Consider the following 106,200-nt stretch of genomic DNA (forward strand, 5'->3'; position numbering starts at 1 on the left):
CAGCCTCCCTCTCCCACCTCCTCTCCAAATCCCTGGTAATGACTTTGTCTACCTCTCTCCCTCTGCTATTCTGCCTGTTCTCCAGACCACAACCTTGCCTGCTACCCAGCCCTCGCTGTCTCACATCATGCCTTCAGCTCTACACCAGCCTCCTCTCAGTGGCGTGGCTACACCTGGGGCCTGCTGTGAGCCAGCTTCAGGCGATGAGGATCCTGCGGCTCTGCTCCTGCCACCCTCGTCTACAGCAGTGACCATCGAGCATTCGGCTCCACTGGACTCCCTCTGTCCTGCGACTCCGCCTGGGTCAGTCATCGCCATCACTTGACCATGGACTTACGGGTCGTTGGAGTTTCTCCGACCCTCCACCCCTACGGCTCCGTTGGGCTCCGCCTTCCCTCAGACTCCGCCTCGGCCCTCAGTAGTTCCAGCTCCACCTCAGCCCTCCGGTACCCTCCTGCTGCCTCAGGGGGCCATCGCGAGGACTTCGTTGCGTACGCAGAGGTCATCGGCATCATTCCGCTCCTTCGGCTCTGTCTTCGCCCAAGGATCCCTCTTCATCAGCGACGCTGCTTCCACGCCTCGCCAAGGTGGTTTGGAGCGCTTCACCACCTCAGCTCCTCCCTCCAGCAACGCCTCCGTGGGTCGCCGTCCTGGCTGTGGCCTGGAGCATCATCTGGACTCCTCTGCTCAAGGAGAGCTGGCCATTCACTGGATTTCACCAATTTCTGCACCTCCCTGGACTCCGGCACTTCGCCTCCTCCCCGATAGCCGTCCGCCTCCTACAACATCTGCACCATCTCTTCGTTAATCTTCCCCTCTCCATGGCGCGAGGACGTGCCTTTCCGGGAGGGGGTGGGGTTTTGGACTTGTGGTGTTCCATTTCCCGCCACTAGTTTATCACCATGGTTACAGAGCACTCCAATCATCACATTCAGCTGTGTCTAATCACTACCTTGTTATCCCCTGTATATAAGCCCTGTGTTTCCTGTTATATGTGGTCCGGTATCGCTCGTGTAGTTTGGTATGTTCCTGCCTGTTCCTGTATTCTCCTGAATTCTCCTGTGGATATTCTAGTAAAAGACTTGTTTAGATGTATTTCTCCTCATCGTGTGCTTTATACACCAGCTAACGTAACACCCACATGAAAATGAAATGCCACTGCAAAAACAAATGTGCAATTAGCTGTTCATCTGCTTCCTTTTTGCTATTAGTGCACACCTATACTTCTAATCGGCATGTCATTGTCAACCTGTCAGATCCACCCCATTAGTTTCACTGTATCTGGGAGAACCATCCCAAATATCATATTTACAGCACTTATTGAACATTCCAAAATGTAGAATGACTCAAATATTCCTGACACAGACATTAGGTTTTGTGGCAGCATGTATCACTTAAAGACATCTCCTCCAAGCAAACAGATACTAAAAGATGCGTGTGCAGCTGTCCAGCAGATTTTACATTGGATAAAAGCCTTCCTTTTACCCTGCTCTGACAGAGGGCACCATATCAATAATAACAAACCAATCACAACTTAAAGAAACCTACAGTTACACAACTTTAAACTCTGGACCTGATTCTAGCTTGTGGTGTTTTGGCTGAGCATCCAGCTGATCTAAAGCTTCAGGGACACTAACCCTAACGCTGATACAGCTCTCTGTGCCCTAGTGTGGTGGGGAGTAGGAATGCATTAGTGGAAACAAAAGCACTAACAGTGGTAATGATGACTTGGCTTACAGAAAAACCGATCCCTGTGCATTGGGACAATATTAGTCTCACAGCAACATACAGGCAGAGGAGTATGGGGGGTATTTAGACAGTCGGCGCTCTCATCTGTTGCATTCCTCTCATCTCTGCCTCTACATCAATGCATCCATCCATTTATCTCTCTTCATCCCTCCCTTCAACCCAGCAAACATGGCCACTTTCAGCCATTGATTCATCAGCACATCTGAGCAGTTCTGTTAGTCCACCTGTCAGCTAGTATGAATCAATGTGTTTATCTTTCTTTCAATCTGTCCTCTGGAATACATATGACTTTGTCAAATTGTTAATAAGCTATACCTTCAGCTAAACTCTCCATATATCAATAACTCTACAAATACAATTAATTAATCTGCAGCTGACATTCTCCCCTTATAATAAACCAAGCTGTCTGTATTGCAGAGTAAATCTCTTATTCACAATGTTTATGGCTTGTTTTACATTAGTATTTTAGTTCTGTCACGTCTTGTAATGTATATTGAGTGTTACACCATCATTGCATTCAATATCTAGTGTATCCAGAACAATTCCAAATCGATTATGGTGACTTTCAGCAGTTATTTTCAGGGACCATTGCATTTAAAATTGAGTTTAAAATCACAAGTTAGAAAAGTTCTTATGCAAGTTCAGGTCCTGTAATAGATCATTTAGGGAAACTGTAATTGAGAAGAACAGACCCACAAAAAAATAAAAACAAGAAACTGGTGTGAAGTCACACACTCATGTCAGTGTGATCGCTGTGTGTCTCAGTGTTTTCAGTCTCTGTAGCTCCTTATTCACCATCAGCTTATCCTGAGGAAACTGAACTGACTGAGAGTCCTACAATAAAACACACAGAGAGTCACATATGAGTATGAGACATTACTGATGTCACATCACATCAGGAGATCATTTCAGAATAAACACAGCCAGAGATATGAATGAAAAGCTGCTAATAGATTAAGAGAATGTTGTTTATCATTTACTTTATTAATCACTTACACTCAGAGACACTGTAAGAGATAAACATATCCATATATTTATAGATCAGTTACATCACAGAATTAAACTCTTTAGTCTCAAACTGTTTTAATAAGTGGAGCTGAATATATTATTTTTTATTCTCCAGTTACACACATGAGGCCTGTTACTGAACAATCAATTTAAAAGCATTAAATAAAATATATACTCTCAATATTTTAGTTCTTTTAGTTTATGATGTGGATCATCTTTAAGATCAGAGAGCAACTTCACTCCTGATTTTCCTAGTTTATTCCTAGACAGATCTAGTTCTCTCAGGTGTGAGGGGTTTGATCTCAGAGCTGAAGTCAGAGCAGCACAACCTTCATCTGTGACTCCACAATCATACAACCTGTAGAGAACAATGACACACTCTTCACTCTCTCAGTTTAGATCAGATCAGTTTAGCAGTGAAATTATTAAACAGAAAGTAAAACCTAAAGCACGAATTAATGTTTGATGGATCATTAGACTGAGATCTAAAATGTCACAAAACATGATCATAAAACATCTGTGTCATTCAATCAGGAAAAATAATATCTTATATTTGCATATAATAAATGTCTGTCAAAATCTGTTTTAATAAATAACACTATTCACATGGGTTAGTTTTACTATGTTACTCATATCTCTACTATGTAGTATGTCTGAACTATCAATTAGTGTGTGTGTATATACTTTACATTGTGATTTATGTGTAACAGTCAAATATGATCTTACCACAGTTTCTCCAGCTTACAGTGAGGATCCTGTAGTACATCAGACAACAGATTGACAGATTGTCCTAGTTTATTTCTAGACAGATTCAGCTTTCTCAGATGTGGGGGGTTTGATCTCAGAGCTGAAGCCAGTGCAGCACAACCTTCATCTGTGACTCCACAATTATACAACCTGTAGAGAACAATGAAACATTCTTCACTCTCTCAGTTCAGTTCAGGTCATTTTAGCAGTGAATCTTAAAGCACAAATTAATATGTGTGATCAATTTGTGGAGGGGGGGGGGGTATTCAACGTACACAGAAAGTGTAAACCTCTTGCAGTTCACAAAGCTTATGATACGTCATGCACCTTCCCTATTAAACTTGTGGAAAAAGTGTAATTGAAGCGATGCCCGTTTACACTTTCTTTGTAACTTGTATACAGAAGGTGGTCTGGCGGAAGCTCGATATTCGACTTCATAACTTGTATCCATAATATGGATTTTTTTTACACAAACGTATCACTTAGCTTCAGAAGGCCTTTATTAACACTGTGTGGAGTACACGTTTATGATGGATAGATGTGGATAGAAACACTTTGTTCATACTCATTGAACCCTATCACTGCCATTATAAAGCTTGGATGTGTTACAGGCCCCACCTCCAGAGACCCGTCAGACAGATTACTGTAAAAACAGGATAAAATGAAAAGAAAAGGAGAGTCACTGCTCTTTCACTGCTCCTCTGTTGATATGAGGAAGCATGCGCAGTTCACTAGTCCGGTGTTATGAGATTTTCGGTTTCTGAGATTTTCAGTTTCCGAAGGTGGAGCATACATGAATATTAATGAGTTCCCTTTCAACATCGGTCTCTTGACGTTGCATCAGATGCTGACGCATTGGGGAAACATCTTTCTCATAGAAATACTAAAGCCGGATTGAATTGCGCTATTGCACTGCACAGTGCCAATGGCGTTCAAGCGCGCGAATGTGAGGGGACACCGCCCCTCACTGCCGCTTGGCGTCATTTCGTCAGAGTCTTTCTTCTTCATACTGCATGTTAGAAGCCTTTTTCGCCGTAGATTCATCGCTGAACAAGTGGATTTTATTCTGAAAAGAAATATCCTCTTCGAGCATTCCGGGGAAAACAATAATAAAAAATGTCAATTAACCCTTTCGCACGTAAGTTTAAAATATTCTGTCTGACCCCCCAGCGTGAGTTTTTTGAAGCGACCGTTATTTAGAACGTATCACTTTATGGTTTCCATGGTGACGCGTCATTGTTTGTTATGTGGCACACCGCAGCACTGTATGAATGATGATCTGCTTTCATTTAATTTTTCCCTTTTTATTCACAAATTTGTTAACTATAGCATGAAATATCTAATATTCCGATTGCCAAATATGTGCAAGTGGATGTGTTTTGCTGTTTAAACACCTTTATAACGATCGCGTTAGTTGAGCTATATGAGCGATGGGCGCAGCATGTTAGTTTGCACCGCGCAGAGAATCGGATCTGTTGGATTTACAACCCGTGAATTTATCCACTTCTCCCGAAATACATGAAAGTAAGTGTTCCGGTGAACTGGGGAAGAATAGAGTAAGCTTTTAAGTTACTTTCACAATGTGTATCTGATATGAATTAAACGTGTTGTCAAGTTATAATGGAAAGGGTTGTTATTTCCGCTTCTATAGACATCATTGTGTATTTTACAAACTCTAAATATATTGTTTTGTTAGTACTCATGTGTATTTAAATGTCTGAAACCTGAAATGAACATTATTTGGTTGAAAACACTGCATATATGTGATATATGAAAAGCGCTGCGTGTGTCCGTCTCTGGTTTAGCGCCAGTTAAAGCGCGCACGCACATTTGAATTTGGCAGTTGATCACGTAATGCACTGAACGTTCTAATCACACCGGTGTGATCGTACGCTCCTGGGGCCAGCCAAAACTGATCACACCGGTGTGATCGTACGCATCAAAGGGTTAAGCCTTGCATCATCTGCGTGGGACCCATTGAGCTCCCAGACGGACATGATTCATGCGTCCTTTGCCTGGGCCGTGCCCACGCGGAGGCCACCATCATTGAGCCCAGTTGTCCTCACTGCGAGGAGATGAATATTAAGGTTCTCCGTACTCGGATCACCATTCTGCTGAATGAACAGCCAGTCACTGTGGGTACTTAGCCGCAGAGGAGGGCACAGCGTTACCCTGAGATGGAAACTGGCAGGCCCAGTGGTGAACCCACGCTGGTGCTTCTCATTCTCCTGATTGGATGAGTGGTTTCTTCAACCCGGCCATTGCCACAAAGTGGGCTTCCAAAGACCAGCCCCCTTTTTTTCCGAAGTGCACGCAGAGGTATCTAAGATGTGGGCGCTGACACACTGGGATATTCATATCCCCCCCTGTGTGGAGGAAGCAGTTGCTGCTCATCTTTGCCCGGAGTCTTTGAAAATAAAGTCTACAGTGGTGCACCCCAACTAAGGGGGCCGCACCACTGCAAGCATAGCAGGAAAAGCCTACACTGCAGCAGCCTCGGCCCTCCATACGATGGCCAAGTTTTTCAAGCTAAAATGCTGAAACGGCTGAATGAGCACGGCCAGGACCCAGAAATATTCCGAGAACTCTGCAGCGCCACCGTCCTTGCCTTGCGGGCTACGAAATCAACGGCCCAATCCATCGGCCGCACAATGGGGAGTCTCATTGTGCTGAATCGTCACCTTTGGTTGACTTTAACGCATATGAAGGGCGCGGAGAAGTCGGCCCTTCCCCTGTCAACCCCTCCAGCCACTTCGGCAGCTCTGTGGAGTCCTTCTCAGAGCGCTTCACCAAAGCAATCCAGGGCTATAAGTGCTCATCCTCAGCCCAGCGCTCTTCATCTGGACCGCGGCCAGCACCAGCCTTTAAGCCACAGAAGGAGCCGGAGCTTCCAGGCAGACACAAGGAGCCCCGAGCTGTTCGTTACCCCTTCCCTAAATGGCAAGGTCCTCGCCCTTCAGGAATCCCAGCCCCAGGAGCCCAGCCACGTTCCTGACGGCCCGGTCAGGAAGAGGATCCTGCAGCTCAGCGTTGGAGATGAGCCGGCATCGAAATACGCCCGTTTAAATCCTCTAACAGTTTCCCTCATCCCCCCGCCTGTTGCAGGCAACGAGAATGTTGTGAAATGTTCTGCTGTTGTTTGTTGTGCAATAAAAAACTTCACATAAAGAGCTGTTTTCCTCTTCCAGTTGCCACGTGACTTCACAATGACACCGGTCACACTCTACGCAGAGAAATGGGGGGCGCTGCCATGTGCGTCAAGGTGGGTTTTGAATATCATAGAAAAAGGATACACTCTGTGAACTGCAGACATTATCACACCATTAAAGAGGGGGGGTCTGCGAGCAAATTGCAATCTAAACGCCTTGTTTCTGAGGATGGAAATTCAGAATCTGCTGACAAATGAGCAGTAGAGGTAGTGCACGAGAGTGGGTTTTACAGTCGTTATTTTCTGGTTCCCAAAAAAGACGACGGGCTGCGCCCTGTTTTGGACCTGCGCCAACTGAATCGAGCCCTGGCAAAGCGCTCATTCAGAATGATTGCGTTAAAACAAATCCTCTCGCTCATCTGATCCAGGATTGGTTTGCTTCTGTGGATCTAAAAGATGCATATTTCCATATCCAGATAGTCCCTCGACAAAGACTCCAACCCACACAGTGTATTTCGTTCCTAGGAGTGAGTCTCGATTCTCTCTCTATGCAAGTCCGCCTGACTCCGGAGCGCGTGCAAATGGTCACGAACTTGCTCTCAGTGTTCAGGGAAGGGAAATTGTTACCATTAAAACGCTTTCAGAGAGCACTTGGGCTGATTGCAGCAGCCTCAGCAGTGTGTCGCCTGGGTATGCTACACATATGCGCCCGCTCCAGATTTGACTGAAAGCCTGCGTTCCGGCACACGCTTGGCATTCGGGATCAATGCACGTACTGGTGACTCGCAATTTTCTAGAGGCAATAGCCCCTTGGATGAGCTACATGCTAAAAATGGGGCGTGATGATGGGGGAGGTAAGAAGATGCAAAACTGTCACAACAGATGCATCATGCACGGGCTGGGGTGCCATTTCCGATGGCAGTCCAGCTTTCGGTGTTTGGACAGACACGGAGAAAGCGTAGCACATAAATTGCCTAGAACTGTAGGCAGTTCACCTGGCCCTGGAGCAGTTTTATGCTCAAGTCCACAACCATCATGTTCTCATTCGTTCGGACAACATGGCAGTGGTAGCGTAAATAATTCACCAAGGTGGCATCAGCTCGTGCCCCCTCTTGAAGCTCACAACGGCTCTTCTGTTATGGGCAGACCATCACCTTTTATCTATTCGAGCTGTCCATGTCCTCGGCTGTTTGAACTGCGGAGCGGACATGCTGTCGAGATAGGGTGTTCTCCAAGGAGAATGGAGATTACACCATCAAACAGTGAGTATGATTTGGAACATATTTGGACCAGCAGAGGTGGACCTCTTCACGTCCGCAGAGAACACCCACTGCCCACTATTTTACTCCGTAATGGAACAGTCCACGCTGGGAGTGGATGCGCTCACTCAGCGCTGGCCAAAAGCGCGCAAGTATGCATTTCCGCCAGTAAAAATCCTGCATCAAGTGCTGTGCAAAATCAGGGAGGAGAGGGAAACCGTGCCGAAATGGCCCACTCAGCCCTGGTTCTCGGACTTTCTAGAACTGTTAACGGGACCCCCCTGGACAGTCCCGTTAAGGAAGGACCTATTGTCTCAAGCGAGGGGCTCGATTTGGCACCCAAATCCAGAACCTGCACGTCTGGCCTCTCAGCGGAGCCAGCCAGTAGCTGCACTCCCTCAGCGCATGCTGAATACTATTGCTGAAGTGAAAGCCCTTCTATGAGGCATCTCTATGCTTATAAATGGAAGGTTTTTGAGAGCTGGTGTACCTCAAACACGGAAGACCCTGTAAGCTGCCCAATTTCAGTTATACTATCTTTCTTGCAAGAGCGCTTAAATGCTGGCCGCGCGCTTTCTACGCTCAAAGTGTATGTTGCTGCTATTTCAGCTTTCCATGAGGAAATCCACAATCGACCCATTGGCAGAAATGATCTAGTGGCAAAATTTTTACATGGAATGAGACGAATGAACCCTTCTCGACCACCCACTATCCCTACTTGGGATTTAACTTTAGTACTGAAAGCTTTGATGAGCCCACCATTCGAACAACAGCAGTCAATTTCATTAAAAATGCTCTCCTATAAGACTGTGCTTTTGCTAGCGCTTGCTTCAGTTAAAACGAGTGGGCGATATCCACGCACTTTCAGTCAACGAGTCCTGCATGGATTTTGGCCCGGGTGACTGCAAGGTCGTTCTCAAACCGAGAGAGGGTTATGTTCCTAAAGTACTCTCAACGCCGTTCAGAGCACAGGTTATAACTCTCTCAGCTTTTGTCTCTAATGAGCCTGCGGCGGGGGAACCCCCCTCTTCACAACCACTCTGTCCTGTTCGCGCTCTATGTTGAGCGCACTAGACAGCTAAGACTTTCAGAGCAGCTCTTTCTCTCGTCTGTTTTGGTGGCCGCACTAAAGGCCGCACTCTTCCTTTGCGATGTTTTAAAACTTGGTATTTTATTAGTTGTTATCATTAAGTACATCACTGCCTGTAACAACTGAAATAAACCTGTATAAATGTTTTTAAGGACCTATATCTATTCTGATATTGTTCTTTTGTTCATTTTGATAAGCAACCGATCTCCTGGATTTTCCGTTCCATCTGCCCGTTCAATTGTGGATGGTATCCCGACGATAGGCTGACGGTCACACCTAGGAGCGAAAAGAAGGCTTTCCAGACATGGGAGATAAACTGTGGACCTCTGTCAGATATGACGTCTTCGGGGATACCGTAGTAGGGGATACCGTAGTAGGACCTTAGTAGGATACCGTAGTAGGATATTGTTCTTTTGTTCATTTTGATAAGCAACCGATCTCCTGGATTTTCCGTTCCGTCTGCCCATTCAATTGTGGATGGTATCCCGACGATAGGCTGACGGTCACACCTAGGAGCGAAAAGAAGGCTTTCCAGACATGGGAGATAAACTGTGGACCTCTGTCATATATGATGTCTTCGGGGATACCGTTGTATCGAAACACATTGTTGAACATTATTTCAGCTGTTTCCATAGCTGTCAATAGGAGATTGTGAAGTTAAAGCGAGTAAAAAAGAGGGCCCAATGGGCCTGTCTAGGGTTTAGTCTCTTGGCTGCTCGGAGGTACTCAAGGTTCTTATGGTGAGTGAGGACCAAAAATGGCTAGAGGGAGACAGACATCCAATGCCTCCACTCCTCTAGGGCCAGTTTGATAGCGAGGAGTTTGCGGTTGCCAGTGTCGTAATTCACCTCCGCCGGGTTGAGCTTGCGGGAGAAGGCGGCACATGGATGGAGTTGGCTGGGCTTCCCTTGCTGCTGTGACAGTACCGCTCCTACTCCGGTGGTAGAAGCGTCCACTTCCACAATGAAGGGCGTCTCGGGGTCAGGATGCACCAGGAGCGGAGCGGGGGTGAAGGCAGTCTTGAGGGAGTTGAAAGCTTCTGTGGCTGCTTAAGTCCAGGATAGTAATTTGGGTTTATTGAGGAGGAGGCATGTTAGAGGACAGGTAATGACACTGTAATTCTGGATAAAACATTGATAGAAATTGGTGAAGCCGAGGAATCTTTGAAGTTCCTTCACAGTTGACGTGTTGGCCAGTCTCTGATGGCTGTCACCTTCCCCTCGTCCATCCGGATGCCACTGTGATCGATGTGATATCCAAGGAACTGCACTGAGGTTTGATGGAAGGAACATTTCTCGGCTTTGAGGTAGAGCTGGAAGTCTCTCAGGCATTGCAGGACCTCCGCAACGTGTTGGCGATGGACGGCCATGCTCCGGGAGTAAATCAAGATGTCGTCGATATATACCAGTACAAACTTGTGGAGAAACTCCCAGAGAACCTCGTGGATAAAATCCTGGAATACGGAGGGGGCGTTGACCAGGCCCCACGGAGATGTTCCAGGGCCGCTGGGACGAGAAGAAGGGGGGACCTGAACTTGACAGTCACTGCATTGAGAGATCGGTAGTCAATACATGGACGCAGGCCTCTATCCTTCTTAGCCACGAAAAAGAAGCTGGAAGCAGCAGGGGAAGTGGAAAGTATGATGTATCCTTGAGCCAGGGCCTCCTCGATGTATTCCACCATGGCCTTCTCCTCCGGGATGGAAAGACGGTAGATCTCACCCTTTGGCACTGACACACCCAGAAGCGGATCGATGGCACAATCCCATGGCCGTTGTGGTGGCAGCTTGGAGGCTCTCTTGGGGCAGAAGACGTCGCTGAAGGGGGCGTAACATTGGGGAATATCCACGGAATGTTTCTCTAATGGACTTTCAATGGAAGTGGCGCAGACAGGAAGAGACTTGGAAATTGAGAATCTTGGAACAGGTAACGTAGAGAAACACTGAGGAAAACAGGTGTCGCCCCACTTCAGGACTACCCCATTCTTCCACGAGAGGATGGGGTTATGCTGCTCTAACCACGGGCGCCCTAGTATCACGTCAGTGGTGTAACCCTCCAGAACCAGCAATTGAATGTCTTCGACATGCAGTAATCCAACTTGCAGATGCAGGAGTTCAGTTTGACGACATGTCTTCTACTCACAGGTTTCCTGATTATTGAGTGGATTTGGAAGGAAGACGGCGTGGTTTTGGTTTTGAGTCCAAGCTGATGGCAGAGGGCACCGGAGATAAAGTTTCCTGCGGAACCAGAGTCAATGGGGGCAGTCGCTGGAATGGAAACATCAGCAGCAGTAAGTGTTACATTTGTGGTGAGTGTCTTACTGGTAGGGTTACTGGAAACAAAGACAATCACCAGAGAACGTGGAGGATGGGTTGGGCATGAGGAGAGTACATGCCCAGGAGATCCACAATATAAACATAAATGGTTGCTCATCCTCCTCTGCCGTTCAGCGGGTGAGAGCCGTGAGAAATCCACTTGCATGGGTTCGTGGGCTGGTTCTGGGGTGCTGACGGATTCTGGCCGGCAGAGGACGTCGGTGAGCTGCAACTGACCCTAGTACTCATTGAGACACGACTGTATACGAGTGGCGAAATGGATTGACAGCTGAATGAATCGTTCTAGGCCGATGTTATCCTCGTATGCAGCGAGATGCGAGGATCCAATCCCTGACGATATGTAGTGAGTAGCGCTTGTTCATTCCAGCCACTTCTGGCAGCAAGGGGTTCTGAATTGAAGAGCATATTCGTTAACAGACATTTTTCCTTGTTTTAAATAATAAAGTCTCTCACCAATGGAAGAATCCCAGGAAGGTTTTCCAAATACTTCTCTGAAGTGTTCAACGAAATCAACATACTTCTGTGTGACTGGAGATTTTTGTAACCAAATGGAATCAGCCCACTGCAGAGCTTTCCCAGAAAGTTGTGAGATCAAAAACGCTACCTTAGCCCGTTCCGTTGGGAACAAGTGCGGTTGCATCTCCAGGGTCAGCGAGCATTGGAGGAGGAATCCGTTGCAATCCTCTGCTTAACCAGAGAAGGGTGCCGGTTTGGCCATGGGACTGGCGAAAACTGGCGGTGAAGAAGAGGTGGCGGTGGATGCGGAAATGGTGGTTGGTGCTGGAGCAGGTGACCGGACTGGTGAAGGCGTTGGTGGTGGAGAGGGTAGATGAAAAGTGCGAAGAAAGGCGTCCACTAAATCCTGGAATGGATCGGTTGAACTCATGTTTGTGTTCCGCTGTTATTGTCCGGTCTTCTGTTACAATATAGCCAGATGGAGACAGCAGGTAAAAGTTAAGGTGGTTTATTAAACACAAACAGAGTGGATTCAGCAGACAGGTGAGTAAATGGCAATGGAAGTTCAGATGAATGAATGAACGGATGGTAATACTGTCCTTTGTATTTGCAGGTAGATCACTGGAGAACACAGTAGATGATGCTGGCGGAAGACACTCACACACAGACTTGGAGCACAGGAGGGAACACGGAGCCACTGAAGACAGGTAGGTATCGACTGGAGTCCTTAAGGTAAGCCTAGAGGTAAGTATCCTGTAATGCGAATGAGACAGGACAATGTGACTGTGTGTGTGAGTGTTTTAAGTAGTGCTGATGATGAGCGTGATGATGAGATGCAGGTGACGGTGATTAGTACTCAGGGGAAGGTGCTCGCTATGATTGGTGGGTGCTGGAGCCTGGCGTGTCTGTTACAGATGGTAACTTTAAGCAAGAATATTGCTAAATAATATAATATAATATAATATAATATAATATAATATAATATAATATAATATAATATAATATAATATAATATATCATTTCCCAAATATTGATTTTATACAATTCAACAAACAAAAGGGTAATATGTGCATTTTAAACATTATTGTCAGTATTTTTGCTCTATTTTGCAACGAAAGCCACAGCAGAACTGCAGCGCACAAGATGTGTTTCTAATGAATCTGCGGGTTTAAACGAATCGTCAATGATTCAATGATCCATTCATAAATACAGCAGCTTGCTTTGATACTGAAAGAATAAATGACTCAATGATTCACTTATAAAAAAAAAGACTTACCGCCACCTACTGACAGTTTTAATGTAATATTTAAAAAGCATCACTTCGTTTTTTATCATCATTCAGGGGGTACGACACTCGAGAAAGTTTGAGAACCTCTGAAAGAGGATATGTACATTTGCACCAGCTGCTGCTGTTATGAGTGCAATGTCAATACAGTCTCTTACCTTGATTCAGATTTTTCATAACCTTAAATTAATTGGTCTAAAGAGAAATATTATGACTATTTTGTCTAAAGACTAGATATAAAATAGCTATCAAAATTAATGTTGGTAACTAGTTTGACTAAAAGTAATGACTAAGACTTGACAAAAATGTGATGACTTTTCGTTGACTAAAACTAGACTAAAATATGAAAGACTAAAATGACTAAAATGTGACTAAGACTAAGGAGCAATTTCGTCTTAAGATAAAGACTAAGACTAAATCAAAAATGGCTGCCAAAATTAACACTGGTTGACTGGGACACTTTTTGCCATTGAGATGACTGGGAAAATTTTTCCAGATCAACCTGAATATATGCCAAATAATTAATGTTTGTGTATCAAAATAAATTGTCCATTTATATCACTGATCATTATTGTATATCCGGGTACACAAGTCACACATGGTCAAAACAACGCATGGCAGAGAATAACAAAAGGTTGCAAAAATCTTTATTAGGCCACTGTTTTTGGACATTATTTCTTTCATTTCCAGAGGGATGACCCCGTTTTAATTCTTCATAAGGTGAGGTAACAGAAGAACATAGCAAAATCATTGAAATGGCAGCTGCATATTTTTTAACAATGTTATTTATTTATTTTTTCCCATTTATTTCTTATATGAAATCAGTATAATCTACTTCAACTCATTCAGGTGTTCTGGGATGCTTTGTTTTATTGTGCAATTGAAAAATTAAACCTTGTGGTGTCAGTGTATCTTAAACGGAAACCATGAAAAGACAATATAGTTTCAGCAATATTTTCAGAATTTGTCACCAACCGGAAAACCCAAGAATGTTAGTCTGAAGTAAGCTAACACATAATCACACCAGTAGTCTGTAGGTTACAAAAATATTAAGTCCACACAGACACATTTATATAGGTTTATCAGCTGTGACGCTGAGAATATAGTTACCTTTATGGAATAATCAACTTGATGTCTTGAGATACAATGTGAACTAAAATTCTCAGTTGCACGTGCAATCGCGCATTTCGGGGAACTCATTAATATTCATGTATATTCATGCTCCACCTTCGGAAACCGAAAATCTCAGAAACTGAAAATCTTGTAACACCGTTCGCAACTCCCGAGCCAGAATTTCAAAATAAGAGTCAATTTTTCTCTCCATATTAATTTAATATACATTTGTTAATTTGCACACTGCATAAGAAAGTAATGTAATCATTTAACTTATATCAATATACATATTTAGAGAAAAAGGAAAATTAAAAAACTGAATTGTATACATACTTTGTGTGTATCACAGATGCATCAGGATATTTATTAATATTTCTCTGATTGTCTTTGTCAGAAGCAAGAAAGTCATATACACCTAGAATGGCTTGAGGGTAAGTAAAGGTTGGGCTAATTTTCATTTAAAAATGAACTAATCCTTTACATGTTTCACTATTTACATTTTACCTCACTCTCTTTTAACGTTAAACTGACGGACTGGGTCGGTTTGCACTGGAATTCATGTTCTGTTTCTGTGAACAGTAAACCCCGCCTACATTGATTTGATTGAACATCTCAATTATTTTGACATTAACGAGCACTTTTAGACCGCTGAGGCAGACCAGACTAAAAATGTAACTTTTAAACCTTCTTGTCATCCTAACAACATACTAAGCGCTGCATAGTGGAGTACAGCAGAGCAGTGCAAAAACGTCAAATAATTTAATAAAGCTAATAGGATCGGTAGCTTTTGCAGCACGTACGCAAGCATGTAGTCTGCTATTGTTGTTGTTGTTGCTGTTACGTGACATAACGGTGTCTGATGGACAGGCTCTCAGTTCTGACTGTTGAACTCGAGTCTGTTTAAAGTCAAGAAACTGAAATGTTGATTGTGTATGAAAGTGTGTATTTCAGTGTGACTCTCAGTCCTGCAGTATCATGTTACTGAGGAGCAGCTCATGTTTTCAATCATTTACAGCTCAATCATATACTTTATGATTCATGTGAGAGTCAAATATGATCTTACCACAGTTTCTCCAGTTTACAGTGAGGATCCTGTAGTACATCAAACAGCAGATTCACTGATTTTCCTATTTTATTCCCAGACAGACTCAGTTCTCTCAGGTATGAGGGGTTTGATCTCAGAGCTGAAGCCAGAGCAGCACAACCTTCATCTGTGACTCCACAATCACTCAACCTGTAGAGAACAATGACACACTCTTCACTCTCTCAGTTCAGATCAGATCAGTTTAGCAGTGAATCCATTATTAAAGAGAAAGTACAAACTTAAAAATCACAAATCATCTCATCAACTCATCTGTGAAACCAAAATCATTCAACCTGTAGAGACATGAAAATCAGATGGCATAATAAATAGTTAAACGCCATCTAAAACTATCAAATATCTATCAAAAAAATTCAATTTCAACATAATTTAACAATGCCAAATTCTTATTCAAGTTTCATGGTTAAATTCACACTAATAAATGATGTTATGATTGAACTAAATTAATATTAATTAACTTAGAAACCACCCTTTTTTTCTAATTGAATATTAATTAAGTTCATTCACCCTTCAATCACACAGTCTTCAACCAGGAGTCTGCAGTGGTACTGCAGGGGGTCCGACAATTAATGTTTGATCACAAGTAATTTAAAACATGGGAGAAAAACATAAAGTCAAATATAAATAAGCTCCCTCAGTTGATACTGTAATAATATCATATTGGTGAAACAGGTTTGACAATCGATCATGTGCGCATTTCTGTTTGTGCTCAGAAGAATATCAAAAGTTTGAGCGGTGAGAAATGTAGCCAATCACAGACATTACATGCTACAAATGGTATGTCAAAATAGATGCATGCAATGATACAGACTAATAGATTAACAGAAAAATACACTGTACATTGATATTCTTGTTATGGAGGAGCCGTTGCTACACATTACATCTGCACTTTACTGGAGAACCTGCACTAATTTCAGATACTCAGTGATTTGACTCTCAATCATCCATCTCACAGTGAAATTAAATGTGAATTTTTAGTCAACATTAAGCTAAATATAAAGTAAATGTTTAATTGTCCATTTGACTAGTAATATTAAAAATGTATGACATGATATGTTAAGCATACATTAAATGTTTTTGGGAGATTTGAGCTACTTGATAAATAATTTAATTTCTTTTATGAACTTTTATTTTCCTAACGTTTTAACAGTGAAGTGATTATTTTCATTAATACTTACAGAACTGATCTGGATTCTTTAATCACGGGCAGCAGCTTTTGAAAAACTTCCAGTTTTTCAGCTTTATTGTTTCCTCCTACAAATTTCTTAATATCAAACTCATCCAGCTTCTCCTCTGAAGTCAACAACACAAAAGCTACTGCTGACCACTGAGATGAAGAGAGTTTGATTTCCTTTATTCTTCCAGATTTCAGATACTGTTGTATTTCCTCCACTAGTGAATGATCACCCAGTTCATTCAGACAGTGGAACAGATTGATGGATTTCTCTGGAGAGTCAATGGACCTGATCTTCTTCTTGATGTACTCAACTGTTTTCTCATTACTGTCAGATCTACTTCTTGTCTGTTTCATTAGTCCTTGTAGGAGAATCTGATGAGACTCCACTGACAGACCCAGAAGAAACCGCAGGAAAAGGTCCAGATGTCCATTTTTACTCTGTAGAGCCTCATTCACAGCTCTCTGATGCAGCTCAGATAATGAAACATGTTCTGATGAATTGAGTTGAAACCTTTCCTTAATTTTAGACCTCAAACTCTGTTTGTTGATTTGGTCAAACACATTTCTGTTGTTGTTTGTACAGGAGAGGTGCACATATAGAGCCGCTAGATGTTCCTGAACGCTCAGATGAACAAAGCTGAAGACTTTCCCCTGATACCAGCCAAACTCCTCTCTGAAGATCTGAGTGCACAATCCTGAGTACACTGACGCTTCTGTCACATCAATGCCACACTCTCTCAGGTCTTCCTCATAGAAGATCACATTGCGTTTCACAAACTGCTGAAAAGCCACTTTCCCCAGTTTGAGGATCATGTCTTCATCTGTCACGTTCTTCTCATAGTCCTTCTCATGTTTGATGTTGGTCTGAAGGATCAGGAAGTGTGTGTACATTTGAGTGAGTCTTGGGAATCTTTCCTTTCCGTGATTTCCTCAACATCTTCTCTAAAACAACGGCTGAGATCCAGCAGAACACTGGGATGTGGCACATGATGTAGAGACTCCTTGATGACTTCAGGTGTGTGATGATTGTATTGGCCAGACTCTGATCACTGATTCTCTTCCTGAAGTATTCCTCCTTCTGTGGCTCATTGAAGCCTCATACCTCTGTCACTCGATGGACACACTCAGAGGGGACGAGATCAGCTGCTGCTGGTCTGGAGGTGATCCAGATGAGAGCAGAGGGAAGCAGATTCCCCACAATGAGGTTCATCAGCAGCACGTCCACTGAGGCTGATTCACTTACGTCACACAACCTCACATCGCTCTGGAAATCCAGAGACAGACGACACTCGTCCAAACCATCAAATATGAACAACACTTTATATTTGTCACTGGATATTTCCATTTCTTTTGTTTTAGGGAAAAAGACATGAAGAAGATCTGAAAGACTGAGTGTTTTGTCCTTCATCAAATTGATCTCTCTGAAAGGAAGTGGAAATATGAGCTGGACGTCCTGATTCTCTTTCCCTTCAGCCCAGTCCAGGATGAACTTCTGCACAGAGACTGTTTTTCCAATGCCAGCGACTCCCTTTGTCAGCACAGTTCTGATGGGTTTGTCTTGTCCAGGTAAAGGTCTAAAGATGTCATTGCATTGGATCGGTGTGTCCTCTGTTGCTGCTCTCCTGGATTGTGTCTCAATCTGTCTCACCTCATGCTCATTACTGATCTCTCCACTCTCACTCTCTGTGATGTAGAGCTCTGTGTAGATCTCATTCAGGAGTGTTGGGTTTCCCTGCTGTGCTGTTCCCTCATACAGACACTCAAACTTCTTCATCAGATTTGATCTAAATGTGTTGAAGACTTCATGACTGTTAAATTTAAATATCACATTATTACATGAGATAGCACAATGTCTATGATACTCTTTATGAGAAATCTTAAAATTAAATCTTTTTACAGGAATGTTATACCTCAGATCAGTCCATGTATCTCAAAATCTATTATATTATGTATAGACTCGTCACTCCTTATAGGCACACAGCTGGGCTCTGGTTCTGATCTCTTCTGATTAAATGAACTATAACAAAGAGAGATTAAAGAGAAATTGCTGTATTCAAAACAAAAACAAGCACTTAAATTATTTTAATCATAGAAACACTTTAATGTTTTTTATATACACTATGTTGATACAAAAATGTAACCTAGCACTCATAGATGTGTCTCTGTGATCAACACATTATGTGTTAAAATATCAGATAAAAATAAAATAACTATAAACAATGTACAAGAATAATTTTTCATTATCAGAATACTGTTCTGATAACACAAAATGCCATAATATGATCATATTTTAATAGAAATGTTATACCTGAGATCAGTCTGTGTATCTCCACTCTTAAAATATATTGGTGGATCCAGAGACCTGTCACTCCTTATAGACACACAGCTGGGCTCTGGTTCTGATCTCTTCTGATGAACTGAACTATAACAGAACACATTTGATCCTTTATGATGATAATCACTATTATCATTTATCAAAGATAAGCATTTATCATAAAAACAAACATTTTTTTTTTTTTTTTTCATTCAAACAAAATATTCTTGCCATCTTCAGACCTTTAACCATCTTTTAATTTAATCTATTGTTTATTCACAGTACCTGCATCCTGGAGAAAAATCTTCATCCCTGGATGTTTGTGTGTCATCCATGATGAAGCTGAATTGTTAAAACAGAATCTGATCCTCACCTCTGACTCTGAATGGAAATGAGGAAACAGAGGCTTTTTCTCGGACTCTCAGGCTCATAAGACACTCAAATACACAATATTAATGTATGTTAAAACAAATGCTCAAATAAGGCAGGCAGGGGCCACTTGTGATTTTAGGGAGCACATTAACATTTATCTTAAAGGTGTTGTTCACCTAAAAATTAAAGTTCTGTCATAATTTACTCACCCTTATGTTGTTCCAAATATGACTTACTTCTGTTGGACATAAATGAGGATAATTTAAGAAATGTCTCATTGTTTTGTTTGTTTGTTTGTTTATTTGTTTTTGTTTTTGTCAATGGGCACCGAAACAGTTTAGATACTAACATTCTTCAAAACATCTACTTTTTGTTCAGACAAAAGAAACTTTTACCGGTTTGGAACAACATGAGGGTAAATAAATGATGACATAATTTTAACCCCTTCGAAAATTAACCATAGTTTTGGTACAAAATTAAGTCATTTTGTTATTTGTTATCTGAACTGCACTACTGAAAACCTCATTAATCCTGAATGTAGTTACCCACTTCTGTATAAAAAACTTAAAAACAATACATTTAATCACCCCTTTAAACACTTTTCTAAAATCATTGGTAATTGAAATATTACACAGAATTGTCACAGCTAAATTAAGAATTCATTAATTAGATGGACTTCATGCCTGCTTAAAGCAGTACATAGAAAATTATGTTAACATGAAATATTAGAAACCTTAAAAAACGACACATTAATGCAAATGACTGAAACCTGTTGTCATGCACGTGTTTGCCATGTTTTTATTAGAACACTAAACACTGCAAAGTTTAACTTTAAATGACATCAATTAATACATCAAAACCAGTTGATCTCAGTTCATTCTCTCTTTCCCTTCCATGAACTTAACACACCAATGTGTTTCCTGCCGCAAAAAAAAAGTCCTGGGAGCAAAATCCTGTGCACACATCTGAGTAAAAGTCCAGAAGTTCACCACATCGGCCTCTTCCCCTATAGTCTGGTGGGTATGACTTGAAAAGGGCTCTGCACTGCAAGCATTCCCTGATGCTGTACATCCGTCTCAACTCCTTCCGGTAGACGGGAGAGAAATTCTTCCAGTTGGCCACACTTAAAGTGTAAAGACAAAATACAGTAAAGATAAATAAAACATTTAACTGCCTCATACTAAAAAAAAAAAAAATCAGTTGGAGAATGTGCATTGAACAGGAAAAAAAAAAAAAAAATCTTACTGTCTAGCCAGGCCAAGTGTGCTGCTTTCCGAAAAACTTCTTAAGTGACCACATCCCTAAACCATCTGCATACCAGAGTCACCTGTTGACAAGATAACATCCCTGAGGATTTCGGAGAGGATTTCCAGGGGAAGCTGTTGAAACAAAAACACATATGTTTATTTATACTTTTATATAAAAGTAATTAAAAATGATATAAACACTGACTACAGACAACCTTGCCTTAGACAAACCTGATAGATTGTTGTCAGAACTGCATACTCTGAATAAGAAAAAAATAAAGATTCATATTATTTTATAATACTACTAATAAAATATTAATATATACAGTACTGTACAGAAGTCTTAGGCATGTTAGTATTTTTTCACACTAAAAAAAATAGTTTTAAGCCAGTTATTTATATCTTTTTCTGTAGTGTGTGAGTAGGAAATTTTGGTTTACATTTAATTGTAATAATCCAGTGAGATTTTTGAATGTATAAGGAGTCTGACAACAGCCAGTATGATCCACATGGAGATCTTTTGCATTGAATATAAATATGTCTGTCTTGTATGTTGAACAGAATCCACATTGAATCGCAAACAGAAAATTAGCTAAGCTGAAATGTTTTTAAATGTCTTTGATGCTGATGTTAACTAATAGATATGAAATGATCCGTGGTGCTGACCAATATAGTACTTGTACATGATCCTTTCAATTTCATATCTGAACAACTATGTAGCTGCTGTAACAACTAGGAAAAGAAAAAAAAAAACTCTTCATGTACACACATATGTAATTATTTGTTCTTAATGAACGTATGTGCATAAATAACCTGCTTCGCTGGACTCTGCCTTAAGACATTGCCTTTTGAATGGTGAAGCTCCCCCCCTCAGTGGTTGTAATTAATAGTATTGTACAACTAAACTAAATTCAACAGCACATTGTTTAATATTGGATATTGCTAAAATTACAGCTTACTGTACAAGTTCTCATATGAATTATATTACACACAGTAGCCAGTGGCCAGGTACCCAAGCTGGCAGAACCACAAGGTCTGTCTGGTTGACATTAGGCTAAAATATATAGATACATATCAGAGCCTAGAAAATATAAATGTTGTTTATATTCAGTGATAGTACAATCATTCACAAGATACAACATTTCAGAACTCACCGGAAAGGACAACTCAGGGAAACAAGTGGTGGAAGCCAGGTCACTAACATGTAGGAATTAGCAACATACACAATGACATCCTGTAACAAAGAAACAATTATTAGATACAAACAAATGTATCCTGTTTTCAATCAAATCTTTTAGACTGCTACTTTACCATGCAGAAACCGTTGTGCTCTATGATTCTTAGGCAACAGTTCAAAATCCATAATTTACCTTTTTTTATCTAAAGGGTTAATGGTGCCACCTGGTGATCAACTGTAAAAATTAGACATTTTACCTCTTTCCAACAGGGAAATCCTCCATCAATAAAGAATGCATGACTATATGGTATCATGGCTTTGCAATCAAAAATGTCGTTATAATGGAAGAAAAAATAAAATCTGATGCTGCACAAAAACTAACAATGCATCAAAACCAATGTTGTTACTAATCTTTCACATGTCCAAGAATAAAAAATAAAATTCAGTCCACAATCACTTTTTATATTGAAAATAAGTTTTTTTTGTTTTGTTTTTTTCCCAAATCAGTGACATCATTTACAAACTTGGCAATAAAAGAGTAAAAATCCTGGATTTTTTTTAAAACATTTAGTAGTTTTGATCAGGACTGAGGTTGATTAACAGATTTATGCAAAAACATTTTTACAGCAGTTTTCATTTAGTGGATGTTTTCATCCACGAACATAACGAAAGGGTAGTAAATTTGCCCACAGTTTATTTTTGAGTTTTTTAAAATTTGCAAAGCATTTTCCCAAAATATGTATCAAAATAAGATTTGTCACCAAAAATCATTCCATTTGCTGAAACATAGAGAAAGTTGTGGCCAAATTAAGACTCAAAATACCTGAGTAACACCCCATAGTGGATGAAAACATCCCCAACAACACATAAGGGTTAAATGTGTGTAGTGAATTCTTTGGTCATTATATGCAGGAGGGGAGATATTATTATTCTAAAACCACACAATCTGTGGTGATCTCATGGGTTTATATATCTGTCAAAATATTGTGCGAATATATGTACCGCATCCAGTCGAACCATTAGAAACAGTCAGGCAAAAGTGAGGCTTCGAACGTCATCAATGACGTCACTGATATAAAATGATACAAGCCTCACTATGCGTTTCAGCCTCAAACACACGCTCCGAAGCCTCGGAACAGAACGTAACATCACTAGCCGTTACGCTTTTTTGGCTAAAGGTTGCAGGCTTGCCTTCCAGTGGCTTTGGTAAGGCATTAAGGCACGTCCGAATCCAATGTTAGCTTCACTTCCTGTCTCATGAGATGCCTCCCTCAGATCGATTTTTGAAGGAAGCATAGATGTATCGTTAGCTGCCTTTGATATCCCAGAATCCATTCTGTGACAGTTGAGCTAGAAAAATAAAAATGGCGTCCGAAAGTTGCGTTTGCTGCTCAGTTTGTGTATAAATGTAAGATTTTGACCAACATATTTCAATTTTGATATAATTTCTAGCGAGAAATTACTACTGTAATAATTAAATATTTGGTTCATTCCACGAAATCGGTGCCTTTTGCGTCCCTAAGAAATAACCAGACATAGAAGTACTATAACAACAAATAAATTTGTGATTTAAAAACATATCAATACTGTGCATTGTTTTATCAATATTACACCAAATATTATGTCAGTTAAATATTATTTTAAATAATTGTATTTATTCTCATAAGTGTAAGGTTTTTGGCCTGTCCCTTGCTATGATTGTTCTTTTTCAGCAGGACTTTTAATTTGCAAATTGAATGCAAAACGATACAAAAATCACTTTTGCATATTGTTCTAAGTATAGTCTTATTGTCAAGCAATGTTTTAGCATAAGTATATATTATTTTTCATAAAATATATATAATTTTATCGGTGTCCCCTATTTCATGTCAGCCCTGTTACCCTCACCAAAGAACCCTGTATAAATAATGGTACATTTCAGTGACATCATTTCCAGGAAGTTACATCATCTCTAAACCAGGATGCCAACAGTTCAAATAAAAATAAGTTTCTCTCTCTTCTATAATTTTCTATTTTTGATGATTTATGAGGTTTGACTGAAGGGGGGATGTCATGCAGTGTCAAACCTGTTACCATTTTTGAAGTATACATTTATACCCTTATTTATTTAATGTAACATAATTATTATCTACAAGTAATATCCCTTTAAACTGTACAAAATGTGCTTTTGTGATCTGGTCTGTTAGCTAGCAAATAGCAAATTAGCTTGAAATTGTCAAACCTGTTACTTTTTAGGGTAACATGTCATGACGTGGGTAACAGTGATGACAATCACCTTATCCTTTCTGTATTTAACATTTATCTGTGTCAAATGGAAAGATTTTAAAAGGTCATCCCAGGTGTATTATTGTTGTCTATATCATTTAGTGTGGGTGGCATATGACCATCAGTTACATTTTTAATTAGTATTTGTAGTATTGGTAGTATTATTATTGTTCAGGAATCTCGTAAGTATGAACTATTTAAATGTATTACGGAGGGCAGTGAATATTTTAAGCTCTGTGAGGGGACAGACTGACACAGACAAAACGTATGGACGCATGGGTCTAATTACAGTAGCTTTAAAACATTTAAAGCGTGCATATGCACAGATTTGATCTTAGAGATCCACACCAACGCTCATATTTATAAAAACGTGGAAAAGTGCTTAGCGCCACATCAGAGTTTGAACAGAAGTACAGTACACACTTTTCCTTGTCAGATTACTGCAGGTTTTTTGGAAATCAAAGCTATTCTTACAGCTCGCCTGTCACAGACACGTCAGGTTCCACCTCACTGCAGTACCCACGCACTCAATCACCAGCCTTCTAATCACCGCCACCTGCACGTCATTACCCTGCAATCACCAGCACCATAAAGCCACCACACTCAAACACACTCACTGTCCAGTCTCGTTCGCACTACATGATATGTATGCTTACCTTAAGGACTCCCAAACTACTTACCTACCTGCTCCAGCGATCTCCTTCATCTCCTTCGTCTCCTGGTCTCCCCGTGTGCAAACCTACCTGTGTGTGTGAGTGTCTCCATCGTCTCCCTCAACTGCATCTCTCATCCATCATCTGCAAGTTGAAAAGGACAGTATTATACCCTATTCATCTCTCATCACGCCATATCTGCCTGTTATCATTCTGTGCTCTACTGTTTGTAAATAAATACTTAACTGGATTGCTTCTACTTCAGTCTCCGTGTCTCTGTTGTAACAGAGCCATTCTAAATTAAACGATTTGGATGATGACTGGTGATCTTTTATATGTAAATGACATTAATTGGGTGTTGTTTACAACACAGAGAATCAAAACCATTCAGCTGCGCACCAGTTCAAGATTTATTTGCGATTTAGGCTATATATTTCACATCTGAAAGAGTCATACGCTTGTTTTCTGTGTGTACGTTCATTCTAAGAATCTCACATACGCACATCTGAGAAATGATCGTAATATTATTTAGGACGGTTTCTGTGCAACATTTTATAAATAAGGCTCTTGATCTCTTAGAAATTGAATGGTTCACTAATACAGCCATGCAAAGTGAATGCAAAACAATATAATGTAAATTAAAACGTAAAAAAACTTGACAGTATTATCTAAAAAAGTATGTAGATTGTATGCTGAAGAATGTGTCCCGTCATCCCTGTTACTCTGGTCAGTCCTGTTACCATTATGTCAATCCTGTTACTGTCATTAATTTCATAAATAATGTAAAAATAATATTTGAAAAGGCCTTCTAAGTTTTTCGGTTGTAACAATCACATTATTTTGTTTTGGACAAAGCCCTTCTTTTAATATCTATCTTGTAAATATATATATTTTTCTTAATTGACAGGTGATCAGCCTTCAAAATTCTGATGTTTTTGGTCCTCTGAATGACAAATATAAGATTTGTTTAAAAAAAAAACAAATTTGAAACAACGAAAAATGTGACAAAAATACTGCTCATATATGTAAAAACTATTACATAGTTCTAATTAAAACTGTAGTATATAGTGATGATTATGTCTGTAACAGGGTTGACAAAAATATCAAAACATGAGGAAGAAAAGTAGTAATAAAATAAAATATTATATAGCCTGAGATGGCACAATACAATTTCTTGTCATTTTAAGTTGTCTTCATTTCATACATATAATTTTTTTTTTTTAATTAAACTTATTTTATTTTTTAATTTTTGAAAAGGCACCGATTTCGTGGAATGACCCATTTTTTTTAGTTCTCACCAAAGCTCATGCTATATTGCTGTAGATCATTAAACTGTTACGCTGCCTCAAAAGTCTGTCCGAAATCAATTTCGTGAGGTACTTTCATGCACAAACGCTGCCGTACAAGTCATTCTCTTATACGACAGCGAGGCAACAAGACAGCTACCTAGGTTCTCGGACGCACCCCTAGACTGAACCCTCCGCACGCTTTAGGGGTTCTGCATTATTTCTATGAGCTGAAGGGAGGCACAGCGACCTGAAGCTGTAACTTCACCTGCTGGTGTCGCTGTTTGACAATGTTTCTTTAGAAACTTTTACATTTTATAATGCCAAATTTTGTAACATTTGTGTTGTTTAAATTATTGTAATATTGATTATTTTCTCATCCAGTTTTTTTACTGCCTCCCTTGCCTCTTCGGAGGAAAAGTCCCTGACAGAGACGGTGTTTTACATCTGCAGCAAGATACCCGAGAAAAGATAAGCCTACAGGTAAATGAAAATATTTAATTCCTTTCATGTTCATGTATAGTGAGAAATAATACAAATCTATACAATTGTCCAGTTTTGCTTATACAGTAGGCTTAGATGGTTTTTTTTAAGCAACATAACTATCAAGACTATGCAAACTTTGCAAAGTGTCTATCAGAGAACAGACGAAAACAACATGTAAAATAAATGGCTTAGTTTTGCTTTTATAAAATGAACATAAATTATAATATTACAGATAAATTAAGTTTTTTTTTGTTATCAATTTGTTTTGTGTTACAGTATGTGTAAAATTTACAGATGCAGAAAAGTGCCTAGATATTAAACGTGTTATGTCATCACTGCTCATTAATACACTGAAATACAAGATTACTTGTCAAATAAATAGATCAACTTGAAATCATTTTAGTTCACATGTATTGCAGAGTGATACATGACCCAGTAAATTACTTCAATAATTCTGCAAATATTAAAGGGTTGAGGTTAAGCAAACAGAGATACTAAAAGATGTTTGTGCAGCTGTCCAGCTGATTTTACACTGGATTTTACCCTGCTCTGACAGAGGGTACCCAACACCATATCAATAATATCTAACAGATCATGAAAGATCACAACTCTGTCCTCTATTGCCAAATCATACACAAATATCAAATACTGTTAGATCTATGAATATCATTATAGCCCAAGTGGCTGTCGGCACACACAGTCTGGGGTGTGAAGTTCCTGGGATCATATTTCCATATTAACACAACAGAAAATGTTTTAGAATGATTTCATTTCTGAATTTATATGACACCGACAAAATGTTTTGTGGGCGCACATAGCTAGGCCACACTGTAAAAAAAAAAAAAATCCTAATGTTGTGGAAAATAGCTGTGATTTTTTTTTTTTTTTTTTTTTATGGTCATTTTCTTTTCTTTTAAATTATACTCTTTAAAATTACAATGTATGTAAATTAACAACTTGTAAGTACTATTTTAAGTATTATGATATTAATGTTAATATATTAATAATATTAATGAAATTAAAGTCAAATATCCTAGTTTAAATAAAGTGCAAAAAACTTTAACATAAATTTTCTTTAAAAGTAAAAGTTTTTTTTAAACAAGTATTTCCTGATTTGATCACATGAACATTAAACACTAACAGATCTCTCAAGATCTCAGCACTTATTAGACTTTATGGTTCTTCTTGAGAATTAAAGATTTAGATGTTGATGTCTTATTGAAAAGAGTTTGGTGTCACCATTATGGAGGTCAGTGTTGGTTTTAGTTGGGCTCTTGACCCTTGACTTTTTCATGTTAGTTTTTCTCTGACTGCTTTAACTGTGTGTTTCTAATGCATGTTTGTTATAGGAATTGATGATATGGTTATCATGAAGTGGCCTGATTCACTGATATCACATAGTGTCAAATTTCTGAGTAAATTAACTGTTAATTTCCTATGATTTAGGCTACTGTAACTTTGTGATATTGTGGAATCATAACCTACTATTCTAAATTTTAAGTCATTATGCAGAAAAATGTTTCAGCCTTTTTTTTTTTTTTTGGATCACAGAGACATCAAGAATCAATATGTGAATCTCAAAAATGGTGACAATCAATGAAGCTTTTTTGTGAATTTAGTAGCTTGTTTTATGACGTTCAGAGTTCAGAAGTTAAATATGCTCTGTCCGTACGTACAGTTTGTCTGTGGTGTAAAGTTCCTGGTATCATATTTTCATATGAAAATATGATACCATAATATATTCATATTATCATATTTTCATATGAACACATCACGAAATTTGATAATGCTGGATTTAGCTGGAAAACGATTTTATCTAGCCTTCTACATAGGATACTCATTTTTTGAGAACTCGTAAAATAATAAAGTAATGATACCTCGCATATGCCCTGACGGCACAAACAGTAGCTTGTTATGCCACTTTATTACTTTATTAGAATTTGCAACAGATTAAATATATATTGGCTACATCGCTTAAATTATTGACTAAAATGTTATCTAAAGTGAGCAGGTAGACTAGATAAATTAATTCTCCATTGAAATCCAGCAATACAGCAGTTTCTGATGTGTTGTTAGGGAAATATGATCCCAGCTCCTCAAGCAACTGTTTAACAAAATATTATAAAAAGCGAGCACGTACCCACAGAAGGCGACGTTCAAGCAACGTTCCCTAAAAGTTCTCGAAACTGTGACGAAGATTCCGAACCTTTATAGAACATTCGGGACGTCAATAAAGTGTCCTCTTTTGGTAATGAAAGTGCTGCAGTTCAAGGTTCCTTATATGACTTTAGGGGGACTTTCTCTTTTGGTTATTTTATGGTCACATAAGAACATTACAAAGAGGACATTTGGGACGTTAACAGAACGTTCCCGCACGGTCCTCTGTTAGTCATTTAATAACGTTCTTGATATGACTTTAGGGGGGCGTTTTATTTTGGTTATTTTATGGTCGCGCAAGAACGTTATGAGGACATTTGGGAAGTTAACCGAACGTAGTAATAATCCTCTAAACATTCCCAGAACGTCCTGAATGTTCCCTGAAGGTCCACTAAATAACGTCCCCAGCAGGGCTTGACATTAACACCCGCCAACCCGCCAAATGCGGGTAGATTTCAGCTGTGGCGGGTAAGACAGCCACTCCCACTAGCCACTTTGGCGGGTTGAATATAATTTCAGTTTACAGCCAAATGAAAAGTAGCCAAGCTCGTCGTATCACAAAATTACAATTCAGTCACAATTCTTTATCGATTAACTTGCGGTTATGAAGGTGGGATAGGCGGAATCACGCTAAATGACACAACAGAAGCGTTCGCGTGCACGATCAGTTCTCCTTGCGTCTGAATACACGCACACACAGATGTCAAAGTGCATCGTGTGGAGTATCTCGCGTGAATACAGTCGGCTATGGCTTACGGCTAAGTGGAAGTAAACAGGTGGGTAAAAACTGGATATGTGTCAGTATATGACGTCCCTGCATTCAGCAGCCCCCAAATAAATACCCCTCTGTCATTAATGTTAATCAAACATCAAAAAATGTTAAATACATGTTTGCTAAATAAACATATGTATCAGATTTTTTTTTTAAATTACTATTTGTAATTTGCTTCTTTGTTCTTTTTATATAGCCTAACAAAAATAACTGTATACCTCATGTATAGTCTTGATTTGGGTGGTCAATCTGCATTTGTAAGTTTGAAAGGGTTTTAAATCTTGCAAATCAAGTAAAATGACACAAAATCAAGTAATTTAAGAATGCCAGAGTCAAATATAATCATATAAAATGTAATTTCCCAACAGCAAAATTGTGGCCAGTGAAAATGCTGAGTGGCTAGTAACTTTGGAAAACCACTAGCCACATTGGCTGGTGAGCAAAAAAGTTAATGTCAAGCCTTGGTCCCCAGACCCCAAAACCCCACATCGTGACCGTCTCGGAATGTTCTGGGAACGTTACCAGGTGACGCCCTTGACACAAATATCCTGAAGGATTCCAGAAGGAAAATTGTTCAGGATTCCAATTAGTATTTCTATCAGAATTATAATTTCTGGGATTTTGTTCTTATTCTGTAAAATAATGTAGCCTACACTGAAAACAGGGTGAAATGCATGGCATTAAAAAGATTATTAATAAATTAATAATAATAATAATAAAAGATCAATGACTGGCAAAAGCAGCTACCGAACAAAAACTGTAAAATTACCTAATTTATATTCCTTTATTATTGTTAATTTAGATTTTGTGGTGACTATAGTAAAGACCAGTGGTGTAATGTAACAAAGTAATAATACTTCGTTACTTAAGTATTTTTTGGGAGAATCTGTACTTTACTTGAGTTTTTATATTTCTGTCAACTTTTACTTTTACTCCACTACATTTCCTAAATAAATTGTATAGCTACTTTTACTCCGATACATTTTCCCAAAGCATTTTCGTTACTTACTACAAAATAATGTCGGAAGAACACAGACTGCAAGCAAGCATGTGCAAACAAGTGCTCGCACAACCATGGTTGATTTCATTTTCCGGGTTGCGTCTGTTGCTGGAGAGGCTGAGAAGAGTGCGCTGTCATTACGAGTATAGATTACGAGACATTATGAGAGCGGCCTCTAGAGGCGAAAGAAAAACACTGATGCCTCGTATAGTTTGTTTTGACACGTAAGGCTTCAAAATGATTTAAAACGGACAACAAAACGGTATGTTATTCAGTGTACACTACAGTACATGTTTTCATATCACTATAAAGTAATTAGTTTGTTGACTAGATGCTGCATTAGCGGAGAACAGTATGTTTGCCGTCGAAGCTGAGAGTGGTTAAAACAATGTTACAAAAACACCAACTGTATGCCACGATTGTTACCATTCATTTGCATTAGTTTATACCTATTTGTTCGCTGTTATTTGAATTTCATTTTCATTTTTCATTTTGATCAAAATATTGTGATACGTATCGTATTGTGAACCCAGTATCGCGATACGCATCAAAACGTGAACTGAGTGTATCGTTCCACCCTTAGTAAAAGGCCATCAGCCACATGAAAATGAAATGCCACTGCAGAAAAACTTTTGTGTAATTAGCTGTTCATTTGCTACCTTTTTGCTATTAGTGAACACCTAAACTTCTAATGGGCATGTCACTGTCAAGCTGTCAGATCCACCCAATTAGTTGTACTGCATAGGGAAAACCGTCCCAACATTTACAGCACTCATTGAACATGCCAAAATGTATCCTAGCAAAACTGCTAATAGTTAAAATATTTGCAACATAAAGTAGATTAGAAAGACTCAAATATCCCTGACACAGTTATCAGGTTTTGTGGCAGCACGTGTCACTTAAAGACATTTCCTCTAAGCAAACAGAGATACTAAAAGATGCAAACACACACACACACACACACAGTCTGGGGTGTGAAGTTCCTGGGATCATATTTCCATATTAACACAACAGATAATGTTGTAATTCTGGATTTCGTTTTAGAATGATTTCATTTCTGAATTTATATGACACCGCCAAAATGTTTTGTGGGCGCACATAGCTAGGCTACACTGTAAAAACAAATCCTAATTTTGTGGAAAATAGCTGTGATTTTTTTTTTATGGTCATTTTCTTTTATTTTAAATTATACTCAAAACTGTAAAATTACAATGTATGCAAATTAACAACTTAGAAGTACTATTTTAAGTATTATGATATTAATGAAAAATTACAGTAATTCACATTTTTTTCACAAAATTTATCGTATTTCTTATTTTTATACATTATTTTTTCTGTATTCTTAAATTACAAACAAATGCATGTAAAATTACAAAAATAATCAGTAATTAAACAGGAACAAAACAGTAAATGATGAAATGGTCAAATTAATGGCAGCCAAAAAACCCTGTAAAATTAAAGTAAAATATCCTAATTTTAATAAAGCGAAAAACACTGTTATTTTACAGGTAATTCCTGAATTATTACGATCAAACATCTTCACTTTAACAAATAGGCCTATCATGAAAAAACGGTCAATGACTGGCAGCAGCAGCTGCCAAACAAAGATCTTGAAATTAAAGTAAAATATCCTAGTTTAAATAAAGTGCAAAAAACTTTAACATAAATTTTCTTTAAAGGTTAAAAGTTTTACAAGTATTTCAGAGTTCAGAAGTTAAATATGCTCTGTCCATCCGTACAGTTTGTCTGTGGTGTAAAGTTCCTGGTATCATATTTTCATATGAACACATCACGAAATTTGATAATGCTGGATTTAGCTGGAAAACGATTTTATCTAGCCTTCTACATAGGATACTCATTTTTTGAGAACTCGTAAAATAATAAAGTAATGATACCTCGCATATGCCCTGACGGCACAAACAGTAGCTTGTTATGCCACTTTATTACTTTATTAGAATTTGCAACAGATTAAATATATATTGGCTACATCGCTTAAATTATTGACTAAAATGTTATCTAAAGTGAGCAGGTAGACTAGATAAATTAATTCTCCATTGAAATCCAGCAATACAGCAGTTTCTGATGTGTTGTTAGGGAAATATGATCCCAGCTCCTCAAGCAACTGTTTAACAAAATATTATAAAAAGCGAGCACGTACCCACAGAAGGCGACGTTCTCGCAACGTTCCCTAAAAGTACTCGAAACTGTGACAAAGATTCCGAACCTTTACAGAACATTCGGGACGTTACTAAAGCGTCCTCTTTTGGTAATGAAAGTGCTGCAGTTCAAGGTTCCTTATATGACTTTAGGGGGACTTTCTCTTTTGGTTATTTTATGGTCACATAAGAACATTACAAAGAGGACATTTGGGACGTTAACAGAACGTTCCCACACGGTCCTCTGTTGGTCATTTAATAACGTTCCTGAAATGACTTTAGGGGGACGTTTTATTTTGGTTATTTTATGGTCGCGCAAGAACGTTATGAGGACATTTGGGAAGTTAACCGAATGTAGTAATAATCCTCTAAACATTCCCAGAACGTCCTGAATGTTCCCCTGAAGGTCCACTAAATAACGTCCCCAGACCCCAAAACCCCACATCGTGACCGTCTCTGAATGTTCTGGGAACGTTACCAGGTGACGCCCTTGACACAAATATCCTGAAGGATTCCAGAAAGAAAATTGTTCAGGATTCCAATTAGAATTTCTATCAGAATTATAATTTCTGGGATTTTGTTCTTATTCTGTAAAATAATGTAGCCTACACTGAAAACAGGGTGAAATGCATGGCATTAAAAAGATTATTAATAAATTAATAATAATAATAATAATAAAAGATCAATGACTGGCAAAAGCAGCTACCGAACAAAAACTGTAAAATTAAAGTAAAATATCCTAATTTATATTCCTTTATTATTGTTAATTTTGATTTTGTGGTGACTATAGTAAAGACCAGTGGTGTAATGTAACAAAGTAATAATACTTCGTTACTTAAGTATTTTTTGGGAGAATCTGTACTTTACTTGAGTTTTTATATTTCTGTCATTTTTTTACTTTTACTCCACTACATTTCCTAAATAAATTGTATAGCTACTTTTACTCCGATACATTTTCCCAAAGCATTTTCGTTACTTACTACAAAATAAAGTCAGAAGAACACAGACTGCAAGCAAGCATGTGCAAACAAGTGCTCGCACAACCATGGTTGATTTCATTTTCCGGGTTGCGTCTGTTGCTGGAGAGGCTGAGAAGAGTGCGCTGTCATTACGAGTATAGATTACGAGACATTATGAGAGCGGCCTCTAGAGGCGAAAGAAAAACACTGATGCCTCGTATAGTTTGTTTTGACACGTGAGGCTTCAAAATGATTTAAAACGGACAACAAAACGGTATGTTATTCAGTGTACACTACAGTACATGTTTTCATATCACTATAAAGTAATTAGTTTGTTGACTAGATGCTGCATTAGTGGAGAACAGTATGTTTGCCGTCGAAGCTGAGAGTGGTTAAAACAATGTTACAAAAACACCAACTGTATGCCACGTCTGGCAAGTCATTTACAGTAAGCACCGGTGTCACACATTTTCAAGGAGATTAGTCATTTTTGGCGAACAGGTGAAATATCTGAGAGAGCAAGACAAAAGGGACTGCAGTATGCATATATCCACGACATAATATGCAACCGATTAGAAAATAATTTGATCAAAATTGAAGCTAAAGCTTGCAGCGCAAGCAGCAGCCGCCTCATATGCTGACCATTCAAATGGGAAACACACAATTTATTGAGGAAAAGCTTTGTTCATCCACAGCAGGTAAAGTGAAATTTGTGAAAATAATCTAATAATTATAAATCAAACAGCTAATCCATAAGTCTTGTGGAATAAACACAAGACGTTAGCTTGACCACTTTGCAATGATAACATTCTCCCGCTTATATTTTTAGCATGCAAGGCTAACGTAACTCCGTCATCCCTTTAATTATTTTATTTCACGTTCAAATATATGCATTATGAACCAAGAACCGTCATTATTTCCAAGCAATGATGTGCTGAGTTAGCTAGCTAGCTAACCTACTCGTCAGATTGACCTACCCGGGCTTACTACAAATACATACATCAATATTACATCATTGTTGTCTTGATAAATAACACAAAATGACTGTATATGCATTATTATAAAGGGGGTCGCACACCGGACGCGAAGCTCAGCGCCGCGCAGCATCGCGTCTCTGACAACTCACAGGTATCGCACACCAGCCGCGCACATTATATACGCGCGAGCTCAATTTTAACTCGACTCCTGATAGAAGAGCTGCACAATGGGGGTGTTTTACGTCAACAGGGAAACGTTACATGTCTATGCTTTAATATTTCACACTGAGGTTAGTGTACATGGAACAAAGCAAAAGGAAAGAAAATGCTACGTTTATTATACATTTTTAGACTTTATTCAAGCTGTTAAACTTAGAATGTGAAACTAATGTATCTTGCAGCACAGGGTGAAGTCAGTATGTACATTAACGACGATTTGAGAGAAATATAATATACATTTAATGTAAAACAATGTACATGGCGCTCTGTGGCGTTGCTGGGTGCCGCGGACAGGCGCCGAATGTCACCGCCGGTGTGCGTACTCTCATAGAAAACAATGTGTTCACATTTTAAAGACGTGGCGCGACGCTGCGCGGCGCCAAGCTACGCGTCCGGTGTGCGACCCCCTTAAGGGTAGGTTTACTGTTGGGGTAGGTGTAGATGTTAATAAAGCCATAGACCACGTTAATATCACGCTGGAAGCACAATCTGATAGGTAACGTTAGCATTTTTCAGATTTTGCTAACGTTACCTACAGTTTCAATGGGAGGTAGCAAAATCTGACAGGGTAGCACAAATTGTCATAACACCGGCATTTCTCCACCTGGGTTTTAGGTGTCGGGAAGGGGAAAAAAATTCCACCACCCCGTCCAAACTTTTAAACGTCATTACCAGTCTGTCACTGCAGGAGAAGTCTTTCTTCTTTTTTCCCGGAGCCCAGTTAGCAGGACGTCCTGCTGCATCTGCAAAATGAGGGGAAACCATAACTGAGCATCTGTTATTGGGTCATTTTGCACTGTGTTGAAAAAAAAGAAGAAGATAAAATTGTTGTTAAAACAACGTTTTCTGGTTGCACTTTATTTCAAGTATCTGCAGGTCGGAGTAATGGGTTAAAGGGAGGGGGCGTTTGAACGGTCTGTTAGAGTGTGGGGTAGGGTTGGGGGTGTACTTACAGTAAGTACACAGTAGTATAAAGTAACTACATGGGTTAGGTTTAGGTTTATGTGGAAGAATAATAAAAAGGCTGCCAAATAAAAATACCATTAAACTACTCTTTAGTTCCATTAAATTGGCCTCAAATCAAAGTACTGAGACTTGAATTGAGCTCACCTCCTACAAAGAGCTATCAAGGGGTGTGATCCTTTTGGGTAGGGGCATGTTTGTTTTGGTTATTTTATATATCAACAGCGTTTCTCAAAGATCACTTACTGCACCTTTAATATACACAGGCTACTGTAACCAAACGTGCTGCTTGTTGTATGTAAGTAAAGCAAAAGATACAACTTTATAATGCAATCCTTCTAATAAACAACTACAAATAACCACAATAGTGATTCACCTTCTCACACAGATGTTCCCACATTCCAATAACAGGCTTTCTGTAAATACCAGGGGCTGTGGAAACAAACACCTGAAAAACACAATGTATTCCCATTCCTAAATAAATAAGATATGGGAAATACATCTACTACACTCAGTTTTCAAACTTCAAAACTTTCATTCAAAATGTTTGGGGTCTGTAAGGTAATAAATTAATGCTTTTATTCCACAAGGATGCATTAAATTGATCAAATTGAAGGTAAAGACATAATTTTACAAAAAAAAAAAAAAGAAAATCTATTCCAAATAAATGCTGTTTTTTTTTTACTTTGCTTTTGAACCCTGAAAAAAATCTATCAGTTTTTTAATGAAAATATTAAGCAGCACAACTTTTTCAGCATTGATAATAATTAGTAAGAAAAGTTTCTTGAGTAGCAAATCTGCATATTAGAATGATTTCTGAAGGATCATGTGATCATCATTAGATGAACAAACAAAATGAAAAAAGGAGTATTTATGGGCGTGCTCCTAGGATGTGCTCCTTATAGGTGAGCCATAGACATAGCCACAAACACATTCACACAGTAGTTACTCAGAGCTAATAACGAAAGTCATTTGAGCTTGTTTGCATCTACAGATAAAGGTGAGTGTGTGCATAGGGACGGGATGTAAGGTTTAAATTGTTTATATCAGACTTTTGTATAGTATATTAAGCAATATTATTATTATTTTTTTAACAAAATTTTCTAAATATATGCAACCCTTCTTATTTTCTGTCTATGTGTAGGACTGAAAACCAATCCGTATCATTTTTCTGCATGCACAATCTCTGGTTGAACAAACCCAGTGTTCAGACCCTGTTCATCTGATTGTTAGTTAAGAGTGATTGATTTGAATTCACTTACTAAACAGAAGTACTCCACAATGGCATGTAAACAGGATTACAACACTCTCATGTCTGGGCTGCAGGAGCTTGATTTCCAAGGGAAAGCAGTGCCCAGCAATCTTGTACTAATAGGTGAACATGCCTTTCCACTTGCAATGAATCCAATAGGTCTGGTGCTGATAGCTGCATCTCATTACGGTCAGGGACGTATAGTGGTGTTGGGACACGAGGAATACCTAACACGCTTTCCTGGCCTCATAGAGAATGCCCTAATGTGGCTCATGCCAGGTACCGGTGATGGCGGCATTGTAGGGATCAAGGGGAGTTTACGTTCAGTAGCTGACAACTTGAACAGCTGCTCTATCAAGACAGAGCTAGGAGACTTTCGGGATGGATTAGCTATATATATCACAGATGCTTACAGTGTTGAGACCTGTGCAAAGGATCTGATTGCTTTCCTCAAAGCTGGAGGTGGTTTGATCATTGCTGGTCAAGCCTGGAATTGGTCTTATCACCATCCACAAGAAAACTCTATAAGGAACTTCCCAGGAAACAAGGTGTGCAGTGTTGCAGGAATTTATTTCTCTAAAGACCCACAAGAAGTTGGCAAATTTCCTGTTCCGAGTAATATCCCTTCTAATTGGCTTGCTGTTTCGTAAGTTCAGCATACATTTTTGTTTTTTACCCATTCTTTAACAAACCATGCGTTTCACCATCTGTCTTGTCTTTTTTCAGAATAGCCAAAGACTTTAAAGATGATCTAGAGTTCCTGCTACAAGGCGTGTCCGAGTTTGACACCCAAGGAGAGGCTTTAGCATCTGAGGTGATGGTGCATGGACCATTAGCATTTCCCATTGTATTCACGCCGGCTGGAAAAGCATTCATTGCTGGTGCATATTATGGACAAGGTCGAGTAATTCTGGTATCCCATGAAGGCTACCTGGGCCGGGACTCTCTGTCCACATTCATGATCAATGCTATCAAGTGGCTTGATGAGGGTCGGACGGGTGTTATTGGGATCTTACCCAGCCTCGAAGCAGCCCACACGGTACTGAGCAAATCAGGTTTAGATTGCCAGTTGACTGGCTTCAGAGAAGATCTGAGCGTCTACGTCTGCACTTCCTACAGTGATGCCCAGTGTGCAGAGATCCAAGAATTTGTTGCTGAAGGTGGAGGTCTTCTGATTGGGGGTCATGCCTGGTATTGGGCCCAGACCCACCCTGGCTGTAATGTGATGACCGAATACCCAGGAAATCACATTCTTAACAAGATGGGATTGAGCCTCTTAGGCAACACCTTGGGTGGAGGGTTATATAAGGCCCCAGAAATAGAGCACTGGTGTAGAGAGGGGTACCACTTTCGTAGCATGCTGCAGCGATTTTCTGAACATGTAAGCCAGGGAAAAGAACTGACTGATCATGAACAGGGCTACTTGAAGCAGCTGGGCTGCGACTGTGCCAATTATCTTCGTATGCGTTCACATGACAGTGCCGCCTACACTTCAGTGCTCGCAATTCTTACTGACATAGTGAAGAAGGAAGGTGTTCCACAGGTGTGCAGTAATTGTCCTGTTGAAAGTGCCAAAGGCCACCTGATGCTCCAAATTGGGACTGAGGTATACAAAGTGTCGCCTAATCCTGATGACCTTTTTCCATACATCATCAAGAACAGACCCGCAAGAGTTCGGATCAGTGCAAACACTGCAGGTATGAAAGGTTTCTTGCCAAATGCAGAAGTACAATGTTATTCCTTGTTTAAGTTTTACAATTTCTGATCACTATAAAATTACTTGTTTCAGCTGATGAAGAATGGATAAGCACAGGCTTATATCTTTCTCCTGGTATGAAGACGTTCATAGAAATACCTCCAGAGATCGTTGGGAAAAATTGGCAGGTAATCAATAGTCTATATACATTACATGTTTCCAATTAAGGAATAGCGCTGCATGTAATATACTGTCATTCTAGAAACAAATTTATTGCTCTTAGGGCTTGGATCGCATGTTATTAACATGAGGAGATACTCTATATAGGTGCAGCTTGGTTGCCAGACAGATAACATTGGTGGAGCAAATGTCCTGAAACGGGCTCCTGTGGTCCATGAGCGATTCCCCTTAAACAAAGAAATGGTCCAGGTCTGGAATTTGTGGGGAGGGCTCATCTACCTCATAGCACCTCCCCAGAGCAAAGTGGATGGGGTGGAAATTGTCGTGCAGGTCTCAGTACAGGCTCCATACTTCAAATCTGGTAGGAATTCTGAATTAATATTCAGTCAGCAACACAGTAAGGTTTCTATTCAGAACATTTAAAGGTCTATGGTAAAACTTGTTTTGTCCCTCAGGAGAGACAAGTGTAGCTGACTGGGTGAGCGGGATCCGTTCGGCACCTGCCCCCTGGGCAGAACTTGAGTTTGAGAATATCATCATTACATTAGAATCAGAGTTTATAAGGAATCTGGACCGCCCTGATGAGGTGGCTACACTTTGGGATACCATAATGAGAAGCATAGCTGACCTTGCAGCAAGACCTGCCAAGTTTCCCCGCAAAGAGCGGTTTGTTGCGGATGTTCAGATCTCTTGCGGTCAGTGGTACTATTGCTGAGATAAAAAACCATCACAATTACCACAGAATCATGCCATTATTATTAATTATATTCACACAATCCTAACAATAGCACTGATCCTCCTATTCCCCCCTCAGGTTTCATGCATTCTGGATATCCCATCATGATGCACTCCATCTCTGCCCCAGAACTAATAAATGTGGAGAAAGCCTATAAAAGTGGTCTTTGGGGAGCCATCCATGAGTTGGGTCATAACCAGCAGCGCAGAGTTTGGGAGTTCCCTCCGCACACCACTGAGTGCACCTGCAACCTGTGGTCAGTGTACGTACATGAGAAAGTGCTGCGAATGAATAGAGCTAATGCTCATCCCGACATGACTCTAAAAAACCGCCAGGCTCGTATCAAGATGTATTGCAGTGGCGGTAAGGATTTAAAAAGCTGGAGTGTGTGGACAGCACTCGAGACTTACATGCAGGTACAAACTGACTGCGAATAAAGTTTTAACAGTTTGTTTATACAGTAAAATGCATGGGTTTATAAAAATTGTTTGATAATGTACATTTTTGTTTACATCATCAGTGCCATTATTGTAATTGTTTTAGGAGAGTTTAAAGCAAGAATGGGTTATTTGTGAGCATTGGAAGTGATAATTTACTCTTTTTTTCAGTTAAGTCTTAAAAGGAAATGTGTAATTTAAAATCTTTAATGCGAAATAAACAAATATAAAAATGTAATTTTATGCAATTATTATAAAAATATAATTATATAAATATATATACCCATATTTGTGTAGCCTTACACTCTTACCTTTTTTCTTTTTCTTTTTTTTTTCAAGCTTCAGGAAAAATTTGGCTGGGATGCTTTTAAGAAAGTTTTTGCTGCGTACCATAAAATGAGTGGAGTGCCAGATGACAATGCAGGCAAGATGAATCTATATGCTGAGACCTTCTCCAAGGTGGTCAACCTGAATCTGTGCCCCTTCTTCAAAGCGTGGGGTTGGCCCATCCAGCCCAGCACAGAAGAGAAGATCTCTCATCTTCCTAAATGGAGTGACCATCCTATGAGCCAGTACGCATAAGAACTTCTCAGATAGATTTTAAAATTTGCAGTGCCAGTTTTAATGTAATTAAAGGGTAAGATTAAGTATAAAAGATTATATATGCTTATCTGGAGTTTCATGGACATTTATTGTATTCATGAGCAACTGATTCATGTCAGTGTGAGGCAAAAATGTGGCTATAGGGTAAGTGGGTTAAGGTAAAGTACAGTATAACCTGAACATGCATGTTAAAAACACAACATATACATAAAAACTAAAACTTGGCCTGGTCCAGTTTAGTGCTGAAGGGGAAAATATATTTAGTAATTTTTGTTTACATTTCACTTATATGCCCCAGTGGTCTTTTGACTATACTGTCTGTGATAGAGGCCTTTCATGGTGTATGGGTAACAAAATCAGTTCTTTTTGCTTTCACATTGTTCCTAGATTTTTCAATTCGAAAAACAAGAAGAAAAATGTTTTGCACAAGTTTAAATGTGTGGCAGCAAAGAATGATGACTACTGATGACAATGTAGCAGTCGCCTCAATGCTGTATTGTTTTGTATAATAACATGTTCTGCCACATATATTTGGAATCATGCAACTGTCAAATTAAAGTGATGCTGGGACAATCCTGTGTGAAGTGTGAAAAATATCACATACATTTAACAATATAACCAATGCCTCTCTGCATAAATATAATAAACTCACATAAAGTGATATATATACTATAGAAAATCTCAACTGCTTGATTGTTTATTGATATTAAACGTAAACTATGATATTGCTCAGCTCTAAACTAAATCTGCACAATTAGGCATCAAAGTACTATAAACATTAACATCAGGAATTTCCATAATGCTGCAATGCGTAATGTAAATAAAACACTACACACATACAATTGACTTGACTTTTGATGCAAAAATATGTAAAAAAATTTCTGCAAGCTCTGAGACCTCTAAAATGAAAAAGTATTAAAATCATAATGATTTCTTTCCAAGATACAAACATTTTTGATATATTATATAAGTGATTCATTTCTGCCAAGCAATATCAATATGAGATGTGTCACAAAAATTAAAATTTATAGAGTTTCAGTAATAGTACTAGCTACATTAAACTGCTATATTTAATGAATATAATGTATAATAAAGCAATTGGGCAATATTTGTGGGTCCTTGTAAACCCAAATGTCTGATTTTTATCAGTAAAAAGGGCTTACATTATTTATATGTAGCAATAATTCTGTATTTTCAGGTTCAGAATCATGAATATTTTTATTCTGGTGTCACCATTTTACTGCTTTAATAAGTTCTCTCTTAAGTTTCAGCTATCCTAATTCTAATTTCATGTTAAGATTCAGTTTTATTTTTCAGTGACACACCCAATCAAATCTTCTAATTTGTTAATGTTTTGGAAGTAAATCTGTTATTTGAATTTCATTTTCATTTTGATCAAAATATTGTGATATGTATCGTATTGTGAACCCAGTATCGCGATCAAAACGTGAACTGAGTGTATCGTTCCACCCTTAGTAAAAGGCCATCAGCCACATGAAAATGAAATGCCACTGCAGAAAAACTTTTGTGTAATTAGCTGTTCATTTGCTATCTTTTTGCTATTAGTGAACACCTAAACTTCTAATGGGCATGTCACTGTCAAGCTGTCAGATCCACCCAATTAGTTGTACTGCATAGGGAAAACCGTCCCAACATTTACAGAACTCATTGAACATGCCAAAATGTATCCTAGCAAAACTGCTAATAGTTAAAATATTTGCAACATAAAGTAGATTAGAAAGACTCAAATATCCCTGACACAGTTATCAGGTTTTGTGGCAGCACGTGTCACTTAAAGACATTTCCTCTAAGCAAACAGAGATACTAAAAGATGCAAACACACACACACACACACACACAGTCTGGGGTGTGAAGTTCCTGGGATCATATTTCCATATTAACACAACAGATAATGTTGTAATTCTGGATTTAGTTTTAGAATGATTTCATTTCTGAATTTATATGACACCGCCAAAATGTTTTGTGGGCGCACATAGCTAGGCCACACTGTAAAAACAAATCCTAATTTTGCGAAAAATAGCTGTGTTTTTTTTTTTATGGTCATTTTCTTTTATTTTAAATTATACTCAAAACTGTAAAATTACAATGTATGCAAATTAACAACTTAAAAGTACTATTTTAAGTATTATGATATTAATGAAAAATGACAGTAATTCACATTTTTTTTCACAAAATGTATCGTATTTCTTATTTTTATACATTATTTTTTCTGTATTCTTAAATTACAAACAAATGCATGTAAAATTGCAAAAATAATCAGTAATTAAACAGGAACAAAACAGTAAATGATAAAATGGTCAAATTAATGGCAGCCAAAAAACCCTGTAAAATTAAAGTAAAATATCCTAATTTTAATCAAGCGAAAAACACTTTTATTTTACAGGTAATTCCTGAATTATTACGATCAAACATCTTCACTTTAACAAATAGGCCTATCATGAAAAAACGGTCAATGACTGGCAGCAGCAGCTGCAAAACAAAGATCTTGAAATTAAGGTCAAATATCCTAGTTTAAATAAAGTGCAAAAAACTTTAACATAAATTTTCTTTAAAGGTTAAAAGTTTTACAAGTATTTCAGAGTTCAGAAGTTAAATATGCTCTGTCCATCCGTACAGTTTGTCTGTGGTGCAAAGTTCCTGGTATCATATTTTCATATGAAAATATGATAATATTTTCATATGAACACATCACAAAATTTTATAATGCTGGATTTAGCTGGAAAACGATTTTATCTAGCCTTCTACATAGGCTACTCATTTTTTGAGAACTCGTAAAATAATAAAGTAATGATACCTCGCATATGCCCTGACGGCAAAAAAAAAAAAAAGCCTGTAAAGCTGTGTTTTACCAAAAGCCCTTACCATTGTAAAGTTTCCCTTTTTTGTTATACTAAAACGGAGCAAGAAAAACACAACAATGTCCCCTTGTGGTCAGAGTAAGCTATTACACATGATTTGCATCAACTTATAAAATACAGTAACTCTTAATAACAGTAACACATTCAATCTGCTTATGTGTTATGAAGACTACAGTTAGCGTCATTACCAGTCTGTCACTGCAGGAGAAGTCTTTCTTCTTTTTTCCCGGAGCCCAGTTAGCAGGACGTCCTGCTGCATCTGCAAAATGAGGGGAAACCATAACTGAGCATATGTTATTGGGTCATTTTGGGCTGTGTTGAAAAAAAAAAGATAAAATTGTTGTTAAAACAACGTTTTCTGGTTGCACTTTATTTCAAGTATCTGCAGGTCGGAGTAATGGGTTAAAGGGAGGGGGCGTTTGAACGGTCTGTTAGAGTGTGGGGTAGGGTTGGGGGTGTACTTACAGTAAGTACACAGTAGTATAAAGTAACTACATGGGTTAAGTTAAGGTTAATGTGGAAGAATAAAAAAAAGGCTGCCAAATAAAAAATACCATTAAACTACTCTTTAGTTCCATTAAATTGGCCTCAAATCAAAGTACTGAGACTTGAATTGAGCTCACCTCCTACAAAGAGCTATCAAGGGGTGTGATCCTTTTGGGTAGGGGCATGTTTGTTTTGGTTATTTTATATATCAACAGCGTTTCTCAAAGATCACTTACTGCACCTTTAATATACACAGGCTACTGTAACCAAACGTGCTGCTTGTTGTATGTAAGTAAAGCAAAAGATACAACTTTATAATGCAATCCTTCTAATAAACAACTACAAATAACCACAATAGTGATTCACCTTCTCACACAGATGTTCCCACATTCCAATAACAGGCTTTCTGTAAATACCAGGGGCTGTGGAAACAAACACCTGAAAAACACAATGTATTCCCATTCCTAAATAAATAAGATATGGGAAATACATCTACTACACTCAGTTTTCAAACTTCAAAACTTTCATTCAAAATGTTTGGGGTCTGTAAGGTAATAAATTAATGCTTTTATTCCACAAGGATGCATTAAATTGATCAAATTGAAGGTAAAGACATAATTTTACAAAAAAAAAAAAAAAATCTATTCCAAATAAATGCTGTTTTTTTTTACTTTGCTTTTGAACCCTGAAAAAAATCGATCACAGTTTTTTTATGAAAATATTAAGCAGCACAACTTTTTCAGCATTGATAATAACTAGTAAGAAAAGTTTCTTGAGTAGCAAATCCGCAGTATTTGTGGGCGTGCTCCTAGGATGTGCTCCTTATAGGTGAGCCATAGTCATAGCCACAAACACATTCACACAGTAGTTACTCAGAGCTAATAAGGAAAGTCATTTGAGCTTGTTTGTATCTACAGATAAAGGTGAGTGTGTGCATAGGGACGGGATGTAAAGTTTAAATTGTTTATATCAGACTTTTGTATAGTATATTAAGCAATATTATTATTATTTTTTTAACAAAATTTTTGTAGTTTTCTAAATATATGCAACCCTTCTTATTTTCTGTCTATGTGTAGGACTGAAAACCAATCCGTATCATTTTTCTGCATGCACAATCTCTGGTTGAACAAACCCTGTGTTCAGACCCTGTACAACTGATTGTTAGTTAAGAGTGATTGATTTGAATTCACTTACTAAACAGAAGTAGTCCACAATGGCATGTAAACAGGACTACAACACTCTCATGTCTGGGCTGCAGGAGCTTGATTTCCAAGGGAAAGCAGTGCCCAGCAATCTTGTACTAATAGGTGAACATGCCTTTCCACTTGCAATGAATCCAATTGGTCAGGGACGTATAGTGGTGTTGGGACACGAGGAATACCTAACACGCTTTCCTGGCCTCATAGAGAATGCCCTAATGTGGCTCATGCGAGGTACCGGTGATGCCGGCATTGTAGGGATCAAGGGGAGTTTACGTTCAGTAGCTGACAACTTGAACAGCTGCTCTATCAAGACAGAGCTAGGAGACTTTCGGGATGGATTAGCTATATATATCACAGATGCTAACAGTGTTGAGACCTGTGCAAAGGATCTGATTGCTTTCCTCAAAGCTGGAGGGGGTTTGATCATTGCTGGTCAAGCCTGGAATTGGTCTTATCACCATCCACAAGAAAACACTATAAGGAACTTCCCAGGAAACAAGGTGTGCAGTGTTGCAGGAATTTATTTCTCTAAACACCCACAAGAAGTTGGCAAATTTCCTGTTCCGAGTAATATCCCTTCTAATTGGCTTGCTGTTTCGTAAGTTCAGCATACATTTTTGTTTTTTACCCATTCTTTAATAAACCATGCATTTCACCATCTGTCTTGTCTTTTTTCAGAATAGTCAAAGACTTTAAAGATGATCTAGAGTTCCTGCTGCATGGTGTGTCCGAGTTTGACACCCAAGGAGGGGCTATAGCATCTGAGGTGATGGTGCATGGACCATTAGCATTTCCCATTGTATTCACGCCGGCTGGAAAAGCATTCATTGCTGGTGCATATTATGGAAAAGGTCGAGTAATTGTGGTATCCCATGAACTTTACCTGGGCCGGGACTCTCTGTCCACATTCATGATCAATGCTATCAAGTGGCTTGATGAGGGTCGGACGGGTGTTATTGGGATCCTACCCAGCCTCAAAGCAGCCCACACGGTACTGAGCAAATCCGGTTTAGATTGCCAGTTGACTGGCTTCAGAGAAGATCTGAGCGTCTACGTCTGCACTTCCTACAGTGATGCCCAGTGTATAAACATCCAAGAATTTGTTGTTGAAGGTGGAGGTCTTCTGATTGGGGGTCATGCCTGGCATTGGGCCCAGACCCACCATGGCTGTAATGTGATGACAAAATACCCAGGAAATCACATTCTTAACAAGATGGGATTGTGCTTCTTAGGCAACACCTTGGGTGGAGGGTTATATAAGGCCCAAGAAATAGAGCATTGGTGTAGAGAGGGGTACCACTTTTGTAGGATGCTGCAGCGATTTGCTGAACATGTAAGCCAGGGAAAAGAACTAATACCCCTTTTCCACCAAGGCAGTTTTAGTTCTGGTTCGGAGCCAGAGCCTAGTTTCAAATCAGTTATTTGTCTTTCGAAACACAAAGCACCAGCTCCGAACCAGAAAAAGTGGTTCGTAAGTAGCACCAAAACATTGCTGGGCTAGAAGTAAGAACCGCTTGCGTCAGGGGCTGGGGGCGGGGTTATCATGACCAACAAGAAACTTGCAGCTGAAATAGCAGCTAATCGAGCTAATAGTAGCTCGATCGTAATCTTTGTCTATATACAAATTACCACGAGCCGTGTTTGGATGCCGATGTAGGTTCGCAAAGCCATGAGCATCAACAGTAGTGAAACATCCGCGATTGTTGATAGAAAGCTTGTTCGAGATACATCGGAGCAGTGCGGACCAATTCGACGGGTACCGCATTTGTAGAGCATACGACTCCTTGTACTTTTGGATCGTTCTCACGGAGCTTTGATGTCATGCGCCAATCGCTTTGCGAGAAGCCAATGCGTCTCTAACAAGCTTGGTGTGTTTGTGTTTGGTGCTAGCTGGTTCGTGCTGGTGGAAATGGGGTATGACTGATCATGAACAGGGCTGCTTGAAGCTGGACTGCGACAAATTACCTTCGTATGTGTTCTCACGACAGTGCCGCCTACACTTCAGTGCTCGCACTTCTTACTGACATAGTGAAGGAGGTAGGTGTTCCACAGGTGTGCAGTAATTGTCCTGTTGAAAGTGCCAAAGACCACCTAATGCTCCACGTTGGGACTGAGGTATACAAAGTGTCGCCTAATCCTGATGCCCTTCTTCCATACATCATCATGGACAGACCCGACTTGCCCACTGTGTCTAATGCAAGAGTCCGGATCAGTGCAAACACTGCGGGTAGGAAAGGTTTCTTGCCAAATGCAGAAGGAAAATGGTATTTTTTTAAGTTTTACAATTTCTGATCACTATAAAATTACTTGTTTCAGATTGTGAAGAATGGATAAGCACAGGCTTATATCTTTCTCCTGGTATGAAGACGTTCATAGAAATACCTCCAGAGATCGTTGGGAAAAATTGGCAGGTAATCAATAGTCTATATACATTTCATGTTTCCAATAAAGGAATAGCGCTGCATGTAATATACTGTCATTCTAGAAACAAATTTATTGCTCATAGGGCTTGGAGAGCATGTTATTAACATGAGGAGATACTCTATATAGGTGCAGCTTGGTTGCCAGACAGATAACATTGGTGGAGCAAATGTCCTGAAACGGGTTCCTGTGGTCCATGAGCGTTTCCCCTTAAAACAAATAAATGGTCCAGGTCAGGAATCTGTGGGGAGGGCTCATCTACCTCATAGCATCTCCCCATAGCAAAGTGGATGGGGTGGAAATTGTTTTGCCTGTCTCAGTACAAATCTGGTAGGAATTCTGAATTAATATTCAGTGAGCATCACAGTAAGGTTTCTATTCAGAACATTTAAAGGTCTATGGTAAAACTTGTTTTGTCCCTCAGGAGAGACAAGTGTAGCTGACTGGGTGAGCGGGATCCGTTTGACACCTGCCCCCTGGGCAGAACTTGAGTTTGAGAATATCATCATTACATTAGAATCAGAGTTTATAAGGAATCTGGACCGCCCTGATGAGGTGGCTACACTTTGGGATACCATAATGAGAAGCATAGCTGACCTGGCAGCAAGACCTGCCAAGCTTTTGATGCAAAAATATGTAAGCCAAAAACTTCTGCAAGCTCTGAGACCTCTAAAATGGAAAAGTATTCAAATCACAATGCTTTCTTTTCAAGATACTAACATTTTTTGTTTGTTTCATTTCTGCCAAGCAATATCAATATGAGATGTGTAACAAAAATGAAAATTTACAGTTTCAGTAACAGTACTAGCTACATTAAGAACATGTTCTCCAACCAATACGCGTATATAGGTCGTTTGTCAATTCCCTGAAATACAACCCATAGGAGCGTTTACTAAAGTTGCACCCCTATCGACAACAGGACACTTTCATTTTAATGCATTGTTCCCTTTTATCTGTGTCATATTTCACGTTTCGCATAGCTCAATTGTTAGAGCATTGTAATATATAACTATATGCAATCATGTGATCAAACGATCGTGGGTTTGATTCCAAGGAACGCATGTGCTCATAAAGTGTATATGCACTATAAATCACTAAGGGTAGGTTTAGGGGTGGGGTAGTTGTAGTCGTTAATAAAAAAAAAGATTTTTGCTAAATGGAAAATTACAAATGGTGTACAAAGTCCACGCATTGCATTTAAATGAACACACATTTTGATTGGTAACGACAGTCATACGGCATTTCATGACAACAGACGTAACACAACACTGTAAAGTCTTTATTAAGTTGTATGTTCAACAAAGTTTTGAAAATTCTTAATATTTTGGAAATAAATCTGTTATTTGAATTTCAGTATCATTTTTAATTTCGTTCAAAATATTGTGATATGTATCGTATCGTGAACCCAGTATTGTGATACTTATCAAATCGTGAGCTGAGTGTATTGTTACACCCCAAGTAAAAGGCCATCAGCCAAATTAAAATAAAATGTCACTGCAAAAACAAATGTTGCAATTAGCTGTTCACTTGCTATGTTTTTGATATTAGTGAACACCTAAACTTAAGGCATGTCATTGTCAGCATATCAAATCTGATCAGTTAGTTGCACTGCATAGGGAGAACCATCCCAAACATCATATTTAAAGCACTAATTGAACATGCCAAAATGTATCTAAGAGAGCAAAACCGCTAAGAGAGTTAAATAGTAAATTAGAATGGCTCAAATATCCCTGACACATACATCAGGTTTTGTGGCAGCATGTACACTGTAAAAAAAAATTGCAAACTGCAGTAACATGTTGTTTTCCCATAAAACATTCTGGGTAATATGTGACGTTTCAGAGAAAGTAGCCTACAGCAATATACCGTAAATTAACAATGCTCAAATTCGACACTCTGAGGCTGTTACAAATCACACCATATTGCCTCATTTACTATTCCCTACATTAGTTCACTAATATAGTCTACTTGACAGAGTGAATGAAAACACATGTGTGAATTCAGACACTGATGAACACCTGCTGTGTCAGCAGAATCACTGAAGGAAAGAAAAACAACAAGAACCGGAAAAGATTAAACCAACTGAAGATAAAAGAAGACATTAAATCTCTAAGATCTGATTAAAAACATCCATAAACATCATTACCAGCTTCCCTTATTACTATCCAGACTGACTTTATTTCTGTCAGACGTCTACATAAGTTCTTATTGATAATTAACAGAGGTCTAGATGTTGTTTTATTGAGGTCAGCATTTGCTTTAGTTGTGCTCTTGATTATTTAAAGGTGCCTTAGAATTAAAAATTGAATTTACCTTGGCATAGTTAAATAACAAGAGTTCAGGAAATGTACATGAGTGTACAAGAGTACATGGAAATGACATACAGTGAGTCTCAAACTCCATTGTTTCCTCCTTCTTATATAAATCTCATTTGTTTAAAAGACCTCCGAAGAACAGGCGAATCTCAACATAACTCCGACTGTTACGTAACAGTTGGGATCATTAATATGTACGCCCCCAATATCTGCATATGCCAGCTCATGTTCAAGGCATTACACAAGGGCAGGACGTCTGGATGTGCACAGCTGAATCATCAGACTAGGTAAGCAAGCAAGGACAATAGTGAAAAATGTCAGATGGAGCGATAATAACTGACATGATCCATGATAACATGATATTTTTAGTGATATTTGTAAATGTTTCATTAGCATGTTGCTAATGTACTGTTAAATGTGGTTAAAGTTACCATTGTTTCTTACTGTATTCACGGAGACAAGACTTTGATTATGCTGTTTAAGGCAAGCGCAAGCTCCGGGGGTGGAGAGCACGAGAATTTAAAGGGGCCGCAGCCTGAATCGGCACATATTTAATGATGCTCCAAAATAGGCAGTTAAAAAAATTTATTTAAAAAAATCTATGGGGCTGAAACTTCACAGACACATTCAGGGGACACCTTAGACTTATATTACATCTTTTAAAAAGATGTATGGCACCTTTAACAATAGTTTTTAGTAGTAACTTTGTTTTTGAAAGACATTTGTTATGGCAAAAAAGAAAATATGATCAGATGTTATTTGCCAATTTATGGTGACAAACAGAAGCTTCATGCCATAATTCATGCTGGGTACCAGCATAGTATAAAATCATCAGAATGCTCTCAGAATGCATTGAATAAATTATGCAGCTGAATTGCCTGGTTATTTTCTTCATCAAAACACTGTTATTTTACAGTTATTTCCTGAATTATTATGATCCATTACTTTCACTTTAAAAAAAAATCGTAAAGAAAAAAAAAAAAGGTCAATGACTGGCAGCAGTGGCTGCCAAACAAAAACCATTAAATTAAAGTAAAATATCCTGAATTATTAACGTCTGGAGCAGCACAGCCGAATCATCAGATGTTCTGCAGGTATTGTGGAACATGCAAGCAGTGACAATAGCAAAAATGGCAGATGGATCAATAATAACGGTTAATGATCCATGATATCATGATATATTTACTGTAGTGATAAATTGTCTTTCTAAATGTTTCATTAGCATGTTGCTAATCTACTGCTTATGTGGTTTAAGTTACTATTGTTTCTTACTGTATTCACGGAGACCAGGGCCATGTTGTTATTTTCATTTTTAAATGCTTGCAGTCTGTATAAAGGCATCTTCATTCTTTATAAATCTCTACAACAGTGTAGCCCCATTTGCCACAGAGCATAGCCTACTATCAAACTCATTCAGAATCAAATGTAAACATCCATAAAAATAATTACCATACTTACACGATCTGATATGCAGCAACACTTTGTAAAGATCCATTTTGAGAGAGCTATGTGAACTTATTCTATTGTTTATACAATGTATTATAGAGTTGCGACTCTTGCCAGCTTGGGGCTGGGAGCGCGAGAATTTAAAGGGGACACTGAATCAGTGCATATTTAATTACACCCCAAAATAGGCAGTTAAAATATTGTATAATAAAAAATCTATGGGGTATTTTGAGCTGAAACTTCACAGATACATTCTAGGGACACCTTAGACTCATATTACTTCTTGTGAAAAAGGGTTCTAGGGCACCTTTAAACACTAACATATCTCTCAAGATCTCAGCGCTTATTACAGTCCAGACTTTATTTCTTTTATACAAAAGTTCTTACTGAGAATTAACAAAGATTTAGATGTTGATGTATTATTGAAAAAAAAAAGTTTGATGTCACAATTATTGAGGTCAGTGCTTGCTTTAGTTGGACCCTTGACTTTTTCATGTTAGTTTTTCTTTAACTGTGTGTTTCTAATGCATGATCAGATGATTTTGGCTGCTTGTTGGTGTAGTTATCATGAAGTGGCCTGATTCAGTATATTGGCAGTTGATTTCATATGATTTACTGTAACCTTGTGATAGTATGCAATCATATTATGAGTCATATTTTAAGTCATTATGCGGAAAACGTTTTCAGCTGTTTTTTTCTTTTTTTTTTCTTTTTTCTTTGGAGCACAGAGACTTCATTAATCTACATGAATTTCAACAATGGTGACAATCAACAAAGCTTTTTTGTGACTTAAGTAGCTTGTTTTGTGACCATTGTTGAGATTCATACACTGATTCTTGATGTCTGTGTGAGTCTGAATTGACTTTGGCAAAACTTTTTCTGCATAATGATGAAATAAAATTGTTTATAGTATCATAGCACTGCAGTATTGGTATGTGAATATAAGAAAAAGGAGAAATGAAACTTAACGACAGCTAGTCAACTATCTAAATATAATAACTGTATGATACTGAGTAACCAATGAACTAATAAACACATGATTTGGACAGATATTGCTTTACCTAGTAACAGAAGGCTTTGGCATATGAAGAACCAATCATGTTGTAGAATGCTTTGCCATGCTCCTATCCTATATATATATAAACGGTTCTATTTTTGCTGGTGGGATTCTCTGTGATTGATTTGAGGTCCTCTGACAGTGATTAAAGTAAATTCTAAGCCATTGACCCCAGGTAAACTTAAGTCAGGTCAGGTGTATTGGGGAAAATCTACCACAATATCAAGCTGCCAAAGTCATTTCAGTAATGAGGATTCCTTACGTCATAACTGTTTCAAAATTCATCGCTGGGAGCGATGATCTCTGTGAACCCATGAATCATGCAGATTCACTAAGATCACCCCCCAGCGGCGAAATACTGAACAATTGTCTATGGTTTGTATCTGGTCTCTGATCAGTTTTTTACATTTGTAGACATTTTAATGAGACATTTGTATTATTATAAGGAATAATAATTAATATTGTGGCCTTATTGGCCTGTTTAGCTAATACATCCATAGAATAAACAAAACAAGCCCTGAAAATTGATAAAAGAACAAATGTTATACAGACACTTGACAATAAGTGGTATTAGACAATTAGTTCATTGCATTAGACTTGCCTGTATCTGTTCTTAAACATTTAAGTTACTGAGCAAATTACGTCCAGAAGACGTCTTTTTGAGGTCTTGTCTCAGGTTGAAAAGACGTCCACTGAGGGGCCAGAATGAAAGTTATTACGTCTTTTTTTGACGTCTTCTGGACATCCGATATAGACGAACACGCAGAATCACCAAAGGAGAAAAATCACAATTTTTAAGCCACCATCGTGGAGATGAGTGTTTGCTTTAGTTGGGCTCTTGACCCTTGCCTTATTAATATTAGAGTTTGTTTGGGCAGTTAACTGAGTCATAACAGCCAGACAAGTAAAGAGACATGATCAGGTGTTGGTTATGGTCTCACATAATCATTATTTGACCTGAATCACTGAACTCATGAAGAGCCCAATCTCTGAGTTAGATTTACATTATTGATTACAGCATCACTGTGATTCTACAGCAGAAGATCAGCTTTTACAATATGATTCAAATGATTTCAGAAAAGGTGTGTTGAACAAAAAAAAAAAAAGTATCAATTTTAGGCACATACAGACATCAAGAATCAGCCCGTGAATCTCAACAGTGGTGACCATCAAAAAGCATGTTGCAGTGCATTCTGGGAGCCACCATCAAAATTCACCCATGGCTCCCATCATGCATTGCTGCATGAATAAATTATGAGCTTAATTGTCTTAGTAATTTCCTTTATTCTCATATTTTATTTTGTTCTGTTTATGCAACTTTTTAGTAGCTTGTTTTGATCTGTTGATCAGAATATGTTGCTTGTCACCGTCATTGAGATTCACAGGCTGATTCTTGATGTCTGTGTGTGCCTCATGTGAAATCCTTTATATTATATTGATAAAGCAGATCTTGTGCTGTAGAATCACAGTTCTGCTGTAATCAATAATGTGAATCTAACTCAGAGATTGGGTTCTTCATGAGTTCAGTGATTCAGGTCAAATAATGGTTATGTGAGACCATAACCAACACCTGATCATGTCTCTTTACTTGTCTGGCTGTTATGACTCAGTTGACGTCAAAAAAAGACGTCATAAAAACTTTCATTCTGGCCCCTCAGTGGACGTCTTTTCAACCTGAGACAAGACCTCAAAAAGACGTCTTCTGGACGTAATTTGCTCAGTGGGTTAATTCAATGAAAAGACATCATTAGGTCAACTCAATTAAACTGAGTTGTCAATTTCCACATTACTCAACTGAACTGAGAGAATCACTTTCCTCAAATCATTTGAGTAGTCTTAACTTATTAGGGTTAAGTGTACTTAAACAATTAAGTTGGAACACTCCACTTTTTTTTGAAAATAGGCTAATTTTCCAACTCCCTGATTATTAAATCATTAATCAGCTTCACAGCTCATTTCGAGGAAAGCCTCCCAAAACTCATGCACGAGTATTGGAACACGAGTGTTTGTTTACCACCGGCATTCGCTGTGTTGTGTTAGTGGATTCATTATGTCGGACTCACCACAGGTAACTCATAATCTGCAGTTGTTACTCCTGATAAAAAAAACATTGCATGCAGTGCCTGTGGAGTGTGGAAAGTTACTGGAGCGCGCACATCTCTCACAAGGAATGTAACGGCAGTGACTGACAAGCCAGAGGGCCAATCATTTATGCCATGATCACGTAAACGATTGTCTGATGTTTTTAAGGCCCTACCTTGTGCACAGATGATGTATATTAATATTATTCCTTTAGGTGCACCTAATAAATAGTCTTTTATCAGTTAGTAAAGACAGTTTCAAGTAATATTGCAAAAATATATAAAACAAAACATCCTCTATAACACCTTTAATAGCTTAATTATCTCATTAACTTGAACTCTGCTTCAGTGTTATTTTAACACTATTAAGAGAAGGACCAAAGTTGATTTAACTCTGGGGATTATACTGTGTGGAAAGTACCTAGAATAATTAAATGCTTGATTAATTTTTGAGTGGAAAGTGCCTAAAAAACATGGGGGTGGTTTCCCAGACAGGGTTTAAATTAAGCCAGGATAGGCCTTAATCCAAAATAGTTAATCGTGGTTTAAAAAATGGCTTTCTGAAACACAGATTAAGTACAGATTACTAAAACCTGGACTATGGAGTCCTGAATTAAAATAAACTAGATTAATTTAAATCCAACTGTGCTAATCTGAATTAGCATGAGAGAGGTTGCCTGTAAAACATGGAATGAACCAAAAAAAGCTTAAAATTGCATGGAACAGAGAAGCAAATCCAAGGAAAACAATGGCAGCAAAAACGACTCAAATATAAAAACTTAACTAAACAAGAGACATTTATTTTAAAGCGGAACTCAGTAAGATTTGTGAAGCTCCCCCTACAGGTTCCTTCAGTGAATCACACTGTCGTAAATACTCCAAGCGCAGCTCTGGACTACAACGACTAAAACGCTCACCAGTGCAGTAGTTTTGCAAATACAGTACAAGAAATCTTGATGGAGGTGGGTAATTTTCGAAATTGTCTTATAAAGTCATAAATTACCGAAAATTATGAATTACTGTAAAGCATTTTGTCACTCTCGCGTGAACGTGAACATGAGGCGAGATTGTGTCGGGTCGGCGAAGCTCAACTTGCAAGTGCTGTTTTCTGCCGTAGACGTGCCAGAGGGGGTTAGTGCACGCCTCAAACACACCACTACAAGTCAACTAACCATCGTAAGGACTTAGAAAACTATTTATGAAGGTAAAAAAGTTACTTAGTTCTGCTTTAAAACAAGCAAAATACATCAGCTGTGAAAAAAAAGAAGAAATTCCTGGAAATCTGTTTGTAATGAATTCCTTTTAAATAGATGAAAGCATGATGGGAAGTGAAAGTCCTATTTGACTGGTTACTTGACTGAAACGTTATTTCAAAATAAAATCATCAAGTGAGTTCTAGTAACCATTTCATGTCAATTTAACATGAAGCAATCACATTTGAACCAGAAACAATGGTGTTAAATCAAAATAAATTACATAAAGTGAACAGCACCAAAAAAAAAAATTCATATATTATATTATATATATATATTATATTATATATATATATATATATATATATTATATATATATATATATACACAGTGTATATCAATATCGATATATATCCAAGTAATACGTCTTCTTCTTCTTCTGCCTCCTGGTATGTTTAATTTAAAGGGTCATGAAACCCCCCTGTTTTACTCTGGTCGTTCACACCTCAAAGCTCAAAAAGGTCTGTTAAAATGGCCGTGTAAAGCTCTGGAAAAGTGGGAGTGTAGAGGGGGAGAAGAGGGGAGCGAACAACCAATGAAGCACAGACATAGAGCACACTCATTATACAGAATAATGAATATTAATATATGAGCATGGAGAAAATGACAAACTCCCAAGCACAAGGGAGAAATGCGAAAGAATATTTAATAGGGCTAATAATAGGCTACTTTGATTACATTTACGAGCACTGCAGTCTCAAAATCAGTCTTTTGTTCATCAGAATAACCGTGTTGTCGCGTTCAGATAGGCTACACCACTGTATCAGTGTCCAGTTTGCACATATAATTCATTTGAAGAAGACTTGATGAAATATGTGTGCATAACTACACCGTGCTGGTTCATGTTTGGTGCAGGGGAATGTGTGAAATAAAAACTTTAAAACACGGATACTTTATTCTGTATGAGCTATGAGCCACGTGGCTAGTGTTGTTAAACAACACGAAGCTCTGCGCTAAAACCGATTATATGGCACTCCGCGTGTATATCATAACAATCGTATTTTTCATGTGTTCGTATTCAAACTCCAGCTCTGATCGCATCGCGAGCAAAATACAAACAACACATGTTTACCAAAACACATAATTTGTTGCAAAGAAAACCAAAAACAAAATGATCCAGTGATATAGTTTTCTGCCTCATAAAGCAAAGTAGTTTTCTAATCTTGTTCGTGACCAAAAGTGGTTATCTGTTATGTTATATTATGTTCACCAATAATACTTTTTGCCACAGATCATCGTCTGATTTTTTTTAAAATACATTGGAGGGAAAAAGTTTGACACAAACAGGCAACAAGAATCAACATATGAATCTCAACAATGGTTACATCCTTCATGCCGCAATGCATGCTGGGAGCCACCATAGTATACAACTCATGACTCCTAGCATGCATTGCGGCATGAAGCATGTCACCATTGTTGAGATTCATATGCTGATTCTTGATGGCTGTGTGTCTATAAATAATTTGCACTTTAAATGTAACAATTCAGAATGTCTGATCTGTAGCAATAAAGTATTATTGGTGAATGTAACCTATTAAAACAAATACTCACTTTTGGTCAGGAGTACAAATAGAATGTTATTCTGCTTTTTGATGAAACTATATCATATTTATATATTTGTTGAACCAACATCAATGCCATTACCATTGATTTTTAGTTGAAATTTTAACATTTTTTTCAACATTAATCGTGGGTGCAAAAATGATATTGATTCAATGCGGTTAACATTGACACATTAACATTGATTTAACATTGTTACGATCATTTTTTGCTATCTGTGAGCCTATGGCTCACGTGTTTGAATGCAGCTAGAGCAGGCAGAGGTGAATGAGCCGCACTTTTGTGACATTTGAATTCTCCACTGTAATGTGATCTCATATGAACATATTTTCCATTTGTGCTGGTAGATCAAAGCAAAACAATCCACATGCACATAAACCTCTGCTCTGGTAGCGTCGCAGGAAAACACATTGTGTTGTAGCACTGAGGAAACGAGCACCAATGATATGTCTCTGAATGACAAGAGACCGAGGTGAGAGAAGTGATACTTCCTCATGCATAATACCACAGTTATAATCTTATGCATACTACAGCGCAGTGATTGGATTAAATAAACTTTAAGTCATGCATAAATGCAGAAAATGTTGACGTCAGCATGTTTGACCAGCCCATACTTGGAGCCAACCAGCGCTCCAGATCTTTGCCGGTGGTACATGATGACGTCAGATTGTGCCGTTGCTCCGACTTTGCTTTTCAAACCGGAAGTTAGAAATCGCTCTGAAAAATGCAAAAATAACTCATTTTAACTTTTAAATAAAATTAATGAGTACCTTTAGTGTTTTCAATGATGTGCAGCCTATACATATTTGTTCACAGCTTGAAAAATGTGTTCTGGGGTTTCATGACACTTTTAGCCTCAGTTTAGTCCTGGAGTAGCTCTAGTCTTCCTCCAGGAAATCAGATTATTAAACTCTGGACTAGACTAAGGCTGCGTCCGAAAACCCATGTAGCTGTCTTGCTGCCTCGCTGCCTTATAAGAGAATGACTTGTACGGCAGCGTTTGTGCATGAAGGCACCTCAAGAAACTGATTTCAGACGGACTTCTGAGGCAGCGTAACAGTTTAATGATCTACAGCAATATAGCGCGAGCTTTGGTGAGAACTAAACAAATATTTCATTATTACAGTAGTAATTTCTCGATAGAAATGATATCAAAATTGAAATATGTTTGTCAAAATCGTACATTTATACACAAACTGAGCAGCAAACACAACTTTCGGACGCCATCTTTATTTTTCTAGCTCATCTGTCACAGAATGGAAAGCACAGGATTGTGGGATATCAAAGGCAGTTAAGGATATATCTATGCTGCCTTCAAAAATCGATCTGAGGAAGGTATCTCATGAGACAGGAAGTGAAGCTAACATTGGATTCGGACGTGCCTACCTTGAAATGTGTCCTCAGAAGGTAGCATTTTCCAGTTTTCGGACGCAGCCTAGTTTGGGACTATTTTAAATCAAGACAGAGCAAGTTTCTGTTATTCTGGTTCAAAGGGCCATTTTATTCTAAGACTAGGCTTAATCTCTGTCCGGGAAACCATCCCTTAGTTGCATAAATGTATGGTATAAACAATTGTATTTGACTTGCTTTGTTTATGAAGTTGTGAAAAACAGAATCAAGTGTAAAATATGTGTGTGAGAAAATTCAGTTCAATGAACTCAATGTTTGTAACCAACAACAAAGGTCAGCGACAGGGCACATGGCGGTGAAGAGAAAGGGTTAGAACCACAAGCGGAGGTTGAAGTAAGGAAGGGAAAAGGTGCTAGAAGAAGAAAGGCGAAAGCAGAAGGACACCAAGATGATTCAACAGGATCTATGAAGGCTGATACTCCTACAACAGGAAGATTGGATCATACAGGACATAGAGGAGTTGGTGGGGGAAATCAACTTGTAAATCCCCAAAAAAGAAGTATAAAAAGACTGAGGAGTGAAGCACACCTCAGATGCTGCCTGCATTATGTGTGAAGGACATCTGATACGCTATCGACGGACACTTAGCAGCATCTCCAATATTGCTGGTTAGAGTTTGACTTTAGAGCTTTTAGTTTAGCTGATTTTAAGTTTTATTTTATTTTGCATTACCTGCTTTGTATTGTAACTAATAAAATAAGTGATTTTATTGTTACTACTGCCTTCCGTGAGACTTTACTTATAACTACAAACTGAGCCTTGAAGAAGAACAACCACAAGGGAGTCTTTTACGTCATTCCTAAAGAACTTCAACCTGCGGCGGGTGAGTTTTATGGTTTAGGCTAGATTTGACTAACCTTACCCTACCTGATTAATCATAGGGTTGAAGGTGTAAGACAAAAAGGTCACACCAAAGAACATCAGGCATCAAGCGTGTACGGTTGAGCTTCTGGTTATGTTCGCTGATCAATAAGTATGGCTTATCACACTCTTAGAAATTATGTTAAAACTGACTCAAACTGTGTTAAATTCTTACACATCAACGGGTGAGTTTGGGGACAACGCTTGTTGTGTTAATTCTGACACATTCATTGAGTCAATGATTTTAACACAGTGAAAGTGTCTGGAAGGTTATCCAGAGGTGTAGTCAAGACTAGACCCTCCAAGACTGAGAACAAGACCATTCAAGAGGGAAGTTAATGAGATAATTAAGTCATTAATCAAGCACTAGTGATGAACACCTGCTGTTAACAGGCAGAATCATTGAAGAAAAGAGGAAAACAACAACAAAATAAAACACCTGTGCTACCTCTGAACATGAAGGCCAAATTTGCAATGATCTCTTTGTCAAGTTCAGTCAAAAAAAGTCTTACACATCAGTGCTTGTGTTTTGGGACAACACTTGTGTTAATTTTGACACATTCACTGTGTCAAACACAGACATTCAGAATGTGTCAAAAAGCATTTGTTAAAAAAGCATTTGTTAATTTGGGCTCTTGACCTTTGACATTTTAATATTAAATTTTGTTTGACTGTTGTAACTGAGTCATAACAACCAGACAAGCAAAGAGAAAAGATGATTGTCAGGTTCTCATCATTAATGTTCAATAGTCACATAATTAATTAATTATGTTGATTGAATGGTCTTGTTTTGGTCTTGGAAGGTCTGGTCTCGACCACACCTCTGGTTTTGAATGGTCTTGGTTTTGGAGGTCTGGTCTTCACCTCTGAAATGAACACAAAGTTGTGTAAATGTGTAATATTAACACATTACAGGTGTTCTTGGCTGCACAGATTGTGTTGATGCTGTGAACAAATACACAGGTTGTGTTCATTTTAAAACTACACATAATATGTGTAAAATAACTGAATTCTTCCAACACATTTTTATGCAATATTTACACAAAATGTGTAAACTAGAGTTTTACACATAATGTGTAATTTTTCTACACATTTCTTCTTAGTTTACATAATGAGAAACAACTTGTTTCTAAGCCGTTGTAAACGCTCTTATCGTACTCTAAACACCAAAGTAACATGGAAAGTGTGTGACTAATCTTTAGAGATAAATTGTAAATATGGAAAACAATATGTAAACGATGTTTGTGTGGATTTTGCATTTTATTAATATGAGCAATTCTGGTCATGTAATTTTAAGATTGTGTAATAATAAACTAAAAAAAATAAACAAAAAATAAAAAGTATATCAAAAACAATTAAAAACATTAAACACTCACAAAATTAATCACAAGATCCAGGCAGCTATTGTTTATAAATCCAACACACCTTTAACATTTTACAGAAATTACAAAAATTATTTAAAATATAAAAAAATTCGCCATCTCAGTAACGGTCATGAAAGATTAAACTAATATCACAAGTGTCATTATTTCTACCATGTACTATTCAGCAACTATTCTTAAACTATACACATATTATGATAAATATAAATAAACATAAATATCAGTCATGTAGCCTAATATACACTGTTAGACCTTGCTGTAGAAAAACGGCCAAATTCTGACAGTAACAAACCATTTTCCATTAAAACAGTAATATACTGTAGAAAACAATGCATTCTGGGTAATATTTGTCGAGAAAATAGCCTATAGGAATACAGAGGTGGGAAGTCCAGGGGTCAGAAAGGAATATACTGTGAGTTAACATTGCTCAAAGTCGACATTCAGAGGCTGTGTTCCAAATCCAACCCTATACCCTCATTCACTATTCCCTAAATTAGTTTACTAATATAGTACACTTGACAGAGTTAATTAAACCCCGGATATACTCACGTCACGCGCGCAGTCGCGTCCGCGCATCTTTCAAAGTATACTAAACCAAGGATGCGCGCGGATGCGGACACATGCGCAGTGCAATTTTTTCTATACTATTACCAGACAACCGGACATTCGCTGGGCAGGATTGGAGAAGAAAAATAGTGCAGCCACCATTGCAACATAGTTCAGAAGATACACCAAGAGAACAGGAATCAAAAACGATGGAGAAGGCATGCTTTTGAGTTTACGCGTCTTATTTTTTAATCGTTCTTTACACACTCTTCTTCGACAACTGCACATTGTGCTCAGTACTGTGCGTACTGCCACCTAGTGGACACTTCTTTTCTGCTTGCGCATGCGCTGTTGCACGCACACCGTCCGCGCGCTCTAGAAATTTGGGCTGCGCACAGACAGGGTGTGCGGCCGGCCGCGAGCCCTCCGCATGAGGAAAATTACGTCATGCGGACGGTCCACGAACGCGAACAGCTGAAGTATACCCAGGGCTTTACGCGTTGCTGCGTGGGTGTCTCTCTGCATCTCGAGGAGTTTCTGGAAACAGAGGACTTTTGGCGAGTCCTTGTCTGCGAAGTTCAACGAAGGTTCTTGCAGGGGTTTGAGTGAGTTCTGGAAGTGGTTTTAGCTTGTAGGCAGGACGATGTTCGGTCTGCCGACTCAGTGGAAATTTACGCCTTGTATCTTGGGGTTTGTTCCTTAAATTCAACACAGCGAAACATCTTTGATCTTTTGCTCTGTTACTACAATCAAATGCATTTGTAATTAAGCAGACATTGAGGGGCCGTCTTCGATCTGCCATTTTAGTTCCCAGGTCCAACTTTATGGCTCACAAATGGTTCAATGGGGGAATGAGTTGACTCTTTGCTCTTTGGAATGGGGAGTTTGTGGTAATTTGGTGGGTTTCGTTCAGGAATAATCCTACAATATTCCTGTAGGCTACTTTCTCAAAAATGACAAATATTACCCAGAAAGCATTGTTTTCTACAGTATATTACTGTTTTAATGGAAAATGGTTTGTTACTGTCAGAATTTAGCCATTTTTCTACAGCAAGGTCTAACAGTGCAGCAAATCCACATATTAGAATGATTTCTGAAGGATCATGTGATCATCATTAGATGAACAAACAAAATGAAAAAAGGAGTATTTATGGGCGTGCTCCGTATGGGTGAGCCATATTCATAGCCACAAACCAGTAGTCACCCAGAGCTAATAAGAAAAGTCATTTGAGCTTGTTTGTATCTACAGATAAAGGTGAAGTGTGTGCATATTACATATGTAGCCACAATTGGGATGGGATGTAAAGTTTAAATTGTTTGTATCAGATTTTTGTATATTATACAATATAATTTTTTTTGTATTTTTCTAAATATATACAACTTGTTTTTTTTCTCTCTTTCTCTTCTCATTTTCTGTCTTTGTGTAGGACTGAAAATCAATCCGTATCATTTTTCTGCATGCACAATCTCTGGTTGAACAAGCCCAGTGTTCAGACCCTGTTCATCTGATTGTTAGTTAAGAGTGATTGATTTGAATTCACTTACTAAACAGAAGTAGTCCACCATGGCATGTAAACAGGATTACAACACTCTCATGTGTGGGCTGCAGGAGCTTGATTTCCGAGGCAAAGCAGTGCCCAGCGATCTTGTACTAATAGGTGAACATGCCTTTCCACTTGCCATGAATCCAAGAGGTCAGGTGCTGATAGCTGCATCTCATTACGGTCAGGGACGTATTGTAGTGTTGGGGCATGAGGAATACCTAACACGCTTTCCTGGCCTCATAGCGAATGCCATAATGTGGCTCATGCCATGTACTGGCATTGTAGGGATCAAGGGGAGTTTACGTTCAGTAGCTGACAACTTGAAATACTGCCCTATCAAGACAGAGCTAGGAGACTTTCGGGATGGATTAGCTATATATATCACAGATGCTAACAGTGTCGAGAACTGTGCAAAGGATCTGATTGCTTTCCTCAAAGCTGGAGGTGGTTTAATCATTGCTGGTCAAGCCTGGAGTTGGTCTAATGACCATCCACAAGAAAACACTATAAGGAACTTCCCAGGAAACAAAGTGTGCAGTGTTGCAGGAATTTATTTCTCTAAACACCCAGGACAAGTTGGAAAATTTCCTGTTCCAAGAAATATCCCTTCTAGTTGGCTTGCTTTATCGTAAGTTCAGCATACAATTTTTACTTTTTACCCATTCTTTATCAAACCATGCATTTCACCATCTGTCTTTTCTTTTTTCAGAAAAGGCAAAGACTTCAAATATGATCTAGAGTTCCTGCTGCATGGTGTGTCCGAGTTTGACACCCAAGGAAAGGCTTTAGCATCTGAGGTGATGGTGCACGGACCATTAGCATTTTCCATTGCGGTCACTCCAGCTGGAAAAGCATTCATTGCTGGTGCATATTATGGACAAGGTCGAGTAATTGTGGTATCCCATGAAGGCTACCTGGGCCGGGACTCTCTGTCCACATTCATGATCAATGCTATCAAGTGGCTTGATGAGGGTCGGACGGGTGTTATTGGGATCCTGCCCAGCCTCAAAGCAGCCCACACGGTACTGAGCAAATCCGGTTTAGATTGCCAGTTGACTGACTTCAGAGAAGATCTGAGCGTCTACGTCTGCACTTCCTACAGTGATGCCCAGTGTGCAGAGATCCAAGAATTTGTTGCTGAAGGTGGAGGTCTTCTGATTGGGGGTCATGCCTGGTATTGGGCCCAGACCCACCCTGGCTGTAATGTGATGACCAAATACCCAGGAAATCACATTCTTAACAAGATGGGATTGAGCCTCATAGGCAACACCTTGGGTGGAGGGTTATATAAGGCCCAAGAAATGGAGCATTGGTGTAGAGAGGGGTACCACTTTAGTAGGATGCTGCAGCGATTTTCTGAACATGTAAGCCAGGGAAAAGAACTGACTGATCATGAACAGGGCTACTTGAAGCAGCTGGGCTGCGACTGTGCCAATTACCTTCGTATGTGTTCACATGACAGTGCCGCCTACACTTCAGTGCTCTCACTTCTTACTGACATAGTGAAGAAGGAAGGTGTTCCACAGGTGTCCAGTAATTGTCCTGTTGAAAGTGCCAAAGGCCACCTGATGCTCCAAATTGGGACTGAGGTATACAAAGTGTCGCCTAATCCTGATGCCCTTCTTCCATACATCATCAAGGACAGATTCGACTTGCCCACTGTGTCTAATGCAAGAGTCCGGATCAGTGCAAACACTGCGGGTAGGAAAGGTTTCTTGCCAAATGCAGAAGTACAATGTTATTCCTTGTTTATTTATTAATTTCTGATCACTGTAAAATGACTTGTTTCAGCTTGTGAAGAATGGATAAGCACAGGCTTATATCTTTCCCCTGGTATGAAAACGTTCATAGAAATACCTCCAGAGATCGTTGGGAAAAATTGGCAGGTAATCAATAGTCTATATACATTTCATGTTTCCAATAAAGGAATAGCGCTGCATGTAATATACTGTCATTCTAGAAACAAATTTATTGCTCATAGGGCTTGGAGAGCATGTTATTAACATGAGGAGATACTCTATATAGGTGCAGCTTGGTTGCCAGACAGATAACATTGGTGGAGCAAATGTCCTGAAACGGGCTCCTGTGGTCCATGAGCGATTCCCCTTAAACAAAGAAATGGTCCAGGTCAGGAATGTGTGGGGAGGGCTCATCTACCTAATAGCACCTCCCCAGAGCAAAGTGGATGGGGTGGAAATTGTCGTGCAGGTCTCAGTACAGGCTCCATACTTCAAATCTGGTAAGAATTCTGAATTAATATTCAGTGAGCATCACAGTAAGGTTTCTATTCAGAACATTTATAGGTATATGGTAAAACTTGTTTTGTCCCACAGGAGAGACAAGTGTAGCTGACTGGGTGAGCAGGATCCGTTCGGCACCTGCCCCCTGGGCCGAACTTGAGTTTGAGAATATCATCATTACATTAGAATCAGAGTTTATAAGGAATCTGGACCGCCCTGATGAGGTGGCTACACTTTGGGATACCATAATGAGAAGCATAGCTGACCTTGCAGCAAGACCTGCCAAGCTTCCCCGCAAGGAGCGGTTTGTTGCGGATGTTCAGATCTCTCACGGTCAGTGGTACTATTGCTGAGATAAAGAACCATCACAATTACCACAGAATCATGCCATTATTATTAATTATATTCACACAATCCTAACAATAGCACTGATCCTCCTATTCCCCCCTCAGGTTTCATGCATTCTGGATATCCCATCATGATGCAGTCCATCTCTGCCCCAGGACTAATAAATGTGGAGAAAGCCTATAAAAGTGGTCTTTGGGGAGCCATCCATGAGTTGGGTCATAACCAGCAGCGCAGAGTTTGGGAGTTCCCTCCACACACCACTGAGTGCACCTGCAACCTGTGGTCAGTGTACATACATGAGGAAGTGCTGCGATTGAATAGAGCTAATGCTCATCCCGCCATGACTCTAAAAAACCGCCAGGCTCGTATCAAGATGTATTGCAGTGGCGGTAAGGATTTAAAAAGCTGGAGTCTGTGGACAGCACTCGAGACTTACATGCAGGTACAAACTGACTGTGAATTTTGTTTTAGCAGATTGTTTAAAGGTGAAGTAGGTGATCTGGGAAATGCTAACATTAGTGTCTTGCAAGTAATAATTTACCCTTTTTCAGTAAATTTTTTAAAAAAGAAATTTGTTATTTAAAAAACAAAATAAAATAATGCAAAACAAATTTTAAAAATTATTTTATGTAATTATAATAAAAATATAATTATATAAATATAAAAAATATATTTATACCCATTATTGTGTAATCTTACATCATCTCTCTAACCTTTTTTATTGTACTTTTTTTTTTCAAGCTTCAGGAAAAATTTGGCTGGGATGCCTTTAAGAAAGTTTTTGCTGCCTACCATAATATGAGTGGAGTGCCAAATGACAATGCAGGCAAGATTAATCTATATGCTGAGACCTTCTCCAAGGTGGTCAACCTGAATCTGTGCCCCTTCTTCAAAGCGTGGGGTTGGCCCATCCAGCCCAGCACAGAAGAGAAGATCTCTCATCTCCCTAAATGGAGTGACCATCCTATGAGCCAGTACGCATAAGAACGTCTCAGATAGATTTTAAAATTTGCAGTGCCAGTTTTAATGTAATTAAAGGGTAAGATTAAGTATAAAAGATTATATATGCTTATCTGAAGTTTCATGGACATTACTGTATTCATGAGAAATTGATTCATATAAATGTGAGGGAAAAAAAATTATTCAGAATTTTTTAAATTATATTTATATTCTTGTTTTAATCAAATGTGGCTATAGGGTAAGTTGGCTACAGTATAACCTGAACATGCATGTTAAAAACACATATAAATACTAAAAACTAAACCTTGGCCTGGTCCAGTTTAGTGCTGAAGGGGAAAGTATATTTAGTAATTTTTGTTTACATTTCACTTATATGCCCCAGTGGTCTTTTGACTTTATACTGTCTGTGATAGAGGCCTTTCATGGTGTATGGGTAACAAAATCAGTTCTTTTTGCTTTCACATCGTTCCTAGATTTTCAATTTGAAAAACAAGAAAAAAATTTTGCACAAGTTTAAATGTGTGGCAGCAAAGAATGATGATTACTGATGACAATGTAGCAGTCGCCTCAATGCTGTATTGTTTTGTATAAATAACATGTTCTGCCACATATATTTGGAATCATGCAACTGTCAAATTAAAGTGATCGTGGGACAATCCTGTGTGAAGTGTGAGAAATATCACATGCATTTAACAACCAATGTCTCTCTGCATACATATAATACACTCACATAAAGTGATATATATTATATTAAATCTCAGCTGCTTGATTTTATATCATTAAATGCAAACTATAATATTGCTCAGCTCTAAACTAAATCTGCACAATTAGGCAAAGTACTATAAACATTAACATCAGAAATGTTCATAATGATGCTTACAATGCATATTGTAAATAAAACACTATACGCATACAAATGACTTGACTTTTGATGCAAGCTCTGGGACCTCTAAAATGGAAAAGTATTCAAATCACAATGCTTTCTTTTCAAGATACTAATATTTTTTGTTTGTTTCATTTCTGCAAAGCAATATCAATATGAGATGTGTAACTAAAATGAAAATTTAAAGTGTTTCAGTAACAGTACTAGCTACATTAAGCAACATGTTCTCCGACCAATACGCCTATATAGGTCGTTTGTCACTTCCCTGAAATACAACCCATAGGAGCGTTTACTAAAGTTGCGCCCCTATCGACAACAAGACACTTCCATTTTAATGCATTGTTCCCTTTTATCTGTGTCAAATTTTGCATTTTGCATTTGCAGCTCAATTGGTAGAAGATTGCAATATATAACTATATATAATCCTGTGATCAACTGATCATGGGTTTGATTCCAACGAACATGTGCTCATAGAGGGTAGGCCTATATGCACTATAAATCACTACGGGTAGGTTTAGGGTGGGGTAGGTGTAGTCGTTAATAAAAAATTAATTTTGCTAAATGGAAATAGGACAAACGGTGTACAAAGCGCATGTTGAGCGCATGAAAGCAGTGATCTCGTCATTGCAACTCAATTTCTGCACACTAACAAATGCTTTCATCTTCACTAACAGTGCAAACGCGATATAACTAAGAGATTCGTTGAATAAAACGGGAGTTTTGCGCATCAGTCACTGATAAACTCGCGCTGTTCGATTGACAGCTTCAGCACGTGCTGCTCCAACGACTGCAAAGGGAGTTTTCTTTGATGACTTTCTTTATATAATTTAATCACGATAAATGAAAGATTATTTTTATGCTACTAAGAGAAACAACGCAAGTTGATGTTTAGTCACGTGTTTGATTTACTGACACACAGACAAAGATCATCTGAACATGAATCATTAATATCAGATTAGGCATTAGATTTAACAAAGTTACTCAAATGTTGTTGCGTTACTGTGAAGTCCAGGTCCTGCACAATATAATCCTCAACGGCATGTTAGCTTGGTAGCTCGACCTGGTTTAGCATCACATAGGCCTTTGTTACTTAGGCCAAAGAATATAGTCCTACACTAACAAGAAGCGACACTCAATAGAAAGTTCTATTGCAACACCAGTGCCAGCAGCAGCCCTCCGTTTCCGCCATTTTGAGGTGAAAGCAAGTCGGCAGTCCACTAGTTTCTGGCAATATCAGCTGGTTTGTTTAAAAAAAAAAAAAAAAAAAAAAAGTACATTAAAGCTGAAATCCATCCTGAATGATGACAACACAGAACAAAATACTATCAGTGATCATCAGATCCTTTTTACAGCTTATTTTACACACTTTGTGTTTACATCTTTCACTTTTTTCACAAAACCTTTGCTCTCTAGAAACCCAGCCAGTTTGCGTTAAAATTTTTTGAAGTTCAAGTATTAGCATTATAAACACTGAATTAATAATAACATAATGAAATTAAACTAAAAACATACATCAGAAAAATTGGGAATATTGGACAATAAACAACTTGATTTCACAGTGTTGTCTAATGTCCATTAAATCTCTTGCATTTAACCAGAAGAACACACATAAATTAATGACTATAACTATATGTTACCAACTCTGAAATAAAGCAATATGCAGTATAACATTGAAGTTTTCTGGCTCATCCTGGACTGAGGCACAGGCTCTACTCTTCAGCACAATGGTGACCCACAAAACACACGATAGAAAACCTCTAAATCCCAATAGAAAATGAAACACTAACCGATCTCTCAAGATCTCAGTATCTTCACTTATTACAATCCAGACTTAATTTCATATTTAAGTTCTTACTGAGAGATAACAGAGGTTTAGATGTTGATGTTTTATGGAATAAAATAATAAAGTTTGAAGTTACCATTCTGGTGGTCAGTGCTTGCTTTAGTTGAGCTCTTGACACTTTAACGTTAGAATTTGTCAGATTGCTTTAACTGTGTGTTTCCGATACATGTTTGTTATGACGAAAAAGGAAAAAAAAACTAAATCTCAGATCAGATGATGTTGGTCATTTTTTAAGTGATGATAGTCATCATAAAGTGGTCTGACTTACTGATAGCAGAGTCTGGTCTCTAAATTAGTTGTTTAATATCAATTGTAATTTAAAATGCCAAAACGTCTGCAGTGCTGTAATACTAAAAAAAATTCATACATAAAATAACAGCCGAGTTGTTAATTTACATACATTGTAATTTTACAGAGTTTTGAGTATAATTTTAAAAAAAAAATTACTGTAAAAAAATTACCATTATTTACCTATTTTCCATAAAATTAGGATTTTTTTTTTTTACAGTGTAGGAACCATACAATTTACTGATTACTTAATTTAAAAAACTGTTCTATTGCGCTTCTGATTTGGCAGTGAAATTGTGAAGATGTGAAGGATTCTATGGGCTAGTTAGTATTTTCACCCCATAATGGCGGCCGTGCTACCGGAGCGCCATCTAGTGGCTGTTACCCAAAAAGTATCAAAGTGTCACTGGTTCTAAGCTCTTTGCTTAGGCTACCTATTCAATAGAGTGCCCCAGGGATGACGCGTTTTTGTAGGCCAACCCAGAAGTTAGCGGCGCACGGGTTCCCTCGGTTGAAAGCCTATGCATTTTTCCCATAGACTTTTGGAAAATCACAGAAAATAAGCTCTGTGTTTAACAAAGGGTTATGACACTTACACGTTTTGTCTATCAAGATAATCTTTACAAGTGAACGCCACATTTATAGATTTTGAAGCCTAAATAAAGTGGTCAGATATAAAAGGCTAACAGGCTATAAACGGACTACAGCACACCATGGTCGCGGATCAACGTCACCACCGCCAAGCTTCCTCAAACTTTTTTTAGAAAACAACTCTATTTAAAAACATGCTCACTGATTATGATCTGCCCTGTGTATTAATACTTATCCACTTTTTCATGAGAAATGCTGTCCAAATGTCCCGTTTTTAATGATGATGTCTAAAGTCCCCGCCAAAGGAAGTAGTCCCTTTTAGCAATTTGTTAGCAACCGCCGATTTTAAGACACAGTAAAAGTTTAAAAAATCACAAGTGGGTTATAACTGGTGTGTTTTATGTCATAGATCAAAACGTGAAAGTATTTAGAGGCTTTGTTAACCACAGACCTTATTTCAGGCGATTTAGCAAAAACCCATTCACAAAACCCATAGACTTTACGGCATTGGAACCGGAAGTCCTAAAATGCTAACTCGCTTCCGGGTTTTGCCTACAAAAATGTGTCATCCCTGGGGCACTCTATTGCATGTCATGCGTGAATCGGTGGGCGGGGCTAAACAAGCAGGAATGAAGTAGGCGTTGATCTTCTTCTGCAGAGGCGGTGCTTGCTGCCCTTTGACATCATAGATCCCCACTTTGTAAATCCTGTCGTTTTCTGGGTCTGGTGTCAATTAAAGCTTTTATTGGACTAACAAGGAAGTTTTCAACTCTGAAACTTACAGGATATTCTTATAGCATGATGACCTCTTATATATCAAAAGCTCAACAAAATTCGATTTCTCAGTTCATCACCCCTTTAAAATGCAAATCTACAGCACATGAGCTAATGTAACTGCTGTATCACTGCATCAGCAACTACACAGTTACTACAGCCTTTAAATAAAGCAACATGCAGCAAAACCTCAGTGTTTCTGGAACATCACTGACTGAAGCACAGGATCAACTCTCCAGCACAATGGTAACCTCACAAAACTCAGATAACAAAAACAACATTAAACACTAACAGATCTCTCTAGATCTCAGCATCTTCACTTATTACAAACCACAATGACTTTATTTCTTTCATACTAAACTTACTGAGGCGTTGATGTTTTATCAAAATTTATAGATGTCACCGTTACGGAGGTAAGCGCTTGCTTTAGTTGGGTTCCTGACCCTTGATATTTTGACTGTTTTTTTTTTCTCCAACTGTTGTAGCTGTGTGTTTCTAAAGAGTTTGTTATAAAAATAAATCTGATCAAGTGGATTTTGTTTGTTAGTTGTCAATGATTTTATCATCATACAGTGGTCATGTTCACTAATATCTGATTATTGTATTATGTTTCATGTTCTATGATAATGCATAAAATCCTGTTCAGCTTTGATATTTTGAAAGTTTTTATCAAAGTTTTTTTTTAGCATCATCTAGACTCACACAGACATCAAGATTCTGCGTATGATCCTTAAAGGGATAGTTCACCCAAAAATGAAAATTTTATGTTTATCTGCTTACCCCCAGGGCATCCAAGATGTAGATGACTTTTTTTCTTCAGTCGAACGCAAATTATGATTTTTAACTGCAACCGCTGCCGTCTGTCAGTCAAATAATAGCAGTGATTGGGAACTTGAACAATAAGAGTCGAAAAAACTTCCATAGACAAATCCAAATTAAAACCTGCAGCTCGTGACGACACATTAATGTCCTAAGACACGAAACGATCGGTTTGTGCTTGAAACCGAACAGTATTTATATAATTTTTTACCTCTAATACACCACTATGTCCAACTTCGTTCAGCTTCCGGCTAGTAAGGTCTGATCGCGCTCTGACAATGGAAGTGATGTCTCGCGCTCATTGAAGCATATGGGCGAAACATCACTTCCGTCATCACAACGCGTTTTTTGACCTCACTAACAGGAAGCTGAACGAAGTTGGACATAGTGGTGTATTAGAGGTAAAAATTATATAAATAATGTTCGGTTTCTCGCACAAACCTATCGTTTCGTGTCTTAGGACATTAATGTGTCATCACGAGCCGCAGGTTTTAATTTTGATTTGTCTAAGCAAGTTTTATTTACTGTTATAGTTGAAGTTCCCATCCACTGCTATTATTTGAATGACAGAGGGCAGCGGTTGCAGTTAAAAATCATAATTTGCGTTCGACTGAAGAAAAAAAGTCACCTACATCTTGGATGCACTGGGGGTAAGCAGATAAACATCAAATTTTCATTTTTGGGTGAACTATCCCTTTAACAATGGTGACAAAATTTTCAGATAAACAGATGAGCATCACAAAACAAGCTACTAAAGTCACAAAAAAGATTTTTGTTTATTGTCACCATTGTTGAAGATTATACGCTGATTCACGATGTCTGTGTGAATCTAGAAGACACGGCTCAAAACTCTGACTGTATAATACATTTTTTTTAAAAACTAGTGAATTTACTTAGTGAACCACCAGCACTGAACAAACCAAGATTTGCATTTTTTTGCTTTAACAAACATGTTAAACACAACTAAAGCAGCCACAGAAAATCTAATGTTAAAATGTCAAGAATGAAGAGAATATCAAAAGCAAACGCTCACCTCCATAACGGTGACATCAAACATTAATATTTTCTATAAAACACCCACGAAGAAGGCGGCATTCTCATGCCCTTGCGCAACTTTGCCTAAAAGTTCTCTACAAGTGACGAAAATTCTGAAATTTTACAGAACATATGGGACATTCCTAAAACGTCCTCTTTTGGTAATGAAAGTGCTGTAGTTCAAGGTTCCTTATATGACTTTAGGGGGACGTTCCATTTTGATTATTTTATGGTCACATAAGAACGTTAAAAAAGGACATTTGGGACATTAACAGAATGTTGCCACATGGTCCTCTATTGGTTATTTAATAACGTTCCAAGTTTAGGGGGACATTCTATTTTGGTTATTTTATGGTTGCATAAGAACGTTACAGGAAATTTGGGAAGTTATAAGAATGTCCTATAGTAATAGTCCCCAAAACATTCCCAGAAAGTCCTGAATGTTCTCTGAAGGTCCACCAAATAATGTTCCCCAACCCTTAAAAGAACTCCACATTGTGACCGTCTCTGAACAATTTGGGAACGTACGTAGACAACGTCATTAATACCAGTGGATGTTCTGAGAATGTTCTGAGAACGTAAAATTTCTAGCGGAGTAACCTGTCACCTGTAATGTTCCCTGAACCAATTAATTCAGGAAACATTAGTTTGTTGATTTGTAGTTTGGACGTAACACGAGTGTGCAACGGTTAACGGCTGCCATGTGTTTACATGCTGAAGGGATGTAAGGGAAATAAATCTGAAGGTAAATATATCTACTATACTCAGTTTTCAAACTTGCATTCAAAACTTCCATTAAAAAAGTTTGGGGTCAGTAAGGTAATAAATTAATAATTTTATTCAGCAAGGATGCATTAAATTTATCAAATTGACTGTAAAGGCATTTATAATTTTACAAACAAATTCTATTCCAAATAAATGCTGTTTAAAAAAAAATTTAAATCTATCACAGTGTCTATAAAAATATTAAGCAGCACAACTGTTTTCAACATTGATATTACTAAGAAAAGTTTCTTGAGCAGCAAATCCGTATATTACAACGATTCTGAAGGATCATGTGATCATCATTAGATGAACAAACAAAATGAAAAAGGGAGTATATATATATATATATGTTTTTTTATAAAATGTAACTTGTTTTTTTTCTCTCTCTCTTCTCATTTTCTGTCTTTGTGTAGGACTGAAAACCAATCCGTATCATTTTTCTGCATGCACAATCTCTGGTTGAACAAACCCTGTGTTCAGACCCTGTACAACTGATTGTTAGTTAAGAGTGATTGATTTGAATTCACTTACTAAACAGAAGTAGTCCACCATGGCATGTGAACAGGACTACAAAACTCTCATGTCTGGGCTGCAGGAGCTTGATTTCCAAGGGAAAGCAGTGCCCAGCGATCTTGTACTAATAGGTGAACATGCCTTTCCACTTGCCATGAATCCAAGAGGTCAGGTGCTGATGGCTGCATCTCATTACGGTCAGGGACGAATAGTGGTGTTGGGACATGAGGCATACCTAACACGCTTTCCCGCCCTCATAGAGAATGCTGTAAAGTGGCTCATGCCAGGTACCGGTGATGCCGGCATTGTAGGGATCAAGGGGAGTTTACGTTCAGTAGCTGACAACTTGAACTACTGCCCTATCAAGACAGAGCTAGGAGACTTTCGGGATGGATTAGCTATATATATCACAGATGCTAACAGTGTCGAGAACTGTGCAAAGGATCTGATTGCTTTCCTCAAAGCTGGAGGTGGTTTAATCATTGCTGGTCAAGCCTGGAGTTGGTCTAATGACCATCCACAAGAAAACACTATAAGGAACTTCCCAGGAAACAAAGTGTGCAGTGTTGCAGGAATTTATTTCTCAAAACACCCAGGAGAAGTTGGCAAATTTCCTGTTCCAAGAAACATCCCTTTTAGTTGGCTTGCTTTATCGTAAGTTCAGCACACACATTTGCATTTTAACCATTCATTAAACCATGCATTTCACCATCTGTCTTGTCTTTTTTTTTCAGAATAGGCAAAGACTTCAAAGATGATCTAGAGTTCCTGCTGCATGGTGTGTCCGAGTTTGACACCAAAGGAGAGGCTTTAGCATCTGAGGTGATGGTGCACGGACCATTAGCATTTCCCATTGCGGTCACTCCGGCTGGAAAAGCATTCATTGCCGGTGCCTATTATGGACAAGGTCGAGTAATTGTGGCATCCCATGAAGGCTACCTGGGCCGGGACTCTCTGTCCACATTCATGATCAATGCTATCAAGTGGCTTGATGTGGGTCGGACGGGTGTTATTGGGATCCTACCCAGCCTCAAAGCAGCCCACACGGTACTGAGCAAATCAGGTTTAGATTGCCAGTTGACTGACTTCAGAGAAGATCTGAGCGTCTACGTCTGCACTTCCTACAGTGATGCCCAGTGTGCAGAGATCCAAGAATTTGTTGCTGAAGGTGGAGGTCTTCTGATTGGGGGTCATGCCTGGTATTGGGCCCAGACCCACCCTGGCTGTAATGTGATGACCAAATACCCAGGAAATAACATTCTTAACAAGATGGGATTGAGCCTCATAGGAAACACCTTGGGTGGAGGGTTATATAAGGCCCCAGAAATAGAGCATTGGTGTAGAGAGGGGTACCACTTTTCTAGGATGCTGCAGCGATTTGCTGAACATGTAAGCCAGGGAAAAGAACTGACTGATCATGAACAGGGCTACTTGAAGCAGCTGGGCTGCGACTGTGCCAATTACCTTCGTATGTGTTCTTATGACAGTGCCGCCTACACTTCAGTGCTCGCACTTCTTACTGACATAGTGAAGAAGGAAGGTGTTCCACAGGTGTCCAGTAATTGTCCTGTTGAAAGTGCCAAAGGCCACCTAATGCTCCACATTGGGACTGAGGTATACAAAGTGTCGCCTAATCCTGATGCCCTTCTTCCATACATCATCAAGGACAGACCCAACTTGCCCACTGTGTCTAATGCAAGAGTTCGGATCAGTGCAAACACTGCGGGTAGGAAAGGTTTCTTGCCAAATGCAGAAAGAAAATGTTATTCCCTGTTTAAGTTTTACAATTTCTGAGCACACTATAAAATTACTTGTTTCAGCTTGTGAAGAATGGATAAGCACAGGCTTATATCTTTCTTCTGGTATGAAGACGTTCATAGAAATACCTCCAGAGATCGTTGGGAAAAATTGGCAGGTAATCAATAAAGTCCATATACAGACTTCAATACTAAGTCGGTACTGAAATTTTAAAAATGTGTTCAACACATATATCTGTGATTGAATACAGTGATCAATGCATGGGTAGATGCCTGCTTTAAAATGCTGTTTGTGTATCCCTATAGGCACTCAGTGAAGAGTGTCACTGATGACTATTTACAAAAGTTTTGAAGCGTTCATCATTGTAGCCAATCACAGACATATCTGATGAGCGTGTGAACACAGTGGCCAGTCAGAGGTGTTTACAAATCCAATCAACAGTGCTCAAAGTGTAACATTTTTAAAATTTCAGTATGGACTTGGTACCGAATTCGGCACTTTTAACAACACTAATATACATTACATGTCATTCTAGAAACAAATTTATTGCTCATAGGGCTTGGATCGCATGTTATTAACATGAGGAGATACTCTATATAGGTGCAGCTTGGTTGCCAGACAGATAACATTGGTGGAGCAAATGTCCTGAAACGGGCTCCTGTGGTCCATGAGCGTTTCCCCTTAAACAAAGAAATGGTCCAGGTCAGGAATCTGTGGGGAGGGCTCATCTACCTCATTGCACCTCCCCAGAGCAAAGTGGATGGGGTGGAAATTGTTGTGCAGGTCTCAGTACAGGCTCCATACTTCAAATCTGGTAAGAATTATGAATTAATATTCAGTGAGCATCACAGTAAGGTTTCTATTCAGAACATTTAAAGGTTTATGGTAAAACGTGTTTTGTCCCACAGGAGAGACAAGTGTAGCTGACTGGGTGAGCAGGATCCGTTCGGCACCTGCCCCCTGGGCCGAACTTGAGTTTGAGAATATCATCATTACATTAGAATCAGAGTTTATAAGGAATCTGGACCGCCCTGATGAGGTGGCTACACTTTGGGATACCATAATGAGAAGCATAGCTGACCTGGCAGCAAGACCTGCAAAGTTTCCCCGCAAGGAGCGGTTTGTTGCGGATGTTCAGATCTCTTGCGGTCAGTGGTACTATTGCTGAGATAAAGAACCATTACTATTAAAACAGAATCATGCCATTATTATGAATTATATTCACACAATCCTAATGATAACACTGTTCCTCCTATTCCCCCCTCAGGTTTCATGCATGCTGGATATCCCATCATGATGCACTCCAACTCTGCCCCAGGTCTAATAAATGTGGAGAAAGCCTATAAAAGTGGTATTTGGGGACCCATTCATGAGTTGGGTCATAACCAGCAGTGCAGAGTTTGGGAGTTCCCTCCACACACCACTGAGTGCACCTGCAACCTGTGGTCAGTGTACATACATGAGGAAGTGCTGCGAATGAATAGAGCTAATGCTCATCCCAACATGACTCTAGAAAACCGCCAGGCTCGTATCAAGATGTATTGCAGTGGTGGTAAGGATTTAAAAAGATGGAGTGTGTGGACAGCACTCGAGACTTACATGCAGGTACAAACTGACTGCGAATAAAGTTTTAACAGTTTGTTTATTCAGTTAAATGCATTTGTTTGATAATGTAAATTTTTGGTTACATCATCATTGCCAGTATTGTAATTTTTTATTTTATTTTTAGGAGAGTTTAAAGCAAGAATTAATTATTTGTGAGCCTTGGAAGTAATAATTTACTTTTAATTTTTTTTTTCAAAGTTAATTTTAAAACAATAAAATTTTATGCAAAATAAAAAAAATATAAAAAATGTAATTTTATGCAATTATATTTTTTAAAGTTGATTTATTTCACTAATTCCATTCAAAATGTGAAACTTGTATATTATATTCATTCATTAAACACAGACTAATATATTTCAAATGTTTATTTCTTTTAATTTTGATGATTATAACTGACAACTAAGGAAAATCCCAAATTCAGTATCTCAGAAAATTAGAATATTACTTAAGACCAATACAAAGAAAGGATTTTTAGAAATCTTGGCCGACTGAAAAGTATGAACATGAAAAGTATGAGCATGTACAGCACTCAATAATTAGTTGGGGCTCCTTTTGCCTGAATTACAGCAGCAATGCGGCATGGCATGGAGCGATCAGTCTGTGGCACTGCTCAGGTGTTATGAGAGCCCAGGTTGCTCTGATAGTGGCCTTCAGCTCTTCTGCATTGTTGGGTCTGGCATATCACATCTTCCTCTTCTCAATACCCCATAGATTTTCTATGGGGTTAAGGTCAGGCGAGTTTGCTGGCCAATTAAGAACAGGGATACCATGGTCCTTAAACCAGGTACTGGTAGCTTTGGCACTGTGTGCAGGTGCCAAGTCCTGTTGGAAAATGAAATCTGCATCTCCATAAAGTTGGTCAGCAGCAGGAAGCATAAAGTGCTCTTAAACTTCCTGGTTTACCTTGGACCTCAGAAAACACAGTGGACCAACACCAGCAGATGACATGGCACCCCAAACCATCACTGATTGTGGAAACTTTACACTGGACCTTAAGTAACGTGGATTGTGTGCCTCTCCTCTCTTCCTCCAGACTCTGGGACCCTGTTTTCCAAAGGAAATGCAAAATTTACTTTCATCAGAGCACATAACTTTGGACCACTCAGCAGCAGTCCAGTCCTTATTGCAGTCCAGAACTTCTGATGCTGTCTGTTGTTCAAGAGTGGCTTGACACAAGGAATGCGACAGCTGAAACCCATGTCTTGCATACGTCTGTGCGTAGTGGTTCTTGAAGCACTGACTCCAGCTGCAGTCGACTCTTTGTGAATCTCCCACACAGTTTTGAATGGGTTTTGTTTCACAATCCTCTTCAGGGTGCGGTTATCCCTATTGCTTGTACATTTTTTTCTACCACATCTTTTCCTTCCCTTCGCCTCTCTATTAATGTGCTTGGACACAGAGCTCTGTGAACAGCCAGCCTCTTTTGCAATGACCTTTTGTGTCTTGCCCTCCTTGTGCAAGGTGTCAATGGTCGTCTTTTGGACAACTGTTAAGTCAGCAGTCTTCCCCATAATTGTGTAGCCTACAGAACTTGGCTGCGTTCCACTCCAGTTTTAGACATGCACTCGCGAACTTCCCTAAACACTTCCCCTCGGTGGAATCCCTGCCGCCATTTTGAAGTGCGTTCCACTTCATGAAGTGGACGAGGGAAGTTTATATGGACTCGCTCCCTCGGTCAAAATCGAGGGAACGAGTCTACTTCATATGTACACTTCAGGCAGCTCCATAACCCACAATGCAACACGATTATGACATCACCACATATCACGTTTAATTTACTCCACCACAAACAACCCTATGATATATTAATTATTTTTTTAAACATTTAAAACACACATATACATATAGAATGCTGTATTAAACATTTTTAAGGGGACAAAATAAATAATAAATCAGCTCCATTGCGAATTCCAAGTGATCAAGGGCTCAGGACGTTCCAGTTCAGCCCATTGCAAGGGTTCCGCCAGTAGTGGGCACTCATGCAACGTAAGCAATGACGTACATCCGAGTCAGCGAGATATTTAAAAACCGAACTGGAACGCAGCCCTAGACTGAGAGACCATTTAAAGGCCTTTGCAGGTGTTTTGATTTAATTAGCTGATTAGAGTGTGGCACCAGGTGTCTTAAATATTAAACCTTTTCACAATATTCTAATTTTCTGAGATACTAAATTTGGGATTTTCCTTAGTTGTCAGTTATAATCATCGAAATAAAAAGGAGTAAACATTTGAAATATATCGGTCTGTGTGTAATGAATAAATATAATATACAAGTTTCACTTTTTGAATGGAATAAATCAACTTTTTATAATATTCTAATTATGACCAGCACCTGTATATATACCTGTACCAGTGATGCGCGGGTCAATGTATAAACAACCCGCACCCGACCGACGTTTTCAACTAACCCGCCCGCAACTCGGACCGCAAAAAAAAAAAGAAGAAAATATTGTACCCGACCCGCTTCCTGACCCGCATTTTTTTAAAAGCAGTAAATGCTCATTGTAGCGTCATTGGGCCATAGACGTAAGAACCCCCCATCAGCCTCCCTGGCCAATAATATCCGGCCTGTGGAGGAGAGAAATATTTCAGGACCTGACGTGGTGCCCTCAGAGGTGCAGCGGCGAGAGCAGGCAGTTCTTGAGGCGGCCCATCATTTTCCATTTCAGCTGTCAGATGCATATTATTGATGAATGCGATGTTTATGTTTCGACCCTGCTTAAAGAATTAGCCTAATCAGCAGGTCAACTGAGAGAAGGCCCACTTTTGGAAAAGTGTGAAAGCCCTTAGGAGCGCAAACCGTTCTTTTTCTGAATGTTGTAGTGTTATGTAATAAAGGCTTGATTTATTCATTTATTTCGTTTAATTTTCTTAACAATTAAGATGCTGCATGTGTTTATCCAGTCTAATCGAAGTGCGCGTCTCTCCCCCGACTTTCCCAACAAAAATCCCGCCCCCTCTTAGAAAATACATACAACTGACATTACTGAGCTATAGGCCTATGCGTTTAAAAGTAACGTAGCCTATTAAAATTGTACAATTTCATTGCTCAGTTCAACGTGTTGGGAAATCGGGCATTTTGTCCCGCGTCAGCATTTATTCAAAAGTTAATAACGCTCAACATTCAAAAGATAAATAAGGATTTCTCACTTGTATTAGTAGACTTGGCTATTTCGCCACGTGAATGTCCAATTGAAGCTCTCACAAGCACAAAATGCAGGGATAGAATATGTTAATAAAGTATTTATTAACGCATTTTAGACGAACAAAAACAGGTAGGCTAAGCCAAAGACTGAGGCTACAATAACCATAAATAAATGTTCACAAATACCCATGAAAGTAAAACTGAAACCTTTATCAAGTAAAACTGAAAATTACAAAGGTTTAATTGGCATCTTTATTTCAAACGACCCGACCGACCGCGACCCGAATATCATTAAAAATATTTTTGGATGACTCGTAACCGCGGGTGACCGCGGATGACCGCAGGCACCCGCTCATTTTGGATCAACCCGCGCATCACTGACCTGTACCCATCATCTCTATAACCTTTTTTTTTTTTTTTTTTCTCAAGCTTCAGGAAAAATTTGGCTGGGATGCTTTTAAGAAAGTTTTTTCTGCATACCATAAAATGAGTGGAGTGCCACATGACAATGCAGGCAAGATGAATCTATATGCTGAGACCTTCTCCAAGGTGGTCAAACTGAATCTGTGCCCCTTCTTCAAAGCGTGGGGTTGGCCCATCCAGCCCAGCACAGAAGAGAAGATCTCTCATCTCCCTGAGTGGAGTGACCATCCTATGAGCCAGTACACATAAGAACGTCTCAGATAGCTTTTAAAATTTGCAGTGCCGGTTTTAATGTAATTGCCCCTCAAAGATTAAGTATAAAAGATGATATATGCTTATCTGGAGTTTCATGGACATTATTGTATTCATGAGCAATTGATTAATATTAATGTGAGGTACAAACTTGAATATTCTTTTTTTAATAAAATGTAGCTATATGGTAGGTGGGCTGGTAAAGTACAGTATAACCTGAACATGCATGTTAAAAACAACATACACAAAAACTAAAAACACTCCTGGGTTAAGTATGAACTATATAAAATACATTTAACAATATAACCAATGTTTTTCTGCATACATATAATACACTCACATAAAGTGATATATACTATAGCAAATTTCAACTGTTTGATTGTTTATTGTTATTAAACGTAAATATCGCTCAGCTCTAAACTAAATCTGCACAATTAGGCATCAAAATATAAACATTAACATCAGGAATATCCATAATGCTGCTTACAATGCATATTGTAAATAAAACCCTATACACAAACAATTGACTTGACTTTTGATGCAAAAATATGTAAGCCAAATATTTCTGCAAGCTCTGAGACCTCTAAAATGAAAAAAAGTATTAAAATCATAACAATGCTTTCTTTTCAAGATGCACACATTTTTGATATATAAGTGTTTCATTTCGGCCAAGCAATATCAATATGCGATGTGCCACAAAAATGAAAGTTTACAGAGTTTCAGTAACAGTACTACATTAAACTGCTATATTCAATGTTGAATATAATGTATAATAATGCAATTGGGCAATATTTGTGGGTCCTGATAATGCCAAATGTCTTTTTTACCAGTAAAAAGGGCTTACATTATTTATATGTAAAGTAGCAATAATTCTGTATTTTCAGGTTCAGAATCATGAATATTTTTACTCTGGTGTCACCATTGTTTTACTGCTTTAATAAAATCTCTCTTAGGTTCAGCTATCTTAATTCTAATTTCATGTTAAAAACAGTTTTATTGTTCAATGACACCCAATCAAATCTTGAAATATTGTAAATTCTCTATTAAGTTATTGAAAATTGTTAATGTTTTGGACAAAATCTGTTATTTGAATTTCAGGTTCATTTTTAATTTTGTTTAATTTTATTGTGATACATATTGTATCATGCACACAGTATTGCGATAATTATCAAATCGTGAGCTGAGTGTATCGTTAAACCCCTATTAAAAGGCCATCAGCCACATGAAAATTAAATGTCAATGCAAAAACAAATGTGCAATTAGCTGTTCATTTGCTACCTTTTTGTTATTAGTGAACACACAAACTTCTAATGGGCATGTCATTGTCAACCTATGAGATCTGCTCAGTTAGTTGCAGTGCATAGGGAGATCCCAAAAATCATATTTACAGCACTTATTGTACATTCCAAAACCTGACCTAAAGCTTCAGTCACATTAACTCTAAATGCTGATAAAGATATTTTTTTTATCACCATGGCCATCTCAGCTCTCTGTGCCCTATAGTGTGGCGGTGAGTAGCAATGCAGGGGCATTAGTGGAAACAAAAGCCCCAGCAGTGGAACGTACCCTGTGCATTGGGACAATAGTAGTCTCACTCACAACACACAGACAGGGGAGTATGGGGGGGATTTAGACCGTCAGCACTCTAGTGGGCCAATGTTGCATTCCTCTCATCTCTGCCTCTACAGTGATGCATCCATTTATTTATCTCTCTTCATCCATTCATCAACCCAGCAAACAGCTACTTCCAGCCAATAATTCATCAATACATCTTAGATCGGTTTGTCCAGCTGTCAGCTAGTTTGAATCCAACTTTGTATTTATCTTTCTTTCAATCTGTCTTTTGGAATACATATAACTTTGTCAAATTGTTAAAGGTGCCCTAGAATTAAAAATTGAATTTATCTTGGCATAGTTAAATAGCAAGAGTTCAGTACATGGAAAAGACATACAGTGAGTCTCAAACTCCATTGTTTCCTCCTTCTTATATAAATCTCATTTGTTTAAAAGACCTCAGAAGAACAGGCGAATCTCAACATAACACCGGTTACGTAACAGTCGGGATCATTAATATGTACGCCCCAATATTTGCATATGCCAGCTCATGTTCAAGGCATTACACAAGGGCAGGACGTCTGGATCTGTGCACAGCTGAATCATCAGACTAGGTAAGCAAGCAAGAAAAATAGCGAAAAATGGCAGATGGAGCGATAATAACTGACATGATCCATGATATCATGATATTTTTAGTGATATTTGTAAATTGTCTTTCTAAATGTTTTGTTAGCATGTTGATAATGTACTGTTAAATGTGGTTAAAGGTACCATCGTTTATTACTGTATTCATGGAGACAAGACTGTTGTTATTTTCATTTTTTAAACACTTGCAGTCTGTATAATTCATAAACACAACTTCATTTTTTATAAATCTCTCCAACAGTGTGTAATGTTAGCTTTAGCCACAGAGCACTACCAAACTCATTCAGAATCAAATGTAAACATCCAAATAAATACTATACTCACATGATTAGACATGCTGCATGACGAACACTTTGTAAAGATCCATTTTGAGGGTTATATTAGCTGTGTGAACTTTGTTTATGCTGTTTAAGGCAAGCGCGAGCTCCGAGGGGCTGCGCAGAATCGGCGCATATTTAATGATGCCCCAAAATAGGCAGTTAAAAAAAAATTATAAAAAAAGATTCTATGGGGTACAAAATCTATGGGGTATTTTGAGCTAAAACTTCAAAGACACATTCAGGGGACACCTCAGACTTAGGCTACGTCCACACGAAGCTGGAGCTTACCCTAAACCGATCTTTTTTTTTCCTCGTCTCAAAAAATATCTGCATCCACACGAAACCACTGAAACGACTCAAAACGATGTAGTATACATGCCAGACCATTATGTGGCGCTGTAATTCTGCCGCAGAAATGCACTTAAAGCAGCGAAGAAGACTTGGAGCATGCGCATAAACCTTGCACGCTGAATACAAACTTTAGCAAAGCTTAGAAATAACACTTTATTTTGGTTCAGTAGCTTCTGCAGCACAAACACAAGCATGTAGAGTCGGCTATTGCTGTTGTAGGTGGTGTTTTGTGGTGTTAGCGCATCTGACTAGGGTCGACACGTGGGGTGATGACATCATCGTTTCAGAAAACATACGGATTGCCCCATCCACACGACAACGCCAAGCCGGCGTTTTCAAATTTTTCCACTCTGGGACCCGGTTTCAAAAAATACTGGTTTCACCTTTCGAAAACGCCGGATCCGTGTGGACGAAATGCCTATCTGATAAAAAATTTGTGCGGTTTCACTGAAACGTGTCTCCGTGTGGACGGGGCCTCATATTACATCTTTTAAAAAGACATTCTACGGCACCTTTGATAAGCTATACCTTCAGTTAAACTCTCCATATTGAAAAAAAAAGTACTATGAAATAAACTGAAGCTAGCTTCAGAAATGCTTTCCATCAAGAAGAATATTTGTAATTACTAGCAACTGTGTTCAGAGGCAGGAGGAAAGAAGAAACCAGTAAAAGGAAGTTTTAGATGGAAACTTTTAATACAATCATATTTAAAATTATGTAAGTGTTTTAGACATACATTTTCAGTAATATATATTTGTGAACTTCTGCTGATAGACAGCATCTGGTGGACACATTTACAGCATCTATCTCTTCTGTAATCAGACTTAATAATCTTATTCACAATGTTTATCTCTTGTTGATTAAAATATGAGTTTTTTAGTTTCGTCACTTCTTGTTGTGTATATTGACTGTTACACCATCATTGTAATCAATACCTAGTGCAGGAGTGTCAAACGTACGGTTCTCCACAAAGGTGTCCAATCTGGCCCAGGGGATGATTTGAACAATTTGGCAATTGTCTATTCTGGACTTGCAAACAAACTGCTTTGCATTCATTTCCCAGACTGTAATTTGTGTGGAAATTCTGTAAACAGGACGTTAAAATAGGCACAAACTGAATACAGACGTAAATAGGAGAACACAGATGCGCCAAAAATACTGTACAAACTCATTGTTTGCTAAATATGGGAAGAAAAACATAATGTTGAATTTATATGAATGTACAGTGGGTACGGAAAGTATTCAGACCCCCTTAAATTTTTCACTCTTTCCCAGCCAACATAGCATGGTGGGGCCCAGATGGGTGTCACCTGGGCAGCCTAACTGGGGCCCAGACATTTTTGTCCACGGTTTCCATGGAGGCCGCACATGGGTTAGCCCAGATGAAATGAACACTGCTCAGTGTGCACACTACAGGCTGTTAAATGAAACACAGAAACATGCTGGAGTTAATGAGATAATTAGGTGATAACGAGCAGAATCACTGAAGGACAGAGAAACAAGAACTACAACTTCAGCCACATCCTTCAATGAAATCAACTGAAGATAAAAGACAATTAATCATTCAAGATCTGATTAAACACTTATCTACTTATCTACTTCACTTATTACTAACCAGACTGACTTTATTTCTGACATTCATCTACAAAAGTTGTTATTGAGAATTACCAGAGGTTTAGATGTTGATGATTTGTTGAAAATAAGTTTGGTTTGATGTCACCGTGATCGAGGTCAGCATTTACTTCAGTTAGGCAGTTTGACTCTTGACAGTTTTAGTAATAATGTTTCTTTGGCTGCTCTTGTTGTTTGTTATGGCAAGAAAAGCAAGATACAATATGTTTAGCTGTTATCTGCTGTTCAATGATATGAATCTAATTGTCATCATGTTGTGGCTTTGTTCACTGACCTAATGACTGAGCTTTATATGAAAAAAAATGTTATTAATTTTGTGCTGGATCTTCTCCAGAACAACTAAAAAAAAAAAAAAAAAAAAGAGCAGAAGAATAAATCTGAATAATACAATGTACATTAAATCCTTTAAAACATCTGCAAAATTTATATACACACAGATATCAAGAATCAGTGCATGAATCTCAACAATGGTGACATGCTTCATGCTGCAATGCATTCTGGGTGCCTCATACAAAACTCATCCATGACTCCCAATGCATTGCAGCATGAAGCATGTCACCATTGTTGAGAATCATATGCTGATTCTTGATGTCTGTGTAAGTCAGTCTTGCAGGAGGTTTGACCTGTTTAGTGAACAATATATTTTTCAAACTTTCTGATTAAAATATTTTTATTGTTGTAATTCAAGAAAAGATTCAGCACAAAGTTAATCACATTTTGCTCATAAAAAGCTCAGTCATTAGATCAATGAATTAAGCCACTAAACAACTATATTTTTAATCATTTAGCAGCTGACCACATTGCCTGTAGTTTTTCTCACCATAACAAACAGCAAGAGCAGCCAAAGAAACACTAAAACACACAAGAGTCAAACTGCCTGACTGAAGTAAGCGCTGAACTCCATCACGGTGACATCAAACCAAACTTATTTTCAACAAATCATCAACATATAAACCTCTGAGAATTCTCAATAACAACTTCTGTAGATGTATGTCAGAAATAAAGTCAGTCTGGTTAGTAATAAGTGAAGCTGGCAATGCTGTTTGTGGAGATGTTTAATCAGATCTTGAATGATTTAATGTCTTTTATCTTCAGTTGATTTCATTGAAGGATGTGGCTGAAGTTGTAGTTCTTGTTGTTCCTCTGTCCTTCGGTGATTCTGCTCGTTATCACCTAATTATCTCATTAACTCCAGCATGTTTCTGTGTTACATTTAACAGCCTGTAGTGTGCACACTGAGCAGTGTTCAGTTAATCTGGGCTAACCCATGTGGGGCCTCCATGGAAACCATGGACAAAAATGTCTGGGCCCCAGTTAGGCTGCCCAGGTGACACCCATCTGGGCCCCACCATGCTATGTTGGCTGGGTTGTTATATTGTAGCCATTTGCTAAAATCATTTAAGTTCATTTTTTTCCTCATTAATGTACACACAGCACCCCATATTGACAGAAAAACACAGAATTGTTGACATTTTTGCAGATTTATTAAAAAAGAAAAACTGAAATATCACATGGTCCTAAGTATTCAAACCCTTTGCTGTGACATTCATATATTTAACTCAAGTGCTGTCCATTTCTTCTGATCATCCTTGAGATGGTTCTACACCTTCATTTGAGTCCAGCTGTGTTTGATTATACTGATTAGACTTGATTAGGAAAGCCACACACCTGTCTATATAAGACCTTACAGCTCACAGTGCATGTCAGAGCAAATGAGAATCATGAGGTCAAAGACTGCCTGAAGAGCTCAGAGACAGAACTGTGGCAAGGCACAGATCTAGCCAAGGTTACAAAAACATTTCTGCTGCACTTAAGGTTGAAACTGCCCAACTAAAGGAACCACTGACCACTACAATGGTGACTAAACATTTTTAATAAAACATCAACATCTAAACCTGTTAATTCTCAAAAAGAACTTCTGCTGAGATCTTGAGAGATTTAATGTCTTCTTTTATCTTTAGTTGATTTCAGGCTGTGTGGCTTTGAGTCAGTTGTGTTTCATCTTCTGAGAGTGGAAGCATGATGTTGAACCACATTGTAACCCTGATTCAATGCCATTACCATTGATTTATTGTTGAAATTTAACATTGATTTAACATTAATTGAGGGTGCAAAAATGACATTGAATCAATGTTAATGTGTCAACGGTAACGACATTGAATCAATGTTATTTCGATCATTCATACTATCTGGGATGGCAGAGGATCCCCAAATCCAGGTGTGAAAAACGTGTTGCATCTTTCCCAAAATGACTCATGGCTGTATTAGATCAAAAGGGTGCTTCTACTAAATACTGAGCAAAGGGTCTGAATACTTAGGACCATGTGATATTTCAGTTTTTCTTTTTTAATAAATCTGCAAAAATGTCAACAATTCTGTGTTTTTCTGTCAATATGGGGTGCTGTGTGTACATTAATGAGGAAAAAATGAACTTAAATGATTTTAGCAAATGGCTTCAATATAACAAAGAGTGAAAAATTTAAGGAGGTCTGAATACTTTCTGTACCCACTATATTTCTGAAGGGAACTGACTGTCTTCAGAAAAGTTTTGATGGCATTTTCTTTTCCTCTTTATCTCTGTATAAAGCACAGAGCTACTTAGCATACAGCGGTAACCAAGAAAATGCTTTATCGCTGCTGTTCCACAAGCGCCACCTTTTTTTAAAAAATGTCTTTTGTAGTAAAATGTAGTAAGTCTTTTCGCTGTTCAAAGAGCAGTGTCTTTTTCTAGTTTTTCTTGCAAATTAAAATGTAATTTGTTTGGCTAATATTAATATAACTGTCAGCGCACTAAGGTTTAAAAAAGGTAATTTGGCCTGCGCATGGTTACATTTTTTTTCCTATCCGGCCCTCAACCTAAAATGAACACCCCTGATCTATTGTATCCAGAACAATTACAAATTGCTTATGGTGACTTTCAGTACTTATTTTAATGGGCCACTGATTATAACATTTTGTTTTAAATTACACAAGTTAGATAAGTTCTTGAATAATTCAGGTCCTGTAATAGATCATCGTGGTAAACTGTTATTGAGAAGAACAGACCAACAATAAGATAAAAACAAGAAATGGTTTGAAGTCACACACACATGTTAGTGTGATCACTGTGTGTTCATGTTCATGTCCTTGGACTGGGAATTATGCATTTCCATGGCACCATTATTAACGCCTATGAATCTACAGTGGCCACGGGGTACATCTGGGAGCTTTCAGAAAACTCCCAGCTTACAAGCTGTAATTACAAGCTGTGCGAGGACGTGAACGCTTTTTACAAGCTAGAATCTCGTAACTACAGAAATTACGAGGCCGCGTAAACGCACATTCAGTCCTGCAGTATCATGTGACTGAGGAGCAGCTCATGTGTTCAATCATTTACAGCTCAATCAGCTGAACTCACAGCAGCAGAAAGAGGCTGAACACTTCAAATATACTTTACATTGTGATTCATGTGAGAGTCAAATATGATCTTACCTCAGTTTCTCCAGTTTACAGTGAGGATCCTGTAGTACATCAAACAGCAGATTCACTGATTTTCCTATTTTATTCCATGACAGATTCGGTTCTCTCAGGTGTGAGGGGTTTGATCTCAGAGCTGAAGTCAGAGCAGCACAACCTTCATCTGTGACTCCACAATCACTCAACCTGTAGAGAACAACGACACACTCTTCACTCTCTCAGTTTAGATCAGATCTATTTAGCAGTGGATCCATTATTAAAGAGAAATTACAACTTAAAGCACAAATTAATGTGTCTGATGGATCATTAGACTGAGATCTAAAATGTCACAAACATGATCATAAAACATCTAGAGTATTTAATCAAATAAAATATAACATCTCTTATCTGCACTATATTAAATGTCTGCATTATGCAAAATCTGTTTTAATAAATAATATATATTCACTACATAGGTTCGTTTTACTAGGTTACTTACATCTGTACTATGTATGGAGTATCAAACTATTAATGCAGCGTTACATGTATAAATAACCCTTAAACAGCCAAAACTTTCAGGTTTGTGAACATAGACTAGCCTACCTGAAAGAAATGCAAGGGATGGATCTAGTACTTTTTACTTTTTCACTTCTCATCACCAGACAGCGGTTGCATTTTCGCGGGAATAGTTGTTACAAGTTTTCAGCCAGCAGCAAACTCGAGGTGAGGTGAGGTGAGGTGAGGTGGGGTGAGGTGAGGTGGGGTGAGGTGGGGTGGGGCGAGGTGGGGTGAGGTGGGGTGAGGTGGGGTGGGGCGAGGTTGGGTGAGGTGGGGTGGGGCGGGGCGGGGCGGGGCGGGGCGCGCGAGCGTGCGTGCGTGCGTGCGGGCATGAATGGCGTGTCGCAGAGTGAGGGCATCTGAACTCGACAAAGCCGACCTGATATAGTTTTTTTTTCTTGTTTTATTCAGTAAATATATTTGTTTGACAGGGAAGCTGTGCGCAAACAGGAATATATATTAATTTATTAAAAAATAAATTAATTTTAAAAAAGCACCCCAGAAAAAAGGGCACTTTCTCTCGAGGAAGAAAAAGGGCAGGTGCTCAAGCCCCTTTTTTGTCTATGTGTGCACGTGCCTGGCAGAAACTATAAATTTTAAGGAAATTGAGTAGTTTTGGTGTGAGTAAATGGTATAGGCCTATACAGATCTTATTGAGAGTGTCCTGAGGTAAGACAAATTTCCATGAAAATGAACCTGACATTAAAAATATTTCATTCCACAATTCCTGTTCAGTTTCTTCAGTGAAATTATTTGCACAATCTTTGTCGCCCTCTGCTGGTAGACAAATTTACAACATCTATCACTTCTGTAGTTTCAGACTCTACTTAGCAAAACGTGTAAAAACTTTTCCCAATGCTGTTTTTTATTGCGCAATAAATCTACTGTCTATGACTTGTTTTTTCACTTTGCTTTAATATTCAGTGAGCATCACAGTAAGTAAGTACATTTAAAGGTATATGGTAAAACTTGTTTTGTCCCTCAGGAGAGACAAGTGTAGCTGACTGGGTGAGCGGGATCCGTTCGGCACCTGCCCCCTGGGCAGAACTTGAGTTTGAGAATATCATCATTACATTAGAATCAGAGTTTATAAGGAATCTGGACCGCCCTGATGAGGTGGCTACACTTTGGGATACCATAATGAGAAGCATAACTGACCTGGCAGCAAGAACAAGTTCCCAAAGAGCAGTTTGTTGCAGATGTTCAGATCTCTCACGGTCAGTGCTGATTTGATTTCTCATGTCATGACGTCTTTAATGTAATTGAGAGGTATGATTAAGTAAAAGATGATATATGCTTATCTGGAGTTTTATTGTTGTATTCATGAGCAATTGATACATATCAGTGTGATGCACAAACTTATAAATATGATTTAAAATTTTCTGAATATTCTTGTTTTTAATAAAATGTGGCTATATGTGTAAATGAGCTAAGGTTAAGTACAGTATAACCTGAACATGCACGTTAAAAACACAACATATACATAAATACTAAAAACATGTATTTACTACAATTAAAAAAATGTCAGTAAGGCATGGCAGTTTGTATTGGCGCATTTCCCTTTCTTATCTAAGAGAATAAATCATATATATTATTTTAAAAGACACTTAATGTTGATGTGATTTGAAAATACAGCCTCATTATAAGTTTATTTGAATGTGTTGATCTAAGCTCTGCATTGGCCGCTGAACAGCTCCTCCACTGGTGCATAAGAGAACTGCTGAAGGAAGTCGATCATTTCATCTAGGCTGCGTTCCACAACAACATTCAGCGCTGTGTTGAGCGCAGTTGCAGCACCGCTTAGGATGGGGCGGCCATTTTGATCGACGCAGCAGTAAGCGTTCCAGATGTATTCTGGGATGTTCACCCTTTTGACATTGTTTTTGACGATCCAGTTGTTAGAAGAAGGGATGGCACCAACCAGCACGTAAGCCTGATGACAGTTTGCATTAAACAAGCTGGTCAGTTTGGACTCATGTTTGTTCCAAGCGTTCTGGTTCAGTGTTGGGTTTTGAGGCACCACGTTGGTCAGGGTAAAGGTGGCATTACGGCTTGGAACTAACAGGAAGCAGGTATGATAAAAGAGAGAAAAGAACGAAAATTTTAGTATGTTTTCTTCCAGGAAAACCATTTTCAATGTATATTATAAGTAAAAGTGAATTTGAACATACTCGAACACGCGACTTTCAGGTAACAAGTCCGACTTTCTAACCATTAGGCCACACAACTTATAAATGTCCCTTTTTAGTGACTTTTAAGTTTGGTAATAAATGTAATAATGCTGAAAGTTAAAGGATTAGTTCAGTTCAGAATTAAAATGTTCTGATAATTTACTCATCCAAGATGTTCATGTCTTTCTTTCTTCAGTCGAAAAGAAATGAAGGTTTTTGATGAAAACATTTCGGGATTTTTCTCCTTAAAGTGGACTTCACAGTGGTATAATGGGTTAAACGTCCAAATTGCAGTTTTAATGAAGCTTCAAAGGGCTCTACATGATCCCAGCTGAGGAATAAAGGTCTTATCTAGAGAAACAATCAGTCATTTTCTAAAAAAAAATAAAAATGTATATACTTTTTAACCACAATTTAGCATGACTTTTCCAACATGATTATGTAATTTGTGGCGCAACGCAGAGCAGTGCAAGATGAGCATTTGTGGTTAAAAAGTATATAAATTCATTTTTTTTTTTAGAAAATGACTAGATAAGACCCTTATTCCTCAGCTGAGATCATGTAGAGCCCTTTGAAGCTGAATTAAATCTGCAATTTGGACGTTCAACCCATTGAACATCAGTGAAGTCCACTATATAAAGAAAAATCCTGGAATGTTTTTCCTCAACTTGTCAACTGAAGAAAGACATAAACATCTTGGATGACATGGGGGTGAGTAAATTATCAGGAAATTTTAATTTTGAAGTGAACTAATCCTTTACTGATCTATCTGAAACTGTGACTTCAGTCCCTAAAAAGGTCAACAGGAGGCTAATTCTTCATTAGTGGTTATACCTGCATGATGTCCATTGGGATTTAGGTGACCACGGTCAAATCCCGAGTTTGTGTAGTCTTCATTTAAAGCCTGTCTCTCTCCCAGGTAGATGTTTGGGTTCTGCTGTGACAGTTTGTAGCCGTCTTCCATTTCACTGGACCATGTGGGATTCACCAACTAGTAAAACATCATCATTTTGATGGCTTAATCCAGAGACATCAATATTACAGTAATATACAAATTAAAAAGTTATTAATAATTCTTTTTAAATTAAATTGGAACTTTTTACTCAAGTAAATATTTGTCAGGGTAATATTTTATTATATTATTTCATTTCATTTTGTTTTGTTTTATTATTTTTTTCCATTCTCAGGTCACTGAACTCAACCTTTCGTGACAACATGCCCCAAAAGTGAGATAAGTTATGACAGTGAAACCTGCCATTAAACAACAGCCTTTTATTTCTTTTTAGCTAAATTTAAAGAGTAAAACAGAACTTAATAACTAAAAAAGATAACGTATTTTGGGCAACAAAAAAAAAATAATGCCTCATAATATATATATATATATATATATATATATATATATTTTTTTTTTTCCCTATTAAAAATATATGTGATCTGCCATTTACGAAAACAAAGTAACCCAAGTTCAAATAGAAAAGTAAAAACAGAAAAATATGTTATCTGAAACAAACTGGATGCAGGAACCAAACACAACAGTAATCAACACTTTCTGAAGGCACTGTAGATGAATAGATGTAACTCACCTGAGGCTCCACAAACCAGCGTGACTCTCTGCCTCCACCATTACTTGTCTGAAAGATGTATGCAGAATAGACAGCTGTGCGGTGGTATGTGTCGTACAGTGTGGCGAAGTGATATGTGTTTAGAAAGCGCTGACATAAACGGACAACATTCGGCTGGGAAGCTCCCAACTCTGGAACTTTTTCCTTGTAGAAGAACTTGACGCAATCAGGTGAATCCCAGAAATTAGCCACCACATGTCCATCTGTTGGACGCAAGAACATGCCAGTGAGGACACACAGAATGAGAGAAACCTCCATAATGCAACAGGCTAAATACAACTGACACGTCTTATAACAGCTCTCCTTTATCAGTCCTATCTGTTTTCACTCCCCATGACTGTTAGCATTACAGATAAGTAAGATTACATATTAGATCCAAATTTAGCAACATTTGGATTGTTGATAACATAATTAAATTAAGGCTCTGCAATGAAAATAGTGCAGCAGTGTGAAAAATTTGTAGAATAAAATCGTTATTTTTGTTTAGTTTTTTCGCATCAAAAAATATTCTCGTCACATTATAATATTAAAGGGATAGTTCGCCCAAAAATGAAAATGTGATGTGATTAGCAAAGGTTGTGTATGTCAGTGTGTTTGTTTCCCATGACTCAAAAGTGACCCTGTGGGAACAGCACTCGTGTCTGACCTTGATGTAACCCGAGAAAGGCTCTGATTAGCAAATAAAAATGTGCCTTACAACTGGTGCACTCCAGTTTTTGCTTACTGTTCACATTCCCCAATGCACATCAAAGCTAAATCAAGGACAACTACCTTATTTTTAACATTATGTTTAATTTCTAGCAAAATATATCAAAAGAGATAAGGTAAACAAATTTGGCAGACTTTCCATTATGGAGGGGCTTGAGCTCTAATACCTCCCATGGGGACTAAAGCAAGAAATATAAATAAAAATGTAGTAATACTTAATAAAGTCACCTTTATTTAGAAATAAAGGTGGCAAATCATGTTAAACAGTGTTATTTTAGTATTATTTAAAGAATGGATGGATTAATATTTTAAATTAGCTTTTAGTTTTATATTTTTTGTTTTAATTTAAGTTATTGTAATTATTTTAATTTTTATTTTTATTTAGTACTTTAATTTATGTTTATTTCCATTATTTTATTATGTGTATTTTCATTATTTTTAGTGCTAAAACTTACTCCATTTCAGTTTGTTGCCAAGGCCTTTTTTTTTTTTTTTTTTAAGTTTTTCATCTAATATTTAGGGGTTCAAGCATGTAGTGCTGAAACCCTATTTTATTTCATTTTTATTATTTTTCTTCCTCCATAAAACTGATCATGCAGACCAAACCGTAAGGCCTAGAGACTTGAAACTTGGCTATATGGTAGGTCTCAATTTGGGGAGAGACTGACAAGGTTTGACCCCAATCGGCCAATAGGTGGCGCTACAAAAATGCGAAATTGCTCATAACTCCTAGACCAGGGATGGACAACTCCGGTCCTGGAGGGCCAGTGTCCTGCAGAGTTTATCTCCATCCCTGATAAAAACTCACTTGCCTATAACTTTCTACTAATCCTAAAGACCTTGATTAGCTGGTTCAGGTGTGTTTGATTAGGGTTGGAGCTAAACTCTGCTGGACACTGGCCCTCCAGGACCGGAGTTGTCCATCCCTGTCCTAGACCATTTGTTGTAGACTCAAGTGCTTTATATCATTGGAATCATTGACTCAATACGATTTCATTCAATTTTCCACATTTTGAATTTTAAAACATACTTTTGCGTACTAGTCTTTGGTTTTTCATCCGATTGGAACCAAACCAGTGCAGAAATGTTTTCTGGAGACTAAATATCAAAAGTTGTTGATTCACGGTCACTAAGGAGGCCACTTTTACTAAAATGGCTACAACTCTTGAATGGAATAAGATATTTTCACCAAACTCGTATAACACGCTATAACATGAAACAAACAACAGAAGAAAAAAAGAGAAAACAGCTATGTGACGTAAATCCGATTGACTTGAAAATTGGCATGCAGTGTCTTGGTCCAAGGAGCCATGATTGTCTATGAGGACATTGGCGTATCTCGAAAAACATGGCCGTCATCGACCAATGAATAGTGAGCACCTATTAGACAAGGTTAACAGAGTCTGATCTGAACAAAACTCGTTATGAGTCATCAGCAAAATGCCCTGCAGGAGCCTGAGAAGCTTTGAGTCAGCGCCACTAAGTGGTAAAATTAAATTTTTCAAATGCTTTTAACTTTGGGTGTGGTCGACTTATCACGTCCTTAGACTCCTGAATCCTTGCCGATTCCAACAATACCAAACATGCTAGGTTGATAGGCCTTATGGTTGTGCAACATTGTGATTTAGAACTTGAAAAAACTGCGGATATCTTCAAAACCATTAATCCGATCGAGATGAAACCACAGAAGGAAATACGCAACAACAGCTCGTTAACTATACAGTTGTAGTAAGAATTATTGGCACCCTTGGTAAATATGACCAAAGATGTCTATAAAAAATAAATTTGCGTTGTTTATCCTTTTGATCTTTAATTCATAAAATTTGCAAAAATCGAACCTTTCATTGAATATAAAGAATTGAAAGTGGGGAGAAAATCACATTATGAAATATGTTTTTCTTCAAAACATGTTGGCCACAATTATTGGCACCCCTAGAATTTTTTATGAGTAAAATATCTCTGAAGTATATTCCCATTCATCATTTTTTTTTTTTTTTTTTTAGCACACCAGGGTGATCATGAACATGAAATTGTCCAGCCAAGACTTCCTGTTCACAGGAGTACAAACATGAGGAAACACAAAGGCCAAATTCCCCACAAGTTGTTCGGGAGGGTTTCAAGAAAAATCCTCTGCTCTCATCCAGAAAAAATCTCCAGCATATTCAGTTGTCAGACAAGACTGGAACTTCAAACGGGACTGGCTTCGATGGTCAGATGAAACTAAAAAAAGAGCTTTTTAGCAGCAAACCCACCAGATGGGTTTGGTGCACACATGGATAAAAAGTATACCATTCCTATTTTTCTGCTGGAGGTCCTGGACATCTTGTTCAGATACATGGTATCAGGGATTCTATCGAATACCAACAGATAAAAAATCTAAATCTGACCGCTTCTGCCAGAAATCCAATAATGGGTTGTGGTTGGATCTTCCATCAGGACAATGATCCAAAACAAACATCAAAACCAACACAAAAATGTGTCACTGAGCACAAAATGAAGCTTCTGCCATGGCCATCTCAGTCCCCCGACCTGAACCCTAAAGAAAATGAGTGGAGTGAACTAAAGAGAAGAAGCACCAACATGGAGCTGGAATCTGAAGGATCTGGAGAGATTCTGTATGGATTATAACAAGGAATGGTTTCTGATCTCTTGTCAGGTGTTCTCCAAACTCGTCAGGCATTATAAGAGAAAACTCAGAGCTGTTATCTTGGCAAAAGTAGGTTGTAAAACGTGTTGAGTAAAAGGTGCCAATAACTGTGACCAACGTGTTTTCATAATGTGATTTTCCCCCCATTTTGAATTCTTTTCCTTCAATGAAAGGTTAGATTTTTAGTTCATTTTATGAATTAAAGATCAAAAGGATAAACAATGCAAATTTATTTTTTATAGTCATCTTTGTTCATATTTATCAAGGATGCCAATAATTCTGACCACCACTGTATGTTACTGCCCAAATGTCAAAATTTTGATAGGAAGTGGCAAAAAAATCCAATCAATATATAAAAAAAAATCCAATCTCATATATATGTGTCTATAACTTCAAAATGAAATGAGATATTTTCACCAAATTGCATGTCTGGGCACACTCTGAAGACATCCCCAAAAAACTGGTGGAGATCGGGCAATAGGTGGCACTATAACTGTCAAAAAATCTTTAAAAAACATATTTTTCTTTTGTAAATTGCATGTATTGGCTGTAAATGGTCTTTTCCATCTATGATCTAAGTGCTTATATGCTTGCTAAATAAAATATAATACCTTTTTATGTGGTTTCAGTTAACAAAAATGATTTTTGGTAGTTTTGAATAACAACAACAGTAGTGAGGCATGACTCAGGATTGAGTCAGTATTATAAAAACACAACCTAAAATGACAGTTCCCATAACATGACTCATTTTCTTTGTAAATATGCTTGCCATCAAGCACTTGTTCAGTGATTGCATACTCCAATAAATGGTGGGGCTTGATAAAAAAAAAGAAAAGCATTAATTTCTGGTTAATGCTCAGAATATAGTATACATGTTGTTGTACATATTGTGTTCTGTACATGTTGTGTCTGCGTCATCTTTTCAGAGACTCTAAACACATGACTAACACTAGATGGCAGAATAGTGACAGAATTCATGTGGCATTAGAACTCGGCAGGACCTCAGATTCCTTCAGAATATATAAAAGATATATATATATAATATGAGTTACATTTGGAGCATATTATTATACATATTATATAAAGAGATGTTTTAAACAGTAAAATTTCAAATATTACCATCTCACAAGTTGGTTTAAGTTCAATATCACAGATATTTTTATTAAATAGTTCCATGAGGAACTCTTTTGAGACAATATACCTTCATGAAGCCACATATCTATGATTCTCAGATCCGTGTGGAACGGGCCAAAATCTAACATCCTCCATCCACTCTCCTCCTCTGTGTCCTTTAAGTCTATGCATTTCAGATTTATTCATACATTTCCAATATATTTATGCATGAGTTCTCTCCACTCACCCCTCCCTTCCTGCACACCCCATCCCATTACTGTAATCCATCACCCCAGCATCATCCGCCATGCAAGCAGCCCCTGAGTTGCCATGGCAACCACCTCAGGCCCCATCTCTTTGCAGCCGTGCTCTTATTGGAAGGAAGGCTCAGGCAGTCTGAGGCTGTCTGGTGGATGTGGTAATTGGCTTGGAGTCTCCAATCACCCAACACACACACACATGCACACACAAACTCAAACACATATGCACAAATAATGCAGCAGAACGCACAGACATTTTTTAATTTAGAACTGAACGTTATGGCCAGAATTCTGATCTTAGTGCAAACAGGTTTAAATTTTTGTGGTTTGGACAGAAATATTGGAATTCAGATTGTGTTAAGAAAAGAAAATGAGATTTTTGTGTGTGGATCAAGACTATACAGTGCTAAAATAAATAATTAAAATATAATAAAAACACTGTCACAAATAGTTTAGTGGATAGTTAGTTAATTGTGTTTCTCCAAAACAGGAAAGCAGAAGGTGCAAATATATTTTATTTTAATTCACTCTTCCAATTAAAAGCACAGCTTTACAGTACAGCGCGTCTGCTAGATTGCATGTCATTTATCAAGATGTACTGTAATGTTCTAGCTGTAGGAGAGAGAGAAAAAAGCCTAATTTTATCTCACAAACAGTTACAGGCAGTTGGTTTCCTTGCACCAGAGCAGGAAGCATCTATTGACTGATATGTTATTTAATATTAAAAATGATACACTTTTTTTCACCCAGACAACTGCTTATAATTTTAGTCAAGGTACTTTGCACCAAGACAGACATAATGTAGTTTTTCATGACCATTTTCACTTAAAGTCACCATTAAATCAAAAGGGACACTTGCAGTATTTCCTGAATTATAAAATTTTTTCGATGCATATTTTTTTTTTTAAATGAATCTGCCCTCATAATCTTTAATCAAAATAACTCCCACTCCGTCTTTTCTCTTCCCTGATGACGTGTTTAATGGCGTGAGGGCGAGAAACCTGTCAATCACGTGAGATGCACCAATAGCAAACCACACCCATCCACTCAATCAATCCCCCATGGACAAAATGAAGACACCCCACCCCCCACCAATCGGAAATGTTTTCAGTCATGTGACTGCCACGGAGACCTGGGAAGAAGAAAATCAAAAACGTAAACAAAATGCAAGTTTTGGGCACTTTGTTCCACATACAGCACCACTTACTACTAAAAACAGCAGGACATTCTAAAATGCTAAATATGAAAAACACTTCATGTCCCTTAATGTGCTAACACACTGATATTAAAAGATCAAATTCAGTATAAACCTTACTGGAGATGCATAATAATATAAAGGTGAGCAGATGAGCCCAAAATATGAATGAAACACGCTAAATTGTTAAAGGGTTAGTTCTCCGAAAAATGAAATCCCATGGTTTACTCACCCTCAAGCCATCCTAGGTGTATATGACTATCTTCTATTAAAAAATATCCTGGCTCCTCCAAGCTTTATAATGGCAGTGAATCGCTCATGATTTTGAAGCCAAAAAAAAAAGTGCATCCATTCATCATAAAAGTAATCCATATGGCTCCAGGGGGTTAATAATGGCCTTCTGAAGCAAACTGATGCTAACCAGATATAACTCTGATTGTTTTTGTCTGAAAGAAGATAGTCATATACACCTAGGATGGCTTGAGGGTGAGTAAATCATGGTATAATTTTCATTTTTGCATGAACTATCCCTTTAAAGGGTTATTTCACCCAAAAATGAAAATTCTGTCATTAATTACTCACCCTCATGCCGTTCCACACCCGTAAGACCTTTGATTTTTGATAAAATCCGATGGCTCAGTGAGGCCTCCATTGACAGCAAGTTAATTTACACTTTCAATGCCCAGAAAGCTACTAAATACATATTTAAAACAGTTCATGTGACTACAGTGGTTCAACCTTAATGTTATGAAGCAACGAGAATACTTTTTGTGTGCCAAAAAAAACTAAATAACGACTTAATTCAACATTATTTAGAGATGAGCGATTTCAAAACACTGCTTCATGAAGCTTTACAAAACGTTTGTTTCAAATCGGTGGTTCGGAGTGTGAAAATCACATGATTTCAGAAAACAAGGCTTTGTTATGTCATAAGTGTTTTCAAATTTCAATGGTTCACCACTGGAGGAAGTAACTTTGGCAGTTTGATACACGCTCCGAACCACTGATTCAAAACAAGATTCGTAAAGCTCATAAAGCAGTGTTTTGAAATCACTAAATATTGTTGAATAAAGTCGTTGTTTAGTTTTTTTGGTGCACAAAAAGTATTCTAGTCGCTTCATAACATTAAGGTTGAACCACTGTAGTCACATGAACTGTTTTAAATACGTCTTCAGTAGCTTTCTGGGCATTTGGAAATGTTAATTATCTTGCTGTCAATGCAGGCCTCACCGAGCCATTGGATTTTATGAAAAATATCTTAATTTGTGTTCCGAAGATGAATGAAGATCTTACGGGTGTAAAACGACATGTGGGTGAGTAATAAACGACAGAATTTTCTTTTTCGGTGAACTAACTCTTTAAGCTTTTCTTTATAATGGTGTTTAAAGGTACAATATGTAAAATTTTTGCAGTAAAATATCCAAAAACCACTAGGCTAGTGTTATATATTTTGTCCAGCTGATTACTAACAATATCTCTAATGTTTTCAACTACTTGTAAATCATGAGAAAATTCCCATTCTAAACCGTGACACGGGGCAGTGCAGTCGCCTGTCAATGACTACAGTTACCCTTTGTTACTGCCTTTACTGACGTAGAAACCACATGACAACAGTGCCGTGGACAAATGCGGAAGTAGTGTCTAGCGTCCAGTAAACCACTAGCTTGCTTCAAGCAGTTCCTTATTTACTTCTTGCACGTTTTATGGTGGATTGTGTTACTTTTTTATGGAACATAATTACTGTTTACCATCTGCCGCTGGTTCTGTCAACAAGGACAGCTCCCGTAAACTCATGACCGGAAAAGCGGAAGCGGCGCCGGCGACTGTGTCATAATAAAAGTCCCGCTGCTCGTGAGGCGTGTGTTGATCAATCGCTCCAGCTCCTCGTTCAGCTTCCGCAACACTCGGTCCTGCTCTGCTTCATACTACAGTAACGTTAATAATCACATCCACGAACATGAGTTCTTCCAGACTCCAATCCCTATTCTTTTGCACCGTCCGTTGAGATGGAGACCACATGTCCCAAGTTTCCGCTCTAAAACTTGGCGTCATCAAACTACGCCTTTGTTTTGAATAGGCTTCTAGCGACCTCTAGCGGAAAAAAATATCACAAATTGTACCTTTAATGAGAAACTGTGTGTTGCGTTTATATTCTGGGTTCATCTGCTTGCCTGTACATAGCATGCTTCATCAATAAGCTGTATATTGAATTTGATCTTTTATTATCACTTTATTATGACATTAGTACATTAGCACAAACATGGTAAAAATGACTGGTGGGCAATGGAGGAAAGCCTTGTTTTGCCCTCCAGATGGGCGTTCCTGTAAGGGTGTGACGTCACATGAAAACTATACACTCTAAAAAAATGCTGGGTTGTTTCAACCCAAATTTGGGTCAAATATGGACAAACCCAACCATTAGGTTAAAAATTTAATTTAACCCAATGGTTGGGTTTGTCCATATTTGACCCAAATTTGGGTTGAAACAACCCAGAATTTTTGTTAGTGTATGAACTGGGAACAAAAGACTCATAACATCTGTTTCATGCCAACTTTAAATTCTGTTTTTCAGTGTTGCTTCGCTGGAAACATCACAGAAGACAAAATCAGATAATGGTACAATTTTTTTTTTATTTCCTGCTTGTCAAAATGGACAGAAATAAAAGAAAGGACATTCTTTAAAATGGATCACTGAGCAGCAGTCATCAGAGATGCTCAGTTCCATGAGGAGCACCCATTTCAAGTTCAATGAAAACAAATGTACAACTCAGTCCTGAGTCAGAACACACTTCTTTTCTCCATATGTCTGTTTTATTTTTCTATGGACAGTTACAAGAAAGGAAAACACTCACGCATCATCCTCTCACACAAGACTATTTTTTTAACTGTGTGTTTGTGGGGGAATAAAAAAAACTGCAAGCGAAAATCACAGCACGACAATATACAGGTAGAGAAGACCCTGTGAAATCAGCGAGACAGATTAAAGACAAATAGAGCACAGATCTCAACCGAAGCAGGACTGAGGACACAGTGGTCCACGCTGAAATGTAGTTGCTCACCATTTTAACAATCTGGTTAAGCCTTGTGAACCCATCAACCCTCCACATAATGCCACTCATACTCTCACATTACTAAGAATACAATCACATCATTATGACTCCGCCCCTCGTCAAAAAAGGCCTGTGAGCTAACAAAATATCTTCATACAAACCAGCCACAGCCCCTCTTTTTAAACTTTGGGGGACATGAGAAACAGCTTGACAATCGTTTGTAGCTCTAGAAAACACTACAGAACATGAAGGTTAGTTTCTAACCAAAAATCTCACCAAGGCAGACAAATCAATATATATTTTTCCCTCTTAATACTGTTTAAAATGTGAATTGAGTCTGCAAACATTATAAAAAGGTTTTTAAAACACTCCTAGCAGCCCTTCAATCTGCCATTGGTCACACAAACAGACAGCTCCACCTCCAAACTCGTGCTATTGGCTGAGCCAGTGTTGCTATGCCGGGCCGCTCAAACAAATAATGTTTTGAAAACACCACAAAGCCACAGTGTTTTGGCTTCAGGAACTGAGAGGGAAGAATCAACACATTTTATGTGTAATTATTGTGTGTTATCGATATCAGAACATGCAAAATGTGTCTATAATTTTGTCTCTGGTGTGAAATTGCTTCAATTAAAACGTTCTAATAGTGCCCTCATCCAAAAAATCACACAGACTGTGCAAAATAGTCATAAAAAAGAACAACAAGGGGGTTGGCTGAACAGAGAAGTTGATATATCAAAATGTGAAATCAATACTATTTCTACTGAAGACTAAACATTTCTACAGCTCTTTTAAAAAGAATTGAAAAGATTTACATATATGGCGTCAGAGTTAACAGTGGTGTAGTGCTCATTAAAACCATAAATTGGAAAATTATACAAAAATAGAAATAACCCAATAACATGGATTAATATTTCACTGACAGCGTAGAAAAGGCTGTTTTCACATTTTGATGAATTACAGCACATAAAACATTTCACTTGAGTCTATAACATGGACCGATTCTGGAAAGACAGAGCACTTATCTATTTACAGCAAACGTTTCGCAACTTAAAGCTCAAGGACTCGGTGTAGAGAAAATGGCAGGCAGTCTTTTCAGTTAGGCCACGGATAAGAGGGGACTTTGGGTTTAAAACAGTCACCTCAGCACAATCGCACACACGCACACATGCTGCCGTCCCCATAACACTCCTCTGGATTTAGCTTGACATTTTTTCTTCTTTTAAGCAGGCTGCAGTAGCAAGTCTCAGAACACAAAGCAGACTTACAGATAATAAAGAGCTCATTCTACAAAAGAGGCGCACAATTTTCTTGTCACAAAAAAGGAAAAATGCCCCTCCAAAGAGACTTGGGGGGGGGGGGCGGGGGGTTAAAGAAGTCTCCAAAGCTGGTCTTCAGTTTGTCCAGGAAATCAAAATGGAGAATTTGCGGTGGCACCTGAAAACGTCAGAATTTCACAAACTCCTCCCCTTTTTTTAAACACCCCACCCACTGTAGTCTCCGCCCACAATAGCATTCTGTCGTTTACGGTTTTAAAAGTTCCACAAGAGTTTTAAAGCGCACATACATACTGACGCAACTTCCCCAGAGAGGGTCACAAACACAAAAACATTATTGCAGAATAAGTGTGCTTTCTTCGTTTTTTGTCCTTAAATTATTTAAAAACGATACTATTACAACATGCAAGCAAGTCATTGATAAAAAAAGAGAACAATCGAACGTTTAACGCCCTGTTTTTAAAACAAGGACAGACGTTGCCCGATAAATATACACTCTTATAAACGCACCCTGGCTGAGAGGGAATTTTATGTTGGCTTGTTCAGAACAGGAAGAGGAGGTGGGGATCGTGTTGGAAGTACGGTATTAATCTGCAACTGATTTTTGAAATCTACGTTTCTTTCTTTTCTTTTTTTCACACAGAGTAACTTTGACTCTGGTTGATAGACATGCACCTCGGACCTTCTCAATAAAGGGATCTATCTATGCATGAAAATTGTTTGCAGCATTACGACTTTCCTATTGGGCAAAAAGTAACTGACTTGATATTCCAGAATTTTCCAGATTCAATACAAGTTAAGTAAATCAGCAGCATTTGTGGTATAATGTTGATTACCAAAAAAAAAAATCTATTTTTGCGATAATGATGCGCCACATAGAATGGAAGTGAATTGAGACAATTTTTGGAGGATTTAAAATTAGATTTTTATAATTTTATAAAAGCACTTTAACTTTCTGTAAAAGCTTGTGTTGTTCACACAACTTTTATGGTTGTTTTATGGTTTTAAGTATAACATTGTCAGGGCAACAAAGTTACTAAATTGGACAACTTTACACAGAAAAGGTCAGTAAGTGATTTTTTTTTTCACACTAAAATCATGTTAATGGGATAGTTAGCCCAAAAAAAAGAGAGAAAATTCTGTTAATTGCTCACCCTCATGTTGTTTCAAACCCGTAAGACTTTCATTCATTTTCGGAACAGAAATGAAGATCTTTTTGATGAAATCTGAGAGATTTCTGACCGTCTATAGACAATCCATGCAACTACCAATATGACACTTCAAAAAGTTCATGAAGAGATAGTAAAACTAATTCATATGAATTGAGCAGTTTAGTCCAAATTTTCTGAAGAGACACGATCGCTTTGTATGATGAACAGATTGAATTTAGGATTTTATTCACATATAAACATTGATCAGCGAACATAAACAGAAGCTCAGCTGAACCTGCTTGAATAAACTTCTTGCGGAAGCTCAAACGTGCTGCGAAATGAACCACATTGGTTCATGTCAAGCAAGCATGTTTGAGCTTCTGTTTACCACAACTGATGTGTGAGCTGATGAGTGTTTATATGTGAATAAAAGCCTAAATTCAATCTGTTCATCATAAAAAGTCTCTTTAGAAAATTTGGACTAAACCGCTCAATTCACATGAAGGGCTTTCGCACCGAATAGTTCTAGGAACTCCGTTATAGGAACTAACCACTAGGATAGTTCCCCGAGAACTAATTTCTCCCCCGGGCCATTTTCCTGGCTGCATTCGCACCGGGAATAGGAACTCTGAAGCGGCCGACAGTGGCGTCTTTAAGGGCAACATTTACAAACGCTAAAACCCCATAGACAAGCGGGTGCTGGTGTTCGACATGTGTTTGACCAATCAATGTACTCTCACGTCACTGACAGTTCCTATAGAGCTGGTTTAGACCCTACTCTGAAGTAGGAGCTAATTTCGTTCCACTAAATGGAGTTCCTAGAACTAAAATTGGTCCTAGTTCCTGTGGTGTGAACACGGCAAAATCCGGGTACTTTAGTTAATAGTTCTAGGAACTATGAAAGGTTCCTCCGGTGCGAAAGCCCCTATGGATTAGTTTTACGATCTCTTTATGAACTTGTTTAAAGCTGCAGTCTGCAACTTTTTTGGTGTTAAAAATTTACAAAAATGATATAATGAGAATATACAACATGAATCCATTTTCCAAACCGTGTTTTTGTCTTATCCTGAATCATTATGGTACACTTATAATAAGTGTTTATATTCGGACTATTTCAGACCCAACTGGTAGGACCTGTAGCAGAGTATCACAGAAACTGCGTGACTCGCCATAGACATACACGGAGAAAAGTAGCTCCGATTAGAATGTTCCTCCGCAAGACGCTTGCAGTTCTGTTTATTAACCGCTAGAGGGCCAAAAATCGGAGACAGCAGCTTTAAGTGTCAAAGTGATGGCAGAATTTTAATTTTGGGTGAACTATCCCTTTAACACTCATATTGTTTTATATACTTCTGAAATAATGTGCATTTTAGTTTTTTTGCTGATTGGCACCATTCATTTCCAATGTATGTGCCTCACCGTAGAGGTTTGTGGGGGATGGATTTTTCAAT

The 106,200-nt window shown here is 38.3% G+C and overlaps 4 protein-coding genes, 1 long non-coding RNA gene and 2 pseudogenes across 6 annotated transcripts; 4 read left to right on the plus strand and 3 right to left on the minus strand.

The window, feature by feature from the left end:
- Nucleotides 1–2,739: 2,739 nt before the first annotated feature.
- Nucleotides 2,740–19,163, minus strand: LOC137004946 (NACHT, LRR and PYD domains-containing protein 3-like; annotated as a pseudogene).
- Nucleotides 19,164–20,099: 936 nt separating this feature from the next.
- LOC137004960 (uncharacterized) lies at nucleotides 20,100–22,258 on the minus strand. Its single transcript, XR_010892193.1, has 4 exons — nucleotides 21,557–22,258; nucleotides 20,634–20,662; nucleotides 20,401–20,534; nucleotides 20,100–20,278 (listed from the first exon to the last, which is right to left on the minus strand). It is a non-coding gene; the product is annotated as an uncharacterized lncRNA (long non-coding RNA).
- Nucleotides 22,259–36,753: 14,495 nt separating this feature from the next.
- On the plus strand, nucleotides 36,754–40,355 carry LOC137004944 (TRPM8 channel-associated factor homolog). The gene is made up of 7 exons (XM_067365673.1): nucleotides 36,754–37,370; nucleotides 37,451–38,421; nucleotides 38,514–38,608; nucleotides 38,748–38,961; nucleotides 39,056–39,295; nucleotides 39,415–39,752; nucleotides 40,113–40,355. The coding sequence occupies exons 1-7, from the start codon at nucleotides 36,754–36,756 to the stop codon at nucleotides 40,353–40,355; spliced, it is 2,718 nt and encodes a 905-aa protein (XP_067221774.1).
- Nucleotides 40,356–43,462: 3,107 nt separating this feature from the next.
- Nucleotides 43,463–93,898, minus strand: si:dkey-243k1.3 (endonuclease domain-containing 1 protein-like). Of its 2 annotated transcripts, XR_010892192.1 has the most exons (5): nucleotides 93,310–93,898; nucleotides 92,561–92,717; nucleotides 90,714–91,613; nucleotides 89,034–89,204; nucleotides 43,463–43,514 (listed from the first exon to the last, which is right to left on the minus strand). XR_010892192.1 is itself a non-coding variant. In XM_067365695.1 (3 exons), exons 1-3 carry the CDS (start codon nucleotides 93,604–93,606, stop codon nucleotides 91,222–91,224), a joined length of 846 nt encoding a protein of 281 aa, XP_067221796.1. In that variant the 5' UTR covers nucleotides 93,607–93,898; the 3' UTR covers nucleotides 90,476–91,221. The 2 variants fall into 2 exon arrangements, 1 of the variants encoding a protein (XP_067221796.1); XM_067365695.1 differs by lacking the exons at nucleotides 43,463–43,514; nucleotides 89,034–89,204 and having other exon boundaries at nucleotides 90,476–91,613.
- LOC137005243 (TRPM8 channel-associated factor homolog) lies at nucleotides 44,955–55,171 on the plus strand (annotated as a pseudogene).
- LOC137004945 (TRPM8 channel-associated factor homolog) lies at nucleotides 62,840–66,391 on the plus strand. The gene is made up of 7 exons (XM_067365674.1): nucleotides 62,840–63,447; nucleotides 63,529–64,520; nucleotides 64,611–64,705; nucleotides 64,845–65,058; nucleotides 65,153–65,392; nucleotides 65,512–65,849; nucleotides 66,149–66,391. The coding sequence occupies exons 1-7, from the start codon at nucleotides 62,840–62,842 to the stop codon at nucleotides 66,389–66,391; spliced, it is 2,730 nt and encodes a 909-aa protein (XP_067221775.1).
- Nucleotides 73,916–81,057, plus strand: LOC137005244 (TRPM8 channel-associated factor homolog). The gene is made up of 7 exons (XM_067366060.1): nucleotides 73,916–74,532; nucleotides 74,613–75,604; nucleotides 75,699–75,793; nucleotides 76,237–76,450; nucleotides 76,545–76,784; nucleotides 76,904–77,241; nucleotides 80,815–81,057. The coding sequence occupies exons 1-7, from the start codon at nucleotides 73,916–73,918 to the stop codon at nucleotides 81,055–81,057; spliced, it is 2,739 nt and encodes a 912-aa protein (XP_067222161.1).
- Nucleotides 93,899–106,200: the final 12,302 nt, after the last annotated feature.

The sequence above is a fragment of the Chanodichthys erythropterus genome, chromosome 17 (genome assembly GCF_024489055.1).
Source record: "Chanodichthys erythropterus isolate Z2021 chromosome 17, ASM2448905v1, whole genome shotgun sequence".
NCBI lineage: Eukaryota > Metazoa > Chordata > Actinopteri > Cypriniformes > Xenocyprididae > Chanodichthys > Chanodichthys erythropterus.

What these genes read in the sequence shown, in the direction of transcription:
- LOC137004944 (XM_067365673.1), top strand. Translation starts at nt 36,754, where the DNA reads ATGGCATGTAAACAGGATTACAACACTCTCATGTCTGGGCTGCAGGAG. An exon ending in TCTAATTGGCTTGCTGTTTC is followed by an intron (nt 37,371 to 37,450) that starts GTAAGTTCAGCA and finishes GTCTTTTTTCAG; the next exon opens with AATAGCCAAAGACTTTAAAG. An exon ending in GGATGTTCAGATCTCTTGCG is followed by an intron (nt 39,296 to 39,414) that starts GTCAGTGGTACT and finishes TTCCCCCCTCAG; the next exon opens with GTTTCATGCATTCTGGATAT.
- LOC137004945 (XM_067365674.1), top strand. Translation starts at nt 62,840, where the DNA reads ATGGCATGTAAACAGGATTACAACACTCTCATGTGTGGGCTGCAGGAG. An exon ending in TCTAGTTGGCTTGCTTTATC is followed by an intron (nt 63,448 to 63,528) that starts GTAAGTTCAGCA and finishes TTCTTTTTTCAG; the next exon opens with AAAAGGCAAAGACTTCAAAT. An exon ending in TCGTTGGGAAAAATTGGCAG is followed by an intron (nt 64,706 to 64,844) that starts GTAATCAATAGT and finishes TACTCTATATAG; the next exon opens with GTGCAGCTTGGTTGCCAGAC.
- si:dkey-243k1.3 (XM_067365695.1), bottom strand. Translation starts at nt 93,606, where the DNA reads ATGGAGGTTTCTCTCATTCTGTGTGTCCTCACTGGCATGTTCTTGCGT. An exon ending in GCTGGTTTGTGGAGCCTCAG is followed by an intron (nt 92,718 to 93,309) that starts GTGAGTTACATC and finishes ATGTTTTACTAG; the next exon opens with TTGGTGAATCCCACATGGTC. An exon ending in TCCCAATGGACATCATGCAG is followed by an intron (nt 91,614 to 92,560) that starts GTATAACCACTA and finishes GCTTCCTGTTAG; the next exon opens with TTCCAAGCCGTAATGCCACC.
- LOC137005244 (XM_067366060.1), top strand. Translation starts at nt 73,916, where the DNA reads ATGGCATGTGAACAGGACTACAAAACTCTCATGTCTGGGCTGCAGGAG. An exon ending in TCGTTGGGAAAAATTGGCAG is followed by an intron (nt 75,794 to 76,236) that starts GTAATCAATAAA and finishes TACTCTATATAG; the next exon opens with GTGCAGCTTGGTTGCCAGAC. An exon ending in GGCTCCATACTTCAAATCTG is followed by an intron (nt 76,451 to 76,544) that starts GTAAGAATTATG and finishes TTTGTCCCACAG; the next exon opens with GAGAGACAAGTGTAGCTGAC.